Source organism: Vombatus ursinus, unplaced genomic scaffold (assembly GCF_900497805.2).
Source record: "Vombatus ursinus unplaced genomic scaffold, bare-nosed wombat genome assembly UNPS02014926.1, whole genome shotgun sequence".
In the NCBI taxonomy this organism is placed as follows: domain Eukaryota; kingdom Metazoa; phylum Chordata; class Mammalia; order Diprotodontia; family Vombatidae; genus Vombatus; species Vombatus ursinus.
Genome location: NW_020954704.1, coordinates 2,053,924 through 2,190,206, shown reverse-complemented (window position 1 = coordinate 2,190,206; position 136,283 = coordinate 2,053,924). Strand labels below are relative to the sequence as shown.

At 40.5% G+C, this 136,283-nt stretch overlaps 2 protein-coding genes across 2 annotated transcripts; one reads left to right on the top strand and one right to left on the bottom strand.

Moving 5' to 3' along the window:
* Positions 1 to 36,683: 36,683 nt before the first annotated feature.
* On the top strand, positions 36,684 to 102,942 carry PLEKHH1 (pleckstrin homology, MyTH4 and FERM domain containing H1). The gene is given in 29 exon segments (XM_027843684.1): positions 36,684 to 36,947; positions 45,150 to 45,334; positions 58,197 to 58,259; positions 58,883 to 59,032; positions 64,385 to 64,468; positions 67,993 to 68,074; positions 68,167 to 68,939; positions 73,654 to 73,732; positions 75,702 to 75,793; positions 77,396 to 77,546; positions 78,470 to 78,612; positions 82,102 to 82,212; positions 82,768 to 82,854; positions 83,221 to 83,382; positions 86,517 to 86,597; positions 87,019 to 87,204; positions 87,713 to 87,818; positions 88,835 to 88,950; positions 91,673 to 91,849; positions 92,278 to 92,375; positions 94,193 to 94,370; positions 95,429 to 95,584; positions 98,060 to 98,160; positions 99,022 to 99,163; positions 100,095 to 100,237; positions 100,375 to 100,504; positions 101,559 to 101,645; positions 101,932 to 102,078; positions 102,543 to 102,942. Coding segments are annotated over 28 exon segments (4,113 nt in total). The 5' UTR covers positions 36,684 to 36,947; positions 45,150 to 45,208; the 3' UTR covers positions 102,705 to 102,942.
* Positions 102,943 to 106,862: 3,920 nt separating this feature from the next.
* Positions 106,863 to 117,865, bottom strand: PIGH (phosphatidylinositol glycan anchor biosynthesis class H). The gene is made up of 4 exons (XM_027843705.1): positions 117,673 to 117,865; positions 108,766 to 108,975; positions 107,922 to 108,005; positions 106,863 to 107,645 (listed from the first exon to the last, which is right to left on the bottom strand). The coding sequence occupies exons 1-4, from the start codon at positions 117,850 to 117,852 to the stop codon at positions 107,553 to 107,555; spliced, it is 567 nt and encodes a 188-aa protein (XP_027699506.1). The 5' UTR covers positions 117,853 to 117,865; the 3' UTR covers positions 106,863 to 107,552.
* Between the last annotated feature and the right edge of the window lie 18,418 nt (positions 117,866 to 136,283).

Genomic DNA, 136,283 nt, shown 5'->3' with positions numbered 1-136,283 from the left:
GAAGGAAGGAAGGAAGGAAGGAAGGAAGGAAGGAAGGAAGGAAGGAAGGAAGGAAGGAAAGGAGGAAGAAAGAAAGGAATCTTAATGTGTTCAAATAACTTAGGCTATTTAAAACTCTAAGAAGTCACTCTATATACACTTGCCTCAACTTTCTGATGCCAGTTAAATCACAAGGACATTTCCTAAAACTTGAAGCAACTATGATTTATAAAAACCACTACAGATGAGAAGGCAGCAGTCTAGATAAAAGAATTTTATCAGAAATCAATTTATTTAAAAAATAAAACCCATTTAAAAAAATGTTAAGTGCCATTTTAACCCTCAAAAATGGGGGAAAATATCAATTTCATGAATCTGTCATATAAAACACATACCACTAAAATGGCAAAAGAAAATCAAGGATTAGTGTGCCTAAAAATTTTAAATGTCCCTTTCAGAGTCAGGAATGAAATTTAAAAACAAAAACAAATGTAATACTGGATTAAAAATATAACTAATATGCCTATATTGTAGTTGCAGATTAAGCAATTTTAAGTAGCTATCTACAATCTTTAAAACAATGCACTGAAAAGAAATCTTAATTTAAGACTTTTATTGTATTGCGCTAAGGAATAGCAAGGGTAGTTAAACAATGTTCTCTCTCATTTTCTGTTCTGAACATCTAAGGTATAACTTGCAAGTCCTTAAGAATATCTTTTATCACTAGATTGTAACAATAATTAGCATACTGAATTTCTTACTATGTAACTGCTACAAATGAAAACATTTAAAATAATTGTAAATGCGTTCCAAGATAATTTGCTACAGGAACACTTGTGAAGGTCTTTCTGTTCTCTTCTCATATTTTCATTGAGTACATTCAGAGTATGCATGCTTATCACTATCATAAATATTTATAAAGCTACAAAGTAGGTTTAATAGTTATTGATATGCTTTTCACATGGGTTTAGTAGTTATTAATAGCTTCTCAATTGCCTTTTCTAGCTATTAATATTGTTGGTGATTTTTTTCCATTCTTTCGCTATTATCCCTTCCCGGGGCTATCTCGTAAGGTAATCCTTCTTTCTTTTGAGACGCAGATATCACAGTTTTTGTTATCCCTATTTTACAAGTGAGGAAACTGTGGCTCAGAGTGACTTGCTCATTGTCATATAACTAGTAAACGTGAGCAGTAGGATTTGATCTTTCATATGTTCATCACTTTTAACTTTACAACACTGACTGTCTACATGAAACAATTAGATAGCATCCTATAAAGAATCAGCAAACAGTTACACCAAACTTTGTCTTACTTGTGTAAGTGAGGGGGATGTGGTCATTTTTATTATGCCACTATGGCATATAGCTGGCACTGAGCAAGAATGGACCTGTTTTGATAGTTATGGAAGAAGGAAAGCATTTGGGTGTGCTGTTTTGGGATTAAATAGTGACTTTTGGCTTCTAAGGGAGGAGTAAGAGGATTTGAGCTGAAGGAAAAAGAATTGTAAAACAGATTTTTGAGTGGTGTGGAATTGTGAGGAAGGCCCAAGATTGATTTGAAGGATAGGAAATTTGGGAAGATTTGAAGGGAGGATGAAGTAGGAGGAGGAGAAAGAGAATGATTTGAGTTAAAGAAAAAGAGCAGTCAAAGAATATGAGCTGAAGGTGTTGTTGTTATTTTTGTTGTTCATACTTTGTTTTTCAAAGCGAACCAGTGGCATCACAGGTGATGTCTTGACTTTTTCAGTAATTGAATTTAAGTGAGGCACAGTTGCACAAAGTTGTCAGTTTCACTCTCTCTTCCAGAGTCATTGAAGTCCAGTGGCAAGACAAAAGTCAGGATGACTGGTGATGGCCTGAGATACAGTAGATGACCTTGGCGTCTCCCATGTCTGACCAAGTTCTAAGCTCTATGGCACCTGCTTTCAGCCACTTTCATGGCTGTTGGAACAAATTGCCCTCATTTACCCATTCCACTGTGAGAAGTTTTCACATGCTTGTGGAGGAAGACCAGAACTCAAGGAGGACTGAAACACAATGAGAAGGAGGAGAATGAGTGGAGAAGATGGTAAAAACAAAGTAAGGTAAATTGGATGATCTGGGGTCAGGAAACTGCAAAGCAGCAGATTTCTCTCCCTTTACCTCAACACACTCTCCCAATTCCTTGACCTTTGTGCCCTAGTATAACCTGGGCAAGCATCTTAGACTGAGACAGCTAAAACTCATCTGATTGCAAGGCAGTGAAACCCATTATCCACTTCCTTGTCTCCTGTGACTTGGATAAACTCCCTGGGCCATATTTGCATATAGACGCTTCTGTCAGCTATTTGTACTGACCTGTTGGAAAAGAGAGATGAGGAAGGACGGGAATTAGCATTTGTTAAAGGCCTACTACATGCCAGGAATTGTTCTAAGCGCTTTACACATATATTACTATATGTAATATATACTGTATATTATATAATATGTGTGCATACATTATAAAACAGTATATATTATGGTATATTAGCATATACCTTATAAATACGTTGTATATTATTGTATATACTGTATGTTATTACATATGTATATAATAATATACATACAGTATATAGAATATATTGCTATATAACATATATATATGCTACACATATTATAACATAGTATAACATAGTACTATGTATTATATAGCCTGTATATATTGTATGTAAATATTATCATATATAGTAATGTATCTATGTTGTATATAATCTATATACACATGCCAAGCTGAGGAGACCTGGTCTCAATTTGTTATGCAGTTGGCACACATTCATAAATTGCTGTGCTCAGAAACTCAAACCTTTGTTTCCTCAGTTATTTAGGATTTCACCTGTCACAGCTGGACCTGGCAGATTGCTCTGCCACTGGATACTTGCCGCCAGACAGGACTGGGACAGCCATTCTGCTGCCAGTTCACCATTGCCAGACCCATGCACTCAACTGATGGTGAAGTATCTCTGCTGAACAGGTCAGTCTACCTGACTCCCTGGGCTTGATCTTTGACAAGAAGCTTCAGTTTTTCACCCCTTTCACTGGTCAGTACTGTGCTCTCTTTACCTGGAGTGCTACGGAGATTGGCAGAAGCTTCTTCTCTTTGACTTCCTCAAAGCCTTGGCTCTGAGGTTTTTCACAAAGCAAATGGTAAGTGAGGTCCAAGCTCTCATGTTTAAATTTAACACAGCTAGTAAGTATCTGAGGCCAAATTTGAACTCAGGTCTTCCTGACTCTAGGCCCAGTGGTTTTGTCCACTGAGCCACCTAGCCACTTCAATGAGATCTTAGGTTGCATTAAAAAATGGTACAATGTGCAAGACTAGGGAGGTGATGTTACAATGCTCTGCTCTGATTAGACCACATTTAGAATAATGTATTAAATTCTGGGCACTACATTTTAGGAAGAACATTTCTCAGTTGAAAAGCATCCAGAGGAAGAAAGCGATGAGGTCATGCCGTATGAGGGTTAGTTAAAGGAAATGGGTATGGGTAGCCTATAGAAGAAAAGACTTAGGGGGAAACACATTAAAGACACGTTGTCTTTAAGTATTTATAGGTCTATTTATTGGAAGAGGGATTAGACTTTTTCACCTTGACCTTAGAAGGCTGAACTAGGAGTAATGGATGGAAGTTGGAAAGATGCAGTTTTAAGCTTGACCTTGACACATTAAAATATTTCCCAATAACCCAAAAATGTAATGGACTGTCTCAAGAGGTAATGAAGTCTCTATGTTTGGAGGTCTTGCAATTACTGGCTGCTCATTTGTTAGCTATGTTGCAGAGGGTGTTTTTATTCATATATAGGTTAAATTAAATGGCTCCTGAAGTCCCTTCAAACTTGCAATTTCTGTGATTATATAAAGGTGGCCCTCACTACACAGCCCTGTGCATATTGCTATAAACATCTTCAAAAACCCTTTGGCTATTTCACATTTCCTACAACATCATAGAGGTTGAAGTAACTCTCTCTAGGGAAAAGAAAAAAAAATCTAACCCAGTAGAATTCAAATTCCTGAGAACCAGAATAGTTTCTTGGTATCCCTGCACAGTGCCTTACACATAGTTTAAGTACTTAGTAAAAATGTCTTCAATTGAGTTGAATATTTTTTTTCTTCACCCTACTTGTTTGCCAGTTTCTTTATTTGCTTTTTGTCGAAAGGAATCATAGCTAAATATGAAAAATATTCGTGAAAAACATGAAAAGGCAGTTCTCAGAGAAGAAACACAAGCAATAAATACACACATGAAAAAAATGCTGCAAATCATTAGTAACGAAATGGAAATGAAATTAAAATTAAAAACAACTCAAAGGTTTTACCTCACTCATCAGATTGGTAAAGATGGTAAAATGCGAGAATGGCAATTGTTTTGGAGAATGTGGGGAGATAGACACACTGGTACACTGTTGGTGGAGCTAGGAAGTGATCCAACCATCCTGGAAAGCAATTTGGAATTATACTCCATGTTGTAGGCACAGTTCTAATGCCACTACCTTCTTAATTCAGGTTTGACATTGGGATGAAATGTGGCCCTCTCAAATCATGGAATATTTAACAAAGGAGGAGGTCTACTTTGCCCCAATGCAGCAAGATCATGCAACAAGAAAGATAAAGTTGCATTTAACTTCTCTGATGTGCCACATCCCCTATCTCTCCTCATCTCCACCTGAAAATGAATCTGGTCTCTAAGTCATCAAGTTTTGGTGATTCACATGACTTACATGGTCTTGGGCACCCATCACACTAAGTGTCAAGTCAAGACTTTTCATGCCCCTGGAGGATTGGAAGCCACAGCAGGGAAGCCAGGGCTAATCTGTTCCCAGGGCTAGTTTTGACCTATCACATAGCAAAATTCAAAATATGCATATATGTTGACCCATTACTAGGCAAAATCCCCAAATAGGTCAAATAGAGGAAAAGGATCCATATACAAAAAAATTCATATCATCTCTTTTTGTTGTAGCAAATAACTTAAAACAGAGGTGCCCATCAGTTGGAGAAAGGCCGAATGAATTGTGGCATATGAATGTAGGCACAAGGACTAACCCTGTGATTTGATTGATCTGTGGAATTAATAAACAGATGAGGAAATTCCCTCAATGTAGTGTGCTGCCCAGAGCGCTGAGCCCTTTAAATGTTTTGGCCAGGGTCACAAAGCTAGTATCTGTCAGAGACAAAACCGAGGTCTTCCTGGCTTTGAGGGCAACTCTCTCTCCCCTACACTATCCTCCTTCTATCAATGTAATGTAATACTTTTGCACCAGAAGGAATGATGCAGGGATTCAAAGAAACCAGAGAAAACCTGTAGAGACTGATGCAAATAGAATGAGCAGAAGCGGGAGAACAATTTATAGGGTTTCTATGGCGTTCTCTCATTAATTGGAGAATAGTTGAACAAGTAACGGGGATACATCTGAAAAGCTTCAGAACTCTGATCAATGTGGTAACCAGTAATGACTGCAGAAGGCTGATGATGAAGTGTGCTTCCTGCCTGTGTCCAATGTGAAAGGACTAAGGGTACAAAATGATCCATGCATTTTCAGACATGGCCAGGGAGTTGATTTGTTTTGCTTGACTATGTTTATTTGTTATTAGAGAGACCTTTTATTGGGGAGAGGGGGAACTGATGGGTATTGATGGCATGCAAAAAAAAAGAATAAAAGAAAAGAACATCAATAAAACATTGGAAAAAGACACAGAAGATAACAGAAGTTCAGAAGGGGACATAGAGAAATAGGAAAGTTTTGTAATTATTATATTAAATATACACTTAAAAATTAAACTATTTAACAGAAGTTCACAGTTTCATTTATGATCCAATTTTCTGTTCTTCATATAGTGAAATGTTCGTGTATTTAAGCTCATAAATATTTAAAGGAACCATAACTATCTCCTTCACCGAAGCTCAGATTCAATTCCACTTCCTCTTGTGACCCTATGGCCAAAATGCCCCTTTTGGTTATTTTGAGGGCTATAGGTTCTCAAAAGACACGGGTCCTCAAAGACAGAGATCCGTGATGTCATTTTGGTCTACAAGGTGGTGAGAATCCTTGACACAAAAGATAGGGAGAAGATAATTTTCCATTAACAGTGTCAGCTAGATGGGACAGTGATGGACCAGGAGTCAGGAAGACTAGCATCCTGCCTCCATAATTACTACCTGTGTGACCCTGGGCAAGTCACTTAATCTCTCCATGCTTCAATTTCCTCATCTATAAAATGAGGAGGTTTTCCTGGAGGGCCCCCAAGTTCCCTTCCATCTGTTAATCTCTGATCCTAAGAACTAAATAATTGGATTTTCCAGGGAGAATTTTAAAAGGTCATCAGGGAAAAAAAGATGCACTTTTAAATACTTAAAAACATCTTCATTTGAATTGCAGGAAAGATTTAAGTTTGTTCACAAAAACTTTTTATGTGATCACTTTGTGTAATTTTTTTATATAAATAAACATATACATTTCTCTTCCTTCCAAGAGATTTTGATTTCAGTCAACCTGTGTTTTGTACTGGATCCGTACTCAGAAAATTTAGATATTATTGCATTTTATATTTTTTAAAACTAAATTTTTGGCTTAAATGAAACCTTTTAATTTTAGTAGGCATTAATCCCAGTGAGATTAGTTGTCCTCTTGGTACATGGGTTAAGAACCATTCAAAATGATTCCTGCAAGTCACCCCACTTGAAGGAAACAAATTAAAGACTTGTCTATTTTGGAGCTGGAGGGGCATTCCAGCTCAGTAGACCCAAAAGGGTTCCGGGAACTCAGGAGCCTCATCTTGTCTTTGCAATTGTTTGTGGACAAGCCCCTTAATTGTTCTGTTTGAGTTTCCTGCTCTGCAGAATGGAATGTTAATACTACTTACCTCCTTGAGGTTCTGTTCTGGATTGGAACTAAGTCCCTAATCCCTGCCCTAGTCACACGCTCTGTCACTAGGGTCAAATTGTACTGGTTGTCTCCCTGAAGCTCTAGGTAGGTTTTCAAATCATATAACCAAAGAAACTACAGAATGGGGCTAAGTAGGGAATGCTAGGTTGGGGGTGGTGGAGTAGAGAAAGAAGGAAGTCAATAATTCTTCATGATACAGTGTGAGCTTGAATATGCCATTCACCATTTCTTCTGCTGCCTCTTTACCTTCCTCTGACAAGCTAACTCAGTTGCCCCAATGAAGCATTTGTGGCAAGTTAATCCAATCTCCTCAAGTGTCCCCAGGGTCTTCCTGATGAACCCTATTCTTTGAATTGCCACCCAACCCATTTCATACTTCTTTTTAGGCATTTGACTGAATATGTCATTTCCTTTCTGGGCTTGGTCTAGGACTTGGGCCAGCTTAATTCTCCTTGTCCTTTGTCTGGCTCCCTAAAGATCTGGACAGCTTCCAGCGACTCCAGGGACATGCTGAATAAAAATTCAGTAATGATCTTGTGGTAGTCACTTCATTGCTTTTTCATGAGGTAATGGGTAGACAGGCACCATCTGAGATCTCTCCTTGGGCTTGCTGCCTCTATAGGTTTTCTGGTCTGGACATCAGACTCCAGATTGCCCTTCATTCCAGCTACCTCATATTTGTCCTCACTATGATTCAAAAGGATCAATGTTAGAGGAAGGAGACTTTATGTCTTGACTCATTAATCACATGTGATTGCATAAATTGTTCTGCTTCACTGTTCTGCCTACTTTATATATACACAACACATACACAAATATGTAAATGTATGTTTCACATACATATATGTGTGTGTGTGTGTGTGCATTTTGTGGACAAAGATGGTTTTCTGTTTTGCCTTTGTATCCCCAGAGCTTTGCACATACTAAAATAGAACTGGGATCTCATCAGTTTAATGCAGGTTACACCCCATCTCCCCCTGCCTGTCTTAAGAGACTCCTATCCACGTTCTCTCATAAGGGAGTCCACTCAACACACTGGAGGCTTTCCTCACTTTCTTTCAATATCATGACGATCCCAGAGAAGAAGCATTCAGGCTTTTCTGTTGTCTCTTGACCTCACTATATGACCAGCTCACCTTCTATCTCCTAGTATACATTTCTCTAATGATATCTTTTACTCTTGTTCTTTGGAATTTCTCATTGAATATATGTTGTACCTTGCTCATACCTACTATGTGCATTTCCATTGTCCTCTGAGTGATAATTCTTCTCAGTTTTTCAAAGACTATAATATTCCATGTTTAGCTGACGTACAGGAGAACTATATTGTTCTACCAGTAACAGCAATAAAATATTAAGATGAGAAAGATGAACTTTTGTTTCTGGGAGAAGTTCGGGGTCATTAAAAAAGCTTTGCAGCTTCCCAAGGGCAATCTAGTCTTCTCTCCTCTTCCTTCTCTTCAGCTCTGGGCCATAGTCATTAACCATCTGCACTGTCATAGATAGACATAGTCATAACAAGTTCTATAGTTTATGCATCTAAATTTATATCATAATCTGAGCAACAGAAAATTTTCATCCACTTGGTATTTCATATGTGGATGGTCAAACTATTTGCTTTGCACATAACAAGTGCTTAATAAATGTTTATTGTGTTAAGACTGGGTTATACTTCAGTTTCATTGTCATAGCAAGGAGGCAGTATTTCATAGTTATTTTGATTCTTCTCCTCATATCATTATGAAGAATAGTGGGAAAAAACATAGAAAAATACTACAAGGTTTTATACAGTGACCACCATCTGAACCTTATCAACTGCTATAAACCCGGGAATATACCCATATCTGTTCAGAACTAGGATTAAACAACATAGGCAGCTATTAAGGGTGCCTCACGCTGGCTGTGATGGAGAGTGGGAGCAATACATCTAAAGTCAGTTTTTAACAAAACTTTGATGAATGCAGATTCATAAATATAATATAAGAGACAGGTTGGACACATGTAACTTTTAGCAAGTCACTTATCCTGTATTCCAGGTAATTTTATGAAACTGTATGTTGCAAAGTGGTTAGTAATATGCTAGCAGAGGTAATTCCTCACCAGGAGTTCTCTGCACGAATGGAATCATGGTTCATTTTTTTTAAGCACTGAGATTTTTTTATTCTTTTTTTTTTTCAGTTCCAAATTCTCTTCTTCCAGCTCTCCCCTTCCTCACCCATTAAGAAAGCAAGAAAAATGAAACTCATCATGCATGTATGTACATATATATAACCAATGCAAATTCCTGTATTAGCTATGTTTCAATAAAAGAAAACAACAAGAAAAAGAAAGAGAAAAAATACACTTAAATCTGTACTCTGAGTCCATCACTTCTCTATCTGGAGGTATTTTTCATTAAGAGTTCTTTGGAACTATGGTGGGTCATTGTGCTAATCAGAGTTACTAAATCTTTCAAAGTTGATTATCATTGCAGTATTGGTGCTATCACGGGTGGGGAACCTACAGCCTTGAGGCCATATGTGGCCTTGAGGCCGCAGGTTTCCCACTCCTGGATTGTTCTTCTGATTTTGCTCGTTTCTCTTTGCATCAGTCTGTGAGGGGTGAAATCTGAAGTAACTAAGGAAAAAATGGTTCCAGTTTCTGAGCATATCAATCTATTAAGCAATGCATGCCAATTGCATAACAAATCAGGATCAGACCTCAGCTTGGCACTGGACCCCAAATACAGGGGAAGCTAGATTTTTTTATACATTAAAAGAAAACAATTGAGATCTAAACCAGGATACAAGATTAGGTAATCTGATTTCTAATTGGAGGAAAGATTAGGGACTTTCCATATTGGGAAGGGGAGAGCAAACAGGTGGAATTCCCTGAGATCAGAAAAAGAGATATCCTACTACCCCTCAAGTATCTGTATTCAGTCAAAGAACAAAGAAACAATAACTGAATGACCAGCATGGGGCCAGTTTCAGATAAGACATATGGGTTGTTTGAGATATGTAATTGTGAGAAAACTCCTTGTATCAATCTTTGGATCTGACTGGGTTTCTGGTCAGCATAATCTAGGTCCTTAGTTAAGGGTCTCCAAGCAACAGGTAGAGGTGGTCCAGCTTCCCGGCTACTCAGGGCTAGGTTCAAACAATACAATCAATTGAATAAAGTTTTCTCACAAGACAGAAATTGGACTAGACCCATAATTGCATAAAAAGGGAACTGAGCTACATCCAGAACTGAATCACAAGATGGAGTCAGTATGGTTCACTCAATTCCCATAATTCCTACAGGTCTTCCTAGGGTTTTTTTCTGAAACAATCCCCTTCTTCATTTCTTAAGCACAATAGTATTCCATCACATTCATATACCATACCTTGTTCAGCCATTCCCCAACTGATGGGCATCCCCTCAGTTTCCAATTCTTTACCACCACAAAAGAGCTGATACAAATATTTTTGCACGTACAGGCCATTTTCTTCTTTCTTTGATCTCTTTAAGATATAGACCTGGTAGATATTTTAGGTATGTACAGTTTAATAGCTTTTGGGGCATAATTTCAAATTGATTTACAGAATTGTTGGACTAGTTCACAGCTCTACCAATAGAGCAAGTATTTGTTTTCTCACATTCCCTCCAGCATTTGTCATTTTCCTTTTTTGTCATCTTAGACAATCTGATCGTGTGAGATGATATATCAGAGTTGCTTTAATTTGCATTTTTCTAATTATTAGCAATTTAGAGAGTTTTTCATATGACTATTGAGAGCTTGGATTTCTTCCTCTAAAAACTAACTTTTCATATCATTTGACCACTTAACCATTTGGAAATGGTTCTTATTCTTGTAAATTTGACTCAGTTACTTATGTATTTTAGAAATGAGACCTTTATTAGGCAAACTTGCTACAAAGATTCCCCACACACACTTTTCTGCTTTTCTCCTAATTTTGGCTATATTGATTTTGTTTGTGCAAAAACATTTTAATTTTATATGATCAAAATTAGCCATTTTATCTACTGCAAACCTCACTTTCTCTTCTTTGGTCATGAATATCCTTTATCCATAGATCTGATAAGGTAAGTTCTACCCTGCTCCAGTGATTTACTTATGATGTCACCCTTTATATTTAAATTATTCACCCATTTTGAGCTTAACTTGACATACTATGTTAGGTGTTAGTCTATGCCTCATTTCTGCCAAATTATTTTCCAGTTTTCCCTAGTTTTTGTCAAGGAGTGAGTTCTTACCCCAAAAGCTGGGATCTTTGGATTTATCCAACTATAGATTACTGTGCTCATTTGCTTCTGTATGTCGTGTACCTAATTTGTTCCACTGATCAGCCATTCTATTTCTTACCCAGTAATAAACTATTTTCATGATTACAGCTTTGTAGTATAGTTTGAGATTTAATACTGCTAGGCCTCTTTCCTTTTCATTTGTCCCCCTTGATTCTCTTGATATTCTTGACCTTTTGTTCCTCCAGATGAATTTTGTTATTATTTTTTTCTAGCTCTATAAATTAATTCTTTAGTAGATTGATTGGTATGGCACTAAGCAAATTAATTTAGGTAATATTGTTATTTTTATTGGTTTACCCATGAACAGTTAATATTTCTCCAATTATTTAGATTTATATCTCTATGAAGAATGTTTTGTAATTATGTTCCTGAGCATTTCTTGGCAGGTAGGCTTGCAAATATTTTAAACTGTGTGTGGTTATTTTAAATAGAATTTCTTTTTCAATCTCTTCCTGCTGGATTTTATTAGTAATATATAAATGCTGATGATTTGTGTGGGTTCATTTTATATCCTGCAACTTTACTGAAGTTGTTAATTGTTTTGATTAGTTTTTTAGTTGAGTCTCTAGGGTACTCTAAGTAAACTATCATATCATCTGCAAAAAGTGATAGTTCTTTCCTCATTACCTATGCTCATTCCTTCAATTTCTTTTTCTTGTCTTAGTGTGATATCTAGAATGTTTAATACAATATTGAATATGAGGCAGCAAGGTGGTGCAGTGGATGGAGCACTGGCCCTGGAGTCAGGAGGACCTGAGACACAAATCAGGCCTCAGACACATGATACTAACTAGCTGTGTGACCCTGGGCAAGTCACTTAACCCTGATTGCCTCACAAAAAATATATACATACAATATTGAATAGTCATGGTGATAATGGACATCATTACTTCATCTCTTATCTTATTAGAAAGGCTTCTAGATTATCCCCATTATAGATAATATTGGCTCTTCATTTAGGAAAGCTCCATTTATTCATATGCTTTCATGCATGTGTGTGTGTGTGCGTGTGTTTATTTTGTCAAAAGCTCTTTTTTCCATCTAATGAAATAATCATAGGATTTTTGTTGTTTTATTATTTATATGGTCAATTATGCTTATGGTTTTCCTATTATTGAACCAATCCTGCATTCCTGGTATAAATCTAGCCTGGTCATGGTATATGATGTTTGTGATATATTGCTGTAATCTCCCGTATAGTATTTTATTTTAAATTTCTGAATCAATATTCATTAGGGAAATTGGTTTATTAGTTTTCTTTCTGTTTTGACTCTCCCTGATTTAAGTATCAAGGTGATATTTGTGTCATAAAAGGAATTTGGCATAGGACTCCTTTTTTTCCAAACTGTTTATATAATATTGAAATTAGTTGTTCTTTAAAGGTTTTTGCCTATAAATCCATCTGGTCCTAGGGTTCTTTTCTTAGGGAGCTCATTTATGGTTTGTTCAATTTCTTTTTCTAAGACAGGGTTATTTAAGTATTTTATTTTCTGTTCTGTTAATCTGGTAGATTTGTATTTGTAAAAGTTTTCATCCATTTGATTTAGATTGTCAGTTTTGTTGGCATGTAGCTGAGCAAAATTGCTCCTAATAATTGCTCTTATCTTCTTTTCATTTGTTGTGAGTTCACCTTTTTTCATTTTTAATGCTAGTAATTTGTTTTTTTAAAATCAAACTAACCAATAGTTAATCTATTTTATTGTTTGTTTATTTTAAAAAAACAGCTATTGGTTTTATTTACTAGTTCAATAGGTTGCTGTTTTTGTTTTGTTTTTGCTTTCCATTTTGTTAATCTTTGTTTTGATTTTCAAGATTTATATTAATTTGTTGTTTTTCTGTTTTAATTTGTTGTTTTTTTAGTTGCATGGAAATTCGTTGATCTATTCTGTCTCTCTTTTATTGATGAAAATGTTTGGAGATACACATTTTCCCCCTAAGTACTGCTTTGGCTGAATCTCACAAATTTTGGTACGTTGTCTCATTGTCGTAATTAACAAAATTATTCTTTCTCCAATTTATTCTTTGACCCACCCATTCTTTAGGATTAGATTATTTCATTTCCAATTAATTTTTAGTGTATGCTTCAAAACCTCTTTGTTGTATTTAATGGCTATAATGTTCCCGGAAGTTTTCATGTTGGGGTTTCTCTCAGGAGGTAACTGGTAAATTCTTTAGATGTCTACTTTGCTCTTCGGGTCTAAGATAACTGGACACTTTTTCTTTTTTTTTTTATCAATTTATTTTTAATTTTCAACATTCACTTCCATAAGCTTTTTTTCAAATTTTAATTAGTTTATTTATTTTTAGTTTTCAACAATCACTTCCATAAGGTTTTGAGTTTTAAATTTTCTCCCCCTCCCTCCCCAAGATAGTGTGCAATCTGATATAGGCTCTACATATACATTCCTTTTAAACATATTTTCACATTAGTCATGTTGTAAAGAAGAATTAGAACCAATAGAGGAATCACAAGAAAGAAGAAACAAAACAAAACAGAAGAAAAAAAAGAGCAAATAGTATGCTTCAATCTGCATTCAAACTCCATAGTTCTTCCTCTGGATGCGGATAGCATTTTCCATCATGAGACCTTTGGAGATGTCTTAGATCCTTGCATTGCTGAGAAGAGCTAAGTCTATCAAAGTTAGTCATCACGCAACATGGCTATTACTGTATACAATGTTCTCCTGGTTCTGCTCACTTCACTCAGCATCAGTCCATACAAGTCTTTCCAGGTTTTTCTAAAGTCTGCCTGCTCATCATTTCTTATAGCACAATAGTATTCCATTACATTCATATACCACAATTTGTTCAGCCATTCCCCAACTGATGGGCATCCTCTCAATTTCCAATTCTTTGCCACCACAAAAAGAGCTGCTATAAATATTTTTGTATATGTGGGTCCTGTCCCCATTTTTATGATCTCTTTGAGATACAACCCTAGAAATGCCATTGCTGGGTCAGAGTTTATGTACATTTTTATAGCCCTTTGGGCATAGTCCCAAATTGCTCTCCAAAATGGTTGGATCAATTCACAACTCCATCAACAATGTATTAATGTTCCAATTTTCCCACATCTTCTTCAACATTTATCATTTTCCTGGTTTGTCATGTTAGCTAACCTGATAGGTATGATGTGGTACCTCAAAGCTGTTTTGATTTACATTTCTCTAATTAGTAATTATTTAGAGCATTTTTTTCATATGACTATAGATAGCTTTCATTTCTTCATCTGAAAAGAGCTAAGTTTTTGAAACTCATATCCTTTGACCATTTATCAATTGGGGAATGACTTGTATTCTTATAAATTTAACTTAGTTCTCTATATAGTTTTTCTTTATAATCTCTTGAAATATTATGTCTAGGCTTCTTTTTGTTCATGACTTTCAGGTAGTCCAATGATTCTTAAATGATCTCTGCTTGATCTATTTTCCAAGTCACTTGTTTTTGTTTTTTTTTTCTATGAGATAGTTTACATTTTCTTCTAATTTTTCATTCTTTTGATTTTGTTTTCTTATTTCTTGATATTTCATGGAATCATTGGCTTCCATTTGGCCAATTCTAATTTTTAAGGAGTTATTTTCTTCAGTATTTTTTTCACAAAATTATTAATTCTCTTTTATAACTTTCTTGCATAGATTCATTTCTTTTCCCCTTTTTCTCTATAGTTCTTATTTGGTTTTTAAAAATCTTTTTTTTTGCTCTTTTTTATATCTTTTTCAAAAAAGCTTTTCTAAGAATTCTTGTTGGGCTTGTGTCCAATCTGGATTTTTCTTTGAGGCTTTGATTGTAGATGTTTTCAAATCATTCTCTTTTGTATTTACGTCTTAAGCTTCCCTACCACCAGTAGTTTTTTATGTTTAGGTTCTTTTGTTTGTTCATTCTCTCAGCCTACTTCTTGATTGGACTTTATGTCTGTGTTGGACTTTGTTCAATTCTGAGGGAGGGGTGTTGTCTGACCTGAGCTTTTGCCTTTTTACATACTTCTGCTGTTTTCACACCTCAATCTGAGGGCCTGCAAGTTTTGGGTTCTTCTGAAGTGGTGTGATACAGAGAGAAGTCTATTCACTGTCCTCCTAGTCAGAGCTCTGCAAGTTCCTGACCCAGGTTTGTGTCTGTTGGATTGTGTGTGGTTGAGATATAGTAGACTGTTGCTAGAGTCAGTCATTGTAACCCACTTGGAAGTTCTGCAGGTTCAAAGTGACTGAACAACTGCCTAATTCTTCTAATTCAGCTTATGTAAGAGGTTAAAGGTTAGAACTGAGTCCCCCACCCCACCCATGCCCCACTCTTGGGCTGAGTCAGACAGCTAAGTTTTTGAAACTCATTCGTTGTTCCATACACAGCTAGAACCTCTCTTGTTCACAAGCACTCCTCTCTGCTCTGAAACTGTGACCTGGAACTAGGTAATGGGTGACAGAGCTGCCATCCATTTCTGCTCCCAGCTCTGGTTCAAGGGCCCCTTGGGATTTCTTTATGCTCTGGTATTTTCTGCCCTGAAGTTTATTCTTGACTCTTTGCTATCCCTCAGCACTAGAATGCTCCCCACTGCTGTCTCATCTGCTACTGCGGCTGTTCCTGCTCTGAGCTCCTCCTGGCCAGCCCCCACCTGCAGCCCTCTCTATCTATATTCCAAAAAATGACTCATTGTGATTTTTTTCTTGGCTTTCTTGATCAGAATTCAGTCTGGTGTTTTCTAGATGGTTGTGGAAGAGCTGTGTTGGGTGAGCTGGGTGAAAAATGCTGACTCCCACTCTGACATCATCACTCCACCTCTTTCCATGGGTTCCTTCAAAAAAAAATGTAACACAGATACTTTCCACGAGAAAAAAGGAATAAATATTTATTAAGTACCTACTATATATCAAGTCCCATTTTAGAGCTTTACAAATATTATCTCATTTGATCCTCACAACAAACCTGTGAAATAGGTGCTATTATGATCCCCACTTTACAGTTGAGGAAATTGAAATAGACATAGAAAAAATGATTTGCTCAGGGTCACACAGCTAGTAAATATCAGAGGCTGGATTTGAACTCGGGTCTTTCTGACTCTAGGACCAGCTCTCTATCCACTGTGTTACCTAGGTGTCTAAATGTCACAAAAAGTCCTTTTTTCCATGGCTCATAGATAATTAAAAGTCAAATCACAAGTGAGTTATGGTGAAGGCACAAAGCTTTTCCAGCAGATTAAGCATATCATTTTAAACTTTTCCCTTTCCTGTCTCTCCCTCTCTGTATGTGCTTATATCAGCCTTCCTAGTGTCAGAATCAATCCACAAACATTTATTAAACACCTACTAGGTGCCAAGTTCTGTGCTAAGCACTGGTAATACAAAGAAAGGCTTAAGACAGTCCCTGCCCTCAAGGATCTCACAACCTGATAGGGAAAAGATGACACTTAAAAAGAAGTAGGGGAAGACAGAGAGAGACAGAAACAGAGACATAGAGACAAAGAGTGCCAAAGACAGGGACAGAGGGAGAGACAGAGACAGACTTATGAAAGGAAATAACTGTTCTACAGTTGTGCTCAAGTTTCCGGGTTTTTGAGAATGTGTCTGAGTCTGTGTGTGTGTGTGTGTGTGTGTGTGTGTGTGTGTGTGCCCCTCTGGGGCATGGTGAAATCCTGTAGCCTGGTGGTTAATGATCTGAGGAGGTGGGAGCTACAGAGTTGGATTTCCTCTTGCAGAACACTGAATTTCTGGAAAACATGAAATATAGGAAATCTTCTGGGTGGGAAATGACAAGATGAATCCCCTGAATGCCCTCCTCAAACAGAGGGTCAGAGAGGAGCTTCCAGTTGTTCTGCCCTCAGAACTAGTGAATTAGAACTAGTGAAAAGATCTAGGCATACTTCTGATTCAAAATGATGTATGTAGGTTTGCTTGCTTATTAACTGGACTTTATTTCCTACAATGAGGTTGATTTCCAGTAATGACTGTCTTGTGGGTCACTGACTCCACATAAGGATGATCTCCTTTCCTCAGCTGGCATGTTTCTGTTGCCAGGATCAGGCTACCCCAGATAAGCAATCTAGCATGCAGTCAGTGGGAGAGCATGTACTTCTCAGGAGATGAAGCGTTCCCTTGAAAACTTCAAAGAGAGAAGAATCCACTACACCTTGAGTCAAATTATTTCCATTTTTGGACAGCTTTATTTGTTAAGAAGTTTGTTTTTTGTTTTTGTTTTTGTTTTTTCATGGAACTGATGGGGTGATGAGACCTGAACCCTGAATTTTCCCATACATTTCAGTAGCCTCCATCACTGGCATCTCGCCTGAGACATCTGGCCCATCCCAGCCCACCTAGATACTCAACAGTTCTTTCCCTGTGGCTCTTAGGCCCACCCCAGACCACTTAACTCCTTTCACTGGCCACTGGCCACCCCAAGCTATTTACCACTCCTTAATCCCATCCATATCTTCTCACTGTCTTTTTTTTTATATAAGTATCAATCTCACCCCCATCAAGGCACAAATTCATCTAGCCCACTCTATTAGCATCATAATAAACCTCACTACTTTGACTGAAAGAAGGCTTGAGTGCTTGAATTCTTTCCAGGCAGATTCATCCTTTTCAGAGTTCTCAGCAACCCCAAACTGCATCAGAACCATGAAGAGAACATTGAACTTAAAGTCAGGAAGACCCGAGTTAAATCCTGCTTTAGATACTTACTGGCTGTGTGACCCTGAAGTCACTTAATATCTGTTTGCCTCAGTTTCCTCCTCTGTAAAAATAGGAATGATAATAGCTCCTAGCTGTCAGGGTTGTTGTGAGTATCAAATAATGCTCACAATAAAAAAAATATATAATATTTATAAAGTACTTTGCAAACATTGAAGTGCTATAGAAATACTAGTTATTATTGCTACTACTATTATTATTATTATCATTAGTTAATGTTATTATTAAATTCTCCCCTTTCAGTTTTCAATCATTTCTCCTAATTCTAACTTCTGATGCCTAGTAGTACAAGTCTAATTCCTGAATTGGGTGATAGCCCTTCAAGTACTTGAAGCCAGCTAGTGAGTCTCCCTGAGTTCTCTTCCCCAGGCTAAATACGCCCAATTCCTCCAACCAATGCTCATATGACAAGATATCAGACCCTTCACTATTCTAGTTGGCCTTGGCCAGGAAACCATTCTTCTGTTCAACCATTCATTCATTCATTCATTCATTCATTCATTCATTCATTCAACAAGCTTTTACTAAGAGCCTTTTATGTGTCAGGCTCAATGGGGATACAAAGACCAAAAAAAAAAAAATGGAATGAACCCTGCCCTCAGAGAGTTTGCATTCTATTAGCGAAGGCCTTGAATAATGAGTTTATACTTTGTTAGCCAATGGAAAGTTGCTAAAAGCTTTTCAGTAGAGAAACGACATGATCAGAATGGTATATTTGGAAGATTACAAAGGACATAACAATGCACTGGGAAGTGGTCCAACCATTCTGGAAAGTAATTTTGAATCGTACCTCCCAAAATCACTAACTGTCCAAATCCTTTCAACTGGCAATACTGCTACTATAACCCCAAAGAGATCAAAGACAGTGGGAAAGGACCCATATGTACAAAAATATGTATAGTGGCACTTTTTGTTATGCCAAAAAAACAGAAACAAAGTGGGTGCCCATAAAATGAGTAGATGAATAAATTAAGGCATATGAATGTAAAAGAATATCACTGTGCCATAAGAAATGACAAAGAAGGAAACAGATTTGGAGAAACTTGGAAAGACTATTATGAACTGATGCAGAATGAAGTGGGCATAATAACATAATAACAACTACAATAAGGCAAAGAAAAACAAGATGGAAAGGCTTAAGTACTCTGATCAATGCAATGATCAATCACAATTCCAGAAGACTGATGACGAGACATGCTTCTCGTTATCTCTTGGTGGAGAGATAATGGACTATTGGTACAGAAGGACACACATTTCCTAACACAATTAGCACAATATAAATCTGCTTGATTACACTTATTTGTTACAAGTGAGGGCTTTTATTGGGGAGGTGAGGGGGAATATTATGGGGAGTTTGGGGAGAGTGATAATGATACAAAAAAAAAAGAGAGAGAAAGAAGAAAAACAAAAGAATGCCAATGAAACATGCCCATAAGGAAGCAGAAGTCCTGAAGACATCACAAACAAAAAGAATAGTGTTGGAACTATTAATCTAAAATTGGTATATACTTAAAGCCATATATGGTACACTCATGGTTTCATATGCAACCCTCTTTTTCTGTCTTATATATAGAACTAGCCATGTTTGTTGATGACAGTTAAGTTCATAATAAAATATATTTATTAAAATTTTTTAAATAATTTTAAAAAATTACATGGGAAGGAATGAGAAGGAAAAGCACAGACAAGGAACTTGGTGAGTTAAGGACAGAGCTGAAAGAATACTTGTCCCAGCCTTTCATTGGGCCACAACTCTTATTTGGGCTGTGGAGTGAAAATGCAAGTTATTTCAGCCACTAGATGGTGCCAAGAGACAATCTCTGGCCTTTCCAGGATCTCTGGGTCAGTGCCTGAACATAACATGACAACCAGGTAGAATCAAAATATCTGCTTCTGAGCCTTGTCCAAAATGGAGAAAAAAACAACACACACACACACACACACACACACACACACACACACACACACACAGACTCAGACACATTCTCAAAAACCCGGAAACTTGAGCACAACCGTAGAACAGTTCTTTCCTTTCATAAGTCTGCCTCTGTCTCTCCCTCTGTCCCTGTCTCCAGCACTCCTTGTCTCTGTGTCTCAGTTTCTGCCTCTGTCTGTCTCTGTCTGTCTCTGTCTGTCCCTGTCTCCGGCACTCCTTGTCTCTGTGTCTCTGTTTCTGCCTCTGTCTGTCTCTGTCTGTCTCTGTCTCTCAATCCTGTCTTTGGCATCCCTATGGATAAGTCAACATAGGGCAGGCTGATGAATGGATATGTTTGACCCTCACAATAAAATGGAGGAACCATAGAATGTTTGAGCTGGAAGGCAATGTAGAGAGTTTAGCTAATCATAAGATCATGGGATGATAGAATTAGTCCTAGAAGGGACGTTGGAGGCCATTTGCTCCAACCCCCTTTTTACAGCTGAGGACACTGAGGCCCGGAGAAATGAAGTGACTTGACCAAGGTCATACAGCTTAGTGGTACAAGTGAGAACAAATCTAAGAGTTTGATTCTTAATTCAGTGCTCTTCATCTAAAAAAAAAAAAAACCTTTTTTTCTCTTTTTTTAAATTAAGTTGTTTCTCTGAAAGTCTATAAATCCAAAATATAAAAGCTGTGAAATCATAGGATTGCTAGGATCATCCAAAAATCTTTTTGTCCATTACCCTACTTCCAGGGGGGATAATTACCTTCCACTCAGCTGCTAGTGCCTCTTCTACAAAATAAGCTTATATTTATTGTGCATGTACTTCCATGTAAACATGGTGGTGCCATGGATAGAGTGCCAGGCCTGGAGTCAGGAAGACTCCTTTTCCTGAGTTCAGATCTGGCCTCAGACATTTACTAGTTCTGCAATCCCGGGCAACTCACTTACCCCCATTTGCCTCAGTTTCCTAATCTGTAAAATGATTATAGAAACGGGTATTTCTATAATAGCCTAAGGAAAGAGATGCCAAGATTCCCTATCACCTTGTTCAAGTATATTATGTCTGTTTTGGTCAGGAAGTTCTTCCTTCTGTCTTCTAACATCAGTTTGTGTTTTCAGGGATTGCTGCTTTCTACTTCTTCCCTAAGCCTCTTTCCCCTCTCCCGTCCATCTGCATAGGCACCAAAATGATATTCCTATCTCCCCTGCACAATGAACTCCAATGGCTCCTCATTTCCTCTGTGATCACAAGTAAACCCGTCTGTTGGTCACTTAAAAACCTTCGCAGCCTGGCTCCAACCTAGGAGCCAGGTTTATTATATATTACTTCCCTTGATGCACTCTACAATCCAATCAGATTGGTTGTCCTTCATTACATCTCCTGTCACGATGCTTTTGCACAGGCTAGCCCACATACCTGTGATACATTTCCTTTCCACCTTTGACTCTAGGAATCCTAATTGACTTCAAGGTTCAGCTCAAGTACTACCTTATTTGTGAGGCCTTTCTTGATTCCTCCTACCCCCAGCTACTAGTGCCCCTTCTACAAAATAAGCTTATATTTATTTTGTATGTACTTCTATGTATACATGGTGGTACAGTGGATAGAGTGCCAGGCCTGGAGTCAGGAAGACTCATCTTTCTGAGTTCAAATCTGGCCTCAGACATTTACTAGCTGTATGACCCTAGGCAACTCACTTAACCCCATTTGCCTCAGTTTCCTCATTTGTAAAATGAGCTGGAGAAAGAAGTGACAAAACCACTCCGGTATCTTTGCCAAGAAACCCCAAATGGAGTCATGAAGAGTCAGACACGACTGAACAACAACATTATGTATACATGTTGTGTCTCATGATAGAATATAAATTTCTTAAGATAAAGGTATGTTTCATCTTTGCTTTTTTTCCCCAGCACCTATCACTGGCAGACAGTAGGCACTTAATAAATGTTTGTTGACCATTTGATCTTTCACATTCCCTGCCCTCAGCCCTCTCTCTTTCATATGTTCTCTCTCTCTTTTGTACTCTCATTCTCTCTCCTCTTTTTCACCTTGTATAATGTAAATCTTTCCTTCTCCATTTGTTTTCTTTTGTGGTAATGACAGAAAGAAGAGACCATTTTTATCCTCCTTCACTATTGACTATTGACTAAGGAATCTTGTTCTCCTGGATTGCTCGGACTGACTGGTTGGTTCCTGTATATGCATTGTTAATAAAATCCTTTAGCTCAGTGGTTCTAACACTAGCAAAGCTGTGATTTGAGTAGCCTGTATAAATCTGAGGTATCTTCATCCCAGCTCCCATTCCAACTGACCAGTTGCCAGAACTAAACTATCTACATCTTTCCTTTAGGGCTCTAGGGGTCAGGGCTTACTTCTTTTAATATCATTGACTCATGTCCTCATCATTGATGACCCCAAGATTATCGTTTCAGATAGCCTACCTTTAAGAAGTGTTTAAAGAGAATATATATCCTAAGGTGGTACAATAATACAAAAAATCCCACCACCTAAAATCTGTGTACCATTTTACGTACTAGTCCAAGGGAGAGTGGGTCTAAACTTAGAAAGCACATGTAACTCATAGCCTTTGGTTACTAGAAGTCCTTTTCTCCCATTTTTAGGGTACTCATGAATTCCCTTCAGGCATGATGTAACCTCTTTCTTGGGCTCCGTGCAGAAGTGTGAATTCTATTTGTCTTTGGTTCCCAATGATTTGGACATTTCCACCAGCTGGATGCCATTTAGGACATAACTGAAAGCTGCTTCTTCTTGGGGTACAGTGTTAGTATACCAATAGGAAGATGAGGGGGTCTGACATACTCCAGATCTTTCAAAGCTAGCAAGATCCTTCTGTGGTCAAAAGGGGGAGGGCAGGAGACAAGGCCAAAGACTGTCCTTCTTTTCCCAAGTGATTCCTTCTCAGAGATGTTCTGGAAAAACATAAGCTCCAATTTCTGGAAGAGCTTCTATTCCAGCTAACTTAACATTTTTATAGAGGATTCAGAGAATAGAAAAAGATCCCACAGCCGATTGGAACAGACCACTTGTCTGACATCATCTCACTTCATCAAGTGACTCTCAAAGATTTTTCACATTTAGTCTAATTTCTTTTTATTTATTGATTGTGTTCTCACTCAAGTAATATATCAGGCTAAATAGAGGTGGATTTCAACCCCACTCTCGTATTTTAACTATAGTAGCCTTCTGATTATAAGACTGAAAATCCCTATTCCAGGTTGATGACAACCATGAAGTTTCTACTTCCATTTTGCAGATATACAAAGTCATAAGGAAGAGTGAGAGTAGGAGTTTCTTGAGGTCCCATAAAAATTCAGTGCCAGCTCCTAGACTCATATTCAATCTTGTGACTGAGAACCCTAGACCCATCTGACTTCAAGTCATTCCTACTACAGGGCAAAGAAGTGTCCTTACAGTAAGGGAGGTTTGAGAGGCAGAGAGCATTTTTCTCCTTGCTAGATGCAAAGCTAAGGCAAGGCACAGAGTTGGTGGGATTGCCCTGTACTAGGCTGCCTCAAGGGCAGCCTGCCTATCTTCATTTGTTCCTGCTCCTATAGAGGAAAGACTCTCGCTACCACCAACCTTCTACATAGGCAGTTAGGTGGAGCAAGGGACAGAGCACCAAACTTGGAATCAGGAAGACTCATCTTCCTAAGTTCAAATCTGGCCTCAGACACTCACTAGTTGTATTACTCCGGGCAAGTCACTTAAATCTGTTTGCCTCAGTTTCCTCATCTATAAAATGAGTTGGAGAAGATTTACTTCTTCAAACCACTCCAGTATCTTTGCCCAGAAAAAGGGAAAATGGGGTCATGAAGAGTTAGATACTGGGGCAGCTAGGTGGTGCAGTGGATGGAGCACCGGCCCTGGAGTCAGGAGGACCTGAGTTCAAATCCGATCTCAGACCGGACACTTGACATTGACATTTACTAGCTGTGTGACCCTGGACAAGTCACTTAACCCTATTGCCTAGAAAAAAAAAAAAGAGTTGGCTACTGAACATAGATGAATCTTCCTGACTCCAGGCTTGGCACTCTATCTGTTGTGTCAATCACTCTCTCTACCGTGTCAATTTGTAAACTGTTTTGCTTCACTATGCTTATTTGTTGGTGGGGCATGTTTTAAATATTCTGGCGTGATGAAGGAAGATAGTGATAATAATGCAAAAAACAAAAATTAAGAGTAAAGTGTAATAGGGGTTTGAGAATTGTCTGGCATCCTCGGATTTATCAGAGGAACAAAGATTCTTTTTCAGCTCTGAGAGCAATTTGAGACTAATACTTTTTTTTAACTAGAAGTAAAACTTGAGTCATGCCTGGGAGTTCTTGAAAGGACATGCCGAGATGTGGTGGTGATGGCAATGGAGAGCTGGAACAGCTGTCATCCCAGCAGGCCTGGTGTCTGAAGCTGATGTACTTTCTTTCCCAGCAGAAGGCTGTGGCAATGACCCTAATATTGAGATGGTTTGGACAGTGAAGACTATGCAGTATGCTAAGTTTTATTACAATTCAATTTTCTTAGTTGAGACCAAATTCCCAAGACTCACTGAAGTGTAGAAGACATGTATTCAGCATTCCAGACAGACTCTGGGAAGATCAATATAGATGTTTTGGACCCGAATGAGTTCAAATCAGAGCCAGCTATAGAAAAGTAGAGGCCATTCTGGACAATGTTCAGTGGTGTTAGAGATTTCAACTATGGTACCCGATTACAGGTAGACTGTTCCTGGATACCATGAGAAAAAGACCATCTTGCTATAGTTTTTTGCCATTAAAATATCTTGAAACTGGTCATTAGAAAAGAGATGTTTGCAACAGCGTCAGGTAGATTGCAATTAGAAGAAAAAGACAGCAACATGTCAAGGTAAAAAAAAATCATAGGAGCTACTGTCTTTTAGGCCACCTGGGCTAATAGCCAAGGGTATTTACAGGAACCTATGTGGATTAAACAAACTTCACTCAGGGTCTGATCTATGTAGTTCCCTTATTGGACCACTGGGAGGTGACACACAAACTCTTCTCAGGGTTGTGGTTGACAAAAAGGCAGTGTTCAGAGGAACTCTTTTCCTTCTTTGTCAAGGAATAATCAGTAAATTTTAAAAATTTCTTTGAATCTATGATCAGTATGAATAAGCCTATCTTAAAATATAACCTAATATTTTGTAAATAAAATGTTAATATAAATATATTAAATATAATTAATATATAATTGATTATGTATAAATGTGATGTTATATATACATATATGAAGGCATATACACAGTCTTCTGGGGAGCTAGGTAGTGCAATGGATAGAGCACTTGAGTGCATCATATTTCAAATCTGGCCTCAGATACTTACTAGCTGTGTGACCCTGGGCAAGTAACTTAATCTGTTTGCCTCAGTTTCCTCAACTGTAAAATGAGAATAATAAAAGCATCTACCTTGCAGAGTTGCTGTGAGGATCAAATGAAAAACTATTTGCACAGTGCCTGGCAAAAGTAGGTGCTACATAAATGCTTATTCCATTCTCTTCCCTTCTTCATGAGATAGTCTGAAAGGAGGACTTCTAGAGCTCAGCAGCAGCAATAGGGAAAGAGTGTATCCAACTCCAGCCAGGACTTAATTAGCTGAACTAGAAAGAATTAGTGGAATTCTTTCCAATGAGGAAAGATGTGAAAGCAGAAATTCAAAGGAGGGCCAATTTACAGAACAGATGGAAGGACAGAGGCAGGCTATCAGATCTCTATGGGCATCTCAGAATAGAAGACTTTGGCTTATGCTATTGATTGTACCCACCTCTTTAAAGTCTGAAATTCTTTAAAAACAAAAACAAAATCCTTTCCCCATCTTTCAGCCCCAACAAGTGTCATTTTCTTTTTTTTTTTTTGTCTGACAATCTGATAGGTAGGAAGTAGAACTTCAGAGTTGTTTTAATTTGCTTTTCTGCTATTATAAGTGATTTGGAACACTGTCTTATGTGATTATTGATAGCCTAACTTTCTTCTTTTCAGAAGAGCCTCTTGTTCTTATACAATTGTATCAATTCCCTAAGTATCTTGGATGTCAGACCATTATCAGTGAAATTTGCTGCAAAGGTGTTTTTCCCCCAGTTGCCTATTCCTCTTGTAATATTAACAGCAATGTTTTTTTTTTCTGTAAAAACTTTTCAATTTTACGTAATCAAAAATGTCCATTTTATCACCTATGACAATCCTCTCCTTCTCTTGTTTGGTTATTAATCCTTCCCCTAAACATAGTTCTAAGAAGCATTTTCTTTCCTACTCTTCTGATTTGTCTATAATATGATGCTTTACATCTATGTTGTGTGTCCATTTGAAACTTACCTTGGTATACAGTGTGACATGTTGGTCTAAAACTAATTTCTGCCACACTGCCTTCCCTATTCCCCAGCAATTTTTATCAAAAAGAGAGGCCTTACAGCAGTAGTTAGAGCCTTTGAATTTTCTTTGGAAGTATAATTGAAATGGGGATATAGATATGTATATATACATATATATTAGGTAATATTGTAATTTTTACTATATTGGCAGGACTTAACTACAAGCAATTACTATCTAATTAAGTCCTTTATGTCATCTGCAAAAAGTAATTTTGTTTCCTCTTTACCTGTGCTTATTCCCTTACTTTCTTTCTCTTGTCTAATGTCAAATAACAGTAGTAACAATGAGCATTCTTGCTTTATCCCTGATCTTTTTGGGAAAATGCTCTAGTGTTCTCCATTACAGATAATGCTAGCTCTTGGTTTAAAATTGATATTATTTACTATGTCAAAAAATAAGTAATTTATTCCAATGTGTTTTAATGTTTTTAATATAAAGGGGTGTTGTATTTTATCCAAAAATTATTCATCATTTATTGATATAATTGTTATTTTTATTATTTTCATTATTCAATATGGTCTCTTAAGTTTATAATTTTCCTAATATTGAACCTAGTATTAACTAGTATTAATTCAACTTGGTCATAGCACATAACCTTTAAATATATTGTTGTAGCCTCTGAAAATATTTTATTTAATATTTCAAAATTGATTGATTTAATGTCTTGATAACTTATGCTTCACTCTGTACTAAAAGTCCACCATCTTCCTGCCAAGAGAAGGGAGTTGGATCTCACAAAAAATCCCCCCAAATCAAGATTTTTCACCGCATAGATAAGAGTTTTGATGTGTTTCAATGTTCTTTTCTTTTACATTATTGTGGGCATTGTGTACATTGTTCTCTTGGTTTCATTTGCTTTGCATTGATTCACATAAATTCTATTCAGTTCTTTACAGCCAAATCACATTCCACAACATCCATATGCCATAATTCATTCAGCCATTTGTTAACTGATGGGCACCAACTTTGTTTCCACTTTTTTGCTACTGCAAAATAAATGTAAGTATAAATATTTTGGTGTACATGAAACCTTTTCCTCTATCATTGACATTTGGCCTAGCAGTGATATTGCTGGCTCATAGTATGCACAGGTAATGACTTTACCAGGATACTATAGTTCCAAGATGTTTTTGAGAACGGTTGGAACAATTTACAGTTATACCAACACTGCCCCTCCAACATTTAGCATTTTGAACCCCAGACTCTTTATATACAATGGCCACATGGGCAGTTGCGGAGCCTTTGTAAATGTATCTAGAACAGCCAGCGCTAAGAATAGGGTGAAGTCACAAGCCGACATCAGGGACTTGAACCTAGAACCAAGCGCCTAGCTTGTCAGAATAGAGACACAATACGGAGCCTCAGCTCACTACACAGGAAGACTGGGTCCAGCCATGCATGCCTTGGAGCATTGGGAGTCACATGAGCAGCAACTAAGTGCCAGGATGGCTGGGCACCAACGCCAGGAGGCCTGAAACCAATGTGAGCTCCAGCACCCCCTGGGACCAGGTGCAGATTCACACGTCCTCTAGCCCTGCCTTGGGATTTTCTCCTAAAAGTGCTACTCAGTGGTAACCTACCCATTAATTGTGGACCTCTACTTCACTTGACCCTCTGGTTGGTACCTCCTTATGTCTTGAAATGGACTAGGGAGCTCCACTTCAATGACTTATTAGTCCTTCGTTTTCAACCATGCCCTCCCACCACCCCCACATACAAATGCACCCTTCTCCTCGTTCCACTAAGCTCCTCCTCTGCTTGACCTCCCCTTGCCCCTGACCCAACACCAGCTGTGCCGGACAGATGAGTTTGTTGTGATATATGTTACAATTACATCAATTCTACCTTGTGTTCTTCTCTGGAGTTGTTGTTATCTGAAAGAGCACTGTGGTATGTGAGAAGATGATATATGGCATACCAGCTGATACTCCCTTCTCTGTATATCCCTCCTCTCCTAGGCCCTCCTCCTTTCCCATTGTGCTTTTCCCTTCATCCAGAAAAGTTCTGTTACTCAGCTCCTAGTGTGTCCCCTTCCCCTCCCTCCTTCTCTCATTCATTCCCATTTCATACTTTGGTTTCAGGTCTCTTCTCACTTTAGCTCCCAATCCTGTACAATGAACCTTTCTATACCATACCAGAATCTGCATTTCCATTCACTCTCCCCACTTCAGGTCTGTCCTGAGATTCTGGTGCCAACCACCTCTTTGGAATCCCAGTGCTGAACATTAATAAACTAGTCTGTGTGAAATGGGAGTCTAGTTCTCTCACAGGGTCATTAACAATAATAACAATTGCAATAATTGTTAATGGCTATTATAAAAATATAACAATAGTTATCATAATAGCTAGCATTTGTAAGTGCTTTAAGGTTTGCTAAGCACTTTATACATGTTAACTCATTTGATCCTTGAAACAACCCTGTGAGGCAGGTGCTATTATCATCCCCATTTTACAGATATGGAAACCTAAGCACATAGAAGTTAAATGATTTTCACAGGGTTGCACAGCTAGTAAAAAGTGTCCAAGGCAGGATTCAAACTGACTCCAATTCCCACATTCTATCCACTGTACCACTTAGCTACCATAATAATAATAACAATTTGAAAATAACATTAATAGTAATTGTAGCTGTTAAAACCCTGTTTGTCTCAGTTTCCTCATCTGTAAAATGAGCTGGAAAAGAAAATGGCAAACCACTGCAGTATTTTTGCCAAGAAAACCCCAAATGGAGTCATGGAGAGTCAGATGTGACTGAAAAACGACTCAAATAGAGCACTTTAAGGTTTACAAAGCACTTTATGTACACTATCTCATTTGCTCTCATTTTATAAACCTTAAATCACTACCCAATGGAAACAAGGGTCTCATTCATCTTTGTATATCCCACAGCTCTTAAGTGTGCGGTAGTTATTCAGTAAATATGCATGCTTCCACAAGTGAATACGCCAAACATGATGAGGTTTGGGACCTCAATAGGTCTGACTCAGCCTCTGCTCAGCGAAATCACAGGGTAGGATGCATAGTCAGGAACAGTGCCACAGCCTGTCTCTGGAAGCTTCCATATCCTTTTTCACTGAATAACAACAACATTTACAAAGCTCTGTAAGATTTGCAAATGCTTTCCTTCTGTTGTCTCATTTGATCCTCACAACAACAACCCAGCAAGGCAAGTGCTAGTAGAATCCCTGTTTTACAGATGAGGAAACTGAGGTGAGAGAGGCTAAGTGACTTGCCTAGGGTCATACAGCTAATAAGTGTCTAAAGTAAGATTTTAACTCCATTCTTGCCAACTCCAGGTCCAGTTGTTTAAGAGTAAGCCTTTCCAAGAGTGAAGTCTGTGTTTAAGACTAAAGCCTGTGTGTTGAAGTCCTTGAAGTATAAACTTCAAGATCATATGGTATATCATTCACTTTCTTGCACCTTCTCCACTAAAAACCTTTCAAACATCATGAAACAGCTCATTAAGGAATACATTTGGTTCAGTTAAGTTCAATTCAACTCAATAAGCATCCAGAGTAATTTGGGAAGTGCTAATGATTGAAATGGGCAGCTAGGTGGAGCAGTGATTACAGCCCCACCCTGGAGTCAGGAAGACCTGAATTTAAACCCAGCCTCAGACATATGTGACCCTGGGCAAGTCACTTAACCCTGTTTGCCTCCATTTTCTCATCTGTAAAATGAATGGGAGAAAGAAATAGTAAATCAGTCTGGTATCTTTGCCAAGAAAATTCCAAATGGGGTCACCAAGTGTTGGACACAACTAAACAACAACAAGGACCTCCTTTGAGCCTAGAAAGAAGATGAGGATTTGGGGAAGTGGAAATGAGGAAGGTGCATTCTAGGTATAAAGGATGGCTTATGTGAATACAGGGAGGCAGTATTATATTGCCCAGTTGGTTATGTAGCAAAGGTGAGGGATAAGAGATGGATACTGGATCATAGCACTCCTACCCAAGAAATGCTAGTGGACCTACAAGAAGGCCTCTAACTCATTCAGTAGATCCTCCATGAAGGATTTATGGGAAGACAGACAGAAACTCCACACGATGAAATGGCAGAGATGGGCTACAATTTGCACCAGTGGAAGTCTATTTCTTGGTGAGATCACAGACCCATTGAATTACAAAATATATTAAGGTAGTGTGGCATTATGGAGGCTTATAGAAATAGAGAACCAACCTTAGAGTCAGGAAGACCTGAGTTCAAGACCTGCCTCCATCACCTGATGGTTGCACACAATCTCTCAGGGCACCCCACCTCCCCCAAAGACCTTAAGTTGCTGGGCAGAGGCTGATCTGTATGGGCACTCTCCAGAAGTTTCTTACACCAAAGAAATCAAAAAAATTAGCCACCAGGTTTTGGAATTCTGAGGAGCACAGTTTCAGTAAAATGCAAAGCTTTTCTTTGGTTGTCTTGAATAAATAAATGAGTAACAAATGAATGAATGAAAAAGAATTTATTAACTGCTTCCTATGCTAAGTGTTTGTGATACAAATGCAAAAGCACCTGCCTTCAAGGAGTTTACATGGCACATGGAGTGGTGACCAGAGAGGCACTTTGGTCCAGAAAGTTGCAGAGATGGCAAATGGAGTTTTAGGGGATTAGATCAATACACTCCATCTAGTAACAATGGCAGAGTTGATTTGATCATTGTTCCAGAACTGGGACAACATGGTTCCTCTCAGAACATGGTTCCAAGGCTTAGGTGGGTGAAGGAAAGGGTATGGAGGCAAGGCTTGGCATAACTTGGCAAGGCCATGGAGGAAATGATGAGAGATTTGAGACTGAAATGAAACCTGTCTGGGGTTTTTCCTGAAGTAGCAGTCTTGAGTGGTCTTCTCTGCCCCGACCCTAACCCAACATTTGAGTCCTAAAGTTTCTCTTTGCTTTCACTCTGCTCCTCCATAATCCATACCACCTCTCTACTCTCACCCCCCAGTAACCACCCAGACTGCCAATGTGGCTCCAGAGCAGAAATCAATATGACAGTTTGACAGGACAAATTGAGGCATAAAGCAGGGAATTAGCTTATCCAAGATTACCCAGAGAATCAAGGGCTGGGCCATTTTAAGAGCTTCCTCACAGTTTGGATTTCACCATGAACTTCCATGTCTATCCCCATCACCTTTCACTGTGACCCTAGGTCACAGCATGGAACAATTCCCCACAATTCCAAAAACTAAAGGCTATTTTTTTTCTAGATCTGTGGTTTCACCAGGGTAAGAAACTTCTGATGTGGAAACTTCCTTTGCCCACACAGCAAAGCATCTGCTTTGCAACTTAGAGTCTTTTGGGGGCCCTGAGAAATTATGCCCAGGGTCATGCAGCCTGAAGGTGCTCTAAAGAGAGGGAGAGGTCAAGAAAACAAGAAAATAAAAACCTCAGCATCAGAAGAGCTAAATCATTGGTGATTAGAGCCTAGGAGTGCACAGGGTTTCCTTCTTTCTGGGGCTTTATGGAAAGTTCAGTGGCTGAGGAATGTTCCTAGAGTCATGCTTCATGGGAGCAGAGCAACTCTATAATAATGGGGGAGGGAAAATGGAATCAGAAAGGTGGGAAACAGAGAACTAGATAAAGGATCAGAACCTTTGAAAGGCTGCCAGGGTTGAGTAGCTGGGGTAGGGTGGAGGGGGTTAGGCTTTGGCTTAGAAGATTTGGTGGAATAACCCCTAGCACAAAAATGGGATTGCTCTGCTCTCTACATTCCCATTCCTGACCCACTCTCCAAGTTTCCTATGACTAGGTTATTAACTCCCCCAGCCACTGGAAAGAATGATTAACAGTAATGTGTCAATAAACTGACAGAGTTTGAGTCTCTAAGAGTCACTCTTTCTACTCTGGGGAAGGGGAGGGGAAAGAACTTATTCTTCTCTTAGTTTCTCTAATCAAGACTTGTCTGTAGAGAACACTCCTTTGCCCTAGGAAGAAGGGAAGGGTGTGTGTGGGAGTGTAGGAGCAGAGTGGATTTTTTCAGTAAGGTGAACAATGCTTCTGGAAGCTGCCCAAGAAATCTGTATTTTGACAAAAAGCATGAAGGAAGAGTGTACTGGGCATGGGAGGCAGCTGGCAAAAGTGATGCTCATCTACCCCTGCTTTTCTCCGAACATCTTAGTACCCTTCTGCTTCTCATTTATTTTGGGGCTCCCTCTCTTTTGCACAATATAGAAAATCTTCAAGTTGAAAAAAAGCTTCCGCAGTCATGTGATCTAAATGTTATTAGTAGGCTGTATTTTGCCCACAACATCCCTGATAAGCATCTGCTTGAAGACCTCTGAAGACAAGGAATTCACTACTCTCCAAAATAGTTCGTAGGAAGACATATGTTATAGAGGAAAGAGCACCGCTTTCTTGGAGTCAGAAAACCTGGGTTCAAATCTCAAATCTGACCTTCACTAGCTATGTGTTGCACCCTCCTCCCTGCCCACTGCTGGTCAAATCACTTTATTTTTCTGAATTTCAGTTTCTTCAACTATAAAATGGGGATAATATTTGTATTTGAAGACAGCATGCTAGAGGGTAAGCACACTGTACTTAGAGTAAGAACTCCACAGGAATCTCTGCTCTGCCACCATCATAGCTTCTCTGGGCCTCCATTTCCTCGTCTGTAAAAAGAGAAGATAGGGGGCAGCTAGGCTGCGCAGTGGATAGAGCACCAGACCTGAAATCAGGAGGACCTGAGTTCAAAGCCGGCCTCAGACCAAACACTTGACACTTACTAGCTGTGTGACCCTGGGCAAGTCACTTAAACCCAATTGCCTAACCAAAAAAAAAAAAAAGAAAGAAATAAAAAAGAGAAGATAGGACTAGCTCTCTTAAGGTCTCCTCTAGAGCTGACATTTTGATTCCACTTTTTGGACAGCTCCAGTTAGGTTTTTCCTTCTACTGAGCCAAAATCTGTCTCCTTTTAACTCTTACCTCTATGAATGTTCTGATACATAGCAGAACTTTGGTTCTCCCTTTTGCCTCCTTGGGATACATGTTCAAGAGTGAATTCATTGGGACCTTGAGTTCTTGAAGAATAGTCTAGTGGATCACAAGCTCTGGAAGATTCTATCAATGTGAAAAGTTTTAAAGTATGGGACTTAGTTGACTTTGGTTCAGCTAGATAAGTTCAGAGCAAGCTCTTTACCAGGTTGTACTTAGAGTGAATACAGTGAGGAAAGCTAGGTGGCCCAGTGGGTAGAGTACTGGGAGTTCAGATCTGGTCTCAGACATTAACTAGCTGTGTGATCCTGAGCACAGTTTGCCTCAGTCTCCTCATCTGTAAAAATGAACTGGAGAAGGAAATGGTAAACCACTGTAGTATCAGCGCCAATAAAACCCAAATGGGATCCCAAGAAGTCAGACGGGACTGAAATGACTGAACAAAAACAAATATTGATGATAGTTATAGGGCTGGAAGAGATCATGGAGATAATTAAGTCCAGATGTCTTATTTTATGTATAAGGAAATTGAGGCCCAGAGAGATGAAATGCCTTGCCAGGACCACATGGATAGTAAGTATCTGAAGCAGGATTTGAACCCTGGTCTTTCTGACTCCATGTCTAGAACATTATCCACTATACTATGCTGCCTATGAGGATATCATTATGTTGAGGATAGTATTAGGTTAAAACTGTGCTAGGTGAACAAAAGGACCCAAAGACTGCCTGAGCCACATATGTTGTCTAACATCTCTCAAATTTTAGGCACTTAATAAAGTCAATTAAATTAAACAAGCCCTTATTAAGTACCTGTTACGCAGAAGGCATATATAGGGTCTACAAAGACAACAGTGAAAAACTCTCCTTGCCCTCAAGGAGCTTATATTTTTCTCAGAGATATAAAGAAGTAAACCTAGAATTTGAGGAGCAGGGAAGCCTAACAACTCGGGAGACTTCCCTTGTTACCTGAACAAATGACTCCCAGTGCCTGCTTCATGTTCTCATGTGAGGTTGTGCTGGGGAGTGTTGAAGAATGAATGTTGGATTTAGAGTCAGAGGACCCCGATGATGAGCAAGACATTAAGCTTTCCTTCTGTAAAATGAAGGAATTAAATGATATACCCTCTGAGTTCACTTCCATCCCCAAGGCTATCATCCTGTGACCTCTACAAAGCTGGCTAGAAAACCAAAGCACACTGGAGGTAGAGTCAGAAGATGTGAGTTTCAATCCTGGCTCTGTGACCTTGGGCAAATTATTTCACTTTTCTGAATCCCACTTTGCCCATTTGTATGTCAAAAAAAAAAAAAGCAATTTGCTACTAGCCCCAGGAGCTGGGGGGCTATACCTTTTTCCCTTCCACTAAAGAGATAGCTAGGTGGTGCAGTGGATAGAGCACTGGGTCTGGGGTCAGTAAGACCTGAGTTCAAATCCAGTTTCAGCCCCTTACTAGCTGTGTGACCCTGGGCAAATCACTTAGCCTCTGTTTGCCTCAGGTAAAATATGTAAAATGGAGATAATAATAGCACCTACCCTCCAGAGTTGTTGTGAGGATCAAATGAGATAATATTTGTAAAGCACTTCACTATGTGAAACCTGGCATATAACAGTAAGTGCTATGTAAATACTAGTTATTATTATTAATGGGCCTTTCTGACCTCTGAACCTAAGTACTTGTTTTAATCATAGGTAAGGCTAGCCTCTAATGAGAGGGGTTAGGTTACTTTTCCCACACTCTTTGGCCATACCTTGGAGCCCCATGGAAAATACTTAAAGCTTAGATTTGGCTCATCTATAAAATATAAAGATAAAATAATATAAATATAGATAATTACAATAATATAAAATATATTCTTATATAAGATATAAAGTAGCAAGGGACATATAATGTGAATCAGTTATGGGGCAACTTTATTTCTTCTACCCAAAAGAAATGCTAAGTAAAAAGATTCACAAGTGTGCACTGACAGAGACTAACAGGATACTTGTAGGTTACATAAATTTATAGCTACTATTATATGCTCTTGGAAGGTTGAAACTTAAACATCAGAATATGAAGCAGTTTGCAGAGCCACTGAATAGGCATTTTACATTTCCCGCAGCTCTGACCTTTCTAAAGATTTCCTCCAGGCACTGAGCCCCTCCCCTTTCTGGAGGTCATCCTCTACCAGGTAGAAACTTTCCCTTGCCACTGGTCAGCCCCAAACAAGTTTTCAATTAATACTAGTAGCTTCTTGTCCTGTCCTTCATAATGTTCATAATACGATCCAGGATCTTCAACCTCCCAAACTCAAAAGGTTGCTTCCAAGATTACAAATGTGCAACTGAGGACCCATGTTTGGTCACCTATACTCAGAAAAGAAAGTTTTAAAAAGAGGCAGCTGGAGACCCAAGGTCCAGGTTTCCCCAAGCTCATACATGTGCTTTACCTGTGATATGCTCAAAACTCACAATTTCTCTTAAGATGGGGGAAGGACACCAGCCTTCTTCCCTCTTGTCCTCACAACACTCCCCCACTCTCCCAGGCATAAGCTTGAAGAGTCTTGATATGATCTGCACAAGGGAAGAAAAGAGAGTGATAGAGGGTGAGTCACTCCCTTTTAAAAGTCTACTGACTCAGCAGCATTTACTACTTAGTGGCCAGTAAGGGGGTTTCTTCATCATCTCCAAGTACAAGCCCTTCATATAAATATGTGAAGGAGAAGTTTCCAAGGGAACTCATGATTTTACTCCATAGTGAAATCCCTGTAGATATAATTCTCACATATGCGCCTCCCTGGCCCTATGTGTGAGTCTTTTTTTTTTTTAATTGAACCTATGATTTCTTTAGTATCTGGTTGGGAGCTGTATTAGAAAGTTGCCTCCGGCACTAAGAAATCAAGTGATTTGCCCACTATAGGAAAGCCAGGATGTGTCAAGAGTCTGAACTTGAAACTAGATCTTTCTGATTCAGAGGCAGGATCTCTATACTTTTCGTCCTTAAATTATTATTGTCATAATAATGATAATTATTAAAATTATTTTGTCAAATTATGAATTACTTAATTATTAATGCATGGTTAATTATAAAAATATACAGATGGATTAGATTATCTTTAAGGTCCCTTCTAGATTTAAACTTTATATTCCTCTAGAAGCCGGTCTAGAAGGTTGGGTTTCCAGATGCACCAAGATGTTACTACTCTCCCTGTCCCTGACCCAAAGTGCAAAAAATAAAGGTAGAGCACCAGATAAATATTAAGTTGCTTTCCAAGGTGGGCTAGCCTTGCCTCTCATCTTCCATGGGTAATGAATCACTGAGAGTAAACAAAGTTCCTAGGGCTCCTCAGGATGCTTATGTAGCTTGAGGTCGTGCCTCCCTATATTATCATGAGTACGTGAGTTCTAGGGAGTCATCCACCCACTCTCTTGTTACCCTCTGTCTTACTCCCTACCTTGTCCCCCCACCCCTGTCCCCCACATGCCTAGTGGTACAAAGAGTTAAAAAGTTGGTGTTTGCTGAGATCACTTCCTGTGCTTCTTTCCAAGGGCTGGCCAAGAGCTCTCCCTTTAAGGAATGGGAGAGGGTTTAAGAGGAGAGAGGGAGCAAGAGAGGCTGAGGGGGAGGAGACGGAGAATGGGAAAGTGTTGAATGGAGAAAAAAAATACACTTTTTGCCACTGTGAACTTAGTCCTGGGGTAACACTCTGCTACCTCTCTTTCACTTGGGGGTCCTCACCCCACCACTGGCTGGAGAAAGGAGCAGAAGTAGGGAAGGGTGCATGCAGTTTATGAGCGGTACAAGCCCGGCACAAGGTCTGCGGCAGCCTGGCTCCAAGGTTGATTCTCTGCTCTGTGTGCCTCTTTTAAGCCGGTAAGTTTCCTGAAGGGAGAGAGCGGGTAAGCTCGCCCATCCACTCTCTTCTTAACCTCAGAGGGCAGGGGAGAATCACGGCCGGGGAGAGATTCGAGAGTGCGGGTCGTATACTGGCCGACAGATCAGCGGAAGGGATGGGCACCCCTTTAGCAACGCAGGTCATAAGATAACTGAGCAGGTGTCTTCCACCTGAAATCAGGCTCCTCCCCTCTTTGGGAGTATCTGTAGGAGCTTCGTTGGGGCTTCCGAAGGTGAATAGACTGTGTTTTGTCTCTTTTTAATGGATGGGGGGGGGGGGGGGGGAAGAGCATGGACAAGTGTTTCAAGGAAGAAACTTGACTTTGGGATTCACTCTATCCAAATTCGCGGAGCAAAGAGTGCCTCGGGGGTGCAGACTTCTATAACGCAGCCCTTGTTCCTTTCCAGCCCGTGGGCCCTTCCCCCACTCCTGCCCGCTCTCCCAATTACCATCCTCCACCCCCACTCCCACGCAATCCTATGTTGTAAACCTGTTACTTCTGTGTTTCTCCCAAGGAAACAGGAACCAATCAAGGTGTAACTTTGTAAGCAAAGCATATGGGAAACAGGTTGGACAATAGAGTGATTCGGGAACCTGATAGGTGGGGAGATTCAACTTTGATTCTTGTTAGGCCCAGTAAAGAATAGTAAGGGACTATTTGGGAGACCGACACTTCCGCGGAGTAGACGTTTCCCAGCCTGCTTTCTTCAATTACTTCGCTTTTTAGGTGCTCACAAAATTCTCACACACACTCTGCAGGTGGGTTTCATGAGAGAATCAAAGGGAGCTTCTGGCACAGTTTTGCTCTGACCAGACGTCTCTCTGTCCTACAAAACCTGAGGGTAAACCGTATGCAGGATAGATTCGTATTTCCAGCTTGCTCTTCTAGCCTTCTTTTGGTGTGACTTCTGGTGACTTCTCTCCAATGGGAGAGTTAGAAGGATGTCTGCTTTGGTGGAGAATTTGGCTTTATTTTCTCAGTGAGAATTCTGACCTGGTTGAATTGTTGCCCGGGGGGGGGGGAGGTGCCACTCTTCCACAATCAATTAGTAAACATTGATCAAGCACCTACTAAGTGCCAGACAGTGAGATAAGTGCTGGGAATACAAAAAGGAGGGAATGACAGTCCCTGCCGTCAAGAAGCTTGCATTCTAATGGGGAATACAACATGCAAACAAATATATACAAAGCAAACTATGTACAGGATAAACAGAAAAGAATTAACAGAGGGAAGGCCCTAGAATTGAGAGGGGCACCTGCTGTCTAATTTTCTTGTGGATGAGGAAGAATGGTCAGGTGAAAGCATGCTGCTGGATTTGGAATGGCAGGTCTTGGGTTCAAATTTAGCCTCGGCCCATAAGGATTCTCGGTGTGATTTGGGACAAGTCATTTAAACTTTGTAAGCCTCAGTTTTCTCATCTACCCCCCCCCCCAAAAAAGCATTAGACTAGGCAGAATCTAAGGTCCTTTTCCCTTAGCAACTAGGTGGTACAATAGATTCAGCAGGGGACCTGGAAGTCAGGAAGAACCTTCATTCAAATTCTGCTTGGGACACATAGCTGTGTGACCCTAGGCAAGTCGTTCAACCTTTTTCTGCCTCTGTTTCTTCTTCTGTTAAAGAGAGATATTAGCACCTACTTCACCTGGTTTTTGTGAGGATCAAACGAGTTAACATCTATAAAGTGCTTTGCAAACCTTAAAGTGCTATATAAATGTTAGCTATTATTATCATTTCAGCTCCAAATCTATCATCCTGTGATTATGGCAGAGAATTTTTCTTGTCCCTTCTCCTCCACGAATCGCCAATCTCTGAGACATAGCCTTAATTCCTTGGTGGAAACAGGACACCTTCCAACCTCAGACCCCATAGTATTTTCCCCAGGTACATATTTCTCTCACCTCTGTGTGTTTATCTTCTAGATTCTGCTACTGTGTATTTGTTTTCCTGCTAGACTGTCAGCTTCTTCAGACCTGGAGGAAATAATACTAATAAATAGCTAACATTTATATAACATTTACTATGTGTCAGGCATTGTGCCAAGCAATTTACAATTATTATCTCATTTGATCCTCACAACCACCCTGGGAGGTGAGTGCTATTATTATCATCCCTATTTTACAGGTGACGAAACTGAGGCAAACAGGTGAAGTGACTTGCCCAAGGTCACACAGCTAGACCATGTCTGAGGCCAGAATCAAATTTTAAACTGTTCACAAGATCACTGGTCCTTTTTCTTGGTTGCTGCCCATCTGGGAGAGGTTGCAGCAGGTGGACCATTATCTGGGCCCACTAATTAATCACAGAATCATAGATTTAGAGCTGGAAGGAAATTTATAGGCCATCTAGGACGAGGAAACAGAGGAGAGAGTTTAAGTCCTTGAGCAGGATCACACAGCTAGTAAGCGTCTGAGACAGGATCTGAACTGTTATCTTCCTGACTCCAGGTCCCATGCTTTATCCATTGAACCACCAAGCTGCCTAGCTGGAAAGGACCTTAGAAGCCATCTAGTACAATGCTCTTCTTTTTTACAGATGAAGAAACTGAGGCTGTAAATCCAGCATTCTATCCACTGTTGGGACTATGGTGTCTCTGTGTCCTCTCAGCATTTAAGCAGGTTAAGAATACTACCTTAATTTGCACCCTGTTTAAATAGTTTTTTGTTTGCCACCTGTGCTTATTCCATGTGCCCAGACTTGAAGGCAGGATGCCTGAGTTCAAATCCTCATTCAGCCACTTCCTATTCAATCCACAAAGTGATCCATTCGCTAGGATCATAGATACAGGGCCAAAAGGGACTAGGTCATCTAGTCCAAACCCTTCATTTTACAGATAAGAAAACTGACCCCCAGGGAGATAAATGATCCACCCAAACCGTGCAACTTGTAAGCATCAAATGTGGGATTTGAACCCAGATCCTATGACTCCCAGGAACCAGTAAATCTCTCTGAACCTCATTTTCCTCATCTTCAAAATGGAGTAATTGGAAATGATCTCTAAAGTCTGCCTCTTACTTGCTTTATGATTTTAGACAGGTCACAATCAACAGTCTAGATTTAAGTTTCCATCTCTGCAATCTGTTAGAAGTACTAAGACAACCAAATTGACAGAGTTATTGTGAGGATGGTATTTTGCAAACCTTAAAATGCATAGATGTGTACATCCTTATTATTACTATTATAATTATCACTACTGGATTATAAAGGGCAGCTAGGTGGTGCAGTGGATGGAATGCTGGACCTGGAACCAGGAAGACCTGAGTTCAAATTTGACCTCAGACACTTTGCTAGCTGTGTGACCCTGAGTATGTCATTTGACCCTGTTTGCCTCAGTTTCCTCATCTGTAAAATGAGCTGGAGAAAGAAATGGCAAACCAATCCAGTATCTTTGCCAAGAAAACCCCATATGGGGTCATGAAGAGTCAGACATGACTGAGCAACAACCCTAGAAGGATATAGTTCTATTCACTTTGTTTCCCCAAAACTGGAAGGGATGAATCAACTCCAGTTCCTGTTCTGGATAATGATGTTGAGGACAACTACATTTAAGGATGGTGCCATAATTTAAGAAACAGAGACATAAGTGGTCCTTGGATTCAAGAGAAAGCAGGTAGTGACAGTGATAAGTCTTCTGAGGAAAAGACCACCTAAAAACTGTCCATAATGGGGTCCTTTAGTATGATTCTCTGAAGTCCCGAGTCCATAAATTGGTGATAGGCAGCAGGACGGAAGGAACCCTACATGTGGAGAAAGAACTAGATTCAACTTCTGATTCTGACCTAAGTCACCTCACCTCCCTGGGACTTGGTTTCCTTGTAAAATAAGGTGGTTGGACTAGATGGTATCTAAATTTATGATTTTGGGAGCTAGTTTAAGAACATATAGTTGCCAGAGGTTACTTAAAATTGTTCCTGGAGTCAAAGGACCTAGATTCAAGTCTCACATCTGGTTTTCTCAGGGAGTATTTATTGTTTTCTCTCCGAAGGAAAAAGGGGGGGAGGGGGCGGAGATCTGTAGTTTATGGATCCAAAAGTTTGTACAATGGATCTGAAGTTAATTCTGTAGCCTACCTGGAATAGGTCCAAGGACCTCGGGTTTTTGAGATAATCTCCTTCTCCCTCGCTCCCTATTTGGGAATAGCCCTTGGAATTGTCACAAGAGGCCTAGTTATGCCCTTCTGGGATTCGAGGCCTTAAAATACTCCAAAGCGGGTCCTTCTCTGGCTTTTATCTGTACAGGACAGGATTGGACTGAGAATCAGAAGAACTGGATTCCCCAGCTCTGCCACTGCCTAGCAGTGTGACTTTAGGCAAACTACCTATTCTCTCTATGCCTTGGTCAACTCACCTGGGAATGACAATGCTTGCTTTGCCTACATCACAGGAGTGGCATGTGGATTAAACAAGATGACTGGATTTGGAGAAGGAAAGGACTTTAAGCATCTTCATTTTATAAATATCAACAGAGCTAAAAACATCATAAACATGAAAAGTGTTGCTTGTCGCCTGGTTCTTGCAAATAAACTTCTGCCATGGTGTCGATGGAAAGGTGTTAGTGCAAGGTGACTCTGCTGGTGAAGCTGAACTTTACTGTGACTTCCTAGACACCCTGCTTCATAATTGTTATTCATCCATCCCACTTGGTTCTGTTGGAAGAGCCTCAGGGATTCAGTGGCTGGCAACTCCACTCACTCCTAATCTGTTTCAAAAACCTTTAATTCACACCACATGCCTGGGCAAGCCTTGGCCCCCTCAGGAATGGTCTCTACTGTTTCCCTAAGAAAAAGAAGGATTAACTAGGCTATGGGATCTGGGGCAGAACAAAGATGTCATGAAGACATTTGGTGGAGAAAAGCAACCCATGATGTCTGGATGAATGTCCAAACATCTTGCCTAGACAGAAAGAGAGCATGCTGGGGAATTTGTTTCCAAGAGTTACCAAGTATTTTGATGATTTTGTGTCCACTTCACCATCCTCTTGAAATTTAGAAAGCGAAACTGACAAGTGATAAAGATAGCTAAACTCACTCTCTCTCTCACTCTCTCTCATTCTCATTCTCTCTCCTCTATCTCTCTCTCTCTCCCTCCCCCCTCTCCCTCTGTCTCTCTCTGTCTGTCTCTCTCTCTCTCTCTGTTTCTGTCTATCTTTTTCTCCCTTCCTCGCTCTCGAGCTTGCTCTGGCTCTCTTTCTCCTTCCCTCTGGCTCCCTCCCTCTGGCTCCCTCTCTCTTTTTAATGTAGATGACGCAAAAAAAGACCCTTCTTGTTTGGGACTGGCTACTTTTAGAGGTCATCCTTTAGCAGTGTGTGCTGTATTTGGGAAACCAACAACACTGGGTTGAGAATCAGGAATTCAGGGTTCTAGGTGCCCTGTTTCTGACACTCACTGGCCATGTAACTTCAACTCTCACTGCGGTCACTGCAACTCTCTGGGCTTCTATAAAATGTTTGGAGTTTTGAAACACATGACCTCTAAGATTCTATCTCTTTCTTTGTATGCAAGGAGAACTAAGCAAAAGAAAGGGAAAGAAAAAAATCAATGAAGTTTTTGTAGCCAGGCTGGATTCCCTGAGAGATTCCATTTTGTCTCCTCAGCTCGGATTCCAGTTCAGAGAAAGTGATGTTTTGTTTGTGTCTCTTGTCATCCTGCCCATTCCAGTTGGTCCTAGTCAGTCCCAGTCCTTCAAGGTAGAGATTGCTATGAAGTCACAATGTTGAGATTGTTTGGGGGTGATGCAAGTGACTTTGCTGGGCCGTGATCATTTCTCTAGCATTCTCTGGGAGTCCAGACCCTAAAGGATCAGGCGCCAGATGCCAGCAGTTTAATGATTATAATAACAATTGTGAGAGGCTGCCTTCCGTGGCTGATAGGGAGCTGTCCACTCCCACTCCCCTCCCCTAGTTGGAAAGACTGGGTTCAAATCTCCTCTGACACACGGGAACCTGTGAGATGTTGAGCTTTGGTGCCCCAAGCAACTCTCAAGGAAGGAAAGTCACAAAGATTTTATTTTGTGAGATGCTGGGCCAATAGATTAACCTTTTAGTGCCCCAGGCAACTCTAAAAAGAAAAGTCACAAAGCAGGTACTGATGATGTGCACTAGTAAAGGGAGTTTCAACACCAGGAGTATATCATAGGGCCAATCCAAAAAAACCAAAAAGCCCAAAACTAAACTCAACAACAAGCCCAAGCCTTTATACTTTATATTCTTAGTGGCAGTTTAATGCAGTGGAAGGATCACTAAATTTCAAGTCGTAGGTTCCATCTCACTGTCTCCAGGTTGGACTAGGTGACTTCTGAGTCCCTTCTAGTATTAAATCTATGATTCCATGTGTAGTACCAAGACTTTTCTAAAATGCCATTCGAAAGCACCATACAGAAGATCTCACTTGCCTTTGATTACAAAATCAAAATTATTCCCAAAGTGAGTAAGCAGTGGCCAAAGTAGGAAAAGGGCATTTCTAAAGTCTGTTGAAAAATTGGTGATGGATCCATAACTGAACCCTTAGAAACTCAGTGACCCATCATGGCACCACCCGACCAACAGGACACATGGGTGCTAGTTTTCCTGAAGTCAAGTGGCCATTGGCAACATGAAGAGAGATCTTGGAGTCTGGGTGATGGATAGAATCTCCGGTGCTCATCCATCCTCCAACCCCCTTGCATTCCTCTTTACTTCTTAAGGTTCCTCTCATACATCCTGATCCTCTTTCTCATTCTCTCACTTGAACCCAGGTTTTTCTGAGATGGAAAGAGCCCAAAACTTGGAGTCAGAAAGACCTGAGTTCAAATCCTGTCTCAGATACTGATGTGACCATAAGCTGCGTCCATAAGCAAATAATTTAACTTCAATTTCTTCAACAGTAAAATGAGGATAGTAAAAGTCCCTTTCTCCCAAGGTTGATTGTATCATGAGGACTTTACAAACCTCAAACCACTATATAAATGCTATTATTATTGTTGTTATTGTTATTACACCTTGCCTCCATATTCCTATGACCCAGAGAAATTTGGATAAATCCCAGAAATAAGGAAAAGTGCTTTGTAAATCTTAAAACATTATAGAAATGTGAGCCCTTAACAGACTCAGAGCTGCTAATGGATTTGTTAGCTATGCTACTCTCTCCAGACTCTGCATCGGAGTATCTAGTAACTCTCCAGCCTGTTTCCTTGCCTAGAGAAGAAAAGCAGAATCTGTTTTTGGAAATAGGACGATGACAGCTGACAGCCCATGGGGATGAGTAAGACTCTTTCATGGAGGAAAGAGGCCACATCTTCTTTTCATCTGAAACCTATCATTTTGCTAAAATTCTGTCACATTTAAATTTTAATTCTTTTTTTCCCAAGTTTTATGGATTTTTTTAATACACCATAGTCCCTTCCCAGTGACATTCTACCCCACCTCCCACAATTGAACTCTCCCTTATGCCAAATTAATACAATTAAAGTAAAACAAATCAATATATCGACCATGTGTGAAAATGTATGCCTCGTTCAGCTATAGCCTACTAGCTCTCTGCTGATAGGCATTCTTCCCTGTCAGTCGTCTGAAGTCACCATTAATCACTGCATTGATCAGAGTTCTGGAGTCACTCAAGTCTTTCACTGTTTTAGTTTTTCTGAAGGAGACCTTCCCTTGTTCCCCATCTTTCCCTCCCCCCTTAACTTCAGTGCCTTCCTTCTGAGATTATTTTCCATTTGCACTGTCATATGGTTATTTGCATGTTGTGTACCCTGTTAGAATGTTCCCTCCTTGAGGGTAGGGACTGTTTTGGTTTTTTTTTTGTCTTTCTTTGTAACTTTAGTACTTAGCACAGAGTAGGTGCTTAATAAATGCTTGTTGAGGGGCAGCTAGGTGGTGCAGTGGATAGAGCACCGGCCCTGAAGTCAGAAGGACGTGAGTTCAAATCCAGCCTCAGACCAAACACTTGCCACTTACTAGCTGTGTGACCCTGGGCAAGTCACTTAACCCCAATTGCCTTAAAAAAAATGCTTGTTGACTGAATTTTGATTTCTCAGGCCATAGTTAGCTATTACAATGGGAGTTGGGGCTAAGAATGATTTTGTAAGCCTTATAAGATTTCTCTTCAGTCCCATCTTCTCTTCTTTCCCCACCTTTTCTTTGTCTAGGTCTCTTCCAGGTTTCCTAAGCTGGCTATACCTTCATTTTCTTCTCTGTGTCCAGGTTTCCAGGGTTCTTTGGTACCTCCTCCCATTGTAGAAGATAGAGGTGTATCATTCACCATGTCGAAGACTGAGGTAGAGAACGGGACTTGTGTGAACTGGCAGAAACGCTGCCTTGCCCTGGAGACCCAGCTCTTTCGGTTCCGTCTTCGGGCCAGCAAGATTCGGAAGCTACTGGCTGACAAGGTGAGCTATGCACTGACCAATCAGACCAACAGGTTGTTTGCTAGGGAGTATCTGTCCCATAGCCAAAATAAAAATAAGTCCAACTCCCTCCAATAAAGGGGACAGGCTGGGAGGGGACCAGAGAGGGAGAGCTGAGAGACAGAAATTTAATGAGAGTTTTTTTTCTGACTATGCAGAGCCAAACAAACAAGAATTATGAATAAGAAGTGCAAAACCTCAAAGCAATTTCCTGTGTTATCCATTCTGCTTCCTCATCTGGCATGAATGTATCTGGGCATTTCATCCCCAATCCCCCATGTCTTCCTTAGCCTTTCCTCATTCCAGGCAGCAATGACTGTCCCCATGTTGTGGGCCCAGGCTTCCACAAATAACAGAATTTTAGAGTCAGAAGGGATCTATTGCAGCAGTCCTCTATCCCAACTCATACCAGAAAAGGAATTCCACTACTCTGCTTAAAAGTCCCCAGTGAAGGGGAACCCACTATCTCAGTGTGGGGAGGAGTGGCTTTCTATCCAGTGTGGGAGGGAAAGGAGTAGGGAGGCAGACCTCAGACCCATTTTCTACCATTCTAGGCACCTCTGCTCTGTACTCCCAAAAGATAATACATGGTAGAGGCAGCTGCTGGGCCTGGAGTTAGGAAGACCAGAGTTCAAATCTGCTCCTGGATACTTACAAGCTATATGACCTTGGGCAAGTTACTTAACTTCTGACTGCCTCAGTTTCCTCAACTGTAAAACAGAAATAATAATAATATCTACCTCAAAAGGTTGTTGTGAGGATCAAATGAGATAATATTTGTTTGGTGGGGGGGAAGCACTTAGCATAATACCTGGCACATAACAGGTGCTATTTCCTTCCCTTCCTATATGTAAAAGTGTTTTGCAAACTTAAAGCACTGTATAAATGCTAGCTATTATTTAAAAAGCGATAAGTAAACATATATTTTCCAGGTCTGGACCCTCTGCCCCCACATACACAGCCAAAAAACCTTTCCAAAACTCCAGGGCTTGGGAACAAAAAAGAGTGAGATAAAGATAAATAAAGGATTCAGGCAAAATCCTATGACAAATTTGAGGAGGGAGAGATCACTCTCACTTGGAAGAATCAAGGGAAAAATGACATCTGACTTGGGCTTTGAATAAAGGGAGGAGGGTTTCTAACAGGTTGGGATTGGGAACATCTAGAGACCATTCCAGGAAGGGGTGATCAGGTGAGGAAAGTCATGAAATGGAGTTCTTCCAGTGTAGCCATATGGCAAAGTGATCTGGAGTCTATGACATGCCTCATTCCCATATTTAAGCTCAACATCCTAAGGTTTAGGGTAATCCAGGGGGTATGTTTAAAATTCCCTCATTAATTAGTTTGGAGTCCTCACCCCAGTTTGGTATTTAGTTATAATCATTTGTTTATAAGTGATTACAAATAAATAATTTATGTAATAATATTTTTATTTAAAAAACTGAAGAAACTGATTTTCCTGTAAACAGTGGCTCATATCTTCATGTATGTCAAAATTTCTAATCTTTTAAGATTAATTTAACGTTAATGGCTATACAACTTATTTACAGTGTAATCAGTAACAAAACAAAGACAAAAATAATTACTAAAAAATATTTTGAAGACAATAAACTTTAGAGAGGTTGCTGACTTATATTGGTTGAGAGCATTTTCTCACCTGAGAGTTCTCTACGACAGTGAAAGCACAGATCTAGTCCTGTTCTTATCCCGATAATATTTTAGCCATGAGAGAGGTCACAGTCAGGGTCACCAATAGCCATCACTATAACTCTAGATAACTTCTCCTTCTGGAAACCTAGTTCCACTATTCAGTTCATTCAACATATCCTTTCCCCCAAAGTATCTTCTCAAGGATTCTCTTCATGCATTTCACAACATAAAGGTTAAACCACTTCCATCCAGAAAGTAGACCTCTCCATCTTCTGTTTCATTACCTCCTCTAGGTTTTCTCTAGCCTCAACAGGAAAACAGCCTCTTCACTTCTCTTAAGTCTCTAATTAAAGCCTCACTTCTCTAATCAGCTTCTTTCCACATTCATTCATTATAAAATTATCTTTATATTTCCTCATAAAATAAGTTAAAATCATTCTCTCAAGAATTAAATTTTTATTTACTCTGTCTTCTCTATAGTTCCCTTTTTAAATCTTTAATAACTCTCCTTTCTCAAAAACTGCCAGCTAGCCCAACTGAGAAGTCCAAGCATTCCAGTTGGCTATTAAAGCTACAATAACTGTAACTATAGCCTCTATGAGAAAGGCTTTTGAAATTGGAGGTTACAGCTGGAATAGAATATGTGAAGGAGATTAATATGATAAGGCTAGAAAGGTAGGTAGGAGAGAAATTGTGGAAGGCCTTGAGTGCCAATCAGTAGTTTATAGGCAATGAGGTGCCAATTAGAATATAAGTACATAAAGGGCAGGGGATGTGTCTACTGCATATATCCCCCAGACTGCTTATTACAATGTTAGGCATGTAGTAAGGGCTAAATAAATACCATTTGCTGATTTGGTCTCTTGAAGATACAGACTTGCTCCAACCCTCTTTCCTGGCTTTTATTGGCTATTGTTGGTGAAGTGGTGCTACCTGGTGACATCCAAACACAGACTGTGCAGCAAGCATAACCAATCCTCCCAGGACTAAATCTTTGATCCTATAGTCCTTTTTGCTATTTGCTGCTGAGGTTTGAAGGCTTCTCCTAAAGTACAAGGAATCTAATAATAACTAGAGTTTTAATAATAAAGTAGGTCAGCTGATAGGGAAGGGAGAGGCCCCTAAAAAAAATAAAGGCAGATAAAATTAAATGCCTTCTAATCCAATAGACCCTTTAGCTGTCTGGTGAAGCCTATGGACCCCTTCACAGAATAATGTTTTAAAATGTATAAAATCAAATACATAGGATTACAAATGAATGCTTTGCTCAGCCTTGCCAAAGGGGGCATATGAGTCTTCAGAATTAAAATTACTTCTCACTTACAAATCACAGTAGGAATAAAAGAAAAAACAAAATCATTGTGGCAAAGGGGGAAGTTAACTAATTTCTAATTTGCTCTATGAAACAGCAAGTATCTTTGTATTTACTACATCAGACATTGGCAGTTATGCTCTAAATTAGAGGTTCTTAACCTGGGATTGAAAGACTTAGTCTTGTGGGTAAATTTCAAGAGGTCTATGAATGGAGATTAAAAAAAAAACAAAACCTAACAATCCTACATCTGTATTTTTGTTATAATTGGTTTCATTTGTAATGACCCAAAAATGAACCCCTGCTCTAAATGAAGCCAGAAGAGAGAACTACAGATATCTCCAAACATAAAAATCCTAGTCTGACATTTTATGGGTTACACAAATGGCTGCTGTAGGTGAGATACCCCATAATTTGTTCTAAAAGAAAAAAAATAAGGATGAGGAAGGAAGGCAGCACATGACAGGGAAATAGTGTCCAGGCTTAGACTAGGACCTAAGTTAGAGTCACCCGGAGTCCACCAAAGGTTCTGTGGATCCCCCACAAAAACTCAAAGAGGGAGCTAAGAACATCTGGCCAAAGGGTACTTTCCTGGAATCTAGAAGTGACCATTGGTAGAGAGGGCTAAGGAGCAGACAGATTATGGTGGAATCCTTCTCCCTTTCCCTTTCTCTAGCAGGTAACAGAGTAAAGCCCAGTCCTGAGAAGGAGGCAGCAAGTCCGTGTGGTAGAAGAGAGGAGAAAGTGCTGAATTTAGAATCAGCCTAGGTTTGAATCCTGGTTCTTTTACTTAACTTCCTGTGTGGTCACAAAGGACAAGTCTCCTGACCTTTCTGAGCTTTAGTTTCCTCATCTGTAAAATGAAGGGAGATAGACTACATGATTTTGAAGGCCCCTACCACATCTAAATTGATAATCCCATATGGTATCTGAGAAGCTACCAGGTGGGCTCCTATCTGGTATTGTGGACATCTTTTCAAATTATGCTGACAGTAAAAGTAGAATTCCATGGGTGCAATTTGAAGTAAAAAGTGATGGAAAATACAGTGAGCATCAAAGTGACTGACCTAGGAGCTCCTGAGTCCTATTCAAGAGTCTTTTGCTTAAAGTCCTGTTTCCTACTGTGTCATTAGACCAGCTCCTCAGACCCACCCCCACCCCAAACCATCCTAATACCTACTTAAAACGAGAGATTGTTGCAAGAGTTAGTGTGAGTTTCCCTACTGATCTTTGGAAACAGACTCAGACCTCTCCCTAACCTTTAGGGATTAACCTCTGCTTTTCCTCTTAGGACTAATCAATCATTATCAATATAAATCTGTTTTGAAATTTTTGCTGTCCTCTCAACAAATCCTTCTTTTAGACCATTTCTAGAAGAGGCCCCAGCTACCTTCGAGTTCCCCCCCCCCCATACACACAGAGCCTTCTTACTCTAGCTGCTAAGGGGGGAAGGGGGAAATAAGAGTAAGGATTGTGTTGCTATAGTAACAGAAGGCCCTATCATTCATCTGATGGCTTTTCTGCCTGACAAACCTGCTGGAGTTAAAAAAATATATAGCTTATTGGTTTCCATGAAACCATCTGAAGCTGTGATCTGATACCTCCCAGGAACCTCTGAAAACTTTGAGGGAACCAGCCAAGGTTAGGAACAGAAAACTGCCCCAACTTCTAAAGCCCTGTTTACAGAGGCACAAAGATACAATAGTAAAAGTGGTAGTGAATTTGGAGGCAGGGACATGGGTTCCAATCCTGACTTCACCTCTCTGAGCCTCAGTTTCCTCATTTGTAAAATGTGGTGGTTGGACTGCACAACCTTTCAAGTGCTTTCAAGTTGTACATCTATAATCACATGATTTCTGAACAGTAAAGGCAAGTAGTTGAAATGACATAAGTATTGTAAAAAGAACGTGGCTACCACATATCCTCCTCCAGGGGTAATTTGTGTGTTTTAATAATGTTGGGACAGTGAAGGATTAATATCATTAATATGTGGGATAGTGAAGAGGATCCTGCAGTGAAAGACCTGCATTATTTTTTTTTTGCGTTTTTTTGCAAGTAGGTCTATATGAGGAGAACTATTCAACTTTCCAAGATTTCCAGTCTCTGCAGCTGTAGGTTCCCCTACTGCTGCCATCCAGATCAGGGAATCATAGATCCACAGAGTCAGAACGGATCTTAGAGAGCATTTAGTCTGCCACCACCCCACTTTACAGATTAGAAATTAAGACCTCAGAGACATTGTGTATCTTATCCAAGGTCATATAGGTAGCAAAGCCAGGTTTGAACCCAAATCTTTCCACTTCAAATCCAGTCTCTCATTTATACCCTATTGCTTCCTGCTACCCTTAGTCTTTTCCTTCTGTGAACCAAGCTCTCATGGCAGATAGGACTGCCCCTCCTCCCTCTGTCTCAAGGAATATGTCCATAGTTGTCCTTGTTGTTCAGTCATGTCTGACTCTTGGTGACCCCATTTGGGGTTTCCTTGGCAACGATACTGGAGTAATTTGCCATTTCCCCAGCTTATTTTACAGATGAAGAAACTGAGGCAGAATGGTAATCAGTGTCATCGGTAAGGATTCATGGCTTTGTTCAGCAAGAGCTACAATTTCTCTGCCTCTTTCTGAAAGGCCTAGTGTAAACTTTGCCATCTTATCTGCTGTAAGGGTGTGTATCTGAGGGGCAGAGCAATTGCCTGTTATAGAAAGTCCTGAATTCTGTTTTGTCTCAATTTTCATTCACTGTGAGAATTTAGACTATTTATATACCCTCTCTGTGCCTCAATTTTTCTGTTTTCAAATGGAAAGCTTGAATTATTTACCTTCTACATCCTGTATGTGATCATATACATATGTACATGGAATATTATTTATATATAGTATAAATAAAGCTTACATTTATATGGCAATTTGCAGTTTACAAAGTGCCTTACCTGTATCATCTTAAGTCACTGAGTCAGCAACTCAATGAGGCAGGTCATACAAATATTATGACTTCCATTTCACAAATGAGGAACTTGAAGCTTAAAAAATGGTAACTTTCCCAAAGCCTCATAGATGGCCAAGGGACACAGCTAGATTTTGAACCAAGACCTCCTTAGTCTAAATCCAGTGATAAACTGCCTCAGCAAGTATTGAGTTCTTCCCTCATTGAAAATTAATAACCACTTGTTGGTTACCATGTTGTAGATGGGATTCTTTTGGGGACATTTGTTAGACTGGATGCATACTGAGAATTTCCAGCCCTGGAATTCTGTGATTCTGTGAAATACTTTACTATGATTCTGGAGCCTAGGAACATATTGCTAGAAGAGAAAACAGTGGTTTAAAGAACAAAGGTTCAAGCTTCTGAGCATGTCAGTTTATTAAACAATTCAAGTGTATTGCATAACCAATCAAGACTGGGCCTCCTCAGTTTGGCAATGGACCCTGAACAAAGAGGGAGATAGATTTTTATGTATTAAAAACAATTAATCAAATAAGACCAATTAATTAAAACAATTCACCAGGATACAAAATTAGGTAACCTGATTTCTAAGATTAGGGACTTTCCAATTTGGGAAGGAAGCAAACAGGTACAATTCCCTGAAATCAGAAAAAGAGGTATCCCACTCCCCCCAAATGTCTGTATTCAGTCAAAGGAACATGGAAACAATAACTGATTAACCAGTCTAGGGCCATTTTTCAGATAAGACACATAGGTTGCTTGAGATGTATAATTCTGATAAAACTCTTTGCATCAGTCTTTGGATCTGACTGGGTTTCTGGTCAGCATAACCTAGGTCTTTAGTGGAGGGTCTCTAATAACAGGTAAAGGTGGGTCCAGCTTCCCAACCACACAGGGCTAGGTTCAAACAATGCAACAAAGCCCTCTCACAATTGGCCACAGTTGAATAAAGTCTTCTCACAGGACAGAAATTGGACTTGGCCCATAATTGAATAGAAAGAGAACTGAGCTAGATTCAGAATTGAGTCACAAGATGAAGTCAGTGGGGTTCACTCAATTCCCACCATTTGCTGTTCTAATCCCCTCAATTCCCTCACTTGGCTCCAGTTTGCCATTCTAACCTTAAAAGAGCTTTCACTTCCCTCCTATGACTGGCTATTATTTTACAATGTCATCTGATATAGTGCTGAGGAATCATGAGTTAAGTAACAGGTTGGTGCCAAAGGCACAATGTCAGTGTAACCAGCTGTTGGGCTGGGAGTTTGCTTATTGATTCATAAGTGAGGTTCCCAGAAGATGAAAGCAGATCCCTCTCTGCTGTCCTTATTCTAATAGCACTTTGGCTAGTATCCCTCTAACCTACAATGGTGTGGGTTAAAAGGATAGCTAAGGACACTTTCCCTAGGAATTTTTATGTAGAGGAAAGACAGACTAGATCAGAGATGCCCAATACTTTTCCCTGAAGGTAATACGTACTCCTTGATGTAAGCATTAAGAGAATTGTGGTAATCCTCTGAACAAAAAATAATAAATTTCTTTTAAAAGTCTTAAAATGACATAGAAAAAAATGACACGGTAGAAAAACCTTGAGCTGGAAATCAGAAATCCTGTATTTTAATTCTGTTCTACCACTAATTTGCTTAGTGACCTTGGTCAAGTCCTTTAGTCTTTCTAGGTCTGTTTCTATATTTGTAAGATGAGGAGGTTAAACTCATTTTTATCTCTAAGGTCCCTATAAGCCTAAGATCCTATGATACTAAATATGTGCTAACTCTAAGTCTTAACTGACATTCAGTACACAAATCAAAATGGCACTTCCCTCACTAACAACATATTCTGCCTGTTGGCTCCTTCATGTTGTCCAATTGTCTACTGATCTAGATGAAAAGAAAATACTAAGCTGTGCCCACCGGTTCTATGATTTGCTTTCTGCTCTGTGTCTTGGTTTCTCTACCTATGCAATAGAAAGAATCGTTCATCCCACCACATTTGATTAGGTACCAAAAGTATTCTTGTTCATAGGTAGCTCATGCTCTCTGTTGTTCTTGAAGCTACAGTAGAGTATAGGGATTGGCAGATTCCCCTCGAGGTGAATATCACAAAGTTACTTTAACTCAGGAGCTTGTGCGAAATTTGCCAGGAACTTCAAGGTCTCGTGATTATTTTTTTTCATGTTATTCATTTTAAAAATGCTCATAGTCATACTATCAGTTTGTAATGTTATCTCCTGATAGCTACATAGCAACTGCCTGAAGGTCAAGATCTCTACAGAATAGGATAACAATTTTACCATATGCCAAAGAGAAAGAGAAGCAGCAGACAAGAGGTGGTGGGAGTCAGTACTGTGTGTTCCATCCTCAGCCACACAAGCGGCTAACAAGAAAACTGTTGTCCAAAGCCTCAAAACCCTGAGAAAATAGCTGCTGGCTGAGCTGTGAAGAGGGATGGGGAAGGATACATAGTTTACCGTGCCTGGTCATAAAGAAGCTTGGTTTACAAACTCACTTGTGGCTGTTGTTCAATTGCTTTCAATCCTGTTTGACTCTTTGTGACCCCATTTGGGGTTTTCTTGGCAAAGACTGAAGTGGTTTGCCATTTTCCTTCTTCAGTTCATTTTACAGATGAGAAAACTGAGGCAAACAAGGTTAGGTGACGTGCCCAGGGTCACACAGCTAATAAGTGTCTGAGGCTGGATTTGAACTCAGGAAGATGAGTCATCCTGATTCTAGGTCCAGCACTCTATCCACTGCACCATCTGGCTGCCCCTATCTCTATCTTGTGTTTGTGCGTTGCCGCAAATGGGACATCAGTTGGCAATAGTAAGTTACTATGTTTCTAGTGCTAGTTCAAATAGCAGATACCTGTGAGCTTTTTTTTTTAACCTGATACCACAGGTAGCATTATTCTCTCCCCTTCCCTCCACTGATAACATAAGGCTAATATAAAAGGACACTGCCCCTGGCTTTTTCCATTGTATAAATCAGAGATGGCCAACTTTCATTCTGCATATAACTCTTAGGAGCATTCATGTGAAGCAAGTGAAGCAAGCATGAAGAGGAATTTTGTTGATGCTGTGACTGAGTCATCCTACAGTCTGTGAAACATAGGAAGCCATGTGATATGATGGAATGAAAACTGGTTCAGAAATCAGAAACCAGAAAAGATCTCCCTGGATCCCTTCAAAGGCCAATCTAAAATGTGGCCCAGACCTGAACCAGGAATGGACTGAAGAATATAGCCCTGTCCTAGGTCATTCTTGATCCTGATGGTACTCTACGGCCAAAGAGGTTTTAGGGTCCATTCCATGACAGATTCAGGCATATACTTCAGTCTCAAAAGACATTTTCAGCCCATCCTGATCCCTGAATTAGTCCCAAAACAAACTCCATTTCTCAGGCTAAAAAAAAAAAAAAAAAAAAAAAGGAGAAACATACAATAGGACATAGTAGAAATAAAGGTGGATTTGTAACCAAAAGATCTCAGTTCTGGTCCTGGCTCTGGTCTTTGGTTGGACAAGTCATTGTATCTCTCTGGTTTTCTCATCTCTAAAATAAGGGCCTTAGACTAAATGACCTCAAAGATCCTTTCCAGTTCTGCAATCCTGTGATTCTTTTGTAACCTATGTGGGGTGACATGCTGTGCACTTGTTAATAACCATACCAACCCTCACCCCTCCCAAATTGCTATTTGCTTATTTCCTTATTAATTTTCAAACTGGGTTCTAAGGCAATCAAAGGGTTTTTTTTAAAATTTCTTCATAAAGTAACAGAAATGTGCAGTCTTTTCCTCACTAATTGATTAGCTCTGAATGCTGACCATAGTTAATAAAAACCAGAGAAACCTCTTTGCCCACAAACTTTCATTCTTCTTTCAGCATCAAATTCTGGTCTGGTAGGATTAAACAAACATCAGTGTTGATATTAACGGTGTAACAAATAATGCAGACTTATTTAAATATTTCACAACATATCAGTTGTGAGAAAAATCACAGCCAATGTCACCCATTTCTAACTGCAGGCTATACAAACTGACTCCTACACAAACACAGAACCCACAGTTCTAGTATTTGACTCTCAAAGGACATTTTCTTTCAAATATCTTCTCTGCAGAATGAGTTAAAAACTAAGTTCTCTCAAAATGTTTCTTCACATTCTTTCCGCTGACAAGCTAACCCAGTCTCTTAGTTAAGAAAAAAGTTCTTAGTCCTTCTTATCTTTGCCTCACAGAGTCTCTGTCCAGTCATGGCATTTAACTCTTTCCAGATGACACTTAGATGGACATTCTCTAGGTGTCAAGATTCTGTATCCTCTTAAGGATAGAGTAGCCTCTGTGTGAAGAGTTACTGAAACTGGGGAAACACTGTGAAAAGAACCAAAACTAGAAGGAAGGAAGGTAGAAGTGGGGCTATTTCAAATGACAGGCACAATAACCCTGTGTGTCACAGGGGGAGGGGCATTTTGGGGAACTAGGTAAAGGGGACAACAATGCAAGTGTTTGAGAAATATAGTTGTTCAAGGCTAATATGTAAGTGCTTTTTTTTTTAATCCCTTTTCAATGGGAGGGGGAGGAGCTGACAGGAGGGAGAGAATTTGGAACTCAAATTTTTAATAAATGAATGCTAAAACATTTTTACATGTAATTGGGGTAATATTTAATGGAATAAATAAAAAAATTTAAAAAAATAATTGTTATAGCCAAGAGCAATATTTCCAAGCAGAAGCTCAGGGGTATTTCCTTCCCACCGGTTGTTTAGGGTTCTTAGCCTATCTACAACTTTTCTCTGAAAGGGAAGTATTTAATCCCTCAGTAGACCACAGTAAAAGAAGGGCTGGCTCAGTTAGAGAGAGACCTTCATACCCTTCCGATTTCAGTTTATGGGCACAGACTCTCCTCCCTTACCTCTGTTCTGCCTGAGAAAATGAGATTTATACTGAGAGGTGTGGTAGGTGGAAGAACTGGGAACTGCAGAATGACTGAACTGATTCCTAGGAGATTCCAAAGCCAGGGGCCCAGGCCAGGGGGAAGAAACACACAGAAAAGACTAACTCTCTAGAGATGATGGGGCTAAAGTTGAGGAAATGAGACATGACCACTGAAACAGACCAGGACAGCACTGCCCAGTGGCCAAATGCTCCAATCTTTAAAATGTATTTACAAATCCAATACGCTCATCTATGGCTCCAAGAAGCTGTAGCATGCACAACAGCCATACCCTGTAAAACTATCTTGGCAGACAGGGTAAACTAGGTTGAGGGTGACTGACAGGCCTCCAACCCCATTGATGAGTTAGGGGATATTTACCCCAAGCATGTGAAGACTTCCGAGGTGGAATGGGCAGATGAGAACAATTTGTTCCAAAGGCTAGGAAGGCGACTGAAGCAGGTACCATGGAGCGCCTAGAGCTTGGTCAGACATCCAAGACGCCAAGGTCATCCACCGCATCTTCGGCCATCGCCAGTCAGTTTGACTTTTGTTCTGCCACTGGAAGACAAAGCAAGGCTGACAACTTTGCATGACTCTGCCCCACTTAAATCCAATTCAAGTGAAAGTCAAGACATCACCGTTGTATCATCGATGCCCTTTGAAAACAAAGGATGAACAACTTAAAGGATCTTTGCTTTCATCAGGATGGTACCCCCTCCACTGACTCAAAATGCAACCCTTCCTTCCACACCCCTATTATAATAGGCTTTGTCCTTATCACGACCAAAGAATATTCATTGCCTGGTGGCCAACCTTTTGGTGATAAGCCTTTCTGTATTTAACTCAACTAGACCTCAGATTAAGGCAGAATTGCCTATTGCTAAGTTTACATCTGAAGCCTTTTCAGTTCAGTAGATATCGTTAGAGTTTGCACTTGGCTTTTGAGAACTCAAAGTCATCTCCAGCTAGATGGCACAGTGGAGAGAATACCAAACCTGAAGTCAGGAAGAACTGAGTTCAAATCCTGCCTCAGACTAGCTATGTGACACTGGGCAAGTTATTTAACCTCAGTTTGCCTCAGTTTCCTCATCTGTAAAATGGAAATAATAACAGCACCTTCATCCCACAGTTGTTATGAGGATAAAATGGGATAATTGTAAAGTACTTAGCATAGGGCGTGGCACATAATAAGTGCTATATAAGTGTTAGCTAGTGTTATTATTCTGAGCGAGTCAGCTAGATGTTTCAATGGATAGAGCATGGGGCCTGGAGTTAGGAAGACTTCAGTTCAAATCCAGCCTCAGACACTTACTAGCTGTGTAACTCTGGTCACATTTCTATTTGCCTTAATCCACTGGAGAAGGAAATGGCAAATCACTCCATTATCTTTGACAAGAAAACCCTATGGACAGTATGGTTCACAGGGTCATGAAGAATCAGAGACAACTGAATTATTATTATTATTCACTAGAGGAAGACCTTAGTGGAAAAATAAAAATAGCTCAATTATATAAAGATTTTTGTTGTTGTTGTTCAGTCATAGCACACCAGGCCTTTCTTTCTCTCCCAGTCTCCCAGTCTGTCCAAGTTCCTGTTTGTTGTTTCCATGATGCTATCTACCCATCTTATCCTCTGCTTTCCCCTTTTCCTTTTGCCTTCAATCTTTCCCAGCATCAGGGTTGGGAATAAAATAAAGATTTAGGGTTTATTAAATAACCTTCCTTGAGACAGACTTGTGAAATAGCTAATACCAACGTCAAAGAAGTCAGACAACTCACTAGCTGTGTGACTCTAGGCAAGTCACAACCCCAAATGCCTCACCAAAAAAAAAAAAAAGAAGTCAGACAACTTGCCCAAAGTCACAGAGTAAGTAAATAGTGGAACCAGGGTTCAAACCTAGGATTTTTTAAAATTCTAAATCCAGTGTTCTTTCCATTACACCATGCCACCTCATCCCATAGGGCCATTTTCTACATTTGAGAGGTTCTGTGCCCATTCTCTGTTTTGGCTATACAGATGCAGGAGCTGGAGCAAAAGCTCTTGGAAGCTGAGCACAGAGCAGAAAATGCAGAAACACAGGTAAGGGCTGCTGGAGGTATGAGGGGAGGAGGAAGGCGGGCAGGAGTGGCAACAGAGGACTTTGATCTCTGGCCTTCCCTGGCACTGCTTGAGGGGCTCACTTAGGTATGTATGAGATAGTAAGAAGTCTCCTTAGAGGCACAGGACAACTGAGTAGTCTAATGTTATTAGACTGTCAAGGCTCATGGCTAAGGGTGATAGGCCCTCGAGAAAAGAACTATATGCCTGGAGCATACCTTCTGTGGGAAGGGTTTTGTGGGGTCAGTGTAAGAGAGAGGGAGAACAGAGAGGATGCCTCCCTACAACCCCACTATGGCCACTGCCACGTCATTCCCCATATTACACCCCCCCACCAGATGGTTAATTAAAATAATTAATGTCAATTTCTTCAACTGTAACCTCCTTCAAGAGCAAATCTGTTTAATTAGATCTCTTCTGTGGTAGGTACTTAATAAATGACTGATTAATCAATTGATTGCCTTAGGCAAGAGCTACTGGTAGATTCCCCAAATGGGGCTCTGTGCCTGAGATACAGGCTGAGATCCCCTCCCACTCTGCCTGTCCCTCCCTCATCTGCCTCCTTCAACCATTCTTTATCCCATGAGAGGGTCACCCTTTTTCAGGTGGGTGTGATGGAGAAGAAGATCAAACTGGCCAATGTGAAGAGCATTAAGCCTGAAGACAACCTTCTCCAAAAGTACCAGGTGCTGCTGGAGACCATGCGAGGCAAAGAGGAGCTGATCAGCCAGCTGCAGGCACAGGTGGAAAAGCAGGTAAAAGGACCCAAGCCTAGAGCTGTGCACAATCTGTTGGCATGAGAGGAAGAAACATAGCTGTCTTCCTGGGCAAGTGGGTGTGACGTAGATTGTTAGGGAGCCTGGGTGAACAGAGAACAAGATCTGAGTCACTATAGAAGTAATACAACAAGTAATACAACGAAAGTAATACAAAACTGAATGCTATATTATAATTTTTCATTGATAATTGTATTTCGATATAATTGATTTTCTCAGAAGGGGTCCATCAGTTTCACCAGACTGCCTAAGTAGTCCACCACACAAAAAAGTTTTGTGTCTCCTGTCTTTGAAGGGGGGCTTTCCCCAGGGCCAAGCCTCTTAGTAATGCAGTGGGACTCGAGAGAAGTCCAGGGTGGTTTTCCAGGACTTTCAGCCATGCCTCTTTACATCAGCATCATAGCACCATACTCCTGAGGATGTCAGCTATGTGCATAGTAGAGTAGTGGAGTTGGACTCAGGGCTTGAGTTTGAATCCCGTGTCAGACTCTTATTAGCTGTGTGACTCTGGGCAAGTCACTGAACCCCTCCAAGAGGCAGCACTTTTCCTTGCCAAGGCAAACCCCTCTACATGTACAAATGATCCTATTCCATCCCATCTTCTTCTGAAGATTGCTCCTGTATCATCTTTACTCTCTCACGAATCTTCCATCTCTCCCCATTAACTGCCTGTTCCCTTGCTGGCTACAAACATGCCTATGTCTCCCCCATCCTCAAAAACACTCATTTGATCAGCCTATCCCCATGCTATTGGGGATATCAAACGTCTTCTGCCTTTCCTTCCTTTCATGGCTAAGCTGCTTGAGAAGACTGTCTATGCCTCCACTTTCCTCTCATTTTCTTAACTTTGCTTTCTCACTTCATAATTTAACTGCAACTGCTCTCTCCAAAGTTATCTCTTAATTCCCAAATCTAATGATTGCCTTTTCTTAATCTTTCTTGACTCTGAGTAGCCTGTGACAGTTTTAATCACTCTCTTCCCCTGGATACTTTCTTCTCTCTTGGTTTTCATGACACTGTTCTCTCCTGGTTCTCTTCCTACCTAACAATTCCTTTTTTGGTCTCCTTTGCTGGATCTTCATCCTGGTGGCACCTGTTAATTGTGAGTATGCCCCAAGGCTCTGTCCGAGACTCTCTTCTCCCTCTATAATATTTCACTTGGTGATATCATCATCTCCCAGAGATTCAGCTCTCATTACTGTGAAGATGGTTCACAGATTCATTTGTCTAGCCCTAACCTCTATGCTGTCCTGTCTTGTGTCTCTGACCACCTATTAGATGTCTCAAACTCAATGTCCTCTAAACTCTAAACTCAACAAGTTCAAAACTGAACTTATTATCTTTCTCTCCCTATCTTCCCCTCCTCCTGACTTCCCTATTACTGGTGAGGACCCCACCATCCTCCCAGTCCCCCAGGATCACAGCTAGGTGTTGCCTTCCGCTCCTCACTCTATCTCATCTCTCATAACCAGTCAATTGCCAATTACAGCTGATTTTTCCTTCATGGCATCTTTCATACATGCCCCCTTATTTCCTCTGACACTGTCACCACCCTGGTGCAGGTTCTCATCACCTCACACAAACCTCCTCACTCTGGTTCATCCTCCACTCAGCTACCAAAATGATCTTTCTAAAGGGTAGGTCTAAGGGCAGCTAGGTGGCATGGTGCATAGAGCACTGACCCTGGAGTCAGGAGAACCTGAGTTCAAATCTGGCCTCAGACACTAGCTGTGTGACCCTGGGCAAGTCATTTAAACTTGATTGCCTCCCCAAAAAAACGTTCGGGTCTGACCTCACCAACCCCCTACTCAATAAACTCCAGTGGCTCCTTGTTACCTACAGGATCAAATATAAAATCCTGTTTGTCTTTTAAAACCCTTCATAACTTTTAAAGTCCCTTCCTACCTTTCCACTCTTCTTACACCTTAATCCCATCCAGGTACTCTTTGATCCGATGACCCTGGCCTCTTTGCTATTTCTAGCAGAAGACATTTGATCTCCAGACTCCAGGCATTTTCACTGGCTGATTCTCATTTCTAGAATAATTTTCATCCTCATTCCCACCTCCTGATTTCTCTAGCTTCCTTCAAGTCTCAGATCAAATGCTACCTGCCTCAAATCCTACCTCCTTCCTTTCCTAGTCCTACTTAATGCTAGGGTCTTCCTTGAGATTATAACCAATTTATCCATTATGTATCATTTATACAAAATTGTTTGCATGTTGTTTCCTTGTAAATTGTAAGCCCCTCGATGGCACGGACTGTTTTTGCCTTTCTTTGTATCTCCCAGCACTAAGCACAGTGTCTGGCACATAGTAGGTACTTAATAAATGCTTGTTGATGATGAATTTCTAGATGCATGACTTCTAAGTAAGTCTTTGAAGGCAAAAGTGAAGCAATTATTTGTTATACTTCATTGAAAAAAATAATGTCATTCTCTATAAGCTCCCTTTTCTACATATCAAAACCCTTTGACGTCACCTTCCATTCTCATCTCCTTTATTCCAATCTCTGAAAAGGTTGACCCTTCTCCTCAATAGGTCTAACCTCTTTAAATGCAACCATGATCACCCCCACAACCATCTCCTCTCTCTCTCTCATCTTCAATCTCTCCCTACTAGTTCCTTCCCTCCTGCCTACGCTCAAGTCAACTCTATCCTAACAAAGATTTTAAAAATAAAAACCAAAAAACCTCACTAGAGCTACCATTCTGTCCTATCCACAAAGCTGAGTAAATATCTGTTGAAATACATCCTGGTGATCCTTTCTTTTATAATAAAGAAATTTGTTGTTCAGTCATGTTTGACTCTTCGTGACCCCTTAGACCATACCACATCAATGCTGTCCATGGGGTTTTCTTGGCAAAGATACTGGAGTGGTTTGCCATTTCCTTCTCCAGTGGTAACAAAGAAATACATCCCTACCATTCCCTTAAGCTTTTGCCCTTTATCTCTCCCTTTCTTAGCCAAATTCCTAGAAAGAGCTGTATTCTCACCTCCTTTTCCTCTCATTTCTCAACTCTTTGATGGCTAGGTTCCAACCTCATCACTCAACTGACACTGCTCTTTCAAAAGTTAATCTCTTTAATTGCCAAATCTGTCATCTCAATCTCATGCTTCTTGTCTTCTCTGTAGAATTTTATACTATTATTCTTCCTGGATACTATCTCCTCTCTGAGTTTTTGTGACATCATTTTCCCTTGGTTCTCCTAATTGTCGTGTCTCCTTTGCTGGTTCACCCCCATATAGTGACCCCTAATTGTGAGTGTACCCTAAGGCTCTATCCTAGATCCTCATCTCTTCTCATTCTATACTCAATCTCTAGATAACCTCCTCAGTTTCCATAGACCTGAGCACTAAAACAGACCACTATAGACCTGAGCACCAGATTAGACCGGTATCTACAGAGAAGTACTCTTAATCATTCTTATGAAGATTACTCTCAGATCTATATATCCTTCTCTGGTCTCTCTCCTGAGCTCCAATCTTGAATCACCAACTGCCTACTTAACATCTTAAACTGGGTATCCTGTATGCATCTCAAACTCAACATGTCCATAATGGAACCCATTCTCTCTCTCCAAACTTTACCCCTCTTCTGAACACCTCTATTTTCTGTTCTGTTTCTTGGCTTCCATGATGCCACACTGGTTTTTCTCATCTCTCTCTGACCCATATTCCTTCCATTTTTTAAATGTAAGCATTCCACAAAGAACTGTCTTTGTCCTTTACTCTTCTTTCTATACAGAACAATTTCATCTACTTCCATAGCTTCAGTGGTCACTTTTAATATTAAAGGCTGTGAAATCTATATCTCTAGTGCTAGCCTCTCTCCAGATCTTCATTTCCTATTTCTAGCTGACCACCTCTTCCTGGATATCCCGTGAAGCATACCCTGATCTCCCCAGTGGGAAGTGATATCCCCCTTCTCTGAAATCCTTTGATTTTAATGTTCTTGGGATACTTATTATATTAAAGCTATTCATGCATATATCATCTCTCCTACATAATTCTAGCTCATGCTTCCATACCTTGGTAGTGTTTCCTTCACAGAAAGCCTTTGAGGTGGCTAGTGGAAGTATCATCACCCTCATTTTACAGGGGATGAAACAGAGACCCCAGAGAAGTTAAGTGATTTGCTCAAGGTCACAAACTTAGTGCCAGAACCAGAATTCATATCCAGGTTCTCCCAACTCAACTCCTTCCACCAATACCATTCTCTCATCCCCTGTTTCTTGAGGGTAAGGAATGGTGTCTCCTTAGTACCTCCTACAATGTTAAGTAATTGAATAGAAAAGTGATGTGTTCCTAGAAAAAAAAAAGTGAGTAAACTGACCTTTTTCATCTGGAATCCCAGCTTCCTTTTATTTCAAAGATGTTTAAACTTAATTTCTGATTGATCTTCCATAGTCAGTGACTCCTAAGAGGTCAATTTAAGATTTTCCCCTTACCTTTCTGGTCAAGTAACTTGACCAGAACTATACGATAATACTTAAATGCAAAGGAAATTGCAATCTAAATGGAATCCTGCTGTAAATCCTACTATAAAATTTTAGTGTTCTCCAATACAAATCATCATGATTCAAGAGGAGGAATCTTGAATTCGATGCAAAAAATCTAAGGTCTAATTGGGACTCTGCCAGGAACAGATTGTATGACATTGGGCTCCTGCCTCTTCATTTTTAAAATGAAAGGGTTTGACTAGATGATTTCCAAGGTCAAGTCCAATTTTTAAAATCCATGATTTTATGACACCCATTTTAGTTCCATAAAAATTCCTTTATAGTGTCTTAAATCCAATTAAAATCTTTTTTGCTGCTATTTAAATCTATGTATATGGGACAAAGGGGAAAGGGAAAAACGATTTATTAAGTGCCTGCTATGTGCCAGGCATTGTACTGAACACTTTATAAATATTATTTGATCCTCACAACAACCCAGGTAGATAGATGCTATTATTATTATATCCATTTTACAGTTGAGGAAATTGAGGCAGAGAGATTAAGACTTGCCTGGGATCACACAACTAGTAAGTGTCTGAGACCAGATTGGAACTCAGATCTTCCTGACTCAAGGTCCAGCACTCTATGCTGTGTTGTGAAGTGCCACCCAGCTGCTTGGTATTTATGTAAGTAAGACAGCCAAGTACTTAGAGCAGTTATCATCTCTTAGTAGGTCTGATTTTCCCAATGGATTAATTTTTTCCAATAGGTTACCTGCCAACATCTTCCTTGGCTTCTGCTTTCAGAAGTGTTCAACGTGTCCCATTCCTTACCCTAATGGTTCCACAAGACTGGAAACTGATTCTAATCTGTGGTGATTTTCTGTTTCAGAAGCAGCTAAGAGTTCAAGATGCAAAGGCTGTTCAAGAGAAAGCTGCAAAGATCAAGGAGTGGGTGACCATGAAGTTAGGAGAGGTACAGCTATCACTTGGTCCTGGGGGATTCCTGGAGGAAGTAGAGATAGGCTCTGGGTGGTTAACCATTCACTCAATTCAGACTGTGGAATGTTTCAGTATACTTTCCTTTTCACTTTCTAATTGATTTTTCCCAAATCCCCAGACCACAGCCTCTTGTTGTTGTTTTTTTAAGATAACATTGTTATTTGGGAGAAAGGGGAGGCAAGAAAGGAGTAGTGTCCAAGGACAAGTCTCTCACTACTGGTAAAGCTTAACCACTTTTTAATGGAAAATACACTGAATTTTAGGTCAGGAGACTGACATTTGAGACCTGACTTCAGGTTCCTGCTCCAGTAACTTTCTAACTAGGTATCCTTGGATGAGTTACCTAAATTCTCTGAGCCACAGTCTCTTCATATGAAAAATGGGAATAATAATACCTAGGTAATATTAATATTAATAAATAATATTAAATGAATAATAGATAATATTATCTACCTCATAGGGTTGTCTTGAAGAGAGTGCTTTGTAAACTTTAAAGTGTTATACACTAATAAAATCTATGATCTGATTAATGTGAGTAATCCCTATAATAATGCAGGTCACAGCCCCACCAAACCCACCCATCATGTACTTGCTACTCTCATCCATGTCCTACTATAAGCCCTATAGAAATTATTATTATTATTATTATTATTATCATTAGATCTGAGCTGTGAGCTCCTTGAGAGCAGCCACTGCCTTTTGGCCTTCTTTAAGTCCCTTAGCACAGTGCCTGGCACATAGTAGGTGCTTAATATATGTTTCCTGACTGACTGTTTAGTATCTGTGATTTCATTGGCTTAAAGAACTCTTCCATAGGGAGATACTGTCTACCAGTGTTGGTGGGCAGCTGTTCTGAAGCTTACTTTTAGAGAATTTGAGGGGTAGGGGAATGAAAGATAAAGTGATTTACCCAAAATCATATGCCCAGTTTGTGTCAGAGACTAGACTTGAATCCAAGAGGATTCTGAGGATAATACTGTCTCTCTCATTTTTATTATTATTACTATTATCATTTCTTTCTTCACATCTTTTTCAGTGAGGTTCAAATGGAAATTCTTGAGACAAATTGCTATCCTAAAATTAAAATGTGTGTGTACATATATATATATACACACACACACACATATATTATGTTCTGTGGAAGAAAAGTGGGAAACAAGCATTTATTAAGTGCTTACTATGTGTCAGGCACTGTCCTAAGTGCTTTACATATATCTCATTTGATTCTCACAACAACCCTGTGGGGTAGATTCTATTGTTAATCCCCATTTTACAGATGAGGAAACTGAGGCAGAGAAGAAGTGATTTATACAAAGTAATACAGCTAGTAAGTATCTGAGACTGGATTTGAAATCAGGTCTTCCTGACTCCAGGCCCAATGCTCTATCCACTGCGCCACCTAGCTGCCTATATGGACTTCTGAAAAGGTAAATAAATTAACTGGTTCTTGTAGTTGAATAAAAATATTAGGATGTAAGCTCATTCTCTGTAGGCTCACTAAAAATATCACTGTTATAATTCCAGTAGTAGACAGGACAGCTGGAATGATATCATGCACCTCATCCTGTCCCCTGAGGATCTTGATCTCTATTTTTTTCAAAGTTTGTCATTCCATGATGCTTAGAAAGTATGCATATTTGGTAATACGGCATTTATTAAAAGTCTTCTTTTGTTTTTTGTTTTTTTTGTGAGGCAACTGGGGTTAAGTGACTTGCCCAGGGTCACACAGCTAGTGAGTGTTATGTGTCTGAGGACAGATTTGAGCTCAGGTCTTCCTGACTCCAGGGCCGGTGCTCTATTCACTGTGCCACCTAGCTGCCCCCTTCTTAAGTTTTGATAGATCAGTGTTATGTATAGTTGATTGTGGACAACAGCTTGATCTGTGACAGTGGTATGATTTCAGTACAGTTTATTTGGCTTAACTGAGTCCTCCAGAATATTCTGAGACTTCTATTAAGTCGAGTGATGTGGCAGTCATGTCACCAGGTCATATCTTCCTAGATATTCAGTTATTATTTCAGCTGAAACATAATAAAAGCCCCTTACTTTTAGTCTGGGTGTGTCTCTCTGCTTTAGATGTATTTCTTGTAAACAACATATCGTAGGGTTCTGGTGTTTGATCCACTCTGCTATTCATTTCCATTTTATGGGTGAGTTCATCCCATTCACATTCCCAGTGATGATTACTGTGTATATTATTCCCTCTTTCAGCCAATGAGAGTAAGGTTCAAGCATTGCCCACCCTACCACCCCATCTGCCCCTCTACTGTAGATATTCAGTTATTAGTAGGCCAGTAGGTGGCACAATGGATAGAACACTGGACATGGAATCAGAAAGACTTGAGTTCAAATTCAGCCTCAGATACTTAACTGTGTGACCTGGAAAAAAAAATCAACCTCTGCCTCAGTTTCTTCACCTATGAAGTAAGGATAACAGCACCTACTTTCTAAGGTTGTTGTAAGGATAAAATAAGATGACACTTATAAAGTACTTTATAAACTGTTAAAGTTCTATATAAATGCTATTATTATTAGTATCATCAATATTTTCAGTGTATTGATTATGCTTAAAAACTAGAAAAGGGTTCAGCACAGATCAATCAGTTCCCTAGTAGCTATTATGTCCTTATCAGAATCTTTTCTATAATTATTGTGGTGTGGTAGGAAGAACACTAGACTGGGAGTCAGGAAACCTGAGTCCTATTCCCAAATGGACTATTAACTAGTCATGGGGCTTTCAGCAAGTCACTTCACCTGTGTGGGTTTCAGATTCCTTATCCAATAATGAAAATAATAATAATAATAATAAAGCAGCTGACATAGTGTTTTAAGTTCTACAAAGCACTATGTATACACATACATTAACTCATCTGATCCTCACAACAACCCTGTGAGGATCCACAGCTCTTCTCTTGCCTTCAGGATGGGTACTGCTTCTGAAACCACAGAATTCTTTGACTTTCCCTGGAGGGTCCAAGTAGCTCCCCTGGGGGCACCATGGAGAGACCTAGAGATGGAGATTAAACAGATGATGTAAAAGGCAATGATGTCTTGGAGTTTCTCAGGAAGCTTCCTCCAGAGAAGAGCTCCTGCAAACAAATAACTATTATTTGTTGACAGAAAAGGAATCTGAGACTGAGAGAGTGATTTGTAAAATGAAGTTTGAGTTGATCTCTCAGATCCTTTCCAGTGCTAATAGTCGCAGGTTGATCATTTCATAAAACTGCACTAAAGTAGAAAACTTGAATTCTAAAACTTTGCAGACCAGAGTTGCAAAGGAACCTCATAATTTGAGATGGTTCTAAACAAGATTAGAAAAGAGGAGAAAATAAGAAAAAGACAGTCCTCAGGAGAGAGAGAACAAGCTTTTCTGTTCTAGCAAAGGCCAAATAGCAACTAAGGAGAGAGGAAGGTTCCATGGGATTTTAATTTTGATTTTCAGTTGGAGCTGACAGCTGAAACCAAGGCTTATAAATGAATGTTTTTCTTCTTGAACAGCTCGAGATGGAGAATCAGCACCTGAAAAACTACAATCAGCGCCTAGTAGGGCAAGTGAGAGCACTTCAAGAGGCCCTGGGAGGTAGGCAGCAGTCTCTCCTCTCAGGCCAGCTTTCTGGGAGACTCCAAGATGCCACTGTCATTGATACCTGTCTCTTTCCTCCCTATCTCCAGACCTGTCCATGGTGCTACCCGGGGAGTTACTGTGGTCCTTCCAGGGGAAGTCAAAGAAGAATTCTGTAGTTTCAGAGATATTTACCCATTGTGAAGGTCAGAGAAGAGCTGTGGCAGGCAAACAATCTGTAGACAATGCATCCTAGGCTCAGAGTACCTTGAGAGCAATCATCTCCTTATCTTCTCCAGGTACCCAGCAGGACAAAGACTTCATTCCTGAAGCAGGCAACACTTTGAAAGGTTCTGGGAGAGTCATTTGCAGAGAAATCTCAGAGGCCAAGGCTTCCCAACTTTCTCCTGGAGGTACTGTGGGGCTACAAAAATCAGCTCACTTGGGTGAAGTCCTAGGTGGTTTCCAGAGAGGGGTGCCCATTAAGCTGAGGTTCCCAGCCAGTGAAGGAGTCCTTGGCAGCAGCATGACCCTGCCAAAGGTTCGGGTTTTCCGTAACCCCCGGGACAGCATCCAACTTGCCAAGCGGCCCTATAGCCAGCCCCAGCTGAGAAATGGACACTTCAACCATATGATGAGCATTGAAATTAGCACTCTCCAGACCTCCCAGACCCACAACCTTCCCATGAATGAGACAAACATCGACCAGAAGAAAAGGAAAGAATCTATGGACACAAAACAGCCCTCCTCAGATAAGAAAGAAGTCAAAGGCAGTGAGCCAACCTCTAGATTAGACAAAGAAGAGCTGGAGAAGCCTCGTGCCAGGGAGGTAGAGATGGGGAACAAGCCTCCTACGCCCCCGCTACACCAATTCCCATCCTGGGTAAGAATTTTCAGTTCATTTTTCTGTGGACAGTGAATAACCCTAATAGTAGCTAGCACTGTTGTAATTTAAAGGTTTTCAAAGTGTCTTAATGTTTTCTCTATCAACAACCCTGTGAGACAGGTGTTATTTTTTACACCATCTTACATGTGAAGAAATTGAGGCTGACATCAGTTAAGTGACTTGCCCAGGAACACAGAGATTTGAACTCAGGTGGGTTGTCTTCCTTTGTAGACCAGCCCTCAATCCACTATGCCAGCCTGGCTGCCTATAATGAACATTGCATGTATGAGCTAAGCAGTCAGGTGTAGGAGGGGTATAACTTCAATCAGGAATTAGCATCTATAGATGGGCTTATAAGATTTAGAGCCAGAAGACTCTTAGAGATCATCTAGCTGAAACTTTTTTGGGGGGCAATTGGGGTTAAGTGACTTGCCCAGGGTCACACAGCTAGCAAGTGTCAAGTGTTTGGTCTGAGGCCGAATTTGAACTCAGGTCCTCCTGACTTCAGGGCTCCATCCACTGCGCCACCTAGCTGCCCCTGGCTGAAACTTTTCATCTTACAAGTCAGAAAACTGATTTAGCATTAAGGTGTATAACTGGGCTTGGAACCCAGGCAATATGGACTCTAAAGCTTGCCACTGTGATATAAAATAGCATGACCCCACCCCCCTTCTTCCCACTCTCTCCAAATGGACTACTGGAAATAGGAGAGTGAAGGATCAAGGTATCATGGGTACACCCTTCTCTTTGTAAGCCCAACCCAATGCCCAGAATCTACTCCCCAATGAGGAGGCACTGTATAGATAGCCTCCTGACAAAATATCAGCCCCACAAAAAGATTTTTTTCTAATTATCTTAAAGTCCACTTACTCAACATGTGACCTCTTAGCTAGATGTGGTCCATCCACACATGGCAGGGGTATGGCCTGCCTGAAATTTTTAGCATCCCCCCCAAAAAAAGGCTTTCTTTAATTAGTTAGTACTTACTAGACCATTATAGCCTAATAATCTAATAATCTGCTGCTATTTTTATATAACTGACTTGTCAGGTGTCCAATTGGAGCCTGGGATCAATTGTAAAAATTTCATGCGGTCCACACACATATAGATTTTTGCTTGTGTAATCCAGTATTGGGGGGAAGGAGAAGTTGGATGCCCTTTTCTTAAAGAATACTCTTTAAAAATGTAAATACCCACTGGAAAGGGTCATACCTTAAACTAGGGGTTCTTATCTACGTGCTAGACCCTTTTGGCAGTCTGATGAAGCCTAAGGACCCCTTCTCAGAATAATGTTTTTAAATGAATAAAATAAAATTTATAGAATTACAAAGGAAACCAAATGTTAGTGAAATCAAAAATAAAGTTTTAGGGAGTTCATGGGCACCCTGAAATCTATCCATGAACTTTTTGGGGATCCATGGATCCTAGATTAAGAACCCCTACCATAAGCTATTATTAGTAATTACCTTTACAGAGATTGACTGCTAGCTAAAAGCAAGAATGAGGCACAATATAAATATCTGGGGAAGCAAAAGACAAACTCCCAAGTCAAGATAATGATATAGATGAAAGAGCACTAACTATAAAATCAATGAAATCAAATCCCACCTCTGACATTTACTACCTGGTGATCTTGGGCCAGTTACTTAACTTTCTCAGGCCTCAGTTTCCTCATCTATAAAACTACATGTCCTCTGAGATTCCCTTCCACATCTAAAAACTATCATCCTATGAAACAAAGAGATGGGATGGTACCAAAAGTGTACTAGTGAATGTTTAACAACCAACTCTCTGGGGCAAGTGGTGAAGGGGATTGGAGAGGGGGAGGGAAGAGCATGAACAACACAATTTTAAATTTAACCTGCATTTTTAATGCTTCTTCCATCATTTTCTTGAGTCTAGACAATTAACAATTTGTAGTTGATTCTGGAAGAGTAAAGGCTCCCTTTGCAAATTTAACAATCAGCTCTCACTAGCCAGTCAGAGCTAACTTAGCACATTCCCTGCATGGTGATAAAGATAGATTTCATCTCCTTTGCAGTTTTGCCCAAGATTGGTCCTGGTCATATCAGGCAAAATCATCTGGTCCTTTTGGGTGACAGGACATAGACAAGGACAGTCTTCAGCATTTGTAATTCTTAGCTCTCTTCTGTCCCGGTCAAAGATGGAGAGGGAAAAGAGCCTGGAGACATTCAGGGTCAGCTAAAGATCCTGATTCCTTCTGTACAGCAGTTTTTCCTCACAAGTGCTAGTAGCTGTCATCCCAACTCTGGATGGATGGATCCTGGGAAGATCTGGTTTTGCTAAAACAGAGATTTGAAAATAGGAATTGAAGAACCAGGGACGCCTGAGGATGTGAACCCTTTCCTATCGAGAATTGCCTCATGGTGGCTTGCCTCTGCCTTAAAAGGTTACAGAATATGGGGGGCAGCTAGGTGGCACAGTGGACCGAGCACTGGCCCTGGATTCAGGAGGACCTCAGTTCAAATCCAGCCTCAGACACATAACACTTATTAGCTGTGTGACCCTGGGCAAATCACTTAACCCCATTGCCTAGCCAAAAAAAAAAAAAATTAATTAAGGTTACAGAATGTGGCAGTTCTTGTGGCGCTTTCCCAGGGAAGGAAGAGGGGAAAGGGAGAAGAAGCAGCAACGGCACAGAAGAGGATAAAAGGACCTCAGCAGAGTAAAATGGAGGGGAGAGTACTGAATTGGGTTGGTAATACATTAATACACATGTCTATAATAAATCAAAATGGGAACATTAAGATCAGATAATGGCTTTTTAAATAGGAATTTTCCCCAAAACATAGGCTTGGAGAGGGAGAGAGGACTGGGGCAGGAGAAGTAACCAGAGGCATAAGCAGAGATGGCCAGTAAAGACAAGTATAATCTCACCATTTGCCCAAATTCAGCCCTGCATGTTGAATGGGAAGACATGGCCATGGTGCCTATGTTCTGTCTTCACTGGTTTAGTGGATATGTTTGTACATGAATGACTACAGGGCATGCTAGCATCCTTCCCATGCTGGGCACCAAGTGAATATGGGGAAAAGGTGTTGATAATAAGATAATGGTTTCCATCACACCCTCCACACTTTCACCTGGTATTTGGAGTCCCATGGAATCAGCTAGGACTAGGTTAAGGTTTATTATGTGGCATCTTCTCAGTGTATGCACAACTCCCAGCTTCCCCTACACATTCAGGCCTTCATAATTCTCTCTCCCCAGGGAAAACCAGTATAAAGCCTAAGAATTCTGAGAACAGTATTACCTCTGTCAACTGTTAGTTATTAGGGAATCGGACTTTCAGATTTTGAGAGGTCAACAGAACCTATTCCCTACCCCCACCTCACTTGACTTTCAGAAAAGACTGCACTTCAACTATTGTAGACAACTGAGAATCTAGAGGACACACTGATATTTTAACAATTAGCTATCAGGAAGTTCATTATATCTAACTTAAATTTCTCTAATTACAACCTAAGCCATTCACCTTACTCAATCCTTAGTAGAGTTAAAGAAGGGCTAGGCATCATCCTAGGTATAAGAAATAATCTTTTTTACACTCAGTGATGCCTTTTAAGTGGCTCCTCAGAGTCCTCTTCCAAATAGTTAAATGACTCAGAGAGAATAGTCACTTTGTTTTCCCTTTCACCTAATCACATTACAGTATTGTGACCGAGATCTTAGTCCCCCATTATCACCAGTCTCAACTTTCACTCTCCCCTTGTTCAATTTTTTATCCCTGCCAGGGAAAGTTTTGCTCAGCCTTTCTCCCCAGCCCACCCCTATGAAGCCATAACTAGCTTTTCCCCAGGCACCATATTCAGAGAGACTTGGCTTTCTCCTGGGAGCAGGGATGGTGCTACTTTATCCCCACTATGGTCCAGTAACATCTCTGCTGACCCCATTTATCCACAAGGGTTGGTTTTAATGGCAGTGGATAAATGGGGTCAGCAGAGATGTTACTGGACCATAGTGGGGATAAAGTAGCACCATCCCTGCTAACAAAGTGACTAAGGGTGGGAAGGTAAGTGAACTCAGGAAAGATGGACCTGCCCAGGTGCAGCAGTGGGGATAAAGTGATGGTTTGATCCCTCTCAAGCCTCCTTGACATCCACTCCCAGAGACCATGCCCTTCCTGCCACCTTACCAAAGTATATGGGGTGAATGTCAATATCCTAGAGGAGGGAGAAGGGTTGCCCATTTCCTCTTTCCTCCTTCCCTTTTTCTAAACCCTGCTTTCTCTCCTTAACTTAGTCAATCCTATCTAGCTCCACGCTAACCCTCCTCTGCTCTATCCTCCTCTGCCCTCAGGAACCATCCTCTATTATTAACAAACTACCCTTTATCTAGATTGCTTCCTCTCACATTCCTTCCACCTGGTGTTCACTGAAACCTAGTGTTCTCCTGAAAATACTATTTCTCTTGGACTGTCTCCAAGGCTGGCTGTTCCCCTCATACCTATACAGGCAAAAGAGAAGCAGGCAGACTCCTTGCTCTCTACTGCCATCTACAGACAAAGAATTCTTACTACAGCATTCAAATGGTCATTCAGCTTTAGCCTAAAGTCCTCCAGGAAGGCAGAAGCCACTACCTCCAAAGTAAACTCATTCCATTTTGAGGTAGGTCTAATTGTTAGGAAGTTGTGTTTTTTTTTCCCTTAGGGGCCCTGAGGGCCAATCCTAATTAGGGGCTGTGATTTCAGGAGAGTCGGATTTATGCCGTGGCCTCATCTGGCATGCAGCTGTCTGAGGTGTCTCCTGGAAATGATGCTTCTTCCTGTGGTAAGTCCCAAACCAGATCTGAAATTAGAGGGCAAGGGGGAGATTGGGGTGGGGTGGAGGAGACAGTGCTGTCTCTGGGAGAAAGAGGAAAGGAGATTTTGGGAAAGGGTATCCTTTCTAGGGTTAGGACCAGGAAATATTGAAGCAAAGCAGCAACTCTCTCCCCCCACCAATATTTTTATGCCGATGAAAGCAAGCTGTGAAAATGAACATTGAAGACAACTTTGAAAATGAAAAAGAGCCACAAAAAGGTGGCCTGAAGATGTGGGAAAGGGAGGGAAGGAGGCAGTGGTCAGTACAGCCTCTTTGCTTTAATAATTGGGGTGGGGAGGTAGGGTACCAATAATTGACAAAGGCTAGGGAAAGGCTAGGGACTGGACTTGTGATTTCACCTGTATAAGGAACAACCTGGACTTGGAATCAGGAAGACATGAGTTCAAAAACTAGCTATGTGACCCCGGGCAAGTCACTTAACCTCTGCCTGTCTCAGTCTCATCTGTAAAATAGGGATAATAACAGCACCTATTTTGCAGGGTTGTTGTGAAGATCAAATAAGATGAAATATGTAAAGCATGTTGCAATTCTTAAAGTGATATATATACATATATGTTAGTTATTGTTTCCTAGTATTATTCTCTACAATCTTTATCGTTTTGGAGAATTGCCTACAGCACTGATTTCTTGCCCAGATTTAAATAGCCAGTGTATGTTAGAGGCAGGACCTGAATTCCTAGCTCCAGGGTTGGTTCTCTCTTCATTGTACCTACCATGCTGCCCATCATTTAATATCTTATCTATAATTTACATGACACTTTCATGTGCATTTGATCCTGTGAGGTAGGAGTATTCATTTTACAGATGAGGAGGCTGAGGGATTTGCTTAAAGTCAAGGCAAGATTAGAGTTTAGATTTTATAGCTTCTAATACAGTGTTCTTTCCAGGACAACACAACAGTTAATTACATATGTGTTAAACATTAAGCTTAGAGGTGTTTTTTTTGAACACTGCTTGATAGTAGACCTTCTAACTCCAAGTCTGGTTCCTGAAGCAATTTAAGAAACCCCCAAAAGGCCATCACTCTGATTTTCTATACCCTGGAGATGATTCTGGTGGAGGTCAAAGGAATCTTCCAGAGTTTGGCTTTCTAACAACGAGAGTTAATAGGAGAAATGAAATGGGGATACCTCAGAAGGTAGTGAGTTCCCTATTGCTGAAGAACTATAAACACACACTGAGTAACCACTTATTAGGGATGTCGTAGAAAGAGTTGAGCTCATGTATGGATTGGGCTGGGTGATATTTGAGTTTCCTTCTAATTCTGACATTCTGTGATTTGAGGAGAGTTGGGACAGGGAGTAGGATAAAGTGAAAGCTTCTCAGAGAGTCAATAATTTCCTATTTAGAACTGGCATTATGCCCCTTCCCTGGACATAAAAATACAGGGAAGAACACTGATTCTATGCCAATATTGAAATCTCTCATTTCCTCCTCATATTGCAGGGCAGTTCATGGCCCAGAAAAAAAGGCAAGGGTATTGTTTCCCCCAAGTCCTCCCTAGTCTAGGGTCTGAAGATAAGTCTAGTGTCTCCCTAAATTGGCCTTTCAAGGTCATGTTCCATCTTTCCCTTTGTGTTTTTGTTTAGTCATTTCAATCACGTCCAACTCTTCATGACCCCATTTGGGGTTTTCTTGGCAAAGATACTGAAGTGGTTTGCCATTTCCTTCTGCAGATCATTTTATAGATGAAGAAACTGAGACAAATAGGGCTAAGTGACTTGCCCAGGGTCACACAGCTAGTAAGTGTTTGAGGCTAGATTTGAACTCTTTAAGATGAGTCTTCCTGATTCCAAGCACAGTTCTCTCTGCCACCGAGCTGCCCCTTTAGTCATTTCCTCCCTCCACCAGTTCCCTCCCTGAGTTATGGTGCCCTAGTATTTAGCATCTCTTCTCTCTCTCTTCCCACCTCCAGTTTCAAGTTCTACATCCCTCACCTCCCCTGGGTCCTTCTCCAAGCTTGTCTACAAGAACTTCCATGTGCCTGTCTACACCACATTGAAGGGGGTAAGGAACCAAGAATTGGGTCTGATTACATCTTTTAGAGAAGACCCCTGGAGCTTTGATTGGTAAGACTGGCATGAGTGTCTAAGGTCAGGGTTTCATGCCTGTGTGTCTCTAAGCAGGACTGTATCATGCCCCTCAGTATCGAGCACAATTTCCCAGGAAGGACTCTCTCCACATGTTCCCATAGAGAATTAGTCCTTGGGAGGGACCAAACTTATCAAACCCTCAATATGTCCCTAGCTTTATGGAGCTAGGCCAGTTGTGTTCTCACCAGAATTAAGTCTGGAAAATTTCTTTGAGAAGAGAACCAGGGAAGATGGGGTGAAAAGAATAAAAGAAACGGAGTCCAGGAAATCAGGATGGTTACACTAGTGAAATAATTAGTAGTCCCTCTTAGTCTCTGTCTTCATCTGTTGAATCTCTGCCCATCCATTAAATCCCAACTCAGTTGTCCCTCTTCCATGAAATGTTCCCTGATACACATCCCCAAACACATGAAATCATCAATACTCACACATTTAATTTTCATGACTTAAAGCATTTGCATCATTTTATTAGTAACCTCATTTTCACTTTCATGTTAGCAACAGCACACATTTGTAGCTATGTGTAGTAGAGAAAAAAATGAGAGGCACAATGCGTGCAAGTTTGTAAAGTAGCTGGTATCCTACTAAACATTTCACTGGTCTTGTTCACCTACTGTTGTAAAGAGCTCCCATGCATTCCAAGTGTCAGAGGTGATATTGAGAACTCACCAGTTTCAGAGTCTTCCAACAACAGCAGTGACTAACATCCCAGCAATCTCTCCCTTAGTTTTCAGAGGGTGGCTAAGGTAGAGAGGTTTACAGCAATATACTATTGTGTGGAATCAATTTTATTTAAATTGAGATATTAGCACAAAAGATCACCGAATTCTAGGGAATTACTAGCAAGAAAAAATATTCTGCATGTTACCAATTTTATTTTGTGTATTGCATTTTATGGGTTACTTCATGGTTACTGTGTTAGGAAAAGTGTGTATTATTAGAATTGATGTTTTGTTATAAAAATGTATGCAGAAAAATGTATTTTCAGCAATCTCTAGTGAAAGATTGCAGTTTTGGGGTGGTTGTGGGAACCAAACCCCCTATTTCCTATAGATTCAATATATCAACATTTCCATTTTTTTTACTTTCATGACAATTTCTAGGAACATTACCTCCATGAAATTTGAGGACTGACTGAATATATACACCCATGTATATCATCAGTGATGGCCCTCCCCTTAAAACCTAAATAGCATTTTTGTAACTCATTAACATAATTTTGTACATTACAGTTTTCTGTATCTTATGCCTCTATTAAACCATAAGCTCCATGAAAATAGGCACCCTCTCCAAAATCTAATACATAGTAGGTACCTAATAAATGTTTGTTGTTATAAAAAGTACAGTACCCTCCCCAAGAACTTGCCCAACTCTCATTATTCCTTAGGAGCTGTTGATCAGACTTTACTCCAGGTGGTAGGAGGTAAGATGAACTAGAGATGATGCTCTTGAGACTTCTGCATAGTCACATGGTCATGACTCTCCGGGGGGGGGGGGGCGGGGATTGGCTTTCCAGAGAGCGACCCAGATCAGCACCATGCCCTTCCTGGATGAGTCCTCTGGTTCTGATGATGACTGCAGCTCTCAGGCCAGTTTCCAAACTTCCATCACCTGCATCGAGTCCAGGAAGGCCAGTGTACCAGGAAGCCCACGGGCTATCAAGAGAGGTACAGGGAGCCTGGGGCATGAATAAGGCCTCAATAATCTTAACCAGCAGGCAGTACCCCAACTCTCTCCAACTGGAAGTGGGCTATGGAGGTGACCCCACTGGGTTGTGGGACACTGCCACTCCTATCCAATAAGAGTTAGCTATTGGAAGAGTCAGCTTCTAAAGCAGGAGTTCTTAACCTTTTTGGTATCATGAACCACTTTTGTAGTATGGGCAAGTCTATATGCCCCTTCTTGGAGTAATGTTTTAAATGCATTAAAAATACACATAGGATTATAAAGAAAAATTATTTTATTGAAATGTAGTTATTAAGATATATACATTTAAAAAAAAAAGTTCAAAACCCCATATTAAGAACCCTTGCTCCAAAGAGTTCACATTGAATCTTTTGAATGAGTTATTCAAACTTCATTAAATCCCTGGGAAAGAAAGAGAAAGGATGCTAGGATGGTAGTCCCATTTTAGAAATGAAGAAACTGAGGTACAGAATTGAAAAGATATACCCAGGTTCCTTTTAGTAAAGTGAGAGCCAGAGTTCTTGGGTCCATTTAAAAAAATTCCTTGCAAAACACCACCTGGTCTCTTACCTCCTTCTTTGTAAGGGGCAATAGGAATACTAGGGGGGAACAGCCTGGACTGACTCATGAAGAGAAAAACTGCTTACCACTAAGGCTCTTTCTCTTCGATTGTTTGAGATAACTAAGAAGTGTGATCATCCCATCACCCAAGCAACTTGCCCCTTACCATATCTCTGGCCTGCTTTAGGAGGAGGAAGATATGATTGTGCCCATTAGAACTTACTACTTACTCGGGAGGTTGGGCAGCTTTGCCTGACATGGGCAGGGTAGATGCTTGAAAAAGGCATGGGAACATGTGTCTCTTGACTATCTCCTCCCACCAAACCCATTTTTCCATGGCCAGGTGTCTCCACATCCTCCCTGAGTTCATAGAGTGACTACGCTATTCCCCCTGATGCCTATTCCTTGGACAGTGACTACTCAGAGCCTGAATACAAAGTTCAACGGACCTCAATCTATTCCATCGATGGATTTGAATCCTATGGGGTAAGTGAGACCTTGGAAGCATGGCCGCAATGACTGAAAAGGAGACGACTTAGCTGGTGATTTACCATACTCCTTTAATTAGAAACTACAAAGAAAGGTTGACACATCTTGTGTCAAGTGCATTAGGATTATTCTTGTCTTTTTAAAAAATATGTATCTTTGGGCAATATTTGGTATTTGGCAATATTTTGTTTTGATACAACTGATACTTCCCAACAAACACCCAAATAAACCCCCCTAAAAGTGCATTTTCTGAAAACAGTTAAGCAAACCTGCCCAAATAGCATAGTTGCAACTGATAATTCATGTCACATTCCATTTTTAAAGTTTACACGTCATTAAGAGAAAAGGAACATATCTTTTAATTTGACAAAGGTACCAACATTGTCTGTTGTATCACTGTTCTTGACAATGTGGTAGTCATACAAGGTTTTCCATATTTGTCTGATTTTTTTTATTATTTGTCTCTCCTTACAGAACAGTAATATTCCATTACATTTATATATCACAGTTTGTTCAGTCATAGCTCAATTGTTGAGTATGTTTGTTTCTAGTTGCAGAAAGAAATAATTCTTACCTCTTCTGTGTCTATACTTATTCTCTTGATTTCTCTTCCTTATCTTTATTGCCACAGCTAGAATTTTTAGCACTAACAGTGGAGACACTGGGTAACCTTGATTCAATCTTTATCTTACTGGGAAAAGTTTCCAGTGTTTCTCCATCACAAACACTGTTAGCAGCTCGTGCTTTTTAATCAACACTTTGAATCATATCAAAAATTATTTTCAGCATTTTTAACATAAATAAGCCTATCTTTTGTCAAAGACTTTTTCTGCTTACATTTGTCTAATCATGTGATTTTAGGGATTTCTGGTATAAATATGATTAATGATGCTAAGAAAACAGCATGGTATAGTGAGTATTTCATGGAACATCCTCAGAGTCAGGGAGATCTTAGTTCAAATACTGATTCTGACACATACCACTGACCCTGGGCCAATCATTCAACCTCTTGGTGCTCTAAGTAATTCTCTAAGACTATCTATACATTGGAGAGAAGGTACTGACCTGATTAGTCATCAGGATCTTCTTACATCAATGAAATCACAAGTCTGGTTTAAAAAAATTCTAGTAGTTTTCCTAATATTGAACCATCCTTACATGCCTGATATAAATCCAATCTGGTTGTAATGAATAATTTTTGGATGTAGTCTAGTAGCTTCTTTGCTGTTATTTACTTAATACTGTTGCATCAATATTGATTAGTAATTTTGCAGTGTCTTGCCTTCTTAGAATTTATTTAGAGTTTTATTGATATATTTTTGTTTTTACACTAGTCATTTTCCTATATTGCAATCTATCATTGGACCCTCCTTTGTAACAACAACAAAAAAACCTGTTAAGTTAAACAGACCAAAAAAAAAAAAATCTACATTAGAAACATTCTATGCCCATAGTTCTCCACCTCTCTAAAACAAAAGAGTATTTTATTATCCATTCTCTATGACCAAGTTTGGTCATTGCAATTGAACTCAACTGCTTTTTGGTGCTGGATTCATTTACACTTTCATATTCATTGTGCTCATTCTCCTAGTTCTTCTTAATTAGCTCTGCATCACTTTACCCGCCATCACAATACTCTGTAGGTCTATGTTTTCTGGCAAAACAGGCTAGAGGTTGAGTTTGTTCCTTATATGGTAGTATCCTCTCTTACGCAGAAACTCCCTTGCCACCATCCATTCCAACCAAGAGACCAGGATCTCTCCAACTTACAAGATTACCTCCAAGACTGAACAAGTCCATCTCAGGATCATTGTTCAATAACCTGGGAGCGGAAAAATAAACACAAAGCAGAAGAGACAACTAAGACTCTTAGATTCAGCCTCAGGCTCACCCAAGCAGGAAGACATGTGCTCTGGTTACCATAATGGGGGTGGAGGAAAGGAGGCTTATTAAGGGGTCCCCTGAACTTATCTTTTTGAGTTGTCATATTTTCCAGAAACGCTGGACCCAGAGTATACAGGAGAATCTGAACATGTCAAAGACAAAGCCCCCCTTGAGCTGACATAATTTGTTGTCTGCACCCCAAGCTGGACTCTGTGTGTGTCCTTAGAGGTCAAGACAGGCACCAGTCAGTTTGCTAAATAGTCCTGGCATGATCTGCAGCTAGAAAAAGAAGAAAGTAACTAAGGACAGATCACTGCTTTTTAAGGGTCCACTGTGTTACTGATTTTTCCTGCTAAGTGGCTTGTAATGAATCTGCTTTATCATCTCAAAGCACCTTCAGGACTTAACCATATATGGCAAGCCTGAAGCAGGCAGGGCAGCTCTGCATGTGCTGTCTGGAGATGTACCCCATTTCAACCCCTTCTACAAGGTGATAAAGAGGAGCTGAACTCAGACTGGACTGGTCCCTCAGTCATCTTGCCAGAATTTTCTAACCCTATATTCTTTGTGTGAGAAATGAGGTCCCTAAGGGGACGGCAAGAGGAAGAGTGGGTAATGACTGCATTACAAGTAGGCAATGGAGACAATATATGTGATAGGTGCTCAGTAAGTATTTATTGCACTGAATTGGAGAGCAACTTGTCTCGAAGAGTCTAGTTATAGGGACAGGGCCCAGACAGTAAGCAAGGACAGACTGCTCAAGACCTGGCTATGACCAGCCTTTCTCGCCTTACCTCGCTCTTTTCCTTTATAGAAACCCTTTACTCCCAGATAAATTGGTCTACTGTTATTTCCCAAAGACACCTTGTTCATTCCTTGCTTACCAGTCCTTGGTCTTGTCTGGAATGCCCTCCCTTCTGTGTCTTAGACAATTTAAGTCCTTTCACTGATCAACTGAAGCTCCATCTTCCTCTTGAAAACTTCTTGGACTATCTCAAGACCAATCCCAGAGATAATTTCTCTGAACTACCACTCATTTAGCAGTTGTCATACTTTATCTTACATGGCTATTGATTTTTGTATCTATTTTCTCACCTAAGGCTTTCAAAGGTAGACACCATGTCTTACACCTCTTTGTACCCTATACCACTAGGAGGGATACACTACCCTACATGAGGCATCACTGAGAATCTGTAAACTCTCAATAAATATATGTTAATGATGATACAACAATTGAGGCAGCTAGGTAGTACAGTGGGTAAAGAACTGGACCTGGAATCAGGAAGATCTGAGTTAAAGTCTATCCATCTGTGTGACCCTGGGCAAGTCATTTAACCTCTTTGCCTCAGTTTCCTCATCTGTAAAATGAGAGTAATAATATCACCTACTTCCCAGAGTTGTGGTATCAATAAGATAATATTTATTAAGTACTTTGCAAACTTTAACATGATAAATATATATGCTAGTAATTATTATCAACAACAATAAGAGAGTAATCGGTTTCATATGAATAACTGTGGCCTAGAGTATATCTAATAGCTCTGACCATATTCTCTTTTTTGTTCTTTCCACCTCAATTTCCACTTCCTTCCATGTCTATAGGAATCACTAGAGAAGTCAGGCTACCTACTGAAAATGGATAGTCGGGTGAAGACATGGAAAAGACGTTGGTTTGTTCTAAGACACAGACAAATCATGTTCTACAAGTCCCCGGTAAGGTCGTTCCCACAGGCCTATCACCATAGCACAATCATAGGACAAAGCAAGAGACATGGGGCAAGGGGGAGAAGGAGTAAAAGGCTAACCTCTCATCCGAACTTCAGCAAGCACTGAGCCAGAAACATGGAGAACACCACTGAGAAGGAATATAACCCTGGAGGGAACTGACATATTCACATTACAACCATGAGGCTCAGAATAGGATGCAGTATGAAAAGCCTGAGGGCCATAAAGCTTGGCAGTTCCCCAGGTGGCTTCTGGACCCATTCGGATAGTTCAATCTGTCCTTTTGCAACATTGGTCGATGGGACCTAACTGAGTTCCTACTTCTTACCCTATAAAACACAGCCTAGGTACCATATCCCCAGGCACTGTACCTGTTCTCTGCTAAGTCTTCCTAAACTGAGACACTACCACCAGGAAAGTCTGTGCGTCCTATTCCCCCAGACGTGTCAGAAGGTTACGAGAGGGTGAAAAACGAAGACTGCGTGATTCAGGTAGTAATGCCCCCATACCTCAACCTTGCTCCTCTGCCATCTCTTCCTACAGATTGATGTGATCCAGAAACCACAAGGTCAAGTAGAACTGAACTCCCACTGCCACATTGTCCGGGGGGAAGGCGCACAGACATTTCAGGTGAGTCTTACTTGTGTATACATACATTTATCATCTTCTGAAATAGGGCCCAGATGCTGAGGACAAGATGAAAAAATGAACCTAGAAGTAACTGAGTCCATGTTAGGTAATCAAAGTACATAGAGAAGACACTAAGTTCAAATTTGGCCAGGATTCCCATCTGGATATGAGAAGGGAGGAAAAAGAGAAAAAAACATAGAAAAGGAGAAGGTGATGGTGAAAGATGAAAAAGGGAAGATGGAAGAGGGGGGAGGAGGGAAGTGTAGAGAGAAGAAGAGGCTGAGAAGATGGGCCAATAAACCCTGGGATCTGTGAAGACCCAAATGCCTTTCCTCCATTTCCTCTCATTCCCTATATCCCCTACAGCTCATCTCTGAGAAGAAAACCTATTACCTGACCGCAGATTCTCCCAACTTGGTGGAGGAGTGGGTCCGGGTACTCCAAAGTCTGCTGAAGGTGCAGGCCATTGGATCCCCAGCCCTGCCACAGAGTGGGGCTAAGCCCACTGTGAGAGGCTGGCTGACCAAGGTATGAGCAGTCCCCATATTGTGAGCCTCCTGAAAAGACAGTGGAGGAGACAGGATGGAAAGAGGCCAGAAGGGGTTATGGAATCCTGCCTCATATCATATCATAGAGGCAGGTAAGTGGCACAGTGAATAGAGTGCTGGACTTGGAGTCAGGATGGCCTGAGTTCAAAACCAGCCTCAAATTCTACTAACTAAAACGGGAATAACAGCACCTACCTCTCTGAATTATTGTGAGGATAAAATGAGACATTTGTAAAATATTTTATAATTCTTAAAGTGCTATATAAGTACTATCATTATTCCATATAGCACCTTTTACTCAGAATCTCCATGCACGTTCTGGACCAATAATCTTGAAAGTATAGGGCTATGGCATGACCCCAAACAGTGCATGATCAACCAACTGAAGGGCTAAAAGATGGGTTGCAGATCAACCTCTCTACTCAAAGGGTCTGTCTCTAGGAGAACTACACCCCTTCTTTCATCCATTATTTCCAACACTGTGCCCTCCCACTACTGGCGTCCTGCTGCATGGAAGCTCCTAACCTCGCCACTTTCCACCTGGCTTTGGCCCCTCCGAGGGTTTACAATCTGAGGCCCTGGCATCTGCACTAGCATGTGTGGGTAAAATTCTTGCCCCCAATATACCTACATCGTACCCCCCTAGATTACCTCATAACTGTCTGTGGCAAGCACCCCTGCGGGGAGAAAGAGAGAGGACGTAAGTGTTCCACTTCATTTCTGGTGGGACAGAGTAAGTCACACAAGATGAACAAGCATGGATGGATTTTACTTCATTATCTTTCTACCTCAAATCTACACTTTTTCCGAACTCCCCTATTTCTATTGAAGGTGTCATCCTCCACTCCTCACTCTCATGTATCCAATCACCTATGTATCCAATGAGATGCCAAACCTTGCTGTTTCTACCTCCAATACATCTCTCAAATTCAACCCTTTCTCTTCAAATACAGGCACCACAACTAATTCAGATCCTCAGCACCTCCTGCCTAGGCTACTGAAACAGCCTCCTAATCGATCTCCCCAACTCAGGTCTCATTCCACTCCAAACCACCCTCCACACAGCTGTCGAAGTGACTTTTCCTAAAGCACAAGTTCAGCCATGTACATTGCCTGACTCAAACTCCAGTGGTTCCCTATTCTAGAATCAAATATTATCTCCTCTTTATCTCTCATACTTCTAAAATTTCAACTTTTTGTGTGTAAGTTTTCTAATGCACATAATTGTTAGAAAGGCAAGTGTTATGGCTGATGCAGAAATTTGTTTTGCATATCCATATATAGTGGTCATGAGTATTTTGGTTTTGTTTTTTGTTTTTTTTTCCCCTTCTCAATGGGTGGGGAAGGGGAAAGGGGAAGGGAAAGAATTTGAAGAAAAAATAAAATTGAATTTTTTTAAAAGAAAAAAAAAAGGCAGTGTTATATAGTAGATAGAAGGCTAGTCTCAAAATCAAGAAGACCTGGGTTCAAGTCCTTTCTCTAATACATACTGACTGTGTGACCCTAGTAAAGTTACTTTAATCTCTGAATGATGTAGGCAACTAAGAGTATAAATTGCAGAAAAGGTGCTGACCTTCATTGATAGAGAGAATTTCCTCACATGTGATTACCCAACAGCAATGAAATCACAGGTCCAGTCCCTATCTTTTGTTACTATTAGCGTAATGGGACATGTATATAATTTATATATTAGTAATAGACATCCATTGAAGGTATATATTCAAAAAATCTTTACTCATAGTGGCATACTAGCAAATAGGTCTGGAGACCATAGCTATAGAAATTAGCTAGTTCATCCTCACATCATACTCTAGAAATGTGGGAACTATTAGTTTCATTCCTTTTACAAATGGAGAAACAGTAGCCTGAAATGGGTCCTGAGCTTATGGCAACCAAGAATACCCATCTGGTTCCATTTCTACTTCCTTTAGCCTCGAAGTAATAGCCTCTCGTGACTCAAATTTGACAAAGCAAAGGGGCTTTTCTAGTCATATGATAAGCAACAGTGACAAGGATAAGATGGGCCTGGGCCAGGGACTCTAAAGGGAAAAAAAAGACAAAGTGGTTTTGTCTATCAGCTAGCATTTATTAAGTGCCTACTGTTTGCCAGGTACTGTGCTAAGCTCTGCTATGGATACAGAGAAAAACAAAAAATAGTCCCTTCTCCCAAGGAACTCAGTCTGATAAGGAAGACAACACACAAGCAACTATGTACAAACAAAATATATACAAGATAAATTGAGGGTAGTCTTGGGTACTAAGATTAAGAAAGGAGGACAGGGAAGAGCTTCCTGCAGAAGGTAGAACTTTAGCTGAGACTTGAAGGAAGCCAGGGAGGCTTGGAGATGGGGCTGAGGAAGAAGAGAATTCTGGACATGGGGGACAACCTATGAAAATGCAGAATTGGGAGATGGAGTGTCTTGTGAGAGGAACAGCAAAGAGGTCAGTGTCACTGGATGACAGTTTACATGGAGAGGAGTGAGATGTTAAAAGACTGGAAAGGTTGGAGGGAGCAAGGTTATGAAGGACTTTAAAAACTAAGCAAAGGATTTTGTATTTGATCCTGGAAGTGATATTGAGTTAACTGAGTTAAGGGGGTGATACGGTCAGATCTGTACTTTAGGAAGATCAAGGGGGCAGCTAGGTGGCACAGTGGATAGAGCACCGGTCCTGGATTCAGGAGGACCTGAGTTCAAATCCGGCCTCAGACACATAACACTTACAAGCTGTGTGACCCTGGGCAAGTCACTTAACTCCACTGCCCAACCGAAAAGAAAAAGAAAAGAAAGGAAGATCGATTTGACAGCTGAATAGAGAAAGACTTGAGTCTTGAGACTGGGGGAGAAATGAGACAAGGAGACCAACCAGCAGCCAAACAGCTCTAGCCATGGCAGCTCTAGATATCAAGAATAAGGATTGTTGGAACCCCTTTTCTAGGCAGTAGTTGCTTTCCAAGCAGAGGGACAGAAAGGAATTTCTTCTACTTTTTCCCTGGGTTACTAAGGATTGAACTGTCCCCATGCAACTTTCTAGATGAAAATAGAAAGCAAGATGCCAGGGCCACATGTAGACAACAGCTGTTCTAGTCATGCTGCTTCCTTTGTACCTCACTAGGTAAAACATGGTCATTCCAAGCTGGTCTGGTGTTCTCTGATCGGAAAAACCTTCTACTACTATCGAAGCCATGAAGACAAGGTATTTTACTCAATTTAGTGATAGTTTACTATAGGTTTTTCTTTTCCCCTCACCTTGGGGACCATCAGTATCCATTCCTTTGTTTCTTCAGAATAAAAAACCAGTCACCCAGACCCCTGAATTTCCTTGGACCCATAGATTTCTGGTAGTCCCTGCTGAATTTGACCTGTCCTTTCAATATCTAAAAATTTCAATTACCTGCCTCCATCCAGGATGTCTAGCCAGTGACTTCTGCCTATGTAGTTTGACTGCTTGGCTGTATTTTTCCAACTGAACTTCATTCTGCTTTCTGCATTGTTGAGCTGGTTGGAGACGTTCCCATCCTCATTTTCCTTGCCCTCATCTCCCCACCTCTGGTAATCCCAAGACACAGGGAGGAGAGTGGCTCTAGCTCCCTCTCACTAATCGTGTCTGTCTCTAGTATCCTTTGGGCTGCTTGCCTGTTCAGGGGGCATTTATAGAGGAGGTGGATCGTTCCTGTGATTCAGATGAAGACCACGAAGCCACTGGAGCAATGAGAAGGCTTCTCTCTTCCCACTGCACCCTGGTGATCCAGCCCCCAGAACACAGTCCCACCTATCTTCTCATTGGTTCCAAGCATGAGAAGGTAAGGCATGGAGTGGGACAAAATGGGGCCACCAAAAAAGAACTGGGGCTGATAATTTCACTCTCTTCCCTTTTCCCTCAACCTTGAACTTAAGGAAGTTTGGCTTTGCTTCTTTCCCCACTGCCTCTGCAGCTAACCTTTGGTGACTAGTAGGTACAGAATTCTTCCAAATCTTAGAATCCCTTGAAACAGCACTCTCAGAGGGGAATGACTCATTCATTTGGGGGAATGAAAAGGAGCCACGTGTTTGAAAATCTAAGTTATTCTTCCCCATGTGGCCCTGAATCTCTGCTTATGCTTGTTGGTTATGGCCAAGTGTCCTTGCCCCTTCAGTGCACTTCACCTAAAACACTGAATTCTGCCCATTAGACTGTGACTGGTTTGGGTTTTTGTTTTGCTTTGTTTCAGCCTTTCTTTGAATTTGTAGCATTTAGCATAGTGACTGGCATACTATAGGTGCTAAGTAAGTGCTTCTTGGAAGCATCAGCTAACTCTCCTTCACCTCTAGAACACATGGCTCTACCACCTCACAGTGGTTGCAGGTAGCAACAGTGCCAAGGCAGGCACTTCCTATAAGCAGCTCATTGGAAAACTGATGGATGAAGAGGGAGACCCCAGGTAAGCAGCATCCAACAGGCTTAATATTTAGGTGGAATGGGTGGATGACTTGGTGAGATTGTTTAGGGAGCAATAAATGAGTCATTCCTTTGACTGTTTTAAGACTTGCCTAGCCATTAAGGAAAATACTTAACTCCAACACCTCCACAAGCTTGGGTCAGGGCTGGGATGACCTACTCTTTGTCTCCTGGAGACTTTCTCAGAGTAAGACGTTTTCCAGTTACCTAGTGGAAGTTTCACTCTGTTTAGCCCTCAGCTTTGAAGGCAGGAAAAAAGGGTCGGTGAATGAAGGTGACTAGTTAATCTGTAGCTAGGGCATGTTAATAAATGAAACAGGAATGGAAACAGGGCTTACCTGAGTGCAGAATATTTGAGGTTCATTTGACTAATGATGTTTGTTCTCTCTCTCTCTCTCCCCACCTCCTCTCCTTTCCTCTCCTCTTCTCTCCTCTCTGTCTCCCTATCTCTATCTCTCTCCCTCTATCTCCTCTCCTCTCCCCTTCTCTCTCTCTCTCACTCTCTCTTCCTCCCTCTCTTTCCCACTCTTTCTTCTCTTCTCTATTTCTCTCCCTTTCTCCCTCTCTCTCTTGTCTCCTTCTCCCCTTCCCTCCCTCTCCCCGTCTTTCCTTTTCTTTTTCTTCCTTTCTCTACCACTTTAGTCAGGGCCATATTCTCCTATATCTCTGTGTGCAGCTAACTGTGAATTAAAATTGTTTTATTCTTTGGATTTGTATCCCCAGTGCCTAGTATAGTATAGGCACTTAATGAATATTTGTTGATTGATACAATGGCCAAATTAAGTCTTCATACATGTATAAATACTTGTGACCACAATTATATGTTATACACACTTCCTTCATAAGCCATAATGATGAACTCAATGCCAACTGTGTGCCTAAGGACACTCCCTACCCTTGTCCTCCCTTCAAGGCCAAACTCTAGGGATGAAGCCTTCAGGATGGTAAATGACCCTGGTGGTAAATGACACTGCCTTCTGCTGCTGTGCTCCTATCAGGTTCCCCTTTGTGGAGACACCCTATGCTGTGCTATAGTAAAGATGGGCTTTGTGCCTCCCTCACCACACTGCCCTCGGAAGCCCTGCAGACTGAGGCCCTCAAGCTCTTTAAGGTAACTGATCAGGCAGCCTATGCCATCGTCCCTGTTCTCTATCTTCCACGAGGTGTCCTGACCAGTACTTACATGCAGCCCTCTCAAGCAATAATGTAGCCAGTATACTCTTGTCTTTGTGAAACTAGTAGACAGGTTGGAAGAGCAGGGAGAAATGAACACTCCATGTTGCATCACCTGCCTGGGTTTTATGGTCTCATCCTCCTCTTTGAGAACAGAAGCCCAAGTACCACTACTGGGAAAGGATCTTCACTGAAAGAAGAAGCAGTGGAAACAGCATTTGAGGCACTGGGAAGAAGGCCTTTTCTTAAAGTGAAATGTATAAATGGTTCCCTGCTAAAATGCAGCTTTGCCTTCCTCCTTCTATTGTGACAGATGAGTCCCATTCTATCTATTCTTGTGTCTTATGATTATAGAACTAATTATAACTGTAGAAGGTGAAGTGGAGTATCTCTCCTTTTTACAAAGCTTCCAATGGAAGTAACTGAATTCCAGTGCAATGGGTCATTGTTGTTCAGTTGTTTTTTTCAGTCACGTCCAACTCTTTGTGACCCCATTTGTTATTTTCTTGGCAAAGATACTGGAGTGGTTTGCCATTTCCTTCTCCAGCTCACTTTACAGATAAAGAAACTGAGGCAAACAGGGTTAAGTGATTTGCCCAGGGTCACATAGCTAGTAAGTATCTGAGGCCACATTTGAACTCAGGTCTTCCTGCCTCCAGGCCTGGCACTCTATACACTGTGCCACCTAGGGGTTAATAATGGGTCGTACATAGTACTTAATAAACAATATTTACCTTCCCCCTTAAAAACCCAATCATCTCTCCAAAATTTCCTATTTCCATCAAAGGCACCACCACTCCTCCATTTGCACATAACATTACCCACTCCCCCTCACCCTCTCACCTAAACCAATTGCCAAATCTTGATGTTTTACCTTCCACAATATCAGTGGCAACCAGTCACTTCTCTCAACTCACACAATTACCACCTTAGCTCAGGTTCTCATGACCTCCTGCCTAACTTTATGGCAAGGCTTCCCTGCCTCAAATCTCTTCTCACTCTAATCTCTCCTCCACACGGCTGCCAAAGTGATCTTCCTGAAGGATAAGATCTGACCTTGTTCTACTTAGCAAGCTCCACTGGCTTCCTTGCCTTTTGACATGCAGCAAACTCCTAAAGCCCTTTCATAACCTTGTGCCAACCTATCTTTTCAGCTTTCCTATAAATTGCTCCATCCCTTCCTACTCTGCACGTCAGCCAAACCGGCCTTCTGTCTCCTGACTTTGCACCAGAATGGACTTTCTATTTTACTTCCACCTAGGGGCCAGATGAGTGCTGAGCCTGGAGTCAGGAACACCTGAGTTCAAATCTAAATCGCCATCTCTACTTCACTTTCCCCATTTGGGGATAATAGCACCCACCTCCCAGGGTTGTTATGAGGATCAAATGAGATATTATTTGTAAAGTGCCTAGCACATAGTAGGCATTTAAATAGCTTATTTTCTTCCTTTTGTATCTTCCTTCCTTTCCTTTCTTCCTTTTCTCCTTCCTTCCTTCTTTCCTCATAAAATTTCTCTTTTCCTTCAAGACATAGCTCAGGCATTACCTCAGCCCTTCCTGACCCCCTCAATGGCTAGTGCCCTCCCCTGAATACTACTTTGGGTCTGTTTGTACATATTCTCTTTATATTTATTCTTTATATACTTGTATATGACCTTGTTGCCTCCCCCATTATAATGTAAACTGCTTTCAAGTAGGGATTGTTCAATTTAGTGTACTTCTATTCCCAACACAGTGCCTGACACATAGTAGATGCTTAATAAATGTTTGTTGATTGATTGAAAGTGAGGAAACCAGTCCCCAAAACCCCAGCCCTTCCCTTGAGGGTATTACCCAGCACCTTTCCTTAGTAAAAGTGGGCCCATCCCAGACCACTTCTGCTAAAGGACTCTAAACACTTTCTCTAATTAGCCACTGTTTAGTTTCTTAGTGGAAAGTGTTGGTGGTGTTGTTGTTTTTCCATTTGAAAGGCAGAAGACCTGAGGCACATAAAGAATACTATTTGTTCAGCAGTAGAACAGAGGAAGCTAAAAGGGAACCCAGGAGTCCTAACTTCCCATTAAGGCTGCTTCTTGTGCTGCCTGTGGAGCAGAAACACTACATCCCTAAACCCCCTCCCTGCTCCCCTCTTCCCCCACCTCAGCCCTTAACAATAAACAACCATTCCTCATTTGGGAAAGAACTAGGAGTGAACTCAATTCTTGATTCTCCTATCCAGTCTTAAGACTTCTGGAAAAATGCAGCCCACATTACTCACCCGTCCCACTGGAGTGAGAGAGATCATTTCTGCTGCCTGAATTTCCGAACCTGAATCTAGCCCCCTGGGACTTAAAGTCACTTAGCATCTTGGCCATGAGGGCTTTGGGTGCCAAGAAGGATCAGAAGGCATGGGGGACTTGCTTCTAATTCTCAGTCAGTCAGGGAGCATTTATTAAGCACATTATGTACCAGATACTGTGCTAAATGCTGAGGACATGAAGGCCAAAAAAAACAAACAAACAAAAAACAAAACCCAAATAAACAAACAAACAAACAAAAAAAAAACCAGCCCCTGCCCTCAAGGGCATTTCATTCTAATGGGGGAGAAAACATAAATAATTAAGTACATATAACAGAAGGAGAGAGTAGATACTTATTTGCTTCCAACTTTTGTTTCTCAGTCCTGCCAACTGTTCATCAATGTACCTGTAGAGGCTGCCTCTGTGGACTACCATGTGTCACTGGCCCAAACAGCTCTGCAGGTGTGCCTGGTTCACCCAGAACTGCAGGGTGAGCTCTACTGCCAGCTCATCAAGCAGACCAGCTGCCACCCCCCACAGCGACATTCCCTCTTGCAGGTGAGTGTATGTTGAATGGGGGAGGCACAGCCTCAACAGAAGATAGGACAGCCCCCCTCCCCCAGGCCAACTTTTCCCAGTGGTGAGGATCCGCCTGTGGGGAAGTAGGAAAGATGCAGAGGGTAGGAGCAGGTGATCCCTTCAGCTATACCAACAGATTGGGGTTGCCCAGATTGATGATCTTATCTCTCTGTCACATCTCTCCAGGGGGTGGGGGTGGGGGGGTCACATCTTTGCCCCCTCCTTAATTCTCTCCACACTGACAGATCATCTGCTTGCCCATTCTTGTGACCGGTGATAGCCGCAGATTTGATAGTGTTAGACGTCTGGGTTGAGAAAAGAGAACACTGCCGTTCTCTAAGGTCCATGGCAAGGCGAGGACAACTAGACCCTGCACTCACTTGTCGGTGCCTGGTTTCCCTTGGCAGTGCTGGCAGCTCTTTGCTCTGTGTGCTCCCCTTTTTCTGCCTCATCATCACTTCCTCTGGTACATCCAACAGCAGCTCCAGCGCCACGCAGATCCCAGGTGAATAGATGGCATTTCCTTTATCCTGGTCTCTCTCCATATCTCCCTCTAGCTCTAACACTGAACATGATGGATTTAAGAGGGAAATAAGAAATATTATGGAACACATGAAAAAATGAAGGCCCCAAATCATCCCTCCCCTCTGATTTATTGAGAGATTTGTACATGTAGATCAGTGGTGCCAAACTCAAATAAGAATGGGTCCCTGGTGGGCAACATATTAACTTAGAAAACCACAAATTAACACAAATTATCTATGTTGTACTGTATTTCTCTTTATTTTGTTAAACATTTCCCAATTGCATTTTAATCTAGTCCCAGCATACTCAGGAGTTCTGTGGGCTGTAAATTTGACACTTTTGATGTAGAACCCACATAAAGATCCAGGTGCACCTAAGTTTCTTTACACACTGTTGCAAGCATACACACATCCACAGACATTCATCTGGGGTATTCACCCATAGTTACAAAGTCTTTCTAATGACCCCAAAGGTTTCGGTTTTTTAAAAATTAGCTCCATTCTGGAAATACTTAGCCATAAGTCAGATCTTACCCCTTCTTTAATCTATCACATTAAATAAATCCCAATCATTTTTTCTGAGCTTCCTGAATTTAAATCAGGTTGCCCCTACTTTTCCTCTTTCTTCTTAACACTCTTCTGGCTGGGTGGCTGCCAGTGTGAATCAGGAGATATCTGTGTTATAAACTGATATCGTATGTGTCCTGAGTAACAGCTGGAAGACAGAGCAGGCTTAGATTTCCCTGGGGATTCTAGCTCATGAGCCAGTGCTGAAAGTTGTTAGGGCCTAAGTATGGTGAGTCCCTCATAGCAGTCCCATCCTAGAGTGAATTAAACCTTGAGGATCCCATGAGCATCCAGATATTGAAGAATTCATAGCAACTTTCCAAATTTAAGCTCCTTAAAATTAACCCATAAACATTTATTAATTTCCTACTATGTGCCAGGCAATGTCCTAAGCACTAGGGATACAAAGAAAGGCAAAAAACAGTCCCTGTTCTCAAAGAGCTCATGGTCTAAGGAGGGAAACATGCAAACAATTATGTACAAACAAGATATATACAGGATAAAGTGGAAATAATCAGCAGCGGGAAGGTGCTAGCATTAAGGGGGATCAGGAAAGGCTTCTTATATAGAAGGTGGGATTTTTATCTGGGACTTGAAGGAAGCCAGGAAACACAGATGAGGAGAAAAGAGTGTCACAGTCATGGGGTAAACTGTAACTGTTCAGAGTTGGGAGATGGGGTGTCTTGTTTGAGAAACAGCAAGGAGGCCAGCGTCACTGGATCTCATAGGATGTCAAATAGGAGGGGAGGTGTAAGAAGACAAGAAATTTGGGGCAAAGGTTCTAAAGGGCTTTGAACATCAAAGAGAGGATTTTATATTTGATCCTAAAGGTGACAGGGAACCCCTCGAGTTTACTGAATAGGGGAATGACAAGTTCAGACCTGTGCTTTAGGAAGATCACTTTTACAGCTAAGTGGAAGCTAGACTGGAGTAAGGAGAGGCTTGCAGCAAGGAGACGAACCAGCAAGCCACTGAAATAAGCCAGGTGTGAGGTGATAAGGGCCCATACAAAGAGGAGAGAAGGGGCTGTAGGCAAGAGATGTTATAAAGGTAAATAGACAGGCCTTGGCAACAGATTGGAAATGGGAGGCAGAGGGGGAAGGGTGAAAGACCATGAGAAGTTGCATATCTCCAGGTCTGCAGGCAACATAGTCATGATTTGATACCATTTAAACTCCAACATGACAGGGATGAGTGTGATCTCCAGCGGTCCCGTCTCCTTTCTGTTTAGAAGTGAAATTGGACAATATGCTACCTACTGCCAGCGAGCCGTGGAATGGACCCTGGAGGCTGGGGAACGGGAAGCCAAGCCATCTTGCATGGAAGTAGTGTCCATTTTACTACGCAACCCCTACCACCACTCCCTGCCCTTCAGCATCCCTGTGCATTTTGTCAATGGGACCTACCAGGTGAGACAGGCAATACTTTCCTCCTGGTCCTCATTTCTCTAAGATTCCCAACCTTTTCCCTTGATACTATTTTGTTATTGTTGTTCAATTGTGTCCGACTCTTTATGACCCTGTGGACCATACTGTCAATGGGGTTTTCTTGGCAAAGATATTAACTGGTTTGCCATTTCCTTCTCCAATGCATTAACAGAGGTTAAGTGATTTGCCCAGGGTCACACAGCTAGTACACATCTGAGGTCATATTTGAACTCAGGTCTTTCTGACTCCAAACCCAGTGCTCTTGCCTCCTACTTAATATTTTGGCCTCCTGCCCCATCTAACTACTCCATAGAAAACTGTTTCTGTCCTGAGCAGGTGTATATTTAGCCTCCTGGGAAATCATACGCATGTAGTTGACTGGTTTAGGAAAGGCAAATTAACAATTAAAATTAGCCTGGCATGGGGGTAGAGGTAGGGGTGGGGGGAGGAGGGAAGGAACCACGTCATGGAAAACATTCCCTTCTAAGCCCTTGCATGTATGAGAAGGTGAAGGCATTGGAATGGTCTTCTTGACACTTTTGTACAAAGGGACAAACTGAGGAACAGATCTGAGAAAGCACACTGTTTGAAATCATATAGCAAAGAAGCAGCATAGAACAGTGCATAGAGAGCTAGCCTCAGAGTCAGGAAGAAGGTAGATTTAAGTTCTACTTCAGACCCTATCTCTGCCACCCCCAGGCAACTCTCTAAAACTATAAATCACTGAGAAGGTGCTAATTTGCATTGATGGGGGGAGTTCCTCATTGAGAGATCCCTATATTAATGATATCACAGGTCTGCCCCCCTACCCCACCCCTAGGAAAAAAGTCACAAAGCAGACACATAACTAGAATTTGTGTTTTATCCTAACTTCCTATTGGGAAGGCTGACATACCTAAGCATTTTCCTCTCTGTATAAAAACATGCAAACCAAGTTTTCTCTGCCATGATGTCAAATCATGTTCCTTACAACAAATCTCATCTTACCTTAGACCTCTTTCATTGCTTTTCATTACACTGAAACTTGTCTGCCCTCCCAGGTGGTAGGTTTTGATGGTTCCTCCACTGTGGATGAGTTCCTCCATCAGCTGAACCAGGAAACAGGAATGAGAAAGACATCTCACTCTGGCTTTTCACTCTTCACCGACGATCCTTCTGACAAGGACTTGGAGCACTACCTACAAGGAAGTGTTAAGGTGACGATTTCATGCCTCTGCATTTAAGTCCTGGCTGGACTCCCTCCAAAAGTGTGGGGAGATATAGTCACCTCATTAGGAATATTGATTGTACAAAGAGAATTATTTCATGGGCTGTGAAATCAAATCAAGTCAACCAGCATTTATTAGCATTTTCTATATTCTAGCCACTGCACTAAGCACTGAGAATTACAAATACAAGTATCCTTGCTGTCACGGAGCTTACATTCTAATAGGGGAAGACAACACATAAAAAGAACTTAAAAGGGAAGGGTGGAGGAATAAACATATTGAGGGAAGGAAAAGTCCAGAAGAGAACAGCTTAAAGAAGAATGAAGACACGGTTAGTCTGGTTTTGTTGTTGCTCAGTTGTGTCTGTATCTTTCTGACCCCATTTGGAGTTTTCTTGGGAAAGATACTGAAGTGGTTTGCCATTTCCTTTTCCAGCTCATTTTACACCTGAGGAAACTGGGGCAAACAGGGTTAAGTGACTTTCCCAGGTCACACAACTAGTAAGTGTCTGAGGCTGAATTTGAACTCAGGAAGATGAGTCTTCCTGACTCCAGGACCAGCTCTCTATCCACTTTGCCACCTAGCTGCCTGCATTTATAATAGTACTTTACAATTTACAGAACACCCTACAGAGGAGTGTGATATTTGATCCTCATAGTTGCCCTGTGTAATGCCCGACACAAATACTGTCATCTCCATTTTACAGATAAGTAAACTAAGGTTTGGGAAGTTCTTACTTGCCCAGGGTCTTGGTGCCAGTGTTAGAGCTAGGTCTCAAATCCATGTCCGATTCCGTGTCCAGTCCTCTCCTCTTTCCACACCACCCCATTGCCTCATTGTGAATGCAGCACACTGGATCCCTAAAATCATCTTATTAAACACTGAAGTTCTTTTTGAGACTGAACGTCTATGGAAGGGATCCAAGAAGCACCTGCTTTGGATGATATGACAATAGTATGATGAGACAATTCTCAAGAATTTGTTTCTGTGATTAGTCACTTAAGGTATAGGATGTACTGTGTATTGGTTTTCCATCTTCTTTAAGACAAGGAATTTTTTTTTGTCCCCCACCATGAAAACTATGAAAATGATGTCCCTGCTTCTTTGTAACCTCTTCCTATCCACACAGTCAGTATAGTCCTAGGAATGCAATCAACTCAACAATCCTTTGTTAAGCATCTACTGTGTGCCACGCACTGTGCAAAGACAAAAAAAATGAAAGAAATGAAAAAGTTCCTGCTCTCAATAAGCTTACGTTCTATCAGAGAAGACATGTCTGTACATAAGCATATACATTATACACACAAGGAAATTCAATTCAAGGTAATTAGGGAAAACAATCACTAGCAGTTAGGAGAATCAAGCAAGACTTTGTACAGAACTGGTGCTGGGGCCAAGTCCTGAAGAAAATGAAGCATTCTATGAGACAAAAGATGGGGTCCATTCCAGATGCAGAAACGTCCAGGGCAAAGGTGGAGATGGATTGTTGTGTATGAAGGACAAAGAAAAGGCCCATTCATTTGGACAGTGATGTATAGAAAAGGAAGTAATACGTAAGAAAGCTGGAATGAGATAAGGGCTAAGTTATGAAGGATTTTTAAAGCCAAACAAAGAAGTTTATATGTCATCCTAGAGACACCTAGAGGTGTCAGAGTTTGGTGAGTAGGAGAGTGACGTGATCAGATATGTGCTTCAGGAAAATCACTTGGGCAACAGAGTGGAATGATGAAAAACTTAAGGCAAGGAAGCCAAATAGAACATTGCAATAGTCCAAACAAGAAGTGACGGGGGCCTAAAATAAGGTAGTAAATGTATTAAAAGGGTTGACTGTGAAAGGCATTAAGGCAGAAACCTCAAGATTTAGCAAGTAATTGGATCCATGTGGTAAGGGAGAGTGAAGAATCAAGGCTAATGCTGAGGTTGGAAACCAAGGAGATTTGTAGAATTGGTGGTGCCCTTGACAGAAATAAGGAAATTTGATAGAGGCAGGAGGCAACTAATAAGTATTTATTGATGAGGAGGATGGTAATCAAGTATGACTTTGGAATCTGCAGTGTGTCTGAGGAACTCAATGTTGTAGTTCTAGGGCAGGTATTATGAGGACATATTTTCTGGCTAAAACCTGCACCATCAGATGTTCCTATCATTTCTGCTTTCCATATCAATTGTGAAAACATCCATGGCCATCTTCTAGGCAGTTCCAGGCAGATAAAACCCAGTCAAACCCTTCAGCACTTAGTCGAGATTTAGTATGCAATATTTACTTTACAGGTCTCCCATTCTTCTGTGCTCTAGTGCCTGGCTCAGCACAATGCTAGGCACATATAGGTTCCGAAGGAAGCCTTTGGTCATGAGAAGAATGGTACTTAATTGAAGGGAAATGATCAGTTAAAATGGGTGTCTTCAGGGGTCTTTCTGAGTTTTCCTTCATAAAAGCATCTCTCTCTATTATTCTTCCTAAAGATCTGTGATGCCATTTCCAAGTGGGAACAATCTCTGAGAGAGCTTCATCCTAGGAAGTCTGAGGGCAGCAACCGGATCGTGAAACTGATTTACAAGAACAGGTCCTAAACACTGAGGATGGGATGGGACACAAATACGGCACAAGGGACTGAACCTTATGGCCTTCCATTACCACCATGTGCTTATTCCCTCTCCTAATGGATCAAAATGTCCTCTATTCTACAAGGGTCCAAAGGTCTAAGCGCTCCTTGAGGGGTCATTCTAACCTTCACCTTTGTCCCTGGGTTACTTATATGACACTGGGTAATTAACCTTCCCTCTTTAGTCTTGTTTCTTTCTTCCTCCTTCAGGAAAACAGCAAAAACCAATCTCACGGAAAGACTTTGTATATTATCTTGCAAAAGGGAAGCTTTCCATTGGCACTAAGAGTTTAAGACTGTGAATTGGATAAGTAGCTCCACCACTCCATTCAAGTGACAGATATAGGCATTCTTAGAAGTAGGTAACTAAACTGTATGGTCTGGCCAGACAAACAATTCCTTTCCAGGGCTCATCTCCCAATAAAATAATAAATTCCCATTGACCTAATATCTCCACAGTACTTAACTCACCTAACTCACCCATAATATATCACCCATAGTAGTATCATGGTACCTAGTTATCCCAGTAGTCTAGTGGGAAAGCCCAGCCTATTCAGAGTTAAATCCAAGAAGTTTTGAGGACCACAAAGGACCTTCTTTCCATGTGTTACTGTTGGTATGAACTTATGTCATGTACCCTTCTTCCTTGTCACACTTCATGACAATTTTCCTGTGGGAAGGGTCATAAAGATGGGGAAAATAAAAGCCTTCCTCTTTTAAAATCAAGACTAAAAACAACCCTAAGAAAATTCAGTGTCCATCTTGATCTCTCTTTGTATTGTCGTTAAGTCAGGTCTTTCGTGTGCTCCCTTCTTCTTGCAGGCTCTATTTCTGGCATCAGGTCAAAGGAGAAACTGAGCAGGAACGGCTTCTGCTTGCCTTCCAGGTCAGCAATGAGATCACTGCAGGGAGATTCCCAGTCAACAAGGAACTAGCTCTTGAAATGGCTGCACTGATGGCCCAGGTAAGTGATCAGCTTATCAGCTGAGTGAAACACCTCTGATACTAATGGCCAGAAGAGATTAGATGACATCTTAATATTGCTGCTATGAGGACGCAGCCCATAACACATAAAATGCAACAGGGCTTACAAGACCTAAGAAAAGGAGGTGACAAAAAACATTAGGGAATTGAGAGAAACAGTTCCAGGAGGTCTGTGCAGAGAATACAAAAACCCTTTGCAGGGCTTTTTGTATGCTAAATGTCCCAAAGGATGGGAAATAATCAGACTACTTCACACATTTTATCTGCTAGAAGTGTAAAGGAAAAAGGAATATACCTTTAACCCAGTCTATGGCACTTTTTCACCACCTTGATAACAGAAAGCTGACCTGCTAGGAGGCAATTGTCTCTGTAAGAAGTAGGGGCCCAGGGAATGGGAGAGAGCTAGATTTACAAAAACCGAAGAAGTGGTTGGAATAAATGATCAATCTGTAAGGTACCATCTAACACTTAACATTCTTGTCTGAATGAAAATTTAAAAAAAAAAATTTATTAAGTCATTATTATGGGAAGAAGACCTGAGTTTGGAACCTAGCTCTCCCCCTTACTAACTCTGATCGTGGGCATAGGACTTAACCTCTCTGAGCCTCAGTGTTTTCATTTTTAAAATGAGGACAATAACATTTGCACTACCTATAAGATTAAATATGATGATGAAACATACTTTGTAATAGTAAAGTGTAATGTAAATGCAAGCAAGTATAATTTTTATTAGGACTTTGTTTTTATAGCTTGAAGTAAAGGGTTGATACATCCTAACAATACACTCCTGCAGTCTAATGTCACATCTCCATTCTCAAAATTAGACCCATAAATTCCACTTCTTAACGCACCCTTTATGAACACTCTTATAGTCCTAACTGAGGCCTAATGTTTGTATACTTTCTACACAGGTGGAATATGGGGATCTGGAGAAGCCTAAACTTCCTGGTCCTGTGGGAATAGCTCCTGCCAAGGCTCAGCATCTCCTCCAATTGGTCCTAGATAGGTTCTACCCTAGAAGATATAGATATGGTGCCCCTTCTGAACAGCTGAGGTAGGAGGGGCAGTAGCTCAGCATGATACAGGAGGTGGTATAGGGAGGAGAGGGTCTGATATAAGTAAGGGTTGCCACATAAATTTTGCATCTGGGTCCTTCACTGATGAGGTTTTCTTCCCCCTCCCTTCTCATAGACACTTGGCAGACACACTGGCTTCAAAATGGACAACACTGCAAGGCTGTTCCTCAACTGAGTGCATCCGAATCTACTTGACTGTTGCTCGAAAGTGGTCCCTGTTTGGTGCTAAACTCTTTGCTGCTCAGGTGTGTGTCAGTAGCCCCTAGGAAAAATACACCACCACAATATATGGAGAACCTCCAAGACCCTCCCAGAGCTTCTGAGTCCTCTTCCAGCTGCCTAGGTTTGGCCTGACCCCACACAACATGGTGGGTGATTCCTGGAACTGGTGTCAAAGGGACTTGAATTGGAATTCTGGACTTAATACCTACTCTCTGGGTGCCCCTGGACAAATCACTTCTCCTTCCTAGGTTTCAGTTTCCTCATTTATAAAATGGGTGTGTTGGACTAGATTGAAGATCGCTTAAGATCATGGTGGTATGTAACCCACAGTGGTGCTTCACCACTAGAGGTCACTAGTGCACCAACTCATTTCTAATGTCCACATCTCAGGAGACCCTTTCTCCTATGGCCTCTGTTTCTCTGCCTTCCTTTCCCCTTCCCCAATGCTCTTATCATTCTTGACAAGGTTAAAGCTAAATAGTAAACTCATTCACAATAAAGTGCTAGTGACCTATTACATCCCCAAGGAGTACTTTTAAAGTGAAATATAGAGAGACCATGAACCTCTAATAAGCACTGCACATAAGGGAAATTTTTTGTTTGCTTGCTTTCCTGCAATACCATAAGGAACCACCTATTTCAGTTTCACACAAGAAAGACAAGATTTCATTGTCTGGCATAAGCTTTAACCTATCACCACAGACTCCTTAGCATCCTGCTCCAGTGAGTCAAGCAAGGTCATCCTGAATACTGGAAACCTTCCCCATCCCTCCTCCCTAGGGATGTGATAGGATGCAGAGCCCACAGAATTTCAGGGGTTTTTTCCCCATCTCACTCCCCGCCCCTCCTCCTCCATTTCCATTAACATCCCTAAGAAATTGATTGAAGCCAAATATATGTATCTTCTTGATGGGACACTCTGGGGCTAACAAGAATCCCATAACCACAAGAAGAGAACCTGGTCAAATAACAGCACCGTGGGTGCACCCATATAGGAGTTACCAAGCTCTTCAAAAAGACCCCAGATATTAATCAGGACCCACAGGCTGTTGACCAAATTGCTCCTTATTTCCCTAGACCACCCAACTTTCTACCACAGGGAACACTCTGGTGTGGATTGCTGTGAATGAAGATGGTATCAGTATCCTGGAACACAACACTATGGTATTGAGAAAAGTAGAGTTGCTTCCCAATTCCCTCTCCTCTTAGGTACTACCGTTTCTCTTCACCTCAGGTCTGAGTTTACTCACCACAAACTCTGTACCTCCCTATATAACGCGGTCCCTCATATGTCAAATACAGGTTTTCAAAGTTAATTTCCAAACTGTGGTGAAATGATCCAGTTAGCTGAGATCACCAGTGTCTAGAAAATATCTAGCATGCCACTGATTCCTAGGTTGGTAGTGAGAAGGTTCCCTCAGGAGCTCTCATTCCCGCCTTCTTTCCACAGCAAGTTCAAGCCACTCATCCCTACTCTTTGGTGATGACCTTCGGTGGCTACCAGGATGATTTTATGATTGTGATCAGACCTGTTCCAGATAAAAGTTCTGGTAAAGGCAACACTGAGAAGCTGATCTTCCGGATGGAACTTCCAAAGGTGGGTCTGAGCAGCTGCCAGGACAATTTACCCTGGTCCTTTATAAGCTCCATGAAGAAATGAAGGCTACAATTTCATATTTTCTGGCAGATATTAACAGCCGGCACTTTAGGATTTATAAAATACTAAACACACATCATATCAACAACCCAATGAGGTCATGAAATGTTTTTTACAGAAAAGATTTTACAGAAAAGATGACGTCACACATCAGGGCCCAACCAAGGTCACACACAGTTAAAAAGTGGCAGAGCTGGGACTTAAAAACCCAGATCCTAATAGATTGTGCTATGGTCTCTCTAAGCTCTAAGGCTTAGAAGAGAGACCAAGTTACAATGGGCCAGAAGATATCTCTACCTTCATCTAAATTTTATGGCTTCCATGCAGGCAGTAATTCAAAACATCCTGGTAGACTTGAAACTCTCTAGACTTTACGGTTATTTTCTTTTCTTTCCTTTTCCTAGATTACAGAGTTGACATTCATGATGGCCAGCTACATGAACCACTGCTCCACAGTCTCAACCTCATCTCCTAATATACCTCCTATCCGACACCTCCAAGAAATGGATGGAAAACAGTTCCTTGCTTCTGCCTCACATAGCACCAAAGGGCCAACGCTTCTATGAGCATCTTTCCTCCACCTATCTCTCCTTACTTTGTGCCTGTGGACTTGGTGACATCTTGCCGAGTCCTTGCTTCTACTATGAGCTAACTCCCACCCATCCCTTGTGCCTGTTTCAAATTCTCACCAATTCTGCAGGCAGATGACAACGCCTATACAATCTACTGTCTTCAGTGTGCTGAGTTTCAGGCCCCGACTTTCCTAAATCTAAACCCAAATGACAAAGCCAAGTACTCACCCTCTTCTCACACGAGTGGCCAAACTCTGAATGTAATTCTACCAGATTTCCAAGAGAGGTCATGGTTCCGTGCAGACACCATTGAGAATCCAGGACACTGCCCTTGACAAGAAAAATACCTCCTAAATCTTACATATTTCCTGCATTTAGGGGTTTTAAATTGCAGCTGATTTTCTCACACATTCACTTCAGATCTAATGATACAAACTAATCTCTTCAGAATTTGTGGCAAAGACTTAGAGCCTACCACCAACAGACAACAACAACATCACCATGGTGATGAGGTAGCAGGAGATGGAGAAAGAATGGACTTCTTCCCTGTTTCTGGGAAGGAACACTACCCCATATCTCCCAATACTCAATCCAACCTGAGGCAGGAGTGTAGGAACTACAGAGAAGGACAATGGGTGCACTCAGGCTCCAATAATAGGGAAAAGAAATTCAATTCCTTACATAGGAGTGAGTGGATACTTGAAGTGCTTGTGTGGCAGCTGTAGTATAATATTGCATGATGATGTCCTAACCTTGATAGGGACTGAGGCTGCTGAGCTGTACTCTAGACTGGGCAAACTTCACTGCCCTACATTGTCCAAGGACCCTAACCAAACTATCTCCTCTAGTCTGGGTTTAATCACAGGACCAAATGCTTTAAAAATAAGCATTCATTACTATAGACAGGGGACTGTCCACTGATTTCTTCCTGGTCTTTGAAGATCCAAATAAATACACTATCTGCTTTTTTGCAGCTTGGTTGGATCACTAGAGCTTATGATCCTGACATTATCCCTTAAGACATGTTCTGCCTTCTGTAGGGGAGAACAGTTTAAGGGAAACAGTAGGAATGCAGAATTAGTCAAGCTTCCTGGAAAGCATCTTTCATCTTAAAAAGACTGGAACTCAGAGTTTCCTTCATTTTTGTTTCCTACCACCAAGTTCTCCACTGGAACTGTGGCAGATGATTCTTGTTGGTCTCCATACTCCCTCCAAAGCCAACCAAACAAAAAAACCCATACTATTTTCCCAATGTTTAATAAGACTGCAATTTAATTTCCCAGCTCTGTAACACCCAAGGTAGACAACATTTATGAGGAAGAGAGCAGAGGTAGCTGCATGGAAAGACCAATTCCACCCAAAGGCCAGATCTGAACCCTCACATTGTACCATTATCCCCTTCACGACGCTAAAACTGGATGAAGTTGGACCTAGTTTCCTCGAGAGGTCCTAGCTCTATAAAATCCCCTCTATGCATTCTAAGCTGGAAAGGACAAGATAATAAGCACTTCTAATAGCATATTCAACTGCACTATATAACTTCACTCGTTCCCACCTCTTCCTTCCCTTAGGAAATGAAGATTCACCTGACATACCTTATGATAACCATCCATCCAGGGCTGGTGTGGAAGGCAGAGCACATCTCCAATCTTACTTTAAAATGTCCTGAGCCCCTGTCTACAGGGCAAACAGGAGTAATCTTGTCTGCAACAATAAGTAAAAAATTGGTATCCCCAATAACCAAAGAAGGAATTATTTACACTAGGTTTTGCGGGTTTTTTCCCCACTTTCTCTCCTTCCCTCCCTTGTAGTTTATCAATACTATGTATTGTTGTTTAGTCATTTTTCAATTGTGTCCAACTCTGTGACCCCTTACGGAGTTTTCTTGGCAAAGATACTGGAGTGGTTTGCCATTTCCTTCTCTACAATGTTATATAGAATGAATGAGCATTTATTACTAATCTTACAATATAAAGCAATGGGGACACAAATGGAAAAGCAAGATAGTCCCCATTCTCAAGCTGCTCATATTCTAATGTGGGAAACAACACATCTGGGAGGTTTTTGCTGCAAGTCAAATGGAAAAGCCCCGGGGTACTTAAGGTACAGCAGCTAAGCAGACAGTAATGCATCTTTTAAAATGGCATTTCCACCAATAAAAACTTGTTTCTGATGTCAAACCACTCAACAACACCAAGGACTTTAGCGGGAAAAACCTCCTTTTCCAGGCCAGCATTCAGTAGCTATGGCTGCTGGAAAGGCAGGAGTTGCATCTCTGCAAGGGTTGCTTCCTTGGACAATGGCTGTGGGAGCTATGCTAGAAGAAGGGTCAGTGGTTGGAAGTGGCCAGAATTCCAGGGGAAGGGTGCTACTACTCCTAGGGCTCTTAAGTTTACTTTCCCACTAGAGACGGTTGGCATTTTGTGTTGGTACTGACAGGGATAGCAGACCATCTCCACAATGGTTGCTTCCTTTGATAGAAGGCTATGAAGGCCAAGCTATAGGAGGGTTAATACTTCAAATTGCTTCAAGCTGAAGCAGCTTATTCAATCCAAATGGATATTTCATGCCTTCCTATCCTCAGTCTGTATTATATCTCCAGGCCTATAAGGACTCAAAAGAGAAAAGCTCCCTTAGCATCAATGTCTGATATTTCTGCCTTCTGTATCTAGTATCAGAACAACATGCTTCACCTAGAAACAAGCCATTTCTATCTGGGGTTACCTGCATCCCTTGTGACAGATAACACAAAATCATAGAAGAGTATATCAATCTGACTGGAATACCACAAAGGCAGCTGTCCGTGAGGGAGCTGATTGATTTGATATCTAGACAAGCACCATCATAAAACTAATCCCACACAGATCATAGAAATGAAATTGTTGGGGCAGCTAGGTGGCGCAGTGGATAGAGCACCAGCCCTGAAGTCAGGGGGACCCAAGTTCAAATCTGGCCTCAGACCAAACACTCGACACTTACTAGCTGTGTGACCCTGGGCAGGTAACTTAACCTCAATTGCCTAAAAAAAAAAAGAAATTAAATTGTCAGAACCTACAGTTATTTGTGTCATCTACAATTAAGACAATTCTTTCTTCTCTAGCCGAAACCTAAATGATTCTCCATCTTCCCCCCTCAAATTCTTCACAAGATCTTTAGCTGGCAGTTTTCTTAGTAAGTCTCATAAATCACTAATCCTAAGGTAAGTGGCACATATACCAAGGAAGCTTCCTAAGTATTCCTTGCCAAAATTGCTGTTCAATGACTGCTGACTTCAAGTATTATTTGATGGGTTATTCTATAGAAGGGGGATTAGACATGTTCTACTTGGCAATGTGGAAGGAAGTTGCAGAAGCAGATTTTTAGCTTAATATAAGGAAAGCTTTAACATTTAAAACTACATAAAAACTGCAATGGGCTGTCCCAAGAAGTAGTGTGCTCCTTATCACTGAAAGTCTTTTAAGCAGTGGCTGGATAACAACATGAAGGGAATATTGCCTGGCATATAGTAAATGCTTAATAAATGCTTTACTTGTTTATAAGGGATTTCTTTTGGCCTTCTGAGGTCCCTTCCAACTCTATGATTCTATGAGATGCCTACTCTCTCAAATGCTATATAAGTTATATTTCTTAAGAAGAACCTCGGAGGGGCAGCTAGATGGTGCAGCGGATAGAGTACTGGCCCTGGATTCAGCAAGACCCTCTGGCCTCAAACACTTGACACTTACTAGCTGTGTGACCCCGGGCAGGTCACTTCACCCCATTGCCTTGCTGGGAAAAAAAAAACCTCAGAGGTCCACCTAGAATTTGATTCCTGGGGTCACATTGCTTAGGGAAGAACAAACCGCTAGAGTTCTAAAGAGATGTGGTTTGTACCAACTTATTTGATCTGTCATACTCTCCTGCTTAGGATCACCTAAAATGGATCTCACATCCTTGAGTTGAGTCAAATGTGACAATGGAAGAACCTGAAGACCAGAAACTTTCAGTCTTTTTGAAAACAGGCCACCAGTTCTTGGCTTATCACCCACTCTTCTGAACATGAGCTATGAAGGAGTCCTTCTAGTTTCTGCTAGTAGAATAAAGGATTCTGCTCTCAGAATTCCTCCATAAGGTATTCCTGAACTACTACAAAGAGAAAGCTATACACACAGATTTTCCCAGTTCCATTTTATTAATAATCACTTTCATAACACCACCTTGTTTTGACCTGGCTCCCTCCTCCCAAAGGACTTTACCTCATTATCATCTCACTCATATTTTACTTCTCAGATACAATGAGGTAGAATGCAATTATCCCTATCTCACATTCATCCATTCCTTTCAACAGACAGGTATTAAGGTGCTGAAGGCAGCACAAAAATAAGACACTGTTCCTTCTGTATAGGAAGGAAAACTAACATACAAAGAAATAACCTGCATAACCTCACACAGTGGATTAGTGGTGAAGACAGGATATAATCCAGACATTCTGTCATTTGTTCTAGTCTTCTGCACTCCCTGACTTCCACGTGGGTCATCAAAGCTGGGTCTCACTGAGGTTCTGGCACTTGTCATTTTGGACTATGCCTGTGATTCTGCTGGTAAAGAGAATTCCTCCTCCCAAGGCAGGTAACCCACCCTGCCTGAGGCCCTCAGAGGTCCGGCACTTCCCTGGGCTCCCAGGGCCAGTATGTGCAAGAAGGAGAACTAAGACACAAGTCTCCTTGACTACAAGGCCAGCACTTTTTCCAGGACGCCATGGTACCAAGCTGTTCAGAACTGGCCAAAACAAACGAATGGCTGTGGCTCCAGGATCTGGGATTATCTTGACAGGAAGCACCATGGGAATCTGCTGAATAGGACTCACAGGCTTGTTGATGTGACTGCCTGGTGTGCTAAGATCTCTTGGCAGCTCCTGTATACTTCAATCAAGCAGTCCAGTCGGGGCTTGGCACTCTAAAGCCCAGTGAGGAGAAACAGAGAGTCAGAACTAATGATTTTTGGAGGTTACTGGTACCTTGAAAGACAAAACAGCTCAGCCCATCAGTTTCACAAAAAGCTCTACATTCTCGTGTAAACACTCTTCATCTATTCATCAATTCAAATATGTATTAAGTACCTACTGTGTGCCAAGTACTGTGGAATTTCAAAGGTATATAAATCACCATCTAGTCCCTCAAAGAGTTTATTCCCTGATCTGAGTTCAGAAAGAAAAGGTATATCTGGGCTCACCTGGAAGACAGGCACTACTTGTGATACCCCCTGTGGTTCTACTGGGTCCTTCAGTAAAATGCACAGGTAGTAGATCACCTTTTGCTGTAAGAAAATAAATAAATGCTCACTAGCTATGTGACTCTGGGCAAGTCATTTAACCCCAATTGCCTTACCCCCCCAAAAAAATTATAAAAAATAATAATAAATAAATAAATGCACAAATATAACACACAGCTTTTTAGTGAGAATCACCTTCAAAGGGCTACATTCCTCATAGATAATATATATGTTTCAAATGACATGACAGAAACAAGTTGAGGGAGAGTGGTAACATTTTCTAGACTGATAATAGAGCAAGGCTGCTCAGAAGTCAGGCTACCAATTATCTGAAGTGCTAATTCCCTATTACTCATCTACAATAAAGGTAATAACAGACTCCCAATTCCAAAATTGTCATAAGAATAGAGCTTTGGAAACCACAAAGTAATATATAAGTATGTTTCTATAATAACAAGAGCTTACATGAGGATGGTAGGCAAGTCATTCCACCTCTGTTGGCTTCATTTGTAAAATAAGAGAGTTGGATCTGATGATTTCCCTAAGGTCCCTTCCAATTACGATATTCTATAAGCAAATAACAACTTGATGCTTCTTTTTGGAGCTGGTCTTCTCAGTAAGCAGAGCCTTCAGTTTAAAAAGGTGCATGAATATTTTCTGGCCATTAAATGAAGGCTGAATCCACCTGGCACAGAAGTGTTTTCAGGTCTATGTGGTCAATAATCCTCTGGATATTAAGGAACACTTGGGGTCTAAGAATAGTCCAAAGGGTACATGCTTCAAGAGATGCCTGAAGAGCACTTACCATGTAAATAGCCTCATTGATGACAACATCCTTCACTTTGCCCATCTCAATGAAGGTTGTACTCTCTTTTCCTGAGGCATAGGATGAGGTCATCTGTATGCCAAGAGAGCCAATGATCAGTAGAGTTTCTTGATCAATCTTCACAAAGTGGAGGTAACCAAGCAAACCTATGAGAGTGATGAAGATAGCAGCAGAGAGGACCATACTGTTCTGAGGAAAGAAGACAAAAGGAGCCAATGAAAAAACTATACCAGATTTTATGTGTCTTCATCATCCTAGCTATGACAAAACAGGCACACCACCACAAGATGGTACCTAGGTCCAGCGATGGGAAAGATAAGTCAAGAATCCCTATCTAGCAATACAAAGGACACAAGGGAAATGAGAAGAATAGGGAGAAAGAAAATAATTTTCAGCTTAAGCACTGAGATACCATGAAGATTGTATGACGTAGCCTTTGCACCATCATCAGTCTCAGAAGGTTCTCCTCCAAAGATTTCAATATTGGAACTTCAGCCTTTTCCCTTTACTTCTCTCTAGTGTCCCACAGTGTTGCTTGAGCACACCTGGCTCATTCATTCAGTTAGAATATTAAACTGCCTTACAGTATCTTAGGATACAGAAAGGAAAATTAGAGATCCACAATCATATTACTTAAACTAATCAACTGTAGTTTTATCATTAATAGGATGACTAGGGTTTTAAGCTATTTCCTTCTAGGACAGTTACTCACAACTGCAGTCCCAATCCTTGGCTTACTCAGTCTTTCAGTTGCTGGCACCCAGATATACTCTTCAGTTTTATATCCAAATAACTCTTTATATAACCACCCATACCCTGAATTTTAATTCATCAAGCATTTATTAAGCCATCAAATTAACAAGCAATTACTTAATACCTACTATGTGTGAGGCACTGTGCTCACAGTCTAATTATGGAGACAACAAACAACTATGTACAAACAAGAGACAGGAAAAATTGTAGATAATTAACAGAAGGAAGGTACTAATATTAAGAAGGATAAGAAAAGGCTTCTTGTAGAAAGTGATGCTTTAACTGAGACTTGAAAGAAGCCAGGGAAATCAGGTGGGAAAGATGGGGAGGAAAATGTCCAGAGTTGGGAGATGAAAATGTCAAACACAAGGAACAGCAAAGAGGCCAGTGTCACTGAATTATAGAATGCTATGGAAGGGGATAAAATGTAAGAAAACTAGAAAGGCATGAGGACTTTACAAGTCAGAGAATGCTATATTTGATCCTGGAAGTAAGAGGAAGTCACTAGAGTTTGAAGAGGGTCTCTACACTTTATCACTTTGACAGCTGAGTAGAGGAAGGATTGGAGTGAGGTGAGACTCATGGCAAGGAAGCAAACTGGCAGGTTACTGCAATAATCCAGGTGTGAGGTAATGAAGGCCTGTACCAGAATGATGGCACTGTCAGAAAAAGGGGCATATATGAGAGATGTTACAAAGAAAGAAATGACAGGACCTGACAATTAATAGGATACAGCAGTTGGGGGTCAGGGGGAATGGGGTGTTAGGAGTTGAGGATGACACCTAGGTTGAGAGCCTGGGTGCCTGGAAGAATGGTGGTGCCATTGACATTAATAGGAAAGTTAGGAAAAGAAGAAGATATGGGAGAAAAAGACAATAAGTTGGTTTGTACAAGCTTAGTTTAAGATGTCCAATGGGAGAGAATGGAGGTCAAAAGAGATAAAAACTAGATAAGTAGATTTGAGAATCATCTACATAGAGATGATAATTGAATCCCTGGGAGGTGATGAAATCACCAAGTGAAACAGTATAGAGGGAGAAGGCCCAGGACAGAGCCTTGGATGACATCCACAGTTGGTGGCTGCCACATGAATGAAGATCCAGCAAAGATAAAGAAGGAGCACTTGGACAGGTGGAAGGAGAACCAGGAGAAAGCAGTGTCACAAAAAGTTTACCAGAACCAAGACAGTATCAACGAGAAGAAGGTGACTGATAGTATCAAAGACTGAAGGTAAAGGAGGACGATGACTGAAAAAAGCTATTGGATTTGTCACTTTAAAAAAATCACTGGTAGAGAGCAGTTTTAGTTGAATGATGAGGTTGGAAGCCAGAATGCAGTTAATGAGGGAATGAGGAAAAAGGAACTGGAAGCACAGATTATAACCAGCCTTCTCAAGAAGTTTAGGTATGAAAGAGAGGAGAGCTATAGGATGATAGCTAGAAGGGACGGATGGCTGAAGTAAAGAAGTGTTTTTTGAGGAAGGAGGGAGACATGGGCAGCAGGGAAGCCATCAGGAGACAGGGAGAGTTGAAGATTAGTGAAAGAATAGGTATGATAAAGGGGGCAATCTGCTGGAGAAGATGAGACGGAATGGGATCAACATGCCTAATTTAGAGTCTAGTGGCCCCGGGTAAGAAGGGCCACCTCATCATGCAGAGACAAAGAAGAGGAGATAAGAGGGAGCTCTAGGTAAATGGTTTCAATTTTTCCAGGGAATTATGAGGCAAGATTCTCAGCTTCTCAGGGGGAAGGACAGCTATGGAAAGTTTGAGGGATGGAAAGGTTTGGTGAATATGATAGTGAATCAATTAGGTAGTGTAAAAGCATTGCCTTGCTGTAGTGAAAGCCTAGGTGAAGTTATGTAACAAATTTATAGTGGACCCAATTAGTATAGGTCTGTGATCTTCTCCAGCTTCATTCAGCAGCACATGAATAGGAGTGAAGGCAGCAGATGATGGGAGTGATCTAAGGCTGGGGTATGTCATAGAAAGGTTAACAGGATAAGGGGGCAAGGGACTCAAGAGAAGAGCACAGTGAAGAACTGAACTGATTTACCAAGGGATCAAGACATGAAAGAGAGATTGGAGCTAGTGAAGGGGTAAAGTGCTAGCCTGGGAAAGAACTGAGTAGGATTGGAGGTCCCAGTGAGAAACAAAGAACATGGAAGAGGTTGCAAGGCAAAGAAAGCTGAAATGACAACAGTTTATGATCAGATATGGGAAATGTCAGAGTTCACAAACATGGAAGTGGCGCATTTATGGGTGAAAGCAACAAGAGCATCTCTGTGTACAGCCAAAATAGGATGGATGAATAGGTCATGGAAAAGGCGTAAACTGAGGAACTGAGAGGTTAGAATGTTGTAGGGAGTATCAATATGTATGCTCAAGTGCCCTAGCATGAGGGCAGTAGTTGGGGAAGAGAGACTCTGAGTCAGGCACTGAACTCCTTGAGAAAAGGAGAATGTCCTGGAAGTTGGTAGATAACAACTACCAAAATACTGATTGGGTGGTAAATATAGAGTAAGTGAACGTCAATGGAGGAGAGATTACTCAACGGCAGAGGAAGAGTCTAGAAGTGGAAATAGAGAACATGGAATACTTCAACTCCCCTACCTCAAACGGTAAAGAAAGTGAAAACAATTCTGTAGAGGATGGTCAGGGAGGCTTTGTCATCAGGAGACAGCCAAGGTCTCAGTGAGTACAAAGAGACAGAAAGAGTGAGAAATGCAAAGGTTTAATACAAAAGTAAGTTTTTAATTATGGAGCGGGCATTCTAGAGGGCACCACAAAGGGGATGGGTAGCTTCAGAGCAGGACACTGGTGGTTGAGAGATACTCTTTGGAGAGGGGTTACATTGAGGGGGACCAGTAGGAGACAGACAACAGAGTTTGAACAACAGCAGCCAAGGGTTCAGAATTATTAGAATAGGGAGGGTATGACAGGGTGGAATTTATTAATCATATGCCAATTTTCACTGTCCTAAGTGCTGGGGTTACAAATACGAATATGAAACCATTGCCCTCAAGCAGCTTATTCTCCTGGGGAAAATAAGTAAGTAGACAGAATATATATACAAAATAAGCACAAAGCAATGGAATAGCCCATTTATGATATGTCCAACCTATCTGGTAGGCCCAAGGGTTAGCAATAACTCATTTCTCTAGCCCTTTAAATTTTTCAAAGCACTTCCCTCACAACCACTGAGATTGAAGTAGTATCAATATTATTATCTTCATTTTACAAATGAGGAAACTGAGACTGGCAGAAGTCAATTAATTTGCCCATGATCACAGTCAGTAACTACCTGTGGCTATATTCAAAGCCAGGTCTTGACTCCAAGTGCAGAACTCTGTCACCAGACCCACTGTCTCTCAATAGACTGTTGGTTATTCTTCTTTATTCTGTCTAACACTCATTAGTAAGTGTCTCTTCTTGTTTTCCATCAGCCTAAAGAAAATCCCCTGCAGCCATTGCTCCCTCCAAGCTCTAGATGTCTCGCTGCTGGTCAGTTGATGTATTCCTTTCCAGATGCACTCTGAATGAATTTAACTCAGTATCAAAGCGTTTCTATGATAATGGCTTTGTAGTATAGTGAGATCTCATACTCATAGGCCCCCTTCTTTTCTATTTTTTTTTCATTAATTCTCTTAATATTCTTACCCTTTTGTTCCTCTAGATGAATTTTTTTTTCCTAGCTCTACAGAGTAATACTTAGGTGGTCTGATTGGTATGAACTGTATCAGAGGATGACTGACCCTTTTCTAAGAACTCCCTTTTTAAAATCCCTACCCTGTCCCCCAGTTCCCATGGTAGGAGCACAAAAGTCTTTCTGGCCTTTTCACTATAAAGACATTTAAATATGTGAAACAATTGTTCACATATATATGACATCCCATTTTTGCCCAAAAGTGATGAAAAGTAGGGTACAATTCAAATCACAAAAAATTGAAGTGAGGGAGTATTTTTTCACAGCTACAGAGGAAGTTAGTAAATGTATAGTAGTAAAGTAATAAAAGGAAAACTAGAGACATGAGCAGGAGATAAAAAAATATCTTATATGTGTCCTGAAGGAGGGTATCTTAACAGGCTGAAGTTAGGTCTAGAGGGTAATAAAATGCCAAAGGCATTTTTGCTACTACTTTTTATAAAGGCACATATTTTAATAATAACTGGTTTTTATATAGAACTTTAAGGTTTATAAAGCACTTTACAAATATTATTTTATCTTCATAACAACCTTGAGAGGTAGGTGCTATTATCTCCATTTTGCAGATGAGGCAACAAAGAGAAGTTAAATGACTTGCTTAGGGTCACACAGCTAGTAAATGACTGAAGCTGGATATGAGCTTAGGTCTTCCTGAGCTTAGGTCCAATCCTCTAACTCTTCATAACATATAAGGTATTTACTTTGTAATATGTCATGTGCAGTAGCACAATGAAGCAGAAAGACAGCTGTGCTTGGAGTGAAGAACGTGGTGGGTTCAAATACTACCTCTAACAATAGCTATGAAACCCAGCACAAATCCCTTAACCTCTCTGTGCCTCAGGCAACTCTTTAGGATTTATCTAATCAAAGACAAGAGTTAGAATCTGCATTGGTAGATATAGTTCCATAACACAGATCCTATATTTGCAAGTTCATAAAAATAAAAGGAAATAAATGATGTACCAAATTAATGGTTCAGATAGTAAGTGCTATATGAGTTGCAAGGAGGATCTTTGTAGGCTGAGATATTCCTAGATTTCCTGGAGACATGAGCTGGTGGTCTTTGAAAGCCAGGAAATAATTAAAGAGAAGATACATGTTGTGACAGGCTCAATAGCATATGAAAAACAGGCAGAACAGCAGTGATAATGTGGGAATGCAAATGGAATATAGGGGGAAGGCGCACCTAAAGGAATGAGTAGTGAGAAAAATCTAACAAATAGAGGGTTCATGTAATGTTAATTTGGAGGATTAAACTAGGATCAGACTGTGAAAGGCCTTAAATTTCAGGCTAAGGAAATTGTAATTTATTCTGCAGGTTAAGTGATACTTTTGAGGTCCCTTCCAATTCTGCAAACAAGGGGATAAATCTAGTAAGATGAAATTTAATTCAGATAAATGTGGAGTCCTGCATTTGGATTTTTTAAAAAATCAACTGCAAGAGGCAGCTAGGTGACTCAGTGGATACAACACCGGCCCTGGAATCAGGAGGACCTGAGTTCAAATCCTGCTTCAGACACATAACACTCACTAGATGAGTGACTCTGGGCAAGTCACTTTACCCCAATTGCCTCACCAAATAAAAAACCACACAAAACACACACACACACACACACACACACACACCAACTGCACAGTTGGGGGAGACCTTACAAACTTAACGTAAGTTTAAAGTGTGCCATGACAGCAAAAAAAAAAAAATTTAATACAATGCTAGGCTGCTTGATAGAAAGACAGAAACCTGTCCAGAATCAGGAAGTAATAGTCCTACTTAGTATGTGACAAGTTTGTTACAATACATCTGGAGAACGGTATTCAATTCTGGAACAACAAAAGAACTGAAGTATGACCAGGGAAAGGTAAGGCCAGTCAGTCAGTCAATAAACATTTATTAAGCCCCTGCTATGTGTCAGGTACTGTGCTAAGCATTAGGGACACAAAGAAAGGTAAAAGACAGTCTGTTCTCAAGGAGCTCACAGAAATGAGTGAGACAACATGCAAATAACTACGTACAAAAAAGAAATATACAGAATAAATTGGAAATAATCAACAGAGGGAGGGCACTATTATTAAAGGGGATGAGAATCGGCTTCCTGTAGAAGGTGGGATTTTAGCTGGGACTGAAGGAAGCCAACAGGTGGGGATGGAGAGGGAAAGAATTCCAGACTGGGGTATCACATCACTATCATAATGAGATAAAGCTGAAGGACCTGGGGATGATTACTTGAAAAAGACTTATAGGCACAGTGGCTGGAGCGCCAGTCCTGGAGTCAGGAGGATCTGAGTTCAAATCCAGACTCAGATACATAACACTTACTAGCTGTGTGACTCTGGGCAAGTCACTTAACCCCAACTGCCTCATTTAAAAAAAAAAAAAGGACTTATAGGGAACAAGATAGTTGTCTTCAAAAAGGGCTGTCATGGAGGAAATACTCAACTTTTTCTACACAGCTTCAGAACTAGGACCAATGGATCAGTTATATGAAGGAAGATTCAACTCAATACTCTAATGTTTCAGGTTCCAAATTCAACTCAATATACAAATTTTCTAACAAAGAGATCTAAAATTAAAAGGGCTACGTTGTGAAGGTGTAAATTTCCTGTCACAGGCCACATTTAAGCAAAGTTTAGAATGCCAACTATTAGAGATATTGTAAAGGAGACTCCTGTATGGACAAGAGGTTGGCCTGGATGACCTCAATCAAAAGTTTGAATCATTTTACGACCAAATAGCTATCAGCTCAAGGCCTCATTTCTAAAATACATAGAGAACAGAGTCAAATTATAAGAATACAAGTCATTCCCCAATTGATAAATGGTCAGGGGATATGAACAGTTTTTAGATGAAGAAATCAAAGCTATCTAAAGTCATATGAAAAAATGTTCTAAATCACTATTGATTAGAGAAATGCAAATCAAAACAACTTTCAGGTACTACATCACACCTATCAGATTGGCTAACATGACAAAACAAGAAAATGATAAAAGTTAGAGAAGATGTGGGAAAATTGGAACACTAACACATTGTTGGTAGAGTTGTGAACTGATCCAGATATTCTGGAGTGCAATTTAGAACTATGCCCAAAGGGCTATAAAACTGTGTATACCCTTTGACCCAGCAATACCACTTCTCAGTATTTGGCATCCAAGCCAACCCAAAGCTTTGATAGGATCAGAAATACTGAGATCAGTAACAAAGGATGTCCTAGAAGAAGCATATTCCGATATACTTCTGACATATGACAGTTTCTACTCCTCAAATAGGAACACTGGCTGGTCAGAATATGCAAGATAAAATACCAGGAAAATGGAGGTCTGTCAAAGACATAATTATCACCTTCGACTTAAACATGCAGTGAATTGAATTCGTCTTCATCCAGAATGTTGCACTGTTTTTATATGCAGTTAGTCAAAACAGGGTACAATGAGGCCCAAACTACATGATAATTATGCCCTGGGCAGTACAAGCTGAAGCAGGTGTGATTCTTTTTATAATTAGTAGCTGGTTAAGGAAGGAAACATCAACTAGCTCTGTAACATGGTCAATTAAAGAGGTAAGAAAACAATTTTAAATAAAGGCAATGACAATCTTTCTTAAGGAGATGTTAAATAGACAGACCTGTGATTTAGGACTACACTTGGGCAGTTCACAGGATAATAAATTTAAAGTTCCAAATGACCCTCAGAGGTCAGATCCATCATTTTACTGATGGGTGACACACCTCTTATTTCAAGCTCAGAGTCGAGTTCTTCCCAATTGACAAACCCAACTCCAGAGTTCTATCCACTGCAAGGGGCCTTTCTCGCCCCCCCCATCCAACACCCCCCCCACCTTCCCTCTGAGATGAACTCCCATTTGTGCTATATATATTTATCTCGTATGCACTTTTTTTTTTTACATATCTTCTCCCCCGCTAGAATGCAAGTTGCTTGAAGGTAGGAATTGTTTTTGTCATTCTTTGTATTCCCAGCGCTTAGCACTGAGTATGGTACATACATTGGGCACTTGAGAGACTATGCCACCGTTTTAGTTCCACAAAAGGAATACTTTTCTATCAAATAACTGTCTAACAACAGTGTGTGCTAAGGTACTAAGCAGGTAGCCAGACGACCACACATGAGGGATACAGACTAGATAATAACTAATATTGAAATAGGACTATGTGCCAGGCACTACAATAAGCGCTTCACAACTATTATGTCATCTGATCCGCACAACAACACTGGGAGGTAGGTGCTATTATTACTATCCCCATTTTACAGATGAGGAAACTGAGGGAAATGGAGGTTAAAGTGCCTTGCTCAGGGTTAGTCCCCTGCTAGTCAACATCCGAGGCCCGGAGGGCGGAAGTGGGAATCCAGCTGGGGTAGAAGGGGAGGGCCGCCAACATCTGGAGCCCTGGACAGCTGGGAGGACAGAGCCCGTACCTGGCAGAGAGTGAAGAGCCCGTAGGCCACCAGCCACACCGTACAGGTGGCGGCGGTGAGCGAGCGCAGCGACAGCCTCGGGCAGCTGAGGCAGAACTCCCGGCAGGAGGGGGAGTAGTAGCGGCGCTGGAGAGCCAGGCGGCCGCCGTCGATGTCCGAGAAGCTGCGTCGCTCCTCCATGCCCCCGACCCAGCCCTCCACAGCCTCGCGGCAAGGCCACGCCCGCCGGCCGTTACGCACTTCCGGAGAGGGGCCGGGTTCGGCCCCGCCTCCGCCCTGGTCTCGCGATTCTTGGCAGAATCTTGCGCCGAAAAGGTGGCAGCCGGTTTTTGCTGGTGTGACGCGTCACCCGCTTAGAAAAACGGTTCCCAGAGGGTTCCATTTCCGTTTCCTTGGGTTACCTAGTGGCCCAGCGAAGGCGGTGACCTCTCGGGCGCCTCGGTTTTTGAGCCTCTTAGGCTCAACCTGCGGAAACCACCAGACTTCAAAACTACAAAACCGCCTACCGGCCCGGGAGGGTTCGAGCTTTGCGAAACCTCCCCTCCCCCCCAGCCTGAGGTAGAGAGGCCGGAAGGATGAGGCGGACCGGCGGAGCCTCCCTGAAGGGCCAAAGGAAGCCCGGAAACCGGAAGGAGCGTGGCATGTGAATGCTGCTGTCTGCTCTGTAGACTTCCAGTCCTTAACTTTAGGGCATGCAACATTTCGGCAGTAGGTGAACTGATCCCCAGGTGTACAAGTGGTGAGTGGAGCCACAGTGTACAGATTGGCAAAGCCATCACGGGTGAGAAGAAATCGTGAAGTATGTTGACCCTGGCATGCCAACTATAGCAAATGCTGGACCCAACAAAATGGCACCCAGCATTTTTTATCCAAAACCACAACTGAACAAAAGTCAACATAAAGACTATAACTGTTGAACAAATAAGCTGGACTGAGGTCCTCTCTGGTAGAGCTAACAGTTTACAGACGAGCATCAAGGATCCAGTTAGATAACTGAGGCAGTATTTCACAATATGTTAAATATTGGATTCTAGTCCTGGTTCTGCCACTTAAGGTCACTTATGTGACCTTGAGTAAGTTACTTTTTTTAGGACCTCAGATCTCTCATCTATTAAAATGAGAGTGTTGGTACAAATTATGTTTCCCATCCTTTCTAGCTCTAACATTGTACGCATATGTTTGGTTTCTAATTGATATTCCTCCAGAATCTTAATTCCTGGTCGTTGTGTTTTTTATAAGAGTCATCTCTTTTGAGATGTCATGTTTATTTCTGTACCCTGAATAAAACAAAAAAAAAAAACACCCCTTGAGAAAACTGCTAACCACTTTTTTAGCCCATAATTGTGAATTTAAAATAGTCGTATAAGTGAAAGTACTTTTTTTTTTTTTGCTTTATGGTGAGGGGATCGGAGTTAAGTGACTTGCCCAGGGTCACACAGCTAGTAAGTGTTAAGTGTCTGAGGCTGGATTTGAACTCAGGTCCTCCTGACTCCAAGACCAGAGCTCTATTCACTGCACCAACTAGCTACCCCAAAAGTATTTTTTCAAAAGAGTGAATATTTACTTCTCAAGTATAAATGATGCCAAAAAAAAATCTTTAAAACCTCTTCTGCTCAGTTAAATTTCAGCATCTCAAGTTCTCTTACAGAATCTGGCTCTTCATTAAAATTCATCTACTTGCCACTTCCTTGGGCCCCAACAACAGTGTAAGAGGTAACAAGATCTAAGCAGAATAATCTGAGATCTCTTAAAAACTCATACTACACATCAAAGTTTCCTGCAGGGTACAAGAGGGCAACTTACATACAGCAGCAAGAGATTGGCATTTTGTCAGAAGATCTTTGTAGTAAACAGATTTCTTCAAGTCCAAAAGTCTACATAAATAATAATCGAAGGATACGCCCAACTCCTTACTCAGCTGGGTTTAACAGTAATCAACAACAAACATTTATTGGGGTCTACTGTGTACAATGCCCTAGGATAGGTGTTAAGGGTTAAAGATAAAGTAGAGAAGTAACATGAAAAACACCCAATTGCCTCTTGAGCTTTCTCCTCTCTTCAGGCCTGGAAGCAGTATGTCAACCAGGGTAATAGTGTTTCTTCTGCTGGACGAGGCCTGATCAGGTCCTGTTCGTGGGGTGCCCCCATTTCATACCTCTAGCCACCAAGTCATTAGCTAGACTAGAATCTCATGATGACAGGGATTTTCCTCTGGAAACAACGTTGGCTCCCAAAGGTCCTTTACCTAATACTGCTAGTAATCATCAAAGAAACCTGCAAACCAGTCTCCTTGTGCCAGAAGGTCCCTTCACAGCCCTCTTCTGGTAAGAGAAAAATGGCTCAGGTACACCAGAGAACTAGATCATTTATGATAAGGCATGACAATTCAAGAGGTAGCAAATATTTTCATGACTCATCTTTAAGAAAATCCCTACTTCTCCATGGGAGAGAAACATGACTCAGGTGTACCACAGAAGAAGACTAGTAGTGACCAGGCCAAGCCCTGTTTGAAAATCCTTTCCCTCCACCAGTACCCAGAAGTACACCAGCCTCATTGTCCCTGAAGGGAGCCTTTGAAAGCCCCTTTTATAGCCATACCCTGATGAAATGAACATGTGAACATCTGCTTTGAGTATGTCAGAAAACTAGACCATTTATGGCAAAGCTGAATTCCAATGTTGCTGCTGGAGCCAGCAGGTATTTTTATGACCAAATATGTTTGAAAATCCTCACTTTTTGACATTTCTAGTTAAGACAGGATTGTAAAGGGTTGTAGATAAACACATAAAGCCTTAGAAATATCTGAAAAAGATCCCAGAAATTCCAATGATAAAACGAGAAACAGAATGTCACAAAAAGATAGCCAGGAACCAGTAAAGGTCAATAGAGGTAGTCAGGAAAGAAAGTGGGCTCAGGTAAACATAGAAGCCCTCAGAAATGGTAAAAGGAGATCTACCAGGAAAGCGTGCACAAGCAACGAAAAAGGGACTTGAAGCCAGCCAGAATTCTGAATAGAGACTTTTATAAGCCAGCTCAAGAGCTCCAGCAATTGTAAACCTAAAGCCAGATGCTTACCCTGGCAGGGTAGAATAGCAGCAGACAGACAGAACTCCAGAGGTTACTGCACAGGGAGACCGGTCCTAGTTGTATAGTACGTAGAGCATTGGAGGCCACAGCAGAAAATGAGGCCAATTCAGTGCCTGGATACTAATGCTAAAGTCTATGCATGAAGCCTGATGCCAGTGTGATCTCGAATCTGTCAGGGCCATGACAGGAGTAAACCAACACTGATTGGGGATCGTGAAAGGACAAAGCAGAACTTGACCAAGACCAGAATCTGCAATGGACCAAGTCAGGAATTGAGGCAAAAGATGGTGCTTTATACCAGACACACCATCTACAGCAATGGCAGCATTCTAATTATAGAGGGAATGGTACCAAACAAGGTGTACCTAACTTATCTAAGAGTGTCAGAAGGGATTGACCCAAGCACAAAAATCCCAGTCCAAGAATTGAGGATAAAAAACAAAAACAATATAAGAAATATCATGGGTTAAGAGAAACCCAAGAGGTAAACCCAAAAGAGAGTAACCCAACAATAACTACAAGCAGAGCCTCAGAAAAAACAACTCTGAGGCTCCACCTCACATTCATTAGATTGGCAAAGATGACAAAGAAAATAACAATTTACACTTTGAACCAATGATATCATTACTAATGTTAAAAACCCCAAGTAGATCAAAGAAGATAAACCATATGTACAAAAATATGTTGTTGCTTGTTGTTGTAAGATACTGGCCTAGTTTGACATTTCCTTCTCCAGCTCGTTTTACAGATGAGGAACTAAGACAAACTGAGTTAAGTGACTTGCCCAGGGTTACACAGCTAGTAAGTGTCTAAGGCCAGATTTAAACTTAGGAAGATGAGTCTTCCATACTTCAGGCCAGGCACTCTATCCACTGTGCCACCTAGCGGCCCTTAAAAAAAATTTATTATTGCAAATAACTGGGGTGTGGGGAGAGGGTGGAGTGAGTTCCCATCAGTTGGGGAATGGCTAAGCAAATTATGCTGTATGAAACATAATGTTGCTACTTAAGAAATGACAAAAGAGACTAATTTTCTTTAAAAAAAGGGGGGGGGGTATAAACATGCAGAGCGAATTGAACAGAACCAGATGAACAATTTTTATAATTATAACAGAAAAAAATTTTGAAAGACTTAAGATTGATCAACATTTAAGAACTGTGATCAATTAGGACTCTATTAGACTAATGATAAAGTATACTGCCCACCTCTTAGGAAAGAAGTGATGAACTTTCCAGTTCATTTTTAGGCTGAATGAGACATTTTCAGGCATGGCTAAAGTGTGGATTTGTTTTATATCACTATACTTGTTATAAAGGAGCACTTTGGGTATGGGCAGGAATGGAACAATGTGGAGATAGTAATAGTGATAATTAAAATGAAAAAAGAAAAGATCAGTGAATCATTAAAAAAAAATAAGAGCAGAAACATGTTCAGAAGAGGGCGCAGACAAGTAGGGCAGTGTTGGAACTATGTAGAAGCCATATTTTTAAGTATGAAATATAATCATGTTTTTATGTGCAGTTTTCTTTTTCTATTCTATATAGAGGCAAATGCTCATGTTTTTTAATGTTTGTAATATTCATAATAATAAAAGGAGTTTTTTAAAAAAGAAAATCTCTACTTTTTCCTCCATTCATCTTCAGAGGAAAATTATCCCTGGCATCAAGAAAGTACTGCTATAAAGGGGATTGTTTTTTAAGTACTGGTTGGATTAGACATCTACCAAGTTCCTTTCTGGCTCTGAAATTCTGATTCTGTCATAAGCAAAACTGCCTAATAGCGGAAAAACTCATTTATAAAAGGAGATATGACACCATTGTTTAAAAAAACAGTACAATAGCTAGAATATGGTGTTTCCTTGCAATTATCAGGTGGCAACTGTTTGAATTACTTGGAAATGGGACAATGGTTTCTTCTTTGCATTTTCCCCAATTTGCTCTTAATACTCACATTTCTGGAAATATGAACATTAAAGAAAAACAAGCTGGAGAAACAAACTCCAAGAATTCAATTAGGTCTTAACTTAAGTCTAGGAGTCTGCCTTCAAAAACATGAACTGCCCATAAAAAATGTAAAAGGGGTTAAATGGCAACTCTTTAGAAGAAGCTTTACTTAGCACAATTCACCCCTCTTTTAAAGATGGTGGCTAGTTTCTAGACTTGCCCTAGGCCCTCTGCCTCACCAGTTCCTCAGCTTCTCCAATCTTGACCTAGCTCACTAACTTGTATGATCTTCCTATCACCCAGAATTGGTTTTTGTCTTCCACTTTCTTTTTCCCTGCTTGGCTTCCTACTCTAGTGTGCAACATCCATGTAATCCAGGTCCCTGATCCCTTCTCTTACTGACTTTACCTTGGATCTCTCCTGATATCAAGCCTCAGACCTTTCTTATTAACCAGGCTAATGCCTGCACCTAGAGGTCCCTAGATGTCCAAGGCATTCCAACATAACTATTACCTACAGGATAATAATATTTTGGCTCTGTTCTATGTGACTCTGGTGGCATGCTTAGCAAATTTTCAGATGTTGTTACTGTGTAACATGAACGTGTTATGAAACAAAGCAGCCCCAAACCTTAAGAATAAAGATAATCTGCATTTAGGTAGTGCCTCATAGACAACTTTATTCCTTCCCTCAAAATAGCTCTCAAATAAAAAATACTCTTGTATTACTCAAGTAAATAGTACAAGTATTATTTCCATTTTATAGATGAAGAAACTGAGGCTCAAAGTGGGTATAATAACTTTCAAACAGCTAGAACCCAAGTCTTCTGAGAACAAGTTCAGTGTTTTTTCCACTATACTAGTTAGGTTTTATTTTTTGGGGGGGGGCATGCAATTTGCTATACATTTACCAGAAAAAAAATTTATATTCAGAGAATTTACAAGCCTCTATAACAAATACACAAGGACAATACTCATTCTTCAATGGATAAATGATGAAAAGAGATGAATGGTTCACAAATGATGGACATAAATTATAAATAAGCTTCAATAATCAACAGCTTCAATAATCAACAAAAATGTAAATTAAGGGGGGCAGCTAGGTGGTGCAGTGGATAGAGCACCAGCCCTGGATTCAGGAGGACCTGAGTTCAAATCCAACCTCAGACACATAACACTTATTAGCTGTGTGATCCTGGGCAAGTCATTGCCTAGGCAATGGGGTGCCATTGCCTAGCCAAAAAAAAAAAAAGTAAATTAAAATACCTTTAAGGTAATACCTCAAACCCACTAAATGGATAAAAATAAATGCAAAGGACAAAATCCAGTGTTGTGTTGGTAGGGCTATGGAAAGAAAGTGGATGCAAACATTACTGATGGGATTTTCAGATAAATTCCATCTTTTCAAAGTGTAATCTGGTCCTACAGAACAGCCATATAATTGATTATACCCATGTGATAATGCCACTACTGGGAATGTACCCAAAGAATATAACTGTTTTTTAAAAGCACTATCTGGACCAAGATATCTACAGTTGCACCGTGTATAACATATTTTTAATAAATGCAAAAAACCTAAATGTCTAATAGTTGGGGAATGGCTGAACAAACCATGGCATATTGATATAATGGGGGTATAGCACAGTGTGAGATAGTCAGTAGAATGTTGGGCTTGAATTCAGAAAGATCTGGATTCAAATTCTGCCTCTGACACATGCTAGCTTTATTAGGATGGGCAAACCACTTAATCTCTTGATACCCCAGGTAACTCTCTAAGACTATAAAATGCAGCTGCGTTGTTCTTTGCATGGGTGGAGGAAATTTCCATACTGGGAATTCCCTATGCCAGTAAAATCACAGGTTTGGATCCAAACACCACTTTCTACATGAAGCCTCTCCTGCTAGTGTCCTCCTTCCCAACTTACATTTTCTTTTTGTAAAAAAATTTTTGTTACAATCATTCTGAGTTCTGAGAGAACTTATACACATTAGAAAAGGCCAATATTTGAAATAGATACACATATGGAACTATACAATACATACTTCCATATACCAACTCTTTCTCTGGAGGTGGATAGTATTTTCCTTCATAAGTTCTTTGTAGTTAAATGTTCATATTACTCAAAATAGCTTAGTCATTCAGTTGCTCTTTGAACAATATTGCTGTGACTATTACAACGGTCTCTTGGTTCTGCTCATTTCATTCTACATTATTTCATACAAGTCTTTCACATGTTTTTCTAAAATCAACCTGTTCATCATTTCTTACAGCACAGTAACATTCCATCACAATCATATACCACAACACATTCAACCATTCTAGTTTTTAATGACAAAAGGACTTTCAGTAAATATTGTAAGTAGCAAACTGATAACCTTTACTGTAGCTAGGAAATTTATATCTCTAATACATTTCTAAAACTTGTCATTCCTTCACACATGTAAAGGCTTCAGAATTCCATGAAAAATCAACATTTATTTCAAACTTAGAGTTTTAAAATAAAATATCACTTGGTATATACCTTAAAGAGATTAATGATGGGAAGGAAGGCCCTGAATATATAAAAATAGTCATAGCCATACTTATTGTGATAGCAAAAACTTGGAAACAAAGTAGATGCTCTTCAACTGGAAAATGACTGAATTGTGGTTTATGAATATAATGAAATATTACATTGTAAAAAATGATGAAAATAGACAAAGACAAGCAATTCAGAGAAACATGGGAAGATTTCTATGAACTGATGTAGAGTGAACATTCAGGAGAACAACATACATGATGACTTCAATAATACAGATGAAAACCAAAAGAAAACCAAACTCCAATTGGTTGCTGGTTTGTTGGTTGGTTATTGTCCTTCTTTCTTGAAGATGACCAAAATTACATCACTCTGTTGGGGTCAAGGTAGTGTATCTGACCATGGCTGATCATACCAATATAAGCTCAAAAGGTCAAAGGCTGGGACATATGAATATCTGAAATGGAGATATCTCTAAATATGCACATCTCACATTTCTTTTGAGGTACTGCAATTCTGCTTTGCTCATAGAGTACAGCACCTTCTTTGATGTGGGTATGCTGTGCTGGGCTGTCCTGTGCCAGTGTTTCCCATGTCTCATAATTCCAAAGTTCTTCAGAGAGACCTTGAGAGTGTCCTTGTATTGCTTCTTCTGACCTCCATGTGAATGCTTGCCTTGTATGAGTTCTGCATAAAATAGTCCTTTTAGGCAAACATACATTTGGCATGGCTAGCTAACTCATTGGAGTTGCACTCTCTACAGTAGAGTTTGAATGCTTGGTAGTTTGGCTTGAGAAAAGATCTCAGTGTCTGGTACCTTATCTTGCCAGGCGATCTTCAGAATCTTCCTAAGACAATTCAAATGGAAGCCATTCAGTTTCCTGGCATGGTACTAGTATACTGTCCAGGTTTCACAGGCATACAACAATGAGGCCAGCACAACAGTTCTGTAGATCTTCAGTTTGGTAAGCAGCCTAATACCTCTTCTCTCCCATAGTTTCCTTCAGAGCCTCCCAGATAGTTCTGGGAATACATGCATCAACCTCATTATCAGTATGTACATCCCTAGAAAGTAAACTGCCAGGATAAGTGAACTTATCCATAGCATTCAAAATTTCTCCATTTGTTGTAACTGACATTTCCACATGTAGATGATGTGGTGCTGGCTCGTGGAGAACCTCTATTTTCTTGGTGTTGTTAGCCCAAAATTATCACAAGCATCAGAGAATACATCTCAGGCTTCAATGAGTACACAATCATCTGTGAACAGAAAGTTGAGTACCAACTCTCCCTCCACTTTAGTCGTGGCTTGTAGCCTTTTCAAGTTAGTTTGCCATTGGTGCAATATCTGTCCTTGATGCTGTTTTCATCCTCTTTGAAGGTGTCCAACAACATCATAGAAGACATCATGCTAAAAAGCATGGGAGCAAGCACTCAGCCCTGCTTCACTCTATGAGTGACAAGGAAAGTGTGAGAGCTTCATCCTTTATCCAGAACCCAGGCAAGCATGGATCATGAAACTGACATTGATGAACTTCTCCAGACAACCAAATGTTACCATAATTTTCTACAAGCCCTCATGACCGACATCGTCAAAGGCCTTCCTTAGATTGACAAACATTGCGTACAGACCTCTGTCCTCCTTTACAGTTGTTGGGTAGCAAACACCATATTGACCATTCCTCAGCCCTTTCTGAAGCCACACTGACTCTCAAGTAGATGACCATCTTCCAGGCAAAGAATCAGCTTATTAATGAGACTCTGGCAAGAATCTTGCTGACAATGACTAAGAGAGAGACACACCCCTACCCACTGCGATTGTCATAGGACAACCTATTTCCCTTTCCTTTACAGAGACAGACAACGAAGGCATCCTTGAACTCCTAGGGGATAACCTCCTATTGCTATGTAACCTGGAAATTTTCTGTCAGCTTTTGTCTGAGCAGTGGATTCCTCACCTTGTAAACCTCAGCTGGAATAGAATCAGTACCAGGTGCTTTGTAATGGCATTCAAAATCTCTTCTTCAGTTGGAAATTCAGCTAGAAAGGGATTGACTTCAACCTGAGGTATATGGTCAATGACTTCAACACTGATTGATGATGGTTTGTTGAGAACACTATGGAATTGTTCAGCCCATCTCTCCAGGATCACGTCCTTATCACTAATCAACATGGTTCCATCAGCACCGAGTAGTTGAGATGCACCATAGGACTTCGGCCCATAAATAGCCTTCAGGGCACCATAAAAGAGTTTTGGTTTGTTACTATCAGTGTAAAACTCAATTTCATCTGCCTTCTTACTGAGCCAAGAATCCTGTATCTAAGTTTCGCTGGCACTTTACTTTTGATGGAATTAAATGCTGCCTTATTAGAGACGGACAAACTATCCTGCTAGTAAACCCTTGGAGTTGTTTTTTTATTTAGCAGCTTCTGAATTTCCCCATCATTTTCATCAAACCAATCTTGATGTTTGCTAGTGTTCTGATCCGAATGAGTAAATGCAGTTCCACATACCAAATGTTTTAAAGTTGCTCCACTATTGCCAACTGTGTGTTGACTCAGCTTTCCCTCCAAGTTAGCAAACAAACTTTTTCAGCTCAGAGAAGTACTCTAATCTGTAGACATTAAGTAGTCTTGTCCTGAGACCTCTGCTTTTGTAGAATGCAAATATTTAGCTTGGAAAGGATACATCTATGATCAATCCAGCACTCTATGCCACACATTGCCTTATTTTCTCTCATATCCTATCTGTCTCTTCTCCTTACAATGACAGTCTGTTAAATGCCAATGTTTGCTACAAAGGTGCATCTGTGAAGTGTTATTGTGTTTAGGTAAACAGAAGGCGGTGTTGGTGATGAAAAGGTCATGAGACTCAACAAGTCTTCACTAGTAAGAAACCTTTGCTGTTTCTGACTCCATTCCTCCCAAAGACTCCCTGCCATGTTTGATAGTCTGTGCCTACTCTAGCATTAAATTTACCCAGAATTATAAGTTTTGTCATCTTTTGGCGCATTGATGATAAGGGTCTTCATAAAATTCTTCTTTGAACTCATCAGGGTTCATCATGGTGGGAACATATGCACTGATGATGGTGGTCTGGTACTTTCCTACAAGTGGCAATCTTATTGTCATAAGCCTGTTATTTACTCTATTCAGTAAGCATACAAATTTATTTACTAGATTAGTTTTGATTGCAAAACCTATACCAGCTTCACAGCACTCTGCTTCACTGTGCCCACTCAAAAAATACATGAATCCAGCTTCAACTTTGCTATTCTAAAGTTCATTTGCTAACCTTGTTTCACTCAGGGCTGCTATTTGGATGCGATACTTGCTGAGTTCGCTTTCAAGAGCTTTTCATCTTTCAGGTCTACTGGATTTCATGTTGTGTATAAACATGTGCACATTCCATGTACTGATGAAATCATCTTCACAAATATTTTTCATTTTTTTGTGTTTCAACCACAAAGTAGGATCCCCACGTGCCACGGCAAGCAGGCCAGGGTTGGGTGAAGCAGACAATTTTCAGGGCCTCTTGTCTTGCCCCTCCCTTATGCCAGGATATGAGCAGTGTGGTCCTTAAAAATGAGTACTCAGATACCCAGGGGGCTGCCAAATCCCATTACTGTTTTAGCCCAGTGAGAAGATGACCCTATGGCCTGGGTCACCCATGCACACAGTTGTGACTACCTGCTGCTTTGTCACTTGCCTGTTGCCAGAGGACTTTGAAGTAGGTAAAAATAATTCTGGGTGATGTTTTTTGACTCAAGCATAAAATATATTTAAGAGAGGCAGAGTTGCTTCAAGTCATTGGCCTTATTCTTTTTTCCAGTCATTGAAGGCCAGTGGCAAGACAAAAGTCAACACAATTGGAAGTGACTTGGGATGCAGTTCATGACCTTGGCATCTTAGATGTCTAAATTTTCCATAGCACCTGTTTCAGCCACCTTCATGGCTATTGTAACAAATTGTTTTCATCTGCCCATTCTGCCAGGGGAAGTCTTCACATGCTTGGGGCAGATACTGCCCTAACTCACCAATGTGTTTGAGACCCCTCAGTTACCCTCACCCTGGTTTAGCCTGTCTGTAAAAAAAGGTTTACCCTGGTGTGGCTGTTACACATGCTATAGCTTCTTGGGAGTTACAAATGAGAGATAGGTGAATCAGGTGGACACTAACAGTGGAAAGCAACCCTAAAAAGGGCATGGCAGCCTTCACACTAGAGGTACTAGTCTTCCCTGAACACCCTCCATCTCCAAACTCCAGTCAATCAAAATATTAAGCACCTACTATGTGCTTTGTGTTGTGCTAGGCACTGAGGATACAAGTATAAAGAATGAAACAATCCCTACTTGAAATGGGAGGAGACAACAAATACAGATTATAAATATATACAGCATAAATATAAAGTAAATAAATACAAATATATATGAAGTAGATTAAGGTAGTTTAAGAAGAAGGGAACCAGACGTTGGAGGGATCAGGAAAGCACCATCATGCAGAAGATAGTGCTTGAGCTATGTGTTAAAGGAAGAGAGGGACTCTGAGATGGAAGTGAGGATTAAGTAACTGGAGAAGGAAAATGGAGTGTTGTGTATGAAGTACAGAGAGAAGACCAGTTTGGATCACTGAATATGAGATGGAAATACTGTAATGTCTAATGAGGCTGGGAAAGAAAGGTGAAGTCCAGGGGATAGCTAGGTGGCCCAGTAGATACAGCACTGACCCTGGAATCAGGAGGACCTGAGATCAAATTTGGCCTCAGACATTTGATACTTACCAGTTGTGTGACCCTGGGCAAGTCATTTAACCCCATTTCCTAGCCAAAAAAAAAAAAAAAGAAAAGAAAAGAAAAGAAAAAAGAAAGGTGAAGTCCAGATTATATAGTACTTTAAAAGTTTAACTGATACCCAATTGATAAACGGTCAAAGGATATGAACAGGCAGTTTTCAGAGGAAGAAATTAAAGCTATCTATAGTCATAAGAAAAAATGCTCTAAATCACTATTGATTAGAGAAATGCAAATCAAAACAACTCTGAGGTACCACATCACACCTATCAGATTGGCTAACATGACAAAACAGGAAAATGATAAATGTTGGAGAAGATGTGGGAAAATTGGAACACTAATACATTGTTGGTAGAGTTGTGAACTGATCCAGATATTCTGGAGTGCAATTTAGAACTATGCCCAAAGGGCTATAAAACTGTGCTTACCCTTTGATTCAGCAATACCACTACTACGTCTGCACGCCAGAGATCATAAAAAAGGGAAAAGAACCCACATGTACAAAAATATTTATGGTAGATCTTTTTGTGGTGGCAAAGAACTGGAATTTGAGGGAATGCCCATTAGTTGGGGAATGACTGAACAAGTTGTAGTATATGAATGTAATGGAATACTAATTGAGCTATAAGAAATGATGAGCAAGCAGACTTCAGAAAAACCTGGAAAGACTTGTATGAACTGATGCTGAGTGAAATGAGCAGAACCAGGAGAACATTGTACACAGTAACAGCCACATTGTGCGATGACTAACTTTAATAGACTTAGCTCTTCTCAGCAATGCAAGGATCTAAGACATCTCCAAAAGTCTCATGTTGGAAAATGCTATTCACATCCAGAAAAAGTACTATGGAATTTGAATGCAGATTGAAGCATACTACTTGCTCTCTTTTTTTCTTCTGTTTTGTTTTGTTTCTTCTTTCTAGTGGTTCCTCCTATTGGTTCCAATTCTTCCTTACAACGTGGCTAATGTGAAAACATGTTTAATAGGAATGTATATGTAGAACCTATATCAGATTGCATGCCATCCTAAGGAGGGAGGTGGAGAGGGAGGGGGAGAAAATTTAAAATTCAAAAGCTTATGGAAGTGATTGTTGAAAATTAAAAATTAATTAATTAATTAAAAAAAAGAAAAAAGAAGGAAGAAAAAAAAAAGAAATGATGAGCAGGCAGACTTCAGAAAAACCTGGAAAGACTTATATGAAGCTGAATGAAGTGAGCAGAACCAGGAGAACATTGTACACAGTAACAGCAACATTGTGTGATGACTAACCTTGACAGACTTAGTTCTCAGCAAAGCAAGGATCTAAGACAACTCCAAGGGACACATGATAGAAAATGCTGTCCACATCCAGAAAAAGAACTATAGAGTCTCAAGGCAGATCAAATCATACTATTTGCTCTCATTTTCTCTTTTTTGGTTTCTTCTTTTTCATGGTTTCTCCCATTGGTTCTATTTCTTCTTTACAACATGATTAATATGAAAATATATTTAAAAAAACAAAAAGGAAAAGGACCTATATGTACAAAAATATTTATAGCAATTCTTTTCTGGAGGCAAAGAATTGGAAATTGAGGAGATGCCCATCAATTGAGGAATGGCTGAACAAATTGTGGTGTATGATGGTGAAGGAATACTATTGTACTATAACAAATGATGAGCAGAATGCCCTCAGAAAAACCCTGAAAGACTTACATGAGCTGATAGAAAGTGAAACGTACTGTGTATAAAGTAACAGCAATAGTGTAAGATGATCAGCTATGAATGATTTAGCTATTCTCCACAATACAATAATCCAAGACAACTCTAAAGGACTTAGAATGAAAAATGCTATCCATCCCCAAAGACAGAACTGATATTATCTGAATACTGATTGAAGCATAGTTTTTAAACTTTATTTTTCTTGGGTTTTTTTTTCATCTGTTTTCTTTCACAACATGGCTAATATGGAAATGTTTTTGCATGACTACACATGTATAACCTACCTCGAATTGCTTGCCTTCTCAATGGGGGTGGGAAGGAAGGGAGGGAGAGAATTTGGAACTCAAAGTTTTAAAAACGAATGTTAAAAATTGTTTTTACATGTAATTGGGGGAAAATAAAATACTAAATAAATTTTTTTAAAGTTCAACTAAGAAGTTTACATTTTATCCTGGAAGCAAAAGGAAGCCAGCTAATGGAGTTGATTAGTAGGGGAATGATATGGTCAAATTTGTTGTTAAGGAAACTTACTTTGGAAGAAGTATGTAGGATTGACTGAAGTAGGAAGAGATGTAGCATACAGACCAGTTAACAGGATATCTCAGTAATATATGAGAGATTGAGGAGATATGAACCTGAGGTAGGGTGGTGGTAACTGTGTGAGTGAAGAGAAGGGATCAGATGTGAAAGATGTTGTGAAATTAGGAATGGGAAAATTTGTCAACTGATAGGATATGTGAAGTGAAGGAAAGTAAGCAGTCAAAGGTAATGCCAAGGTTTCCAACTGGAATACTGCTGGTATTTCAACAGAAACAGGAGAGTTTGGAAGAGGGGACAGTTTCGGGGGGAAAGATAAGTTGAACTTGAAATGTCTTCGGGACATTCAGTTTAAAATGTACGATAAACAATTGGTGGTATAGGACTGAGCTCAGGGGAGAAACAGGGCTGAAGATGTAAATGTAGGAGTCATCTATATATAGATGATATTATGCATTGATGCAGGTATCAGGAGAGTATAGGCAAAGAAGAAAAGAGGGGCTAGGATAGAACCTTGGGAACACCCAGATTTAGGGAACATGTTACAAATGATGAGTTGGCAAAGGAGACTAGAAAGAAGAATCATATGAGAGATTAGCATCACAAAAACCCAGAGAACAGACAATTTACAGGAGAAGAGGGTTGTCAAAAGTATCAAATGCAGTTAATAAGGAAGAGGACTGAGAAAAGATCATCAGATCTGGCAATTAAGAAATTAGTAATTTTGAAGAGAGGAGGAGGAGGAGAAGGAGGAAGAAAGGAAGGAAGGAAGGAAGGAAGGAAGAAAAAGAAAGAAAGAATCAGTACAACTGATAAATACATTGCAAAAGTCTGAAAGCATGTACAACACCTGTGGACCTCCTACCTCCATGAAGGGGTGGATTTGGGGATATCCTCTCATACTCATTTAAGTTATGCTTTATCTTTATAATATTTTGTTACACTTTTGATTTTGTGTGTGTATATGTGGTACCATTCTTCGAATTACATTGTTGTTATTGTATTTATTGTTTTCTTGGCTCCACTTATTTCACTCTACATCATCTTTCCATGCTTCTCTATATTCATGTTCCAGTCATATACCACGATTTGTTTAGCTATTCCCCATCTATTTTGTTTCCAATTATTTGTTATCACAAAAATATGTTACGGTATATGGGAATTTTCTTCTTACTAGGTTATAAGCCCAGTAATGGAGTCTCTGGTTCAAAGGGTATGGACATTTTAGTCAATTTATTTGCATAAGTCCAAATTGCTTTCCAAAATGGTTGTACTATTTCACAGCTCCACCAATGTATTACTATGTCTTTATTTCCACAATCCCTCCAACACTATTCCCATTTTTTGTCATCTTTGCCAATTTGCAGAATGTAAGGTGAAACCTCAAGGTTGTTTTGATTGGCATGTCTAAGAGAGATATTTTAGTCGAGTGATGAAATGAACAACCAGATTACAAAATGGTAAGGAATGAGTGAGAGGAGAGGAAATGGAAGTAAAAATGTAGACAGCTTCTTCAAGGAGTTTGGCTGAGAAAAACAGGAAAAATATAGGAAGACAGCTTGAAGGAATAGTAGGGTCTAGTGATCTTTTTGCCAGTACCTACTAAGTGCCAGGCTAATATGTACTGTGCTAATAAGCACTTTACAAATATTATCTCATTTGATCTTCATGACAACCCTGCTAGGTAGGTGCTATTATTATCCCCATTTTATAGTTGAGGAAACTGAGGCAAACAGAAGATAAAGTGACTTGCCCAGGAGTTACACAGCTAGTGTCTAAGGCTAGATTTGAACTTAGGACTACTTGACTCTGGGCGCAGTGCTGTATCTACTGCATCACCTATGTTGACCCCTGAAAACAGATAGCAGAATGTATTGCCCTCTTTTTGGAAAAGGTAGGGGATGCCAGGCACTGTGTTGATTGGTTTTAGTTTAGCTTTTCTTTGCTGTAAAGATGGCTTATGGTAGGGGCTTGGGGAAATTATAATATAGGCATACCTTGTTTTATTTTGCTTTACTTTACTGTACTTCACAGATATTGCCTTTTTATTTTTATTTTTTACAAATTTAAAGTTTGTGGCAACCTTGCATCCAGCAAGTCTATTGCCACCATTTTTCCAATAGCATGGGCTCACATCATGTCTCTGTGTCATATTTTGGTAATTCTTGAAAATATTTTCAAACTTTTCCAATTATTATTATATGTGTTATGGTGATCTTTGATCAGTGATCTTAGATGTTGCTAATGTAGTTGCTTTGAGGTGCTACCAACCATGCCCATATAAGACAGAGAACTTAATAAATGTGGTATGTGACTCCAATTTTGAGAGAAGTTCTACTGTGGGTAAAATGTTATCAAATAGCTTTGCATGCTAAAGAGAAATCTTGTGAAGGAAAGAGTCAATCAATGCAGCAAATTTCATTATTGTCTTATTTTAAGAAATTGTCACAGTCAGCCCAACATTTGGCAACCACCACCCTGATCAGTCAGCAGCCATCAACAGTGAGGCAAGACTACACTAGCAAAAAGATTATACTTGCCGAAGGCTCAGATGATAGTTCACATTTTTTTTTTTAGCGATAAAGTATTTTTATTGTGCCGTCAGAGAAAGAGAAAAAGGAATGGGTCAGGCTGTTGGAGCATTCTATATGGTCCTGTTTTGTAACATTTCCTTTTAAGTACTATAATTTAAGAAAAGTGAACTTCCAAGTTTTGTCTTATGTTTAAAGGGAAGTTTTGGCTGGGATTATTTGGCTCTCACTTATGAAGTTGAAAATTGTTAACTAAGCTCTTTGGAGTTTTTGTTTAAGTCAAGTACTGGTGAAAGTATTCGTGTGTGTGTGTGTGTGTGTGTGTGTGTGTGAAAAGAAACTTGGCAATTACGTAAAAAAGAGACTTTGTAAAATCTCATTTTTCTTATCAACCTTGTGCAGGAGTTTTGTGTTATGGAATTCTTACTGAGTAAATGGCTCATTACAGACACCTTCTTGACTAGAGAATTTAGGTAACTAGGAATTTTATGGTAATTAGGAAATTGTAAGCTGTTTTTAAGAAAGGGAGATTCTTTTATGAAGAAATGTTTTGATGAAATCTTTGATATTCTTTTAGAGGGCCTACTAAATTTCTATTTTTAAGAAAATTATGTCCAAACCTACTATGAACTTAGAGTTTCATTCCTGGGTTTGTTGTGTCCTTGGATTGGACTTAAATGGGTGCTCTTAGAGAAAGTCTCAACAGAAGCAGCATCAGAAATCTAAGATTAGTGATTAATACTAAAGCATCTAAATTTCTGTAATAAGCTGTAAGTAGGAAAAATCTATTGTTTTGATCTGAATTCATTCCATGGCCTAGCGAGAGTTAAAATTACGGTTTGAACTTATCATAAGTATAAGATTCAAGGATTAAGTATGGTTAGAGAGGGATAAGTAAGCTTGAGAAACAGAGAAGCAAATCTATTTAGAGTAGCAACCTATGATTTTAATGGAAATTTGATTTTACTCAGGATGTTATTAGGAACCGGAACATGTGTAGGAAGTCATGCAAACTACTTAGAGCTCACGTTGGAGATTGTTCCCTAATTAATGTGAAACTACAGTCACACCCGAAACCCGGATGAGGGGAATTTGCTATCCAAGACCTTGGGGACTGTTAATGAACTATTATTCTGAGTCAGTTATGGTTAACAAGGAACTGACTGAGCTACTGACCCATGACGTCATCTATGACCTACATGAGGGTGTTCTCATGGGAAAGTCAGGAGAATTTTTCTGCATGGCTGAGGTAGGATTCTCCTGACTCAATTTCCCCACTATGACACCTGGCAGATTTTAAATCTGGTTCAATGCAGTTGGTCATTATATAACTACTGCCTGGAATTGACATGAATCTAGGGAAGCATTGTTCCCTTACTTTACTTATGTTCCTGTTCTTTCATGGCAAATTTCTATAATCAATAAGTTTTGTAACCATATTATCAAATCTATTAAACAAAGACTGATTCAGGAACATCTGAGGTTATTATAATAAGATGTGAGTGCA

Excerpts from the sequence above, each read along its gene's own strand:
- PIGH (XM_027843705.1), bottom strand. The coding sequence starts at position 117,852 with ATGGAGGAGCGACGCAGCTTCTCGGACATCGACGGCGGCCGCCTGGCT. Across the intron at positions 108,976-117,672 it reads GGCTCTTCACTCTCTGCCAG|AACAGTATGGTCCTCTCTGC; the intron begins GTACGGGCTCTG and ends TTCTTTCCTCAG. Across the intron at positions 107,646-107,921 it reads AAGTAGTGCCTGTCTTCCAG|AGTGCCAAGCCCCGACTGGA; the intron begins GTGAGCCCAGAT and ends ACTGGGCTTTAG.